The 125817-nt window shown below is 53.4% G+C and overlaps 4 protein-coding genes and 1 long non-coding RNA gene across 5 annotated transcripts; 3 read left to right on the top strand and 2 right to left on the bottom strand.

The window, feature by feature from the left end:
• The first annotated feature begins 55030 nt into the window (after positions 1-55030).
• On the top strand, positions 55031-59664 carry SRSF6 (serine and arginine rich splicing factor 6). The gene is made up of 6 exons (XM_063404722.1): positions 55031-55331; positions 55511-55659; positions 56946-57073; positions 57218-57426; positions 57961-58050; positions 58166-59664. The coding sequence occupies exons 1-6, from the start codon at positions 55225-55227 to the stop codon at positions 58527-58529; spliced, it is 1047 nt and encodes a 348-aa protein (XP_063260792.1). The 5' UTR covers positions 55031-55224; the 3' UTR covers positions 58530-59664.
• A 12578-nt stretch (positions 59665-72242) lies between these two features.
• On the top strand, positions 72243-92664 carry L3MBTL1 (L3MBTL histone methyl-lysine binding protein 1). The gene is made up of 23 exons (XM_063404720.1): positions 72243-72402; positions 72650-72812; positions 74767-74990; positions 75670-75814; positions 75953-76091; positions 76711-76834; positions 77443-77551; positions 79486-79491; positions 79546-79637; positions 80226-80330; positions 81079-81214; positions 81688-81788; positions 82800-82951; positions 83037-83113; positions 83496-83581; positions 84132-84242; positions 84493-84607; positions 84864-84963; positions 85885-86082; positions 86364-86410; positions 87105-87262; positions 87882-87944; positions 89235-92664. The coding sequence occupies exons 2-23, from the start codon at positions 72677-72679 to the stop codon at positions 89367-89369; spliced, it is 2559 nt and encodes an 852-aa protein (XP_063260790.1). The 5' UTR covers positions 72243-72402; positions 72650-72676; the 3' UTR covers positions 89370-92664.
• Positions 92665-93774: 1110 nt separating this feature from the next.
• On the bottom strand, positions 93775-96614 carry LOC134554236 (immunoglobulin superfamily member 1-like). Its single transcript, XM_063404719.1, has 5 exons — positions 96215-96614; positions 96089-96124; positions 95618-95893; positions 95098-95376; positions 93775-94491 (listed from the first exon to the last, which is right to left on the bottom strand). Exons 1-5 carry the CDS (start codon positions 96243-96245, stop codon positions 94286-94288), a joined length of 828 nt encoding a protein of 275 aa, XP_063260789.1. The 5' UTR covers positions 96246-96614; the 3' UTR covers positions 93775-94285.
• A 19-nt stretch (positions 96615-96633) lies between these two features.
• Positions 96634-99463, bottom strand: LOC134554238 (uncharacterized). The gene is made up of 3 exons (XR_010081209.1): positions 99319-99463; positions 98769-98876; positions 96634-97169 (listed from the first exon to the last, which is right to left on the bottom strand). It is a non-coding gene; the product is annotated as an uncharacterized LOC134554238 (long non-coding RNA).
• Positions 99464-102512: 3049 nt separating this feature from the next.
• LOC134554235 (sacsin-like) lies at positions 102513-121837 on the top strand. Its single transcript, XM_063404718.1, has 7 exons — positions 102513-102635; positions 104569-104656; positions 104853-104955; positions 105207-105353; positions 105724-107056; positions 107293-107381; positions 107857-121837. The coding sequence occupies exons 1-7, from the start codon at positions 102613-102615 to the stop codon at positions 117912-117914; spliced, it is 11841 nt and encodes a 3946-aa protein (XP_063260788.1). The 5' UTR covers positions 102513-102612; the 3' UTR covers positions 117915-121837.
• Positions 121838-125817: the final 3980 nt, after the last annotated feature.

The following is a 125817-nucleotide window of genomic DNA, read 5'->3' as shown; positions in this document are numbered from 1 at the left end:
ATCTAAGGATCTGCTTAGGTGGAAAAGTCACCAAGCCATGTGGAACTACTGCAACCTGTACTGCCAAGCCTGGAGAACTGTCCCCCAGAGTCCCACAGGGCTGGTGGCTGAGCTGGCCCATGGGGGCACACTCAGCTGAGGAATGATAGTCACCTGGCCACAGACTAAGTTAATGACCTTCACTCCACGGCAGCATCCCAGCCATCATTTAGCTCTAATTACCAGCCTAATTACTGGCTCTTGCTGCATGTGTCAGGTTCGAGAGGCTCATATGAGCCTCTTCCCACGCTGGATCCTGTGGCTCCCACACACCTCTCTGGGCATTCTCTAGGGGAAGCTCCATGATCTGAAGCTCACTCTGCTGCTGCCAGGTGGGTTCCTCTGCCCCAGGCTGGGCTGGCAGCTCTCAAGGACCTCTTTCAGCTTCTGTCTTGGGTTGAAAAATGTAACCAAAAAGTGTATTCTATTGTCATTTGTTGAAACCAGTTGGGAGGTATTGTTCTTCACCTTTTGTAACTCTAGGGGGGGAAGAGGGAGGATGCCTTCTGTCAATGGGACACCTGATAACACCAGATATGGCAGTGCCTTCTTATCTCTTCCTCCACCCATCCTCTTGAGAAAGATATCACCTGTGAATGGGCCATTGAAGGCCTCTCACATGACTGATAACATTACTTCATTCCATTGTGAGATGCTCCACGCAGTGGGGAGGAGCCAACCATTCCCTACCCAGATAAAATGGGGACACAGAGACCTCAGAGCACTCTTTTTATCAGAGGAAGACTAGACTCATCTCACTGCCACTACAAGATCATCTCTACTCCAACAGAACCACATCTGCCACTCCAGGAAGACTTATTTGGACTGCTTCCAACACCCTGGTTGACAGGGTGTCAGGTCGTATTCCTGACTCCATCAGGGATCAGGGTTCTCTAGGACTTTTTCTTTGTTTGCTTTTTTATTTTTCTCTCTCTGTATTACTGCTTTTGCATTTTTGTCATTCCTAGTAAAGAACTGTTACTCCTATTCCCATATTTTTGCCTGAAAGCTCCTAATTTAAAAATTGTAATAATTTGGAAGGAGAGAGTTTTACATTCTCCACTCCAAGGGAGACTCCAGTTTTCCCTGACAGATACCTGTCTTTCCAAACCTAGACAGCTTCATACCTGATGACTGTAAATGTTTGTGGGTTCAAGACACACTTAAGGCTCAGTTTCATACAGGGAGGATTTGAGATCACTGTAGGAAGAACAACAGTTTCTTTCCAAGGGTCCCCAGCAGTTTGTGCTTCCTACCTGGGTTCCATACGTGGGGAAGAGGTGGGGACAACTCTCTTCTCTGTTGATGCAGAGAGGCAGAGAAGTTGTAGGGATGTGGATCAAAACAAGCAGAGGCTCCCTCCAGTATCTTCATAGCAATCAGTGGCTTTTGTGGTTCCATGTGGTACAATGAGGTTACAATCTCGTCCTGGTATGAGAAATGATGCTCACTTTTAAAAATTTCAAAGATTTATTAAACCTTAACAAAAACACAAAAAAAGGACTGAATAGGGGAAAATTGCAGTGCTGGGAGCACAAAACTAAACAGCCATGTGCTAACTCACAAAACGGCTGATCCGCCTTTTGTGCCCCTGGTGTTGCACCAGGTAACCCAGACACCTCCCAAAGTCTGGAAATAAACGCTTCATCACCGTCCATTAGTGGAGATCACTGTGTTCAACATAGATTGGTGGGCAGGTGTTGCCAGAGTAACAAGCGTCCCCTCCTCACATGCCCCATGCAGGGGAAATGGTACAGCCCCCCTGCAATGTCCTAGCCCTAACCATAAACCTAAAGCTAAGCATAAGCCTAACCATAACCCTAACATGAACTCTAACTAACCCTAACCCTGACCATTAACCCTAATCCTGATCCTAACCCTGACACTTGGAAACCATAACCCTAACATTAAGCCTAACCATAACCCTAATTTTAACCCTAAACCTAACCCCTAACCCTTACCCTGACCCTCAGTAAGCCTAATCCTAAAGTTAATCGAAACACTAACTCTAAACCTAACCATAACCCTTAACAAACCATAATCCTAACCCTACTGCTAAACTTAAACCTAACCCTACATTAACCCTAACCTGAACCCAAATCCATACTAATGCTAAACGTAACCCAAATTTTAACCCTAACCCAAACCCTAAACCTAACCCTAACCTTAACCCTGAACCTAATTCTAGCACTACCCCTAACCATAATGCTAACCCTAATGCTAACCCTAAACCTAACCCTGACCCAAACCCTATTGCTAACCTTATCCCTAACCCTAACAATAACCCTAAACCTAACCCTTATCCTAACTAACCCTACTGCTAACTGTAACTCAAAATCTAACCCTGACCCTGACCCCAGCGCTAACTAACCCTAACCCTACACCCTAGCACAACCCCTAACCTCCTAACCCTAATCCTAATCTTTAAACTAACTAACCCTAATCCTTACCCTGACCCTTAGTAACCCTAAGGCCTAAGCCTAAGGCTAACCCTAACCCTAAATCCAATACCAACACTAACCCTAACCCAAACACAAACCATAACCCTAAATGTAATCCTAACCCTCAGCCTAAATCTATGCCTAAACCTATAACCCTAACCCTCACCGTAATTCTAACTAACCCTAACCCTAACCCTAACTAACCCTATACCCTAGCACCACCCCTAACCCCCTAACCCTAATCTTAATCTTACCAGTAACTAACCCTTACCCTGACCCTTAGTAACCCTAATCCTAACCCTAATCCTAATTTACCATAACCCTATCCGAAACTCAAGACCGTCCCTTGACAACCACATAGGGGAAAGGGGGCGATGGGGAGAACAGGGGACATCCAAACAACAAATCACAAGAAGACAACGATACATGAATAAAACTTCTCTTAACACAGACATAATATCCATCCCTTAATTGCAGGAGCCAACCATTGCACCACCCCTCTAACACTGGGATGTCTGCTGGATGAAGGGGATCCACAAAAGCTTTCTCCTGGATTCAACAACAAAACCACCAGGACTGAGTGAGGGCGGTGCTGCAAGGATTTGCCAGGTTCTGAAAAAGAACACTCTGGTCTGGGATCCACTAATGGGGAGGGCTGAATAGTTTACAAGAACCTCTGCCAAGGCCACATTTGGTGCTCAACACTCTGGACTGAGGTCCGGATGGTGCCGTGGTACTCCTGAGTTTGGATGCAGTATTCACATGGTTCCCAGCTCTCACCAAACATCCCAGAGAACATCAGAAGTTCACCCAGAGATTAGGCAGGAAAAGATCTCAGCATCCTGAGTGCAGCTATAGGATGTGCCAGCCTTCCCTGAATGCAAAAAGCCTGGACTCCTGTGTTTTCCCAAGAGCCACAATCCCACTGCTATCATCAGTGGGGCGGGCTGGGCTCAGGCAGGGCTCGGGCAGGGCAGGCAGTCTCTCTCTTCAATGGGCACCTATCTCACTCCCCTCTAGTCCCAGGTACTCTCCAGATGCTGAGCCCCTCCTGCTCTGTCCCAGCCCTCTGGAGTGTCAGCCTTGGCCCCTGTCTGATGGAAACTGGAGCTCTGCAGCTCTTGGGACAGAGGAACCTCTCCCTGTCACACCAGTGAGCCCAGGATCAGCCAGATCCAAACCCAGCTGGATTGGTGCTTCTCCTGTCACTGCCAGGGGACCTGCTGGTGCCAGGAGCAGGAGCTGTTCTTGCTCCCTCCATCCCCGATCCATCAGAGCAGGCAGAGCGGATGCTGATGGCTGGCTGGCCCCTGGCATCACTCCCCTGCCTCCTGCCAGTCCCATCCCAGCTGTCTCCCAGTCCTGGGAGAACAGCCTTGGTCCTGCAGTCTCCAAGGGACTTGTGTCCCCAGCCTGATGGGATACTCATCCTGCCCTGGGACACAGGGCTTGCTCCCAAATGGCCTAACCCTGATGGGGTGGGGACCCTGGGAACTGAGGCGTGGGCAGTTCATCCTACCTCCCTGCTTGCAGTGCCTGGGAAGGTGTGGCAGGACAGTCCCTCACTGCTGGACATGCTGGCCGTGAGCATCTGGGAGCCTGGGGGAAGTCAACAGGAAAAGCCTGAGCCAGTATTACTAAATTTCAGCCTTCTCTTCCAGAGAGGCTCTGCAGCCAAATTCCCAGTGACAGGCTCATGATTGGGCCCCCACTACTGGCTCTGCCTCACTGCTGGCTGTGCCCCACTGCTGGCAGTCCCATGGGGAGGAGGGCAGCACAGGGATTAAACCAGAGCCCAGCCCTGGCTGGGCCACCAGAACCATCGGATCACGAGGATCCACAGGCAGGATGCAGCAGGGAGCTCTGCACCTTCACGGGGTCCCTGAGCCATGGCGTCCCTGCCACGTGGGGCTGGTACAGTGCTAGGGCTGGGTCATTGCCTCCCCACTGTTGTCTCCATCCCAGACATCCGTGAGCCCAGCCTGGAGGTGGCCTCTCAGTGTGTTGAACTTGGAAAAGCTCTGCTCCCCCTCTCCCCAGGCCCAGCCACTGCAGCCCCTGGCAGGATGCTCTTAGTGCTCCAGGGTTGTGCTGAGCCTCCCTCTCCTGCAGCCTTGGCCTGTGATGTGTCTCCCTGTGGGGCCCAGTCCCACAAGCAGCACAGGAACGGGGAGGCCAGGTCCTCAGTGAGGTTCCAGTGAGGACACAGGACCTTTGGCCTCCCCTCATCAAATGTCATGGGACAAGAGGAGCATCTGCAGAGGGCTGCCACCCCACTGAGACGTGGGAACACAAGCCCACAGCGGAGCTGAGAAGTCAGGGCTGGGGAAACAAGCCCTGTTTTGTCTCAGATTCCTGCTTCCCTGGATCCGAGCAACATCTACTGCAGCCTCTGGCATGAGCTGCCCTGGCCCCGTGGCCGGGGGCACAGAGAGCAGAGTCCCTGGGGCTGCCAGGGCTCAGCCCCCACAAGCTGTGAGAGCACTTCCAATGCTCCACAGCCCATTTCCCTGGCCCAGGCGCCCTGGCAGCAGCACACAGCGAGATCCCAGCCTTGTTACTGCTCATCACATACAGGGTCATGAATAATATTTGGAAAATAAAGATCTGTGCAGAGCCAGCCCCTGCCAGGGATGTCCAACACCCAGCTGGAGCCTCTCCCAGCAGCACAGGACCAGGCTTGATGGTGGGGGCCTCTTTTCAGGGTGTTTATTTGTGGTGCTGAGACCTCCAGCCCCCTGCCAGCTTCAGCTGCTGCTGGTGGATGGGTCCAGAAGTGAGAAGGAGGGAAGGGGCCTATGGAGCAGTTAATCACAGTGCTAGCTCTGCTTCCTGGCCAGGGCTCCTGTGGACACCAAGGTCTTGTGTGACCCCTTGCAGACAGTGCAGGGCACACCAAAGCTCCCCCAGCCCCATGGGATGGCAGCTGAGCACAGGAAAGCAGGGATTCAAGGGGAGGAACCAGAGCCATGGAGCTCTCAGTGCTGCCAGAAGCCAAGGGGCCACATGCCCTTGGCACAGGGTGCACTGGGCAAGACTCTGAACCTCTCCTGGCCCCTGGTCCTGTCCCAAATGCCTTGGGGGAAGGGCTGGGAAGCCCAGGGCTTAGGTGGCCACAGAGACCCCAGGCTCAGTGACACTCTGGGCAGTCACTTTGGGGAGGGATGTGGATACTCAGCACCTGAGTGGGTCAGACCCTCTCTGATCACAGCTCTGTGGTGCTGGAGCCTGGAGAGGAGCCCTGAGGGCTCTGCTGCAGCCAGGGGCACAGGGACCACCAGCCAATGCTGATGCCAGTGGGTGATGGGTGATGATGGGTGCTTTTGGGACATGCTCTTGTCTTCATGGTGACACAGCTGGAGATCCCCAGTGCCAGTGGCCATCTGGGTCCAGGGGGAGCCACTCCATTCTGAGCATATCTCCCCAGAGAACCAATGTTTGAGGGATGTCCATCCCCACCTTGGCCTTTGGGATGTGCCCTAAGAGTAACTCCGCCCAGAGTGGTCCTGACTTATGGCCTTGGCATTCCCAACATGTGTGCTTGACCTGTCCTGGAGGGACTCAGTGCCCTTTCTACAGGCCTGAGATCAGGGAGTTGATGGCCAGTGGTCATCAGGAGTGGGCAGCCCTGCCAGACTGAAGGTGCTCATATGGACAAGTCCAGATGAGTCCTGGAGCAGACATAAACACCAGCACAGAACCACCAGGGATTTCCTCCTGGCACAAACCACTTGGCCTGGCTTGTGGGAGCCCTGGGGAATTCATTCTGCCCCTCACCTTTGGTGCTTTGCCTATAAGGCACATTTCAAGCCCCTGCCCACCTGCCAGGGCCCAGTGTCCTGTGGGCAGCTGTGACAGTGCCCTGACGCTGGTGACAGGGGCACTGACCCCCACGGGTCACCCAGAGGAGACCAGCCCAGGCTCATGCCCTCCTCCAGCACCATCTGGCTCCTCACTCCCCCATTCCATGGCTGGCACTGCTCCCCAGCCCCTGCAGGCCCTGCAGACACACGGATGGTTTTGGGCAGAGGACAAAGGTCAGTGACTGGTGCTGGGGAAAGCAGCTGGTGAGCTGTGCTGAGGCAAGGACTGTGCTTTGCCGTGCTGCAGGGGGTGGGGCAGGCTGAAAAATGCTCCTTTTTGCTTGAAGATGTGTCTGTGAGCAGTGAGCACACCCTGGGACAGCCATGGTGACACCCCAGCAGGTCACACTGCACAGGATCCAGGGACTGGACCTAGCCTGGAATGCATGGGCCCATCTGGACCTGACACCACAGAAGAGACGTTTTCTGGCAAAAGCTCTTTGCAGGCATCCTTAGAAATACCACTGAGAATGTCAGACCTTGAGCACCAGCCCCAGATGGCACTGGAGCAGAACCAGGTCCTGCCACCTGCTCTGGATGGCACGAAAGGCAGATGGGTCAGAGGGACTGGTGGGTCGGAGGGACCCACCCTTCAGGCAGACGTGGGACAGCCTGTCCTGGGACTCCTCAGAGCCCCTCCCAGTGCCTGAAGAGAGCTGGAGAGGGACAAGGGACAAGGGATGCAGGGACAGGACACAGGGAATGGCTTCCCACTGCCAGAGAGCAGGGTTAGATGGGATATTGGGCAGGAATTGTTCCCTGAGAGGCTGGGGAGGCCCTGGCACAGGGTGCCCAGAGGAGCTGTGGCTGCCCCTGGATCCCTGGCAGTGCTCAAGGCCAGGCTGGACAGGGCTTGGAGCAGCCTGGGACAGTGGGAGGTGTCCCTGCCATGGCAGGGGGTGGAATGGGATGGGCTTTAAGGTCCCTTCCAACTCAAACCATTCCATGACTCTGTAATTCCATGGGAGAACAGGGCCCAATTTCTGACAACTTGGTGCTGATTTATCCTCCAAAGGCAGAATTTCCTTCACAAAGCGCTGTTAGGATTAGCAGCCATGATCCATGGAAACCTCTGCTGTGTCTCAGCTGCGGAAGGTGGATGTTCCCTGACTGTGTGAGCTTTTTGTGGCTATAATTGCTAGGATAAATACGAGCACTTCATTTCTATTAAGGAAAGATTTTAGGACCAAAATTAGCATTATCATCTCTTATCAAATGCTGATAACACCCTTTCCCAGGCCAGCCTTTTTCCATGACAAGGCTCTGAGCAGCAAAGCAGCAGCTCCCTGCTGTCACATTTGCAGCCCAGGCCCTGCAGCCCAGGAGCAGCTCAAAGGAACTGAAATCAGCTGGAAAATGACTCTCAACCAGCCCTGCTAAATTGCCATGAAAATTTAACAACCCGAGCGCAAAACTCCTTTGCCCATTTGCTTTTTCCATCATGGCAGAGAGGATGGGAATCAAGTGCTGTTTTCACACCCCAGCCAAGGCCGAAGGGACACGGCTCTGGGCCCTGCTGCTGTCACCCAAGGGCAACACCAGCCCCTCTGCTCATGGGTCCCAGGGTCACCACGTGTCCATGGCTTGTCCACAGAATCACGGAACCGTGGAATGGTTTGGGTGGGAAGGGTCCTGAAAGACCCTCAAGTTGCAGCTAGACTAGACAGGGCCTGTGTGGTCTGACACTGGCCACCAATGGCCACCACTGAAACACACCCGAGGCTGCAAAGTGTCCTTCCCCTCGACTCTGTTACCAGCAGAACACGACCTTCTTTCAAACACCTGAACTCCTGGGCAGCAGCTGCTTCTGGAGACATCAAGGGGAGACCTGTGCTCCCTCAGCACCAGCTGCCTGCACACTGAGAGTGAATTTGAATCCACAAAAAGGATTTGAGGTTCCCTGAATACATCAGAGTGCCAGCCCTGTTCCCGTTCCCTTTGCCCCTGCAGAAGGAGACAGCTGGAATTGTGATTTCCAGCCCAATGGGGTCCTTTTCCTGAGGACAAACAGCAGGGTCCCTGCAGGACCCCCCATCCTCAGCTACACCTGAACTCTACAGCCCAAGCTTCTCCATCTTGGTTGCCTGAGCTTGAGAGGCTTCATTTAAAGTCCAGTGTTTTGGAAATGCACTTCCATAGATGCTAAAAGAAACACTTTACAAGGGAGCCGTGCATATTCTGTTTGATTGTATGTTACTGAAAATTCATCTGTGGGTTTGAGATGCTGTGTAAGGGATGAGCATCCTAGGCTGGACAAAAATGTCCTCGCCCATGGCAGAGGTGGAATGAGATGGCCTTAAGGTCCTTTCCAACCCAAATCAATCTGTTATTCCATGATTCTGTCCTCTAAGTGAACCTGGCCCTCCTCTGCCCTGTGGCTGGAGCTGCTCCTGCGCTGTCCAGACGCCTGGAAAGAGGGCACTGGTTCCACCTGGCACAGAGAGAAGTTCCCCAGACACCAAGTGGCCCTCTTGGTTTTTCTTTAACCAGGAGGTGAAACAGAATGTTGAAGGGCTCCCTCTTTGCCAGGAGGAACACTCCTGGAGGTTAACCATTAACTGGCACCTGGTAGAGGAGGACAGGAACAGCCTGGGAGGCTGGAAGCTCTTGGCCTGTGCCTAAATCCCATTCAGCCTGGTCAGACTGTGACACTGGAAGAAAAACAGGCAGATCTAGTGAGTCTGAACACACAAGGGAGCCTTCAGAGAAGGCAGGAGGAGGTGGGGAGGGTGGGCAGCCACGTGCTCGCAAGTCTCCAACCCAGCCCTGCCTCCCAAGGGAACTCAGGGAACATGCACCAGGGAATAGTTCTGATCTTAGGGGCTTTCACTACAGGGCCTCCCATCACAGGATATCAAAGGATGGGATTTCCTGGCTCTGCATTCTCCAGGTGATGCAGCTGGGGAAGCCCAATTGCAGCCCCAGTAGGGCCAGGGCAGGAGTGGAGCTGTCACAGTGGGTCCCAGGCTGACTCAGTGGCCCTGGTCTGGTCTCTGATGGATGTTCAGATGTGCTGTTCTGCAAGAAGGGAATTCAGGGATGTGAGACAGGGCATTTGGGGTACACAGAAGCTCTCAGGCCAAGAGCCTGGCTCTGGGAGGGCTGAGGCCAGGGCCAGGTCATGGCTGGCCTCTGCTTGGCCAGGGTCCTGGTGAGACTGAGCACACTCTTGCAGAGGAAGAGCAACCCCAACCCATGTGGTTGCCACAGCCTGTGTGTCATGAAAATGGGCAAAGATGGCAGAATCAGGCCAAAAGATTGTCCACTGCAAAGTTCAAATATTCAGGTTGAAACAGGGCAAGAATTCCTAAAAGGTCATGGCCAAGGGCTCAGTGCTCCAGTGGTGGAATGGTTCCACCAAAGCCTTGGTGCCCAGTTGGTGCCTCTGGTGGAAAATCAGTGGCTGTGATGGTGCCTGGAGGGCAGAATGTGGTTCTGGCAGAACAGGACACAGTGAGGTGCTCCTTGGGGAAGACAACAACTCTGCTTCAGCCTGGACAAGCCTGGACATCCTGATGCTTTGCACAGACCAGGGCATCATGCTCACAGGGCCTTGTGAAATTGCAGGAAAGAGCCACTTTGCCCCAAAACTCCAGTCTCAGCACCCAGATGAGCAGGAATACGTGGAGATGGGAAGGAGCAGACTTTGCCAGACCCCAGTGGCTGATCTGAGAGTCTGTGCAGAGCTGGGAGAGCTTCAGAGCCTGGGGATCCACCAGTGCCCTGGTGAGAGCAGAGCTTTCCTCCCAGAACCCACCGCCTGCTGGAAAACCCTTTGGATGCTCCCCACAGCCAGCAGCCCTTTGGGACACCGTCCTCACCAGGGCTCCCTCCTCAGCACACTCATCCTGTGCCTTTGCCATAGGGTCCCGGCGTGCCAGGGGGATCCCAGACTGGCCCACGAGGACGGATGGGCACAGGTGGCACAGAATTAATTGTGTGCCCGGTACCCTGCGGACCCAGCAGGTGCCCTGGGAATGGTGGTTAGTCCCACGGGGATGTCCATGGGGAGCACTCAGCCCCTGCCCCTGTCCCAGCAGTGCAGAGGGCCTGGGACACCCTGCTGTGCCCAGGGGATGGGAATGGGCTGGGGACAGCCAGCAGCGTCCGCGTGACACCCCCCAGTGTGGGACTGGACAATATGCAGGCCCTGGCTCCGCTCCTGGCCTGGATGGAGGCAGGAAAGCAATTCAAATGGAAATGCCGTGCTGCTGAATTAAAGAGCTGGAGTGAGACAGAATGGGAATAAAGAGGGAGAGACTAGAAAGGAGGAGGAGCACAGCTGGAGGGATGGGGAAGATGAAAGATGCAGGAGGGGTGCAGCAGAAAAAGGATGACGCAGGAGATGCAAAACAGGAGTGGAGAGACAGGAGAGGAGAGGCTGGAGTGGCAGAGGGATGTATCACAGAGGGGACAACTGGAGCTCATGGAGTTGATTTTCCCATTCAGTGGCACAGCTCACCAGAACAGCTTCCACCCTCAGGCTCGGGGAAAAGACCTCCCTCTCCTGGGGCAGGGAGGCAGCAGGTCCTGGGGGGTGGGACAGGAGCCCCTCACTGCCTCCCCTCTTCCCTCCTGCACTCAGGGTGGCTGTGCCCAGCCCTCCCCTGCCTCGCCCTGGTTCACCAGGGATGTCTCCCCAGAAACCCCAGCACAGTGGGGTCCCTCCAGGGTGCCTGGCAGCCCCAGAGCAGCTGGGACTGCAAGGAGCTTTGGAACACCTAGAGCCTAGCCAGCCTTTGATGCATCATCATGTGGCACAAGGAAAATCTCCTTGCAATATCAAAATCCACCCTAAATCTCTCTAGATGCAAATTAAGCCAATTACTGAAAAAAACCCACCCTTGGCAGGCCTGGGAATAAGTGATCACTAATCTCTTTCTAGTGCTTTTTTGCATTTTACAAGGCTGTTCTCATGTCCCTGCCCAGGCTTCACCCTGCCATACCCAGATTTGATTTGTTCTTCCCCTTCTTGCAGCTCAGGTTTTTCAAACTTCTAATTAAGCTTGTCAGCATCTCCTCTGGACTTTAACCTGTTTGCTTCCTCCTCCTTGAGATGACCAGCACAGATCTCTGGCTAAATTTCTCCCAGGCCAAGCAGAACGGCTCTGGGGCTGTCCTTTGTTGTGGCTGCCCAATCTCTGGAAGTGTCCAAGGTCAGGTTGGACGGGGCTTGGAGCAACCTGGAATAGTGGAAGGTGTCCCTGCCCATGGCAGGGTATGGAACCAGATGAGCTCCAACACAAACCATTCCATTTTTCTATCCCTGCTTTACAGGGGTCACCTTTCTGGCCATGCCCAGCCTCTGCTGTCCTTGCCCTGTCAGCAGAAGGTGCCCAGCCAGACCAGGCATCACCAGAGTGCCCAGCAGTGGCACTGGTCCCCCACCAGGATCTCTGCACGAGGGTGGTGCATTGCAGGTCACCTGCTTTGCATTTGTCTTTACTGAACTGCACGTTACCAATTCCGAGTAATTTCTCAGCAGTTGAGTTTTATTTTACATTCTGCTCAAGTCCTTTGAAGCAGTTGCAGCCCTTTGTGATCTGTTTTAATTCAGCATTTATAAGCATGATCACTGTTCCATCAACCTTGTGGTTAATGGAAATATTGACCAGGGCCTGGCCCAGGACAGAGCTGGCAGGACCTCACTGACCACAGCTGCCCAGGCTGGCAGCACCTGAGCAGCTCCACCCTCAGTGCTTTAACCAGCTGGATTGTGTCCCGTCTCCTGTGTTTCCTGAGGAGCATTCCCATGGGACATCCCAAAAACCCGTGGAAGCCAAGACGTACCATATCTACTGCTTCCCATTTCCAGCTGGGCTAAATCCCCATCAGTGATGGATTTTGGATTGGTTCAATATGTTGTATGACTGGCAAATCCCCGTTGCCTGTTCTTTATCATGTTTTATCCTTTAGAGGTTTAGCATATGCTGTGTAATAATTCCTTCTGTATCTCTTCAGGCATCAACGTCAGGCTGCCCAGTCGATTTCCCTGCTCCCTTTTAATGCCAAAGGCTGTGCTTCCCCCTGCTCCACTCCATGAGGATCTCACCTATGCTTGTGCTTTCTGAGCTCAGAGATAACTGTACCTGGTTCCTCACAGATGCCAAGGTAAACTTCATGAGATTTTGACAATTTGAATATTCCCATGCTCTGTTCTTCTCCTTTATTCTGTTCTTGCTCTGATTTTTGTTGCCAACTGTAATCTGGTTAGAGTGAACGTTTCTGCAAATATTTAAAGCCCAAAGGTGCTGAATAGTTCAGCCATCTCATGTATCACCTGGCATTCTCTTCTTTGTACCATTGCCTCAATCGAGACTTTCCTGGACAGACAGATTTGTGTTTTCACAGGCTTATCCACCTCGGCAGAGCTCATTTCTTCCTTGGTCTGCTTGATTTTCCTGTCTGTATTTGTGTTTTGCTCTACGTTCATCTTTACACATCCATCCTCGATGTATAGAAATTCAGTACTATTCCTTTTCCAGGCTCTCCCTTTTTTCCTGACATACCTGGCCTGTGCTGTCTCACCGAGCCTCTGTGATGTTCTGCTCCCAGGGGACATTCCCAGCTCTTCCCCGTTGTCCCCATTGCTGCAGGCATTTGTCTGTGCCCTGCTCAGGTGTCAGGAGTCTTCACCACACTCTCTCCTTCGGCCCTGTTAAGGCTCCACTGCACCCTCCCATTCTTCCTGAAGGCTTTTATTAAACTTTCCTATTTCTCCCTCTTGGTTTTTTCTCATCAGTCCTTTCAAACAGGACACAAACTTCTCACTGGGTAGGGGCACCACGGTCCTTGGATGTGCTTTCACTCTTCATCTAGAAATCCTGTTCTGCCCAGTTGTGCTGGGAAGAGAGCCAAGTCTGAGCCTCCCCCTGCATCTCTTTCACACCTGGATGAATTTATAGAATCCCAGACTGGCTTGGGTTGGAAGGAACCAGTGTCACCCCCTGCCATGGCAGGGACACCTTGCACTAGCCCAGGGTACGCCGAGCCCTGTCCAACTTGGCCTTGGACACCTCCAGGGATCCAGGGGCACCCACAGCTTCTCTGGCGCCCTGTGCCAGGGCCTCCCCACCCTCTCAGGGAACAATTCCTTCCCAATATCCCATCCATCCCTGCCCTGTGGCGGTGGCAAGCCATTGCTCCTTGTCCTGGCATTCCGGAGCCTTGTCCCCAGTCCCTCTCCAGCTCTCCTGGAGCCCCTTTAGGCACTGGAAGGGGCTCTGAGGTCTCCCTGGAGCCTCCTCTTTTCCAAGATGAACACCCTCAGCTCTCTCAACCTTTCATTTACCCCAGCAGGGATGTGCCTGGAGCTCAGGGACTGGCCACACACAGACTTTTTGGAGCACAGAATCCCCATCACTGCATGGGGCAGGGTGGGGTGGACAGCTGGGGGTGTCCAGGAGCAGTGAAGGCTTGAGCTGAGCAGAGGCACATCCTCCTTCCTGCACAGAATTTCCTGCACCCAATTAATCCACATTCCAAATAGGGAAACACCAGATCTTCATTAAGTGGAACACTGCAGGGAACAAAGCAGAAGTGTCACTTCTGGAGAAGGGAAGCAGGTGAGGGGTTCTGATGTGCAGTCAGAAGTGTTGCCAGGATGGGAAGAGTTGCTGTAGCTTGACAAGCAGATCCCAAGCATTTAATATGGGTCAGTTCAAAGTGACACTTTTGTGTCTCCGGGGCTGTGCTGCCTCACCAGTGCCAGGAATCCTCAGCTCACTCCTGAAGGCATCTCCTGGGTCCATGGATGTGCCAAGGGGAGTGTCAGGGATGCCAGGCTGAGCTGTGGCTGTCAGGAATGTGGCAGCTTGGCTGTGGCAGAGCAGAGAGGAGCACTCAGGCTCTGCAGGAGCTCCCCAGCCCCTGGCAGGTAACAGCAAGGTCAGAGGTGCCAGGAAGCACCAGGGCAAATCCTCTCTGGGGAGATAAGCAGTTTGGCAGGAATTGCTCCTGTGGGCCATGCCAGCTGTCTCTCATCCTCAGGGATTGTGATCCCTTTGGATTTGTGCATGAGCACATATTGCTCCTGTGGCTGCCAGGCCAGGTTTGAAGTGATGTTGTACAGGAGGTTTGAAATCTATCTGGCACAGGGGATGGGAAGTGTCCTGGTGTGCTCCCCAGGTGCCCCAGGAGCCCCTGGCTGCTGGCACCTGCTGCTGGCACACCCTCTCCACCTGGGAGGGACCCTGGGGAGTGTCTGAGCAGTCACCCAGTTTGGAGGGTAGTGCAGGATGAGGAAGGAGAACTGATGATGGCTCAATGATCTGATCCATCCTGGAGCCTCCACATGCCAATGTGCTGCCTTACAGCCTGCTTGGGTCACTGAGCAGAACTGGGGGAAAAGGCAGTGCCAGGGTGCAAATTTGCTTTCCCTGGGCTGTCAGGTAAGGCTCCCCTTGGCACATGGATGGGGCTGCTCAGTGACACCCGTCATTTTCCAGGGGCACCAGCAGGAGCTTGCAGGGAGCAGCAGGCAGGGAAGGCAGGCAGCAACCAGCAGTGACTGATGCTCTTCAGACACAGCTGACACATACAGAACGCTGCCCCTGGCCTGCAGCCCTGGTGTCCCACGGGTTTGAGGCTGCAGTGAGGGCTCAGGGGACAGGACTCGAGCCTGGGTCAGTGCCTGCTCCAATGAAGGCTCAGCTGATGGAGAAGGAGCCCCCTCTTCCCCCTGGCTGTGGGGTCATGCTGGGCTGAGGGGGCTGCCGGGGGCTCTGGGCTGGGGTGTCCTGGGAGCTGTGCTGGGGTATGGGTGAGGGGGGCCATGCCCCAGGGCTCAGCCTGGATGGTGCCAAGCACAGGGAGCCACGGCAGGAGCTGTGCCCGTCTCTGGGAGGGCTGGAGCCGTGGGTGGGAGCCCCGGGGCTGTCAGAGGCAGCGCCTGCTCTTTTGCAGGTGGCGCTGCCTTTTTGTGTTTCTGACATGATGGCACCGGCGTAACAACACTGACGAGGCTTTTTCTGACAGTGCTTCCTGCTTGTGCTGATGGCTCTCCACCCCCTCACTGCAGATGGATTTAGGCTGCACGGATCTGGGCACGATGCTGGGAGGAATCCCTGGAAGTGCTGTACTCTGTCTGCCAGCCCAACCTTGCTGGGCCATGTGGGCTCCCTGCTTCCAGCACGAGGAAGAGGTTCCCACAGGCCCTTTTGCCCTTGACACCCAGAGGAATGACCATATTGTTGCTCCAACACTTTCTGGTCCTTGTCTTTCCTTGCTGCCCCCAGTCCTGGTGCTGGTCAGCACTGCCATGTCCACATGCTGAGCTGGCTCTGGGTGTGTGCTGCAGTCCTTGTGCCTGGTTGTGCCGGAGTAACCCAGCACAGAGGTTTCCCCAGCACTGTTAAAATTCCTCTCAGGATATCAGGACATTGGCTGTTCCATCGAGGCACCCAGTGCACACTGAGGTCCAGCAGCTGGAGAAAAGGGGCTTATGGGCAAAGTCTGCTCATGGCACCAGCCCAGTGATGCAGCACTGAGGACTGATCTCCCATGGCCAGAACCTCTGGGAACCTGGGCACAGCGTGGGAAGCTGCCCAAACAGTGGGATGCGTTTTCTGCTCCCCTGTAAGTGACTGGGGGGATGTGGGGCAGTAGCAAACCTCTTCCCACTACATCACTCCTCAGCTGGGCTCCTGCAGGCTGCAAAATGCAGGTCCCAACCCTGGCTGATTCCTGGAGGGCTCAGCTTTGCCATGTCCCATGGATGCTGATGGAGACACCAACAGAGGGGCAGAGGGAAGATCTCCCCTGGGGAGTGGGGCAGGGGCCAGGTGCTGCTCCTTCAGGGCTTGGGAAGGCAGTGCCAGGGGATGCCAGAGAGCTGCTCACTGCTCCAGCCTGGGCTGCACATTCAGGTCTTGAGGCTCTGGGGACACCCAAGGCTGGGGGTGCAGCTCCAGCCTGCTTCCAGGTGAGTGTCAGGAGCTGGGATGTCAGATGAGTCATTCCTCCTGCAGGCTCCTCTCCAGACCCAGCTCGGGCTGTGCTGACATCCAGAGATGACATGCTGGGAGCAGGGACAGACGTGGAGAGAGGTGACACTGTGAGTATGGGCAGGGTGACAGGAGGCTTGTCAGCCCTGCCCAGCTCGTCCCTGTGCTGCCATCCCTCATCCTACACTTCCCCACTCTGCCAACAGCTCCTGGGATGCACAGGCTGGAGCAGTGAGCAGCTCCATGTCCCCACATGGACACTGCACTCCCCACCCGGAGAGCTCCTGTGAGGATGTGACAGCCTGCTCAGGCTGGTGACACAACATGTGCTGCACTTCACATCTGGCTCAGCACAACCTGGGGGATGTGCCCCAGCACAGCCTTGCCAAGGATTTAGGCTGGGCTTGGCAGGGTTATGAAAACAGGTAAAGATCTGGTTTATGAAAGTGGGTAAAGCAGGATCTGGCCAAAAGCTTGTCTGCTGCAAAGTTCAAAATCTCAGACTAAAATCATAGAATCCTGAGTTGGGACAGACCCAGAGGGGTCATTGAATCCAACTCCTGGTCCTGCCCAGGGCATCTTAACAATCCCACCCTGTGCCTGGGAGCATTGTTCCCCATCTCATGAGGAAATGAAGAGCTTGGATGGAGTGAAGCAGCAACTTCTGGGTTCCACCCAGAAAATGACAAAACTCTGAACTTTTGACCCTGGAAGAAACAGAAAGCTATTCCCAGATCCAATTCAAATCTGTAAATGGGATGCAGAGTCAGAATTGAGGTTGTGTGAGTGCTGGCACCTCAACACATCTCTGGGGATGTAGGACTCTGCTTCCAGGGACCTGAACCTGCTTTTCTCAAGACTCCTGAACCCACACAATGCTCTCCTTCCTGTCCCTCTCCCAGCTTTACCAGGTTCCCCGTGATTCCTGCTGCTTCCTCTCTCGCTGCTACCTCCAATCCTCCCCGGAGCTCCTGGGGTTAACTCAGAAATAACAAACGCACCATTTGCTTGTGATTTCTGTGGGTTTAATGTTTAAGCATTTGTTCTATGTGGTGTCTCTTAGTTTGGGTTGCACTTAGCAGTCTTGGTGATAAGATAAAAAAATCTTTATGTGGGATTTTCTAAGTTTAGAGAAACCCAAACACTACGAGACATGAAAGACAGGCTGAGACAAGCGCTGGGTGCCTTGGCTGGAGGCCTCCGTACTCAGATCCTCTTCTGCTTTCTTCCCTTACCATCCTTCAGCACATCCCTCCTCACTGCCTCTTCTCCTGTTCCCACCTCAGTTTCCCATTCATCTCTTCCCTCCCTGGTTCTCTGGTTTTTCTGTCACAAGTTTAGCCTGAGCTGACAGCTGAGGGCACAGACGAAAAGGTAAATATCAGCCTTGTTCTTGAACCAAAGCAGGGTTTCCTAAAGCTCTGAAGGCAAACAAAGGCAGTTTCCTTAGAAATCTGGATCCTTCCTCCTCGCTGCAGTATCTCCAAGAAATGCTGGTTCCTGTGTCCCTCCTGAGACACAGCCAGTGATGTCCCCTGCCCCTGGCTCCTGCTCCCACTGCTGCTTCCAGCAAACCCCTGTGAGACCCAGCAGCCACCAGCCCTTCCTGGTCCACAGTGGTTGGAAGCTGCTGGTATCCAGAAATCCCAACATCATGAGGGCCCTGTTTCTCTCTGTGTGTCCCATTCCCTCCCTCAGCCAAGGTCCCTGCCCACAGCCAAGCACTGGATCCTCTCCACGGTTTCTCCCATGGAAGAAGGAACCACCTCGTCCTCCTCACCTTCACCTTCTCTCCGTACCCTGGTCTCTGCACCATCTATTTTGGAAGTCCAGTGGTGCATCAGTGATGGAGCCAACTTTTAGGGAATCAAAACTTTCCCAAGTCACTGAGGTCATGGCATGTGATGGTAGAAATGTGCAGGAGCCTCTGGTGAAGTCCAGCAAAAGCTGGGATAAATTCCTCCTGATCTGAGGAGCCAGGCAGGTTCTGCAGGGTGTGGTTGCTCTTTCGTGCTCAGGAACTTTTTTGAGATACCCTGACCTGTAAGGAAGAGCAGGAAAAGTTGCTCTGTTGTACTTTGGTGCACCTCCCACCCTCAGCACCAGGCTGAGATAGGACAAAGACACTGGGACACCTCCATGGGGCCGAGGAAAACCACAGAGCATGTGGGAAGCCTGGAATTTTATAACCCATCAAGGTTAGGAGAGGGAAGGACTGAAGAGGGGCCACCCAAGGAAGCACAGGCAGTGTTCCCTGGCCCCTGCACTGTGCCATGGGAGCTGCAGGCTGGGAGCACCCCCAGCCCCACAGGTTTGGAGTCGGAGTCTAGAACATCCCTCTGGCCACCCTGGAGGGTTTGGAGACCGGACAGGGGGGTCTGGGGTCTGTACAGGGGGGTCAGTTAGACCCACACAGGTCCCAGGAGGACACTGCCTCTGATCCCTGTCCATGGGAATGAACACTCACATACAGGAAGAATCACAAATCCTAAGAATTTGAAATAAGTAGTGGATAGTTTATTATAGAATATAAATATAGAAATTAGGATTCTTAGCATATGGGGCTGAAGAGACAAGATGGAGGAATTGGGGAGTGGCCCCTGTCTTCCTTGTTCTTGTTCTCGTCCCCCATCTTGTGCTGAGTTGGGTTTTAGAGATTGGTTTAGAGTAGAACTGACATGTTAGCATAGGTAATAGGTATTGGTAAAATTTTGTAAATAAAAAATACATCTCAGACAGTGGTTGGGTCAGGGGTACTGTACATAAGGTGCGGGGCTCTCTGATCCGCCCAGTCTGCCGCGTGTCCTGCTCTGCGGAGACACCTTGCAGAGCTGAGAAAGAACTAAGATAAGGTACCCTGCCAGGGAAGTGCCTGGCAGAGTTGAAAAAGGACTGAGATAATGAAGAATAAACAAACTTGGAAATGTGCACCAGCGGACTCAGTTTGTCGTCTCTACCTCTGGTGTGTAACACTTACGGCAAAGAGAAGACTGAAAACCTGATTACCTCTGGGAACAGCAACCCAGGGGAAACTCCTAGGGAACAGCAACCTTGGGAGACCCTTATTACCTTGGGGCCAGCAACCCCAAGGAGAATCTCAGGGAAACAATAACCTTGAGAGTTTGGTGGTGCCCATTCTGGGTTTCCAGCCCCACAAGCAGAGCAGGTGGCACCCAGGCCCTGTGAAGAACCTCATTAAAACTCATTAAGATGTATCCACGGCGTGTGAACCAGGGTATTGCCCTGAACACACCCTACTTTCCAGCCTGTCTGCAGAGCAGGGGTGCCCCAGGCCTTGGAGGATCTTTGTGGTGCTTCTTCTTTTTCCCCCAGTGCCAGGAGCCCCCCGGAGCCTGCCCAGCCATCCCTCATCCATCAGCCACTCTCAGAGTGTGGGAGGAGAGGGAGCACAGATGGCACAGGGAAAACAGCAACACTCACAATCTGGCCAGGGAGGGCTGATGGGAAGCAGAACCCTCCGGAGAGCAGAGCAGAGCGGGAAGTGCAGGTCTGCACCAGGGGAATGGGCCCCAGCTCGCAGCAGCTGTGCCCAGAACACGTTTCTGACGTTTGTTCTCAGCTCCACAGCCCCTCCAAAGGGTCTGCCTGTGTGAAGCTTGCTGTGTTCCAGACAAGGGAATTTGTGCGGCAGCATGTACTGATTGTAAAAGTGAGGCTGAGCCCCTAGCTCACCTCCCCATCTGTGCTTTGGGGTCTCCACCAGGAAACAGGGCAGGAGACACAACTCTGCCTCCCTTTGAAATCCTATCTAAGCTGTGCAAACTCTGCATGTACACAGCCCGTATCCTAAAGGGAGAAACACTGGGGAGCTCCTGTTCCCAAGGCTGTGTCCCAAAGGAGGTGCTGAGTGTGCCTGGGCCCACGGCCTGGGCAGTGGTCACATTCCCAGCTGGAACACTGGGAATGGAGCAGTGCAGCATCCTCAGAGAAGGCAAACTCTGCAGGAAATTACAGGCATTCCAGGAGCAGACACGCCACTTGGAGCATGGCCATGTTTGAGCAGCTATCAAAGCTGTCAGAAAACAGGGAAGAGTTAAATATGAGACATGAATGAGAGTCCAGAGGGAGAGGGAAAACAGAGGGAGATGGGGGAGGCAGAGCGCCAGACGCTGACTGTCGGAGGGGCTCCTGTGCAGTGGGAAGTGCAGTGACAGCCAAACAGAGACTGGGAGCGGGGTGGGAAGGTCCAGCTGGGAGCCAGGAGGTGCCAGGCCCAGGGCTGGCCCGGCCTTTTTGTCCCTTTGGCACTTAGCCATGGTTTTAGTGACACTTGTAAGGTTTTTTCCTATGAATCCCTGCGTCATTCCATGAATGGGAAGGGTGAGAAACTAAGGCGAGGAAGCTCTCCTTAGTGAGAGGGGGAAGCAGGAATGTGTGGAGCTCTGCCCTGGGATGGATAAGGAACCAGGGAAGTGAATCTGGGTTGGGAGGCAAAGTGATGTGGGGGCCAGAGTCCTGTGTGTCCCCTGCAGATCCCTGGATCGGGAAGAAGAACACAAAGCTTCCTTCAGACAGCTGGGAGAAGGACACTGTTTGCAGCCATGGCCTTCCCAGGAGACCTTAACCCCTGTGGTACCAGTTGGACGGCAGCACAGCAGGGCACAGCAACCCTGGGAGCTCCTGGAACACACTCTGGGAACAATTTCTGGAAACAGTGCTCTGGAAACACACCTCTGCTACAGGTGGTCAAGAAGACACATCTCACTCTCCTGTTGCCCTGGGCACAGTAGTTTGGAGACAGGAGTAAAACCAGCATCCAGCTGTGGCCAGAACATCCTGATACCTAAAATGCTCTGATGGATCTGATACCTAAAATCTTGGAAGGACTGGTGAGGGGTATGAAGGATGAGGGGCAGCCTTGGCTGGAGAGACCACAGCATGGTGGAGTTCAGAGTCCTGAGAGGAGAGAGCAGAGCAAAAAGCAGGATCACAAACATGGGCTCAGGAGAGCAGACTTCAGCCTCTTGAGGGATCTGCTTGGAAGGGTCCCACAGGATGCAGTCCTGGAGAGAAAAGGTGTCCAGGAGACACAATTCATTTTCAAGGATCAAGTCCTCCACTCCACCCTGGCAAGCAGGAATCAAGCAAAGGCAGCAGGGAATGGAACAAGGAATACAAGGACACTGCATGAATACAAATCCAGGAGTGCTGGGATGGGGTCAGCCAAAATCCACCTAGAGCTGGGTCTGGCAGGGAGCAAGAAAGGCAGCAAGAAAGGCTCCTACAGCCACACCAGTGTCTGTGATGGACATGGAGGGACTGGAGCACCTCTCCTGTGGGGAAAGCTGAGGGGGATGGGACTGCTCAGCCTGGAGCAGAGCAGGCTTGTGAGGGATCTTATTAATGGATATAAATAACTGAAGCTGGGTGCAATGGGGACAGAGCCAGGCTCTTTCCAGTGGTGCCCAGCACAAGGACAAAAGGCAACAGGCACAAACTGAAGTACAGAAAATCCTTCCAAAACATCAGAAAGAGCCATTTTACTGTGAGGTGGCTAAACATGGTGGGTTACTGTCTTGGGTTGAAAAATGTAACCAAAAATGTGTATTCTAATTTCATCTGTTGAAACAAGTTGGGAGGTATTGTTCTTCATCTTTTGTAACTCTAGGGGGGGAAGAGGGTGGATGCCTTCTGTCAATGGGACACCTGATAACACCAGATATGGCAGTGCCTTCTTATCTCTTCCTCCACCCATCCTCCTGAGAAAGATATCACCTGTGAATGGGCCATTGAAGGCTCTCACAGGACTGATAACATCACCTCATCCCAAAGTGAGATGCTCCACCCAGTGGGAGGAGCCAAAGCCTTTCCACCGGCATAAAACCAGCAATCCTAAACACCCAGGGAGCCGTTTCCACTGGATTCCCCGAGGATGACTGGACCCTTTCTTGAGGATCATCTCTACTTCAACAGAGCCACAACTGTCACTCCAGGAGGATTTATTTTGGACTGCTTCCGACACCCTGACCAACAGGGTGTCAGGTTTGCATTCTGACTCTGTCAGTGGTCCTTTGTACTGTTGCATTTATTTTTATTTTATTTTATTTTAATTTTTACCTTTTTTTGTTGTTAATTTCTTCTTTCTCTATTAAATTGTATTTCTCACTTGAAGTCTCACTGGTTTTGCTTTCAAACCAGTAGTTACTCAGAGGGGCTGCAGAATCTCCATCACTGGAGCTGCTCAAAGCCCAGCTGGAGACAGCCCTGACTGACCTGCTTCCCATGGCTGTGCTTTGAGCAGGAGTCTGAATCATGGAACCATTAAGGTTGGAAAAGCCCTTTAAAGTCATTGAGCCCAACCAATACCACAGCACTGCCAAGCTTGCCACTAACCCATGTCCCCAAGTGCCACTTCCACAGGGTTGTTAAATCCCTCTGGGAATGGCAACTCCACCACTGTCCTGGGTAGCTGTGCCAGTGCCTGAGCACTCTGTGTGAAGAAAGTTTTCATACTGAAGGGTTCCAGCGTTGCCTTCCAACCTGAGCAGTTCCAAGGATCTTTATGGAATCGAGTGATTGTTTGATATCACCAGGCACATAAAGAAAGGGCTGTGGATCCCCTGTGGAAGTGCCACATTGCTGGAGGTGTTCCCAGCTGCAGCTTCCATCCTTTCAGCTCTGCTGATCCATGGCTGGGTGTGAAAGATCCCAACTCCAGCCTCCCCTGGAGAGGTGGATCCGTGCCCTGCTGCCAGCACAGACCCAGCCCAGCTGTGCTGGCAGCTCCAGGCTGTGCCATTCCAGCCGGGACACTCCCCCTGCTGCAGAAGCCTCCCTGTCACACCTGCAGTGTCAGCAGTGTTTCTAAAGGCTCCTTGAGAGATTTTAGGCTGCTGTCAGCTGAGCAACTTGGGAATTGTTTTTCCTTTCTCCTCCTGCTCCATTTTTCAGGATTGAAAATGCCCCCACAACACCCCAGTGAGGTTCCAGTGGTGTGGAGGGAACCCAGCTCACATCTATCATACAAGTAACTTGTGCTGGGTTAAAACAGTGGAAATGTTGACCTGAATCATGCTCAGAGCCGTGGTGTGGAAGGGACAGGGATGTTCTCAGAAAGGCAGGACAGCTGAGGAACAGGATACAGTGGAGGGAAAGGGGCTCTGATGCCTCCTTGCACTCCCAGCTGCAGAGATCAGTCCCGGGGAGCTGCTCTGGGGCTCGGGAGTGACCCTGGCCTGGGCAGGGAGGTGGGCTAATGCTGCACTGACACAGCAAAGACACCGTGGATGGAAGTGAAAGAAAACCACAGTCAAGCCTGGCCAGAGCTCCAGGCTGTGAGAAGAGGAAATGTAGAGGTAATTAGGGCCCATTAAAGAACATGGGAAAAGCCAGATCCGTCTTAAACAAGGGCAAAGGGGGTTAACTCCTGTCATTGTGGGGAATACTGATAAGAAAAACAGGGCACTTCGTCCTCTTTTGATCTCACTTCTGCTCAAACCAGAGTTTAAAGCAACATGTGTCAATGGGATCTGCTGCCCCATCATCCCCGTGTGCCCCATCACAGGGGGAAACTGAGGCACAGCAAGGGGCTGGTGCAAACTTTGTTCTCCACTTCCTTTGAACAAGGCTGTCCACAAGGCCAGGCTGCTCAGGGGTCAGCAGGAGCTGCTCTGTTACATTTAGGATGATCCTAAATCCCCACAGAGCTCTGTACCTGCCAGGGTCCTTCCTTGCAGAGAAAGGAGCTTCTCTCAGCCCAGGATGGGGAACATCTCACTCTTCTGTTGCCCTGGGCACAGTAGTTTGGAGACAGGAGTAAAACCAGCATCCAGCTGTGGCCAGAACACCCTGATACCTAAAAACTTGGAAGAGCTGTTAAATCCATGATTTTAACAGCCTTCCAGAGTTTTCTGAGCTGCTGCTTTTCCAGCTGGCTCTCCAAAGGCACTGCCTCGGGCCCTAGGCATGTGTGTAGCAGGGTTGCAATCATGGTGTTTCCAGCCTTCAAGAGTTCCCAAGTCAAAGTCCAGGCTCTCAAAACCACAAGTTATTTTGAAAAGAGAAAGCTGAGGACCTTTTTAATTCCTCTTCTCATTTCTAAGAGTGCAATTTTCAATCACCCCAGAAATTCAAGAGCACAAGCACTGGAGTCTCTTGCTAAAGAAAAGCCCTCAAGGACAAGTTGAGTTCTCTGTTTCTGTGGAAAAATACAGACTTCATCAGATGGAGACGTGGCTCTTGCTTCCCCTTGCCTGGAATTTCACCTGTGTTGACAACTGCCCCGGTGCTGGGTTTGAGAGATGATGACAAATCCCCTCTCCTGTGCAAGTCCAACAGGAGCTGAGGCGGTGCCACCAAGATCTTTGCTCAGCTGCATTCCAGGGGCTGACCAAAGCAGTCCAGCAGGTCAGATTGGAAGGACACCTGTCTCTGACAGTATGCCATCAGTCTGGGTAAGGGATTACAGGTTGCCCTTCTGCTGCCCCATCACCCCCGTGTGTCCCACCATGGGGGGAAACTGAGGCATTGTGAATCTCTCACCAGTCCCAGTGAAGTTTTGATGTGCCAGAGGAGCACGTGCTGTGCACAGAAACAGCTCCAATGTCAAAATCAACAACAAACGCCCTGGAATAATCCATGTGGCAGTGAAACTTTCATCCTAATCCCAGGTGAGGAAGTGGCCCCCAAGGGCTGCTCATGCTGCAGGGTGAGTCCTACACAGAGGGCAGTGGCCCAGGGCACAGCATGACAATGCTCAGAATGCTCAGGAGTCATTTCAGCTCTGCAGAGCAGCTGAGCAGTGCAAACACCATCCCCTCTGCCTGAAGAGGGGTGATGAAGAGGAAGGAAGGACCACACCTGGTTTTTTTTTTTTTTTTTTGGTTGTATTCTTTTCTAAATCAGAAGTTAGGCATAACAGTAGAAGACTGGAACGTTCATTTTGCAGTGCAATGGGGTAAATTTTGCCATGTTGAAGGCAGTGCACAAAATCACAGTGACATTGGGAGGACTGGGTTAAGGAGGTGTTGTGCATTAAAGGGTTTGAGGGGATGAGCTGCTCTGAAGAGCCAAGTGTTGCTTTTACTCCCTCTGCATCCCCAGGCAGCACTGATTCCTGTGCTGCACATGGGTCCAGGTGGGATGCAGATTTCCCCAGCAGCTCATGTGGAGCACCCACAGCTTCCCCTGGAGCAGCTGGGGATGACCAGTGCCAGCAGCCTGTCCCTGGGCTCTCCAGACTGGGAGCCAGACCTGCGCTGGGGCTCTGGGGAGCTCCATTAGTGCTCATCTCCCAGCAGAACCCGCTGCTCCCTTGGGAAGAGGAGCCTGGGAAGGAGCTGGCAGCTCTCCCCTCCTCTGCCCCAGGGGTGCCAGCAGCCCCTCACCTCCCTGGACACCCTGGAGCTTGCATTCCCATTGGAACATTGGAAAGGGGCCTCTGCAGATGACAGCAGAGTTAAAGCAAGACTCCATTTCCCTGTGCTCAGGCTGCTCTCCAGAGCTTTTCTGTGCCCTTGCCTGGCTGTCAGGCAGGCAGTTTGCAGATGCATGAGCAGGCAGAGAGATTCAGCACCACAGCCTTGCAGGCTCTGTGCAGGGAGAACTGCCTCTGGAAAAACCAGGGCACCTCCAGCCTGCCCCCAGGCCCAGGAGGGTGTGCAGGATGCAGGGTTTGCTCCGTGCTCCAGACCCAGCACTCCAGCTTGGCTCCCCCCAGGGAAGAACTGCCAGCTGTGTCGGAGCCCTGAGCCCCTGGAAAATCCCTGCTGAGAGCTCGTTCAGAGGGGAGGCTGGGGAAGGAGTGAAGTGGCTCTGCCGAGGGATGGCTTGAACCTTATATCCGTGTTCAAAATAATGCGTACAGGTGGCTCCTGGGGACAGGATGGACCTGTCAGTGCCAGGTTAATGTTTGGACTCCATCATCTTAGAGGGCTTTTCCAACTTTAATGATTCCATGATCTGATGGGGTTTGAGTTCCTTTCAGGCCCAACTCCCCCAAAACACAACCCCTGACACTCAGCATTAGCCACGCTCAGCAGCAGAGCCCACTCAGCCTGGCCTCAGTGCTCTCCTTCCTGACAGGTGAGAGGAAAGGAATCCCTGGGAGTCCTGGAAGGGAGCAAACACAATAAGCAAATCCTGGTTGTTAAGATGTGGGGTTTGCTGTGTTTTCTTTCTCTGTCAGTGTGGAGAGATTAGCACCAGCCAGATGAGAGATCTGCCAAGGCACTTCCAGCCCAGCCTCGAGCTAACTTCCAGCCAGGATGATTTCAGACCAGCACCTCTCTGCAGCATCCTCCAAAAAATAACGAAAAAGGAGGGGCAGGAAGAAGCTGCTGTCCAAGTGTTTGTTGCACAAAGAGTGGCTCTCCTCTGACACTGCCAGCCCCCCACAGCCGTGTCCCCGTGTCACCCGGGAGTGCTGCCAGCAGGATGGCATTCCCACAGCTCCTCACAGCCTGCCAGGCATGCACAGCGCAGGACCCCGAGTGCCCTGGCACCCCAGGGGGGACATGTGCCACAGGGCAGGATGGCTCAGGACACAGCAAAGCACAACCTGGAGCTCTGGGAATGAGCTGTTTGGGGTCTCTGAACACTGGGCTTTGTTCTCAGCTGGTACAGGGCCTCTTTTCCCAGGGATGCTGCTCCTGTCTCCCAGAGCTCTCAGCAGCCTTTCCAACCTGCCCCTGCCACAGCGAGGTGTGGGGGGGAATATTTTGGGTGAAAGCCAAGCTCTTCAGCAGCCTGCAGGATCAGAATCCTGGAATGTCTGGTGTGAGAAGGGATCTTACAGATCATCTCATCCCACCCCCTGCCCAGGGACACCTCCCACTATCCCAGGCTGCTCCAAGCCCTGATGTCCAGCCTGGCCTTGAACACTTCCAGAGATCCAGGCGCAGGCACAGCTGCTCTGGGCACCCTGTGCCAGGGCCTGCCCACCCTCACAGGGAGGAATTTCTCTCCAGTGTCCAATCTGAGTCTCTTGGAGTTTAAAGGCATTCCCCCCAGTCCCATGAGCAGCTCCAGCCGGGATCAGGGCCTGCAGGGAGCAGTGCAGGACAGCACTGTCACCCCTGGGAGCACAGACATTCCCCATGGTGGGACAAGCTCCAGGCAGGGCTTCAGCTGGGATTCCTGCAGGGATCAGGGTGATCAGCCACAGCAGAAGGTGGGAATTGCCCTGAGTGTATGGGGCAGAGAGGAGCTGGGGTGATGCCCCTTCCCCTCTGCTCCTCTCAGAGCTGACCAGTGCTGTCCCAGCACCAGACTGGGAGGCCAAACTCTTGCAGGTGCCACACACACGGCACACAGGGCAGCTGGGGCTTTTCTGTGCAAGCTGGATTTGTCAGGACAGGGCACCAAAGGCTCCTTTCCTGTTTGTCCACCTTGCAGCTGCTGCTGTGAAGAGCAGGAGAATCACCTGGTGTGTGGAGCAGCACCGGGATGGGGAGAGGCAGCCCCAGCTGTGCAAGGGTAGGAGGGAGGAGGTGACACCAGGGACCATGAGCAGGGACAGAATTGGGGGGAGGGTGTCTAGGGCTGGGGGCAGAGGTGGATGCCAGCTCTGCCTGTGGCTGTGCCCCTCCAGCTGCAGGATGACAGGATAACACCCAGCCTGGGGCGTCTTGCCAACACCAGAGCAAGGCCAGTGGTCCTTGCTCCCAGCTGTGGAGTTATCCAGACTCCTGCTGGGAAATGAGTGTCAGCCCAAGTGCTCAGAGCTTCTGAGCTGCTTTTGGGCTGTCTCTGCCAATTCTCATTCCTGCAGGCTGCCAAGAGCAAAGGCAGCCTTGTGAATGCTGTGGCACTGGTTAATCCTGTTCTCTCCCTTCTCCTTTCCTTTCTCCTTTCCCTTCCTTCAGCATCCACCCTTTCTGGTGTCCTTACAGCCCCCGGCAGCTGTAAGATTTCCAGTGCAGACAATACTCATACAAACCCCAGCTGGCTCCCCTGGAGCACTCGAGGCAGGCTCTGGGCTTCTCCAGAGGCTTTCAGGGATTTCCCTGCTCTCACTGACCTTGCAGCCCCTTGGCTGCAAACAAGGGCAAGACTCATTGTCCCTGTTTTACAGGGAAGGAGCTGCAGCTGGATCCCCAAACTGAACCTGGCTGCAGGCTCGCACTGTATCTCTTCATCAGTGTCAGAAAAACCTGGCACACTCCAGCTGGAATTGTACCTGGCCAAAGCAAAGCAGTGACTGCAGATGCTCAGATCCATCATCCAGAGCCCATTCCTGCAGGGACCAGCCCCTCTGAGGGCCACACTAAATGCTGAGGGCTGAGGAGAGAGTTCAGGCAGGAAAGAAATCAATACATTCTCATTTTAAAAGCAAGTTACAGTGGGAGAAGCTTCCTCATCATTTGGGCCCTTCAGGACAAGAAAGACATTGAGGGGCTGGTGTATACCCAGAGAAGGGAATGGAGCTGGGGAAGGGTCTGGAGAACGAGGAGCGACTAAGGGAGATGGGAAATGAGCTCAGCCTGGAGAGAAGGAGGCTCAAGGGGCACCTTCTTGCTCTCCACAACTCCTGTGACAGGAAGGTGCAGCCAGGTGAGGACCAGGCTCTGCTCCCAGGAAACAAGGGACAGGACAAGAGGAAACAGCCTCAAGCTGTGCCAGGGGACATTCAGATTGGACATCAGGAGGAATTTCTTCATGGAAAGGGTGGTGAGTCACCGGCCAGTAACAGTCCCTGGAAGAGTACAAAAGCTGTGTGGATGTGGCACTTGGGGACCCTTCCCTTCCCTTCCCTTCCCTTCCCTTCCCTTCCCTTCCCTTCCCTTCCCTTCCCTTCCCTTCCCTTCCCTTCCCTTCCCTTCCCTTCCCTTCCCTTCCCTTCCCTTCCCTTCCCTTCCCTTCCCTTCCCTTCCCTTCCCTTCCCTTCCCTTCCCTTCCCTTCCCTTCCCTTCCCTTCCCTTCCCTTCCCTTCCCTTCCCTTCCCTTCCCTTCCCTTCCCTTCCCTTCCCTTCCCTTCCCTCCCCTCCCCTCCCCTCCCCTCCCCTCCCCTCCCCTCCCCTCCCCTCCCCTCCCCTCCCCTCCCCTCCCCTCCCGCCAAGCTGGGCCGGGACTGTGACACCAAAACACGGTCCTTATGTGCAGGTCCCTCTGTCCCTATCAAAAGAGGAAGGCTCTTTGTTCCAGAGGAGGGAAGCTACTAATGAAGGCTTTAATTACCATGTCTAGAGCGGGGGGCGGGGGGGGGGGGGGGGGGAGCAGGAGTCACTCACCTCTTCCCAAAGCCCCCAGGCAGCACCGGGAGCTGGGAGGGAGCTTGGGCTCCCTTTGACGTGGTCATTTCCCCACTCAGCAGAGCTGCAGACACGGGCAGAGGGCGAGGAGAGCCGGGCGGGCTCAGGAAGGGCTGGAGCAGCAGTGCCGCCCTGCTTCGGTGTTCCTTTGGACCAGATGGACACCGGAGAGGACACGGGTGGACACTGGCCACGAGGCCCGGGAGCGCAGAGAACCTGCCAAGAGCTTTGTGGAATCGCCCAAAGGAGAGGATGGTACCCAGGAGGGTAAACATGACAACACCCAACCTGTGCACAGGGATCACTCACAGGCATCCCTGGAAACCACACAAGGAAAAACTCAGATATTTCCCACCCAGAGCCCCTGGAGAGACGGAGCAGGACCACCATTTTCCAGAAAATTCTGACATTTTAAAATTCTTCCAAAGGCATATGGATAAAAGGGGGAAAAAAGGCACATTCATATTTTCATCCCAAAAAATCATTTTGGAAGTGTGTATCCTAAAAAAGTTGGTACATTTTCTTCTGATACTTTAAAATGTTACACCATTATATAATTCACAATAGAAAATAGGCTCTTGGAATAAAAATGTCCTTGAAAGGAAGGATTTTTTTAAGAACTTTTCTCAAAAGCAACACTCACTGACATGGACAATTCATAAAGTCTGATTTTAGTGAAACAGGTTCCAGAGAAATGTCCTGGAGGAAGTTATTCACTCCCCCTGTGTGAGCTGGGCTGCCTCAGCCTGAGGTGGCTCAGGGGGTCTCCTGTGTCCTGAGTGGGGGGCACTGCCCTGTGCTCCCTGCAGCTGTGCCATTCCTTTATTTTTCATACAATTCTTCCCAAACCAACCACTTCTCTCTGCACAGCATGGGAGGGGCACTTTGGTCTCATTGCAATGTGAGAAACACTGGAGGAAAGGGGCTCCAGTTCATGGGGGAAGTGGTGAGAGGAGATCACAGACCGTGGAACAACCTGAGCTGGAAGGGACCCACTGGGATCATCCTGTCCAACCCCTGTCCCTGCCCAGACACCCCAAAATCCCACCCTGTTCATCCCTGGCAGCGCTGTCCAAAGGCTCCTGGAGCTCTGGCAGTCTCAGGGCCGTGCCCATTCTCTGGGGAGCCTGGGCAGTGCCAGCACCCTCTAGGGAGGAACCTTTCCCTGGTATCCAGCCTAAACCCCCCTGACACAGCTGCACGATTCCCTCCAGTCTGTCCCTGGTCACATGGGAGGATGGCTTGAGGCACAGGGACAACAGAGCTTGAGGTTGCTTGGCAGCAGCAGCAGTGGCAGCCGTGACAGCAGTGACAGCAGCAGTGGCAGCAGTGGCAGAGGTGCCAGCAGTGACAGTCACATCACCACAGCTCATGGTCAGCACAGCAGGTCTGGAAAAGACAGTGGTACTGTAATTTCTTCCATGTCCTCATGCAAATAAAAAAGCAAGTTGGGACTTTTGTGAGCTCCAAACGAGGCTTGCCACATCTGCCAGGGGAGAAGGGGCAGAGGTTTGGGGGGCTCCATATGAGGGGAGCAGCACAGGGAGGGGGTAGGTGGGCAGAGGTCTCCACGAGAAGATGCTGGGCATGAGGAGCCAGCTGCCCTGGCACTCTGAGGGCAGGGGGCTGGCGTGGCCCTGGCTCTGGGGCAAGGAGCACCTCTGCCATGTCCCCATCCCCAGCACAGCCAGCACCAGGGGCACCCATTGCTGCAGTGCCCTGGGGAGGGAGAGGACAACAGGCAAACACCCCGGGACAGAAGAGTCCTACCCTGTTTTCACCAGCATCAAGGAATGGGCAGGTTTGCTTCTCTTTATTTTCCAGGAAAATGCTGAGGACTCGTGGCTCTTTGAGGGAATGTGTCAGGAAACGGAACGAGGGGTTCCCACACACTGGATATCACAGCAACCAGGGCTCCACTGGGCAAAGCATCACCATAGGCACCCCAGCAGGTGAGCACTGGCCTCTTAAAACATAAAGGAACAGCAAAATCCCATAGCTCTGCACTCCAAACCTCACTCCAGAGCGTCTTAAAGCTTAGAGCCAGCAGAAAGGAGAAAACCAGCTTGACACTGTGATCCTTTTCGAAATTGTATCATATCCTTGGGTATTACAAAATGTTCTACTATCCCTGGAAGTGTTCACCAAACCCTGGAAGTGGTCAAAAGGCATGTGGATGGGGATCTGGGACATGGTTTAGTGGTGAAGAGAGCAGTGCTGGGTTAATGGTTGGACTTGATTGTCTTAGAGGTCTTTCCAAACGGAATGATTCTGTGAGTCTAGATTTGAGCCAATTACATTTTCTTTCTCCTGATGTCTGACTCAGAATTTGAGAAATGTAAAGCTGGCACCACTGGAGAAGAAATATGATGTGAAGATAATTTTAGTTTCCAAAGAGGCTGCCTCGAATGGCTGCGATTTTGCTTTCAGCCAGTGCGAAGAGCCGGACTCACACCTTTTGTTAAATAATGCCTCTGGGATAACGCCTGGGCTGCAAGGAGAGGGCTGACACACAGCCCTGCCCCCTTACACCCTGCTCAAGTGCTACTGAGTGGCTTCCAGGGGATTACAAGTCGGGAGTGGGCTTTGTCCTGGCTCCCGCACAGCCCAAGCTGTCTTTATTCTCCAGGAGAGCCGCTCTGCAGATGGAGCTTTGTGTTATTCCATGCAAATAATCCCCATCAGGAAGTACCTGCTGCTCCTAGCACTGAATTGAACATTCAACTGAGGGTCACAGCCATTATCTGAGACACCTGAAATACAGCAAAAAAAGCAAGAAATAGAGGAGCCAGAGGACAGGATGGTTTGGAGTGGAAGCATCCCTGGCTGTCACCTCTCTCCTGCCATTGGCAGAGATCCTGGAGCCCAGCGCTGACAGGGATTGCCACACCTCATCAGGTGGCACCAGGAGTGCTGTGGCTGGGTGTCCTGTCCACCCTGACACCTAAAAGTTCCCCTAACAGAATTTAAACACGGCATTAACTTGCATCTTCCCACAAAAATCAGCCCCCAAACCACTTTACTTAGAATTCAACATGAGGAAACAAATCAATGTCGACGTGACACCTCGGGTTTTGTGTCCCCCCTAACAGTGCTGGCAGCGCTCCTGGAGGGGAATATTCAGCTGCTGCCAGCAGCCCCTGGGGAGCGTGGATTTAGCAGCAGGGTCATGCTGATGTTGCAGGTGAAACAGCTCCCATCATCCGGCTGCCTTGGGAAAAACCAGAACTGGCTCTCTGTTGTTATGATTTTTGGACGGCAGAAAATAACAACATGACTTTCTATATGATGGTAAAATGAGAGCAAACTTTATCCTCCTAAATTCTACTTTTATAGAGTAGTTTGGTACGAAGAACATGATTGGTTATTAGAGTCTACACCCTTTTATAAACATCTTTTGCTAGTAAGCATGTTGGTTAAACACCACCTTGTCATGGGTTGGCACTGGCCAGATGTTAATGCACTCATGAATATATGTTTTTTTCCCTAACAACTACTGTGGGATGTGATCAGGAACAGAGCAGAGCAGGCTTAAATCTTGAAAACAAAAAAAACCACCAAAACTTTATTACATTACATAAGAACAGAGACAAAAAAAACTCTTAAACACACACAGAGACAGAAATATAAACTTCTCAGAACATTTCTTCTCCCACCCCCCCACACATTACTCTTCACAGACCAAACCTTTGGGTTTTAGATCAAACAATCACCACTCAAAAACAAACCAATCTTCAATTCAGCAAGGGAGAGAGGAGTCTCTGTCGCACCACAGACTGTTCCTCAGAAAACACGGGTCCACCCCTTATGTGTTTCCATGTCACCCGTGGCACCGCCCGGAGAAGTCTGCCAGGGTGACTCTCTCTTTTTCTTATGTCCAGCGCTCTCACCGCTGTTTATAGGCAGAAGCTGCATACAGGGCTCTTTTAAGGATACTTGCATGCCGAGCTCTCCCCTTTTTACCCAGGGGCCGGGGTTCCAGGAGCAGGTCTGCCCTGAGGGCAGAGGGCGCCACCTCACCCTCCCCCTCTCTTCTCTGCTGGCTCCACTCTTCAAGTGCCAGTCACTGTAGCAAAAGCAGGGGCAGCTGTATCCATTCAAAATGCAGTTTATGTTCAAAAGAGACTTAAGTTCAGTCCATGGCTGACATTATGCAAGAAAAGTCCAGCTCAGAAAGCTACTCCCCTCATTCTTTGCCCATCGGGTTCTTTCCAATCGTGCTTTATCATCTCGGTCCCAGGCCATTTCCCTCTCTCTCCTCTAAACCACCAGTCATGAGAATCAATGTCTAAGAAAAGTTTCTTTCTGCCAAGCAAGGGTTAACAGTTTCTGGCTCCCGGCAGGGTGCTGCAGGCGGAGGCACTCCCAGGCTCCGCAAACCCCCACGTGGCTGGGCACCTTCTCCCGGAGTTTGGGGGGAAGGAGGGGGGTGAGAACACACAGAAGGCACTTCCACAGTTTTCCACCCCTCCATCCTAGACAGGGCAGCTCAGTTCCAGTCCTGTCCATTCTCTTCTCCCCCCTGGTGCTCTGGCTCACCTCAGCTCGGCTGCATGGTTCTCTTCCAGCTCGGCCACGTGTTTCCCCTCCCCCACCCAGCCTTGTGGCTGGGCAGGAGAAGGAGGCCTGAGATGTCTCTCTGCTGAGACCGGGATCCAAAAAGAGGCCAAACGCCCTTGGAGTCCTGCTTTTAACTCTTTGTGTCCTCAGAGGCGTGTCTAAACCTCTGAGTGACCAATCCAGGTGCCAGCAGAAAAGCTGATCACTTATTGGCCTGCTTACCTCCCCCTGGAAAAATTCACCTCCCCCTGCAACCAGGACACACCTGCAGATGGTTTCTTGCTTCCCAAGGTTTGTTTGAATTAAGAATGAGAAAGTTGTTCACCTGCCTTTCACACAGACACTGGCAGAGCTGAAGCCTAAATTCAGACCAATGATCTGCACCCATAACTCTCAGCATTGACTGTGCTGGTAAAGTGAGAGCAGCCGTGGGCAGGGAGTGTGTGCCAGGGGTGGGGAGATCCCACCAGCACCCACTGCCATCCCGGTGCAGGGTGCTGAGCACCTGCTCTGGTTTTCCCCCCAAACACTTTGAGATACAGCTATAAAACCTTCTATGGATGCCCACACTTGGACCACAAACACCCCCCACCTCTGCTGGGCCCCCGAGGCAGCCCCGGCCCTGCCCTGCTGGGCAGAGGGGAGAGGCAGAGGGAGACAGGCTGGGGCCCTGGGAGCTGGCCATCAGCCAGGACAGCCCGTGGCCCCCTTCCTCCTGGATGTCACCCAGCCTGTGGCCATCCTCCCCCTGGATGTCACCCATTTCTGCATGGGCAGCACAGCCCACTGCCCTCCACGAGGGGAGGGTGGCCTCCCCACACAGCAGTTCCCAGGTGCTGGAAGCAGCCCAGGACCCAGCTCTGGGATGTGGAAGGAGCTGACATTCCTGCTCCCCATCACAGCATCCCCTGGCACAGCCACCCAGGAGGCCACAGCTTCCCTTGCCAAGGCACAGGGCTGCCAGTGGCCATGAGCCCTCGTCCCCAGTGTCCTGCTGTGTGAGCCCCCTGTGCCCGATGCCAGCACACCCACAGCACTGTCCTTTCCATCAGCTCTTCTCCATCTGCTCCTCTCAGCTCCCTGTGGCACTGCCAGAGCTGCAGAGCTCCCTCCCCATGCACCCTGTGCAGGGCAGCAAAACCCCAGAGAGCGGGGGGAAGGGGCTGGATGGAGGGCCAGGCTGGGGTGCCATGGCCATTCCCAGGGACCCACAGCAGGACTGAGCTGTTGGAGGGCCCCAGGGTCTGTCTGAGCTCTGGGGTCATGGGGCTGCCCAGGCCTGCAGAGATGGTTGGGACACGGGGCCGTGCCTCAGTGCCATTAGGGAGGCAGAGTTCAAGGGGAGGTGAAGGGTGCAATGAGGAAATTGGGGTTAACCTCATCAATTGGTGGGTATCATGTATTAAAAATACATCTTTTTCTGATGAAGGCTTTGCCCACAGGAATATTTGCTGTGATTTACATGCAATCCCAAAAGCCACAGTGAGATGAGATGTAGTGTCTCTGTCTCACACTCATTCAGCAGCCCCTGAGCCCCTGAGAAGAAGGGACTGTCCAGTCTGCAAGAACAGAGATGGGATTGGGGAGTGCTCCAGTTTTTAAGGAAAGCTGCTGAGCTACTTAAACCTTGACCAGCTGGAAGGGCTCACACAAATAGGGTGATCTCCTGGAGCACAGTTATGATCAGGAGTGGCTGAGGGGGCTGGGGGGGCTCAGCCTGGAGAAAAGGAGGCTCAGAGAGCACCTTCTTGCTCTTTACAACTCCCTGTGACAGGAAGGTGCAGCCAGGTGAGGGTCAGGCTCTGCTCCCAGGGAACAAGAGATGGGAGGAGAGGAAACTGCCTCAAGTGGCAGAGGGGCTGTTACATCGGATATTAGGGAAAATTTCTTCATTGAAAGGGTGATCAGGCATTTGAACAGACTGTGGAGTCATCATGGCTGGAAATGTTAAAAAAAATATCTTTATGTGGCACTTGGAGAGATGGTTTAGTGATGAGCTTGGCAGTTCTGGGTTAATGGTTGGGCTTGATGATCCTGGAGGGGTTTTCCAATGCAAACGATTCTGAGAGAAAAAGAAGAGCACAACAAACCCCAAGGAGCATCTCTCCGTGGGGGGTCACAACAAGCACTGACCACCTGCAGCAACAACTGGACAAGGCTCTCAGGCACAGGGTGGGATTGGTGGGGTGTCTGTGCAGGGCCAGGGATTGGAGTTGATGATGCCTGTGGGTCCCTTCCAGCTCAGGATATCCCGTGATTCTTGGAGCTGCCTCACCCCAGCACCATTCCTGCACAGACACCTTGGCATGGGAGCTCAGTGCAGGGACACGGCTGTGGCTGCAGGGAGTGAATGGCAAGGACAGCTCTGGGCCACCTCCCCAGGCAGGCAGGGAGTCCCTCTCGCCCTGGGCAGCAGTTGCAGCCCATAAACCCCTCAACCCTTATTTTGTGTTGAGGATAAAAGCCATCAACAAAGTCCTAATTAAAAAACAACCACCAAGCAAAAAGCACGGCTAATTGCTTTTTGACTGCAGAACAAAAGACGCTCATCTGCCTAATTACACTGTGAAAATGAGAAGAATTTAAACAGGAATTATAAGTAATCACAGAAGCAAAGAGAGGAGTGAATGCCTATGGAAACCTGGATGCAGGGCTGAGCACAAAGAAGGCAGCAGCTAGAAGAGGGGGATGACAAGGAAAGTATTTAAGGCTCATTATATTGAGCTAATTGGCTGCTCCTCAAGTACCTCCCTGCTCAGGCACTCCAAGCAGCCTTTGCATCATGGTGAATTGAAGCTTCCCAGTTATCCCAGAGGAGTCCCATGGGTCAAAGTCATGGTCTCTGGGAGGTGGGGAAACGCAGGAGTCACTCTCCCACCTTGGCCACCAACCCTCGAGTGCTGTCCCCTCGGGCACAACACACTTCTCCCACCTCCCCTGAAGCACAGCTGCACGCTCTGAGGGAAGGAGACCATGCAAGGTCTCCTGAGGGCAGAGCTTCCCCACGGCTGGATGCTAAAGGCTCCCTGCGGGGTCTGCAAAGGTCAGGTTCACAGAAGATCCTGAGTTGGAAGGGACCCACATCCAATCCAGCTCCTGACCCTGCACAGGACACCCCGACAATCCCATCATGTGCCTGAGGGCATTTTCCAAGTGCTCCTTGAACTCTGGCCGGTTTCTGTCTGGGCAAAGGGATGGAGAGCTCCGAGGAAAGCCTGAGCCCCTCACTCAGCTCCACCCAAGCCCAGGGGTGTGCAGTGGGCCACTGGGGTGGGCTGAGGGGCCTCTCTCTCAGAGATGAGGGTGGGGAAAAAGTCATTTGGTTCTGAGAATAATCAATGGGGCAGAAACAGGAGGAGGAAATCATGGAAAATCTCAGGGCCCTCACTGGAAAAGCAAATCCTGTTCTCCCGAGGCCTGCATGGTGGCAGTGGTCAGGAAAGCTGGAAACAGTCAAATTAATGTTTCCTTAGGGTAATTAACCTGTAGAGCTCCCTGTGGGGGAGGGAGGTCCTTGTATCAAGTACCAGGATGACTCCCTGTCACCCCACGGCCGTGGACTGCACTTGCACGGACAGCTACACAAGAGCAGGGACACAAAGGACACACTGGGGCAGGAGGTGTTGCTTTCTGGTGGTTGAAGCCCCAGAGTGTGACAGCCCTGGCAGGAGGAGCCTTTGCTCGACCCACCCTGGCTCAGCCACCTCTGCTGCTGCACCTGTGGGTCAGGCAGAGGCCACACGGGAGCAGGCTCAGGAGGGGCTCAGGAGGGGCTCCAGTGTCAAGCCCTGCTCAGGTTCCAGGCAGACCCAGGCCCAGCATGAACCACAACATTTAATCCTGTTTCTCCCACCTGCAGTGGAGGCCAGGAGAGAGCTCTCCTCTGAAACGCCGCTTGTGAATCAATATTTCATTTCTTGTCACAGGGGCTGGGGAGGGAGGGACCGGCAGCAGGAGCAAATCAAAGCAAATGGAAATGATACAGCCACAAGCTGATGTCTGAGCCAGCCCCGCAGCAGCAGCTGCAGGTCAAAGCAGCCCAGGCTCTGCCACATCACTGTCACACTTGGAGGTGCTGGGAGATGTGAGAGCCAAAAGCCTTTTGTGACGAGGGTTTGTCAGCACAGCTTTGTGTTCCGGCTGACCAGCAGAGTGGGATCTGGGCTTTTGCCCCACATTGAAGACACCACCTGAGGCCACCAAGCCACCAGGGACAGTCTTCCCTGGAGCCCAGACACAGCCTGGCATTCTGCACCCAACAGAGGAATCATGGAATGGTTTGGGTTGGAAGGGGATTACAGACCATATAGTCCTACCCCTGCCATGGGCAGGGACACCTTCCACTGTCCCAGGTTGCTCCAAGCCCTGCCCAGCCTGGCCTTGGACACTGCCAGGGATCCAGGGGCAGCCACAGCTGCTCTGGGCACCCTGTGCCAGGGCCTCAGCACCCTCACAGGGAGAAATTTCTTCCTAACATCTCATCTGAATCTCTCCATTTTTACTTTAAAACCCTTCCTTCCTATCACTATCTGCCTGTGTAAAAAGTCTCCCTGATGCAGGACAGTGCATCCCGTCCCCATCCCCACGCCATTCCATGCCTTTCTGTATTTCTCCCATTCCAGAGCTCCAGCCCTAAAGCTCAGACACGGCTGCAGTGCTGCCAAGGTGCCCTTTGCTCCAGGCAGGTCTTTTCTGAACACTAATGATCTTCACTTTTTGCAGAAGAATCCCCACAGGTTTTTAAAGGAAAGGAATTTTTTGAATACATCCTGGACCCAAAAATAGTGAGAAGAAACTTGCCATACTGCTATTAAATATTTTGCAGTGCTAAAAGCAGCATCCCAAGATCTGGGATGATGGCATTAAGCTCCCTTGAAATCCCTGATTTGCAGCACTCTCCCCTTGCCTCAGGAGCAATCAAGCCACATCCCCAGGCTTGATGTGGCTCTGGACACAGGAGAAGCACATCTGGGATTGTCTCTAGGGAAAGATGCTGGAATGCAGGAGGGGTGCCCATGAGACGAAATGTACATTTTTCTCTTGAAGAGATTTTTCTACAGAGGAAAGGCTCATCCATCCTAATCTGCCCCTCCTTCTTCCTGCTGCCCCAAACACCGGGGTTTGGGTTTAACTTGGGCAGCAGCGATGCTGTCTCATGTTCCTTGGAAATGTTCTTCTGCCTCAGCAAACCAGCCCTGGTTTATGTAAGCGACCTCAGGGATATTTGCAGGAGGCAGAGGACTCGAGGAGGCGGGAGGTGTGTTTTGTAAGGCTGCACACTCTGCAGGGAGCTCGGGATGCAGTGAGGGGAGTGGCTGCCAAGTGAGAGCCACAGCTCCAGTCCTGCTGCTGTCGTGGCACTTCCAGGTCCTGTTCTTCAGAGAGAAGACCAAGGAACAAGGGATGGAATCCTCCTTGCCAGCTTGTAGCTCTACAGGATGGCTCTGACGGGGAGAGCCCGGCAGCAAGAGCACAGAGGCTGTCACAACCCTGAAACCTCAGGTCTGTCTGACGCCTGGCAGGAGCATTTATCCACAGCTCATGGAGCTCAGGAGCCAGAGCCAGAAGGGCATTGCCAGTATTAACCCTCCTTGTTCAAGCATTTTTATTCAGCACAGTATCTCCTTCCTCACCCTTTCTCTCTCTGCTGCCGAACTTCCCGTGTGTTCCAGGCAGCACTGTGGCTACTGAGTTGGAGGCACCTTCCAAGAAGAACGATAGAAGATTCACAGAAGAACCCCAGAATTGTTTGGAATCAACCTTACAGGTGATTCCACCTCCCAGCCATGGGCAGGGACATCTTCCACTGTCCCAGGTTGCTCCAAGCCCTGTCCACCTGGCCTTGGACACTGCCAGTGATCCAGGGGCAGCCACAGCTGCTCTGGGCACCCTGTGCCAGGGCCTCAGAACCCTCACAGGGAACAATTCCCTCCCAATCGCCCATCCATCCCTGCCCTCTGCCAGTGGAAGCCATTCCCTGTGTCCTGTCCCTCCATCCCTTGTCCCAAGTCTCTCTCCAGCTCTCCTGGAATTCTTTTAGGCACCGAAAGGAGCTCTGAGGCCTCCTCAGAGCCTTCTCTTGTTCAGGCTGAACAGTCCCAATCCTTTCAGCCTCAAGAACCCTGTAGCACTTATACTCACCATGCACACACCTGCAGCTGTGACCAGGGACCACAGGGGAGCAGCTCAGATCTGTCTGGTTTATTAAACAACTCATATAAAATCTTTGCCGTGTTTCATTTGACTCTGATGCAGAAAGCCTGGGAGAAGCTCTGGGTTCCAAAGGCTTCAGACCCGGGAGGTAGAGCCAGAGTATTTCATGGTTATGGGGCTGGTTACATTGGTCATGGGATGCTGATGGATTCCAGCACTCATGTCACCTGGGGTCAGCCTCAGTTAATGTGTGTAGGCCTCTTGTCAGACCTTATTCCAGCCAAACCATCAGGAACCAAATCAACCCCATCTCTGGAAGTGTCCAAGACCAGGCTGGATGAGATTTGGAGCAACCTGACCTAGTGGAATGTGTGTGTCCCTGCCCATGGCAGGGAGTGGAATGGGATGAGCTTTAAGATCCCTCCAACTCAAACCATTCTGTGATTCTGTGATTCCATGAATCCTGGACACTTTGGCATCAGGCTGGCCCAGGACTCTTACCAGGGAGATGCTGGGCAATGCTGAGGCTTTGGAAACTGGACCTGTGATATTCTGGGCCTCATGCAGTATTTGTAACACATGGTGCTCCTGCTGAGCTGGGAACCTGGGCCTGTGCTGGACCATTGCACTGCTAAATCCTGTCCCCCTCCAGATTTACTCTGCTCTCAAAGACAAAGAGAGAAATGTGGTGGATGAAGCGAGGACTTCTCGAGCCGTGACTGTAAAATAGGTTGTTGTTTGACCTCAGAGGTCAAAGCATCCCCCTCCTGCACTGACAGAGGATAAATATATCCAGGCCAGCCCTCATGGCTGCTCACCCAACCCGTTCCCCAGCCCCTGTGGTTAATGGGCTCCAGAAGGCTGGAATGTGAAATGTTCGGAGCCCACAGCTCTGCCCAGGGGCTGTGAGCTGGGTGTTGTGGGCTGCAGCCAGGCTGCTCCAGGCACATTCCTCTGCAGTCCCTGTAATTCAGGAGTCAACACGGAGCTGGTGCTGGCAGGTGGAGGCAGTTTGCTCTTGTCTATGGGATCACTGAATTTCAGGGTTATAAAAACAGGACTTGCAGCCAGGATAAGGCAAAAGCCTGGTGAATCACTCACCTGGACGAAGTCAGGTGTGATCCCATGCTGAAGTGCAGAGAAGATTCAATTCCTGCTTATCTTCCAAGCTCTGCTCTTTCTGCACATCTTGGGCTAGCTTGAAAATCTCTGTGCTTTTAAGGAGGCCTGTGGCAGTTGCTGAGCAAGAAATCCTGCAGCAACAACCACCTGAGCTTCCTGGAGGAGATGCTTGCACCAAGCACTGCAGCCCCTCGCCCTGCCAAAGTCCTTCCCACTCTCCCCTTCTCCTGGGATCCCCCCCCACATCATCCCACGGCAGCCTGGGGTTTATTGTGTTTGCATCCGCCTCTTTGCATTCTAGATTTGGCCTTTGTCTTTGTTATTTGTGTCTCCAATTCTTCCCCTACCAAGAACATCAGTCGCTATGGAAACGATTATTTCCTCGGGATGAGTAATCTTCGTGACAGCCCCGAAAACAGCAAAAAGTCAGTGCATACGCTGCACCTTCTACTTAATTCAGCGAGTTGTTAATTAGCTCTTCTCTTCAAAGGGATCAAAATCTCTGCCACCAATGATCTGCAGGGAAAAAGAAGGAGTTTTGACTGGCTGCTTTGATCATTTTGTGCTAACTTGGCATGAATCGGAGAAACCCAACAGGCAGCTGCTGGAGCAGTAACCACAATCCAGTCCCTCCGTGTAGGAGGAGCAGAGGACATCAGCTGGATGTAGGAAGCTCCCAGTAACTCACGGCATCAGTGCCTGAGCGACTGAGCAAAGCAGAAATCCCGGTGGAGTCCCAGCACTGTGGAGCTGACAGTCACTGCACCACAGCAGGGGGTGCAGGATCCCCACCAGTGTCCCCGGGTGGGCAGGCGCCAGTGGCACCTGGCTTGTACCAGCCACGGTGTGGCCAGAGGGCCAGGGCAGCGCCTGCCCCTGCACTGGGCACTGCCGAGGTCACACCTCAAATCCTGTGTCCTCTGGGACCCTCACAAAAAGGGAGTCCTTGAGGGGCTGGAATGTGTCCAGAGAAGGGAACAGGGCTGGGGAAGGGGCTGGAGCAGCAGGAGTAGCTGAGAGGCTCAACCTGAAGAAAAGGAGGCTCAGGGAGGACCTTCTGGCTCTGCACAACTCCCTGACAGGAGGGGACAGCCAGGTGGGGGTCAGGCTCTGCTCCCAGGGAACAGGGACAGGAGGAGAGGAAATGGACTTGTGCCAGAGGAAAGCTTAAACTGGATATTTCAGAAAATTTCCTCACAGAAAGGGTGGTCAGGCACTGGCACATCTGCCTGGGGCAGTGGTGAAGTCACCATCCCTGGTGACATCAAAAGCTGTGTGGATGTGGCACTTGGGGACACGGGCTAGTGGTGGCCTTGGCAGTGCTGGGGGAGGGGTTGGTCTCGATGATCTGAGAGGGCTTTTCTGACCTTTAAAATTCCGTGCCAGAAAAAGAAACTCTGTAGCACGGCCCCATGAGCATCTCTGTGGGGCATCACAGCCAGCAGTGACTGCCCCAGCAGGGACAGCGCTGGCTCTGCCAGGCCTATTTCCAAAATCCCCAAGCTCATCCAAGGCTTGACCTTAATGAGAGATGATGAAACAGCTCAGGCTCTCACAGGGTGTCTGATGGCTGTGCCAACCCACACCCCTGAGGCACCCAAGTGCTGCCCCTGCTCCTCACACAGGGCTGAGGGGCGAGGTGGTGACCTGGCCCTGGCTACTGCAAGCTCAGTGAGAATTGTACTTTAACTAAGTTCTGGAAGGATCCAGGGATGAGAGGCAAAGAAGAGCCTGAGCAGGGCATCCCTGCCTACCTTCTGGAGGAAGAGGCTCGGGTTAGGATGTCCCAGAGGAGAGCCTGGCTGGCCTCTCAAGGGCTGCTGGATGAGAGATGCAGGTCTCTGGTAAGAGCTGATGGCACAGGGCCAGGCTCACATCAGCAACCACAAAAGCTCCTTGGTGTGGAAATGAACAGGTCAAAAGATGACTGGAAAAACTATCCCAATCCCAAACCACTCCAAAAGAAGTTGGTGTCTCCAGTAATCCACCCACAGGAATAAACCCAGGAATACCCCCTGACCATGATCAGCCTGGCTCTGCAGGCTGCACCACTGAGGGTGGAATGTATGAATGGGATGGGACAGATCGAGCTGCTGCTTTACTTCTCTTTGTCTCTACCCAAGGAAAAGGTACTGCAGCGCAAACAATGGCCCAGCAATGGATACTTCCTGCTCTCTCCATTTGGCCTCTTCCGAGCAGTGACTGGTACTGACATTTCTGAGAGCTGGGGGCAGCACTACAATACCTGCCACCTTCCCTGGGAGCACCTCCCGCCCCAGCACCCCACACTCTTGGTCCACCCGCTTGGCTGCAAAGGCAGCCACTGCTCCCTGAACCTGCAGGACCCTGAGTGCCACCTCTGGGATCTTCCTTCCCAGCCTGTGGAGAACCCATGGGATGGTGGGGAGCTGCCTGCAGCCCACCACTGCACGTGGGCACTGCCAGGTCCCAGGGGTGACAGCTTGTGTGGTGTCAGGTGGGTGCTCATCCCTGAGTAAAGAGCTTCCCTGAGTCACTGATCTCAGACAGGGGCAGGCCAAACAATCTATTTTCCATCCCTCCCGGCACTGCAGCATTATTAGAAGGTGCTGATGTCTCCAGATCGATCACCAGGAGCAGGGAAGGTCACGTGCAGACAGGCTGATTGCTTCTTCACGTTGCTGACGAGGCATTTTGCCTGTCAAGTGTCACCTCTGGGCTGAACTTCAGGGGTAAGAGTCCTCTTCAGGGTAAGAGACCCCTGTGCTCGCCTCAGGGGTCTCTTACCCTGGAGAGGACTCGTGGCACAGGCACAGGGGCCAGACCAGGCTCTGACTCACCTTTCCCAAGCTCTCCCTGTGCTGGAGTGCAGGGAGGAGATGCAGAGACCCTGCTCCAGGATTGCCTAAACAACCCCAGCTCTTCTCCCCCACCACCCTCACGAGCAGCTTGATGTGTTTCCATATTTGACACCACCACTTCTCACCCTGCACACTCTGCTTTTCTCCCTACATCCCTGTATCCTCTGGCTGCACCCACCTGTCCTGTGAGTTTCCTGCAGGGATTGTAAACCAGACCTGCATTAAGTCCTGGCCTAGGGCATGCTTAGGTGCATCCTGGGAGGTTGGAATTTCTGTAAGGACTTGAAGGCTCACTTCCAGCTGGCCAAGTTGCTCTTAAATCTCAAAGCTTCATTCCCAAGGTGGAAAACAAGCCACTGGAGCAGCTTTTGGAGGTGGCTGGCGAGGCAGTTCCCTGGTACAGATACCAGCTCCTTTATAAGGTGGTGCCTGCCCCTGGGGCTCTCGTGGTCACCACCACGGCACTGCCCCTGCTGACAGGGCTGGGGGATGTCCTGCTCCAGGCTCAGCTCAGCTCCCTGCCCGAGCAGCATGTGAGGAAGGAGGCAGTGGGAGATCCCTGCACATCACCCACAGCACCACATGTATGACAGATGGTGAGGTCATCACAGTGACAGCAGGAGGCTTTCAAAGTCCTCTGTGCCATCTCATGAAAAATCTCATATCCGCACCCCATCCCAGTGAAAACCCACTGATCTGCTGTCCCTGGGCATCCCTCTCACTGCTGTGCCCCCACCCAGGTGCCAGCAATGCAGCCAGATCCTGCATCTTCACACCACATAGCAAATGCTACAGCCATGGGGTTTATTTTTCTATGAATGCATTTCAGGTTTTACTGTAAAAATAAAAAAAGAATATTTAGCTTATTAAATGACATCCAGACAATATTTTTATTAAGACACCCAAATATTCTCCCATCTGTGTTTGTACTAAGGGAAAACAAAACCATTCTTATCAACAGGCTTGTCACCAAGTCTTGGGAAAAGGGTAAAATTAAGTCATGAGTGGAAACCTCTTCTTAATATGAGCATCTGTAATGCCCTCAAAATAGAAGGAAACTAAAAATCAACTCAGTAAAATCAGGGAACAAGCAAATTAACAAACTACTCTTACAGTACAGTGGTTTTTCTTTCTTGAAAAAAATCCACAAACAGGTTGATCTCCTGCTCTGTGTCAACAGGTGCAAAACTCCTCTATCCAGCCCCTGTAAGCTCAGCCCAAAATACAGCCCAGGTGTACCAGCAGTTACCTGCACTGGGGTCTTTCTTCCAGCCAGTTATGTGTGCTATTAAATGTCTCTTTCTTACTCATAGCACAGCCCAGAGATGTTCTGCTGGATTTACCAGGTCAATTCTGAAGTCTGGTCACATAAAGCTGTGGCAGAGAAAAATAAACTCAACACATCTTAATTCAAAGCCTGAAGACGCAACCTCCATGGAAAGCAGTTTGCACTGCTGAGAATAAATCTCTATCTCTGCTCATGTATAAAGATCTAAGAATAAATTATTTGATAACATTTATCCTTTTGTGGAAGTCTTGTATCATTCATTACATGCTCAGGATAAGCAGCTGAGCTCTGAGCTGCTCTCCTGACTGGACAGGAATGCTCTGAGGTCCTGTCAGGGTCAATGAATTACTCTTCCCCTCCCTGGGCAGCAAAGGGTCATTGCCTACAAGCCATTGCCCAGCCCAGCCCCACTCCTGTGTGCCAGATCCCTCCAAGTGTGCCCCAGCACTGTCCCAGAGGGACATCACCTCATGCACACTGTCACAGCTCCTGACAGCTTCTCTCCACACCTCTGCTCTGCTCACCAGATCTCCTGGAGCTGGGGCCTCTCCAGAGCCTGGGGCAGCAGGGTTCCACCCTCCTGCTTGGCTTCATCGTGCTGCTCCAGCTGAAATCCTTGCTGGCATTCCAAGGAGAGCCTCCCACCCACCGGGGGCAGAGCTCATCGGAGCCAATGGCCTGGGCACAGCCTGCACATCCCACCAACTCCAGGACCTGGCAGTGCTGGGTCAATGGGTGGGCACTAGCAGGGCAGGAGTTCTGCTGCCTGAACCCTCCACTTCATCCCAGAAAGATCTGTATTCCAGCTCCCACTGCTGTAAACTCTGCCCCTTCCCCATGCTTGGGAAGGAACACTGACAGGCTGCTTCAGACAGGAGATCAGCTCTTTGATCTCCCAGAGAGGAGATCAGCTCTTTGGATTTCCACCCATAAGGGTTTAGGTGTTATTAATACTGTTGGAAATGGCATTTTTAATACGCTAATTCAGTTTCAGCTTGAGCCAAGGAGGCCAAGTATCGTGGGCAGCACGGAGAAGGACTCACAGGAAGGATTCACAGAAGTTAAGGAGGGTTTTTTTTTTTAAATAAAGAAATCTGTGATTAATCTCCTTAATGCAAAGAGCATTTTCTGGGATGTCAATTTAATGACTCAACATTTCTGCCGCAATGTCACAAAGTCCCTCCACTCATCCAGCTCCTGGAGTCCAGGGAATTTCTGGCTTTTATTCAGAGTCAAAAGTGCTGAACCCCAGCAGAAGGCCAATAGCTGGAGAAGGGAATAGAGGTCTAGCAGGAAGGCATGCAAAGGCACTCAGCAAATCACCATCCCCAGAGCAGACTGAGGGTTTGGAGTCCCACCCTCCTGTGCCTACACCAGGCTCTCCCCAGCCCGAGATCCCCCAGCACTGGCACTGGAGGTTGGGAGAGCAGAGCACCCAGGGACAGGGACAGGGCTGGGTGCGGGGCCAGGCACGGATGGTGACCCTGGCCACAGGTCTGGCCAACATCGGGGATGGGCAGTGAGCACTGCTCGGGGCATCCCAGGGGCTGCTGACCGCCCAAAATCCACCCCACGGTGACAAATGTCAGCCAGGCCTGACAGAGCAGATGGACAGAGGCTGGGAAGCAGATGGAGAAACAGGAATTTGGAGCTGATTTGAAAGGCCCTCAAGGGCCTCGTTAGGAAAAGACACATCCGGGCACAGACAGGGCAGCCTGCAAAGGTGGGGAGGACACGATGTGAGAGGAGCTACCACGCACAGCCTGCTCCTGTCACCCGTGGGCAAAGGACAGCCAGAGCTCCCAAGGGACACCACGCACCTTCATTCCTGTTGGATGCAGACCCTGTGGCAGCTTTCTCAACCAGCCACACACTCTAAGCAAATAAATCCACGAGAAGCTGGGAGCCCCCAGAACAACTCCTGGGGGTTCCCTCACCTGAGGATTGCAGCCATCATCCCTGGTGAGGGCGATGCCAGGCTGGCATCGCGTCTGTGCGCTGCCTGTGCTGGCTTCTACACCCCTCTGCTGGGCAGCCAGCACAATCGCTAAAGAATGTGGCAGGAACTGCAGGAAGAAGCCTAGCAGGAAAAGGAATAAAACCCCAACACGTTTTTAAAATGAAAATACCAGGGAAAAAACCCCAACTTCTTTAAAATTTCCGGTGTGGAAGATCACCACCAGCACTGTGGCCAGACAAACTGAAGAATGTGTGAACATCCCTTCACCCAGCTCTGCCTGAGGGGCCAGGATTGATCTGAGATTTTCACCTAGAGAATCCCTGAAAGAAAAAGAAGCTGGGAATCCTTGCCTTGCTGTTCCAGATATTGGATATCTAAAAGACCTGCACAGAATTCATATTAAAAAAATATCACTCATCTTTTTTATTCTTGTAAGGCAGCAGAGGTTGGTGATTTGGGCTTGGACACATCAGTTTTTAGTCTAAGCTCAGGCAGGGGTTTCCCACACGTTCTGTGACTTTTCAGTCATGGTTTAGTCCCAGCTGGCAGCTCAGCCCTGCACAGCCACTCACCCCAGTGGGACAGGGGAAAGAATCAAAAGCAAGAAAAAAACCTCACGGGTTGAGATAAGGACAGTTTAATAGAGAAGTAAAATACACACACACACACAAGAAAACAAACCAAGGAGTGAATTCCCCACTTCCCCAGGGCAGGCTCAGCCATCCCCAGGACAGCCAGGCTCCATCACAGTAACATCATTGCTGGGATGAGGACAGAACAGCCCCTGGCTGTGCCAGCCCTGCTCAACACAACCAAAACATCCCTGTGTTATCAGGACTGTTTTCAGCACAAATCCAAAACACAGCCCCGTATCAGCTACTGGGAAGAAAATTCACTCCATCCCAGTCAAAACAAGCATATTCCACCATTTATTCTATACCAGTTATGTCATGCGCAGGTCCCACACTATCCACACAACCTCACTGACCACCAGCCCACTTCCCATCTTTAGATATAATACACAGGTATCATTCCCCTAGTCTTTGGACCTAGACTGTGTAAAATGCTCATAAAATCTCCACAAAGTGAGCATTCAGTTCATTTAGTCCATGCCTTTGGGCTCCATGGCATGGTGGTCACTCAGGGCTGGAGAAGTGGTGTTTGTGGGGAGCTCCTGGGCACCAAAGGCAGCCCAGGTCAGGTCACTGCTGCCCTGCAACTGCTTCTTGTGTAGTTCCCCTACTGGTTCAGGTGGTTCCTGCTGTAGTGATTCCCATAGCCTGCAACTCAAATCCTGGGTTACAACAATTCAAAGATATTTCCATGACAATCTCCACCTCTTTGGACCTGATTATTTGGTTTAACACTGCAGTGAACTCTTCCCTCCTTCTCTGCCCTTGCTCCAGCTTGGATTTAATCACAGACTGCAGTCCCTTAGGGGTGTCTGTACTCCAAGTGGAGCTTTATCCATGAGCCACAGTCTCCACAGGAATATACCTGCTGTGGCACAGACTTATCCAGAGCCACAGAGCTCTGAGTTGCACCTGCTCCAGTGTGGTCTCATGCAGCGGCTACAACACCTTCAGAGACTCACCTGCTCCAGCAGCATGGCATTATCCATAGCCACATTCCCTTTGGGAGTGGCCCTGCCCCAACACGGCCCTACCCCTGTGTGTGCTAATCCCTGGGCACACAGTTTCAGATGCTCCAGCATGCCCTCATGCACAGCCATGGATGTTCAAGGTGTACCTGCTGCAGCACGGACTTACCCCACAGCACCAAATGCCCCAAGACCTCCTTTCTCCAGCGTGGATTGATCCTGGGGCCACAATCCCTTTGGAGGTACAGCTCTTGCAGGATGGACATGACCACAGCCAGACACTTCCAGAAGTATCTGCCTTGGTGTGGTGTTATTAAACACTTCGGGGTGTCCTGCTCCTGTGTGGACTCATCCCCAGGTCCCAGTTCCTTTAGGAGAGAACCTGCTCCTGCACAGGCTCACCCTGGGTCCCAGTCCCTCTGACTGGAGCTCACCTGGAGCCCCAGCCTGCCCAGCACAGACACAGCAGCAGTGCCACACCTCCCCGGCTGTTATCCAGGTGTTCCCAGGCACAGCACAGTGAGATGATCGGCACCACAGCCAGCAGAGAACACCACAAGCTGCCACTAATGAGCACAAGGCTGCAATCTGACAGTGAGCCCAGCTCCCAGCAAGCACAGGAGCTGCCAATTACCAGCTCAGCAGCACTCACACCTATAGATTGCACCCAGCACATTCCAACCAAACCTGTCACTATCTCGAAGGCTTGGAGCCCCACAGCAGGCACCAGAAAGGAGTCTTGTGGGCTGCTGCACACACAGGCAAAGCAAATCAAGGGATTAATTTCCCACTTCCCATGGGCTGGGAGGTGCTCAGCCATGCCCAGGACAGCCAGGCTCCATCATGGTAACAGGGACTTGGGCAATCATCGTCACCCCGAATATCCCCCACCTCCTCCTTCTTCTCTGGCTTTACATTGTGGTCTGGGATGTCCCTGGGGTCAGCTGTGCTCAGCTGTCCCCACTGTGTCCCCCTCCAACTCCTTGTGCATTCCTCTTGCTGGAGGAGTGAGGAGCAAAACAGCCCCTGGCTGTGCCAGCCCTGCTCAGTAACTAGAACACCCCTGAGTTATCAGGACTGTTTTCAGCACAGATCCCAAGCACAGTCTACACCAGCTACTGTGAGGAGGATTAACCCCAGCCCAGCCCAAAGCAGCACAGTGGTATTAACCCAGCAGTGTGCCAGCTGGGTCTAGACACTCCACGTGGAGAGACCAACTGATTTTCTATAAGTTCCCACAGCAGAAGCTGAGACAACAGCCCTTTCATACAGCCCCCAAACTGAATAAAATGAAAAATTTGGGTTCAGAGTGCAATTAGGGCTTTTTGTGGGCACAGAATTGATATAATTCCTCCTGTGGCCTTCGCAGGCGCAGGCAGGACTTCCTGCCTTCTCTACCTGGAGTACAGAGAGAATTTTGGCTGGAGTCTGTGACCATGTTGGAGATGCAATAAACCCTCAAAACATCAGCTGGTGTCACTGGGCAGAGAAACAAACACTTTCAGAGCTCAAGGATACCCATTTCCCTCAGCATGTGTGAGCTCCAGCTGTACCAACACCCACTCTGAGCCATGCTGGGAGCCCCTGCCCACATGGAAGGACCATGGGGGAGCTTCCATCGGCAGAAGAGAGAGCAGGAGTCTGAGAGCACAGCCCATGTGCATCCGTGCTTGGCTGCTCTCCTGCACTGGCCACTTCAAAGACCAAGCTCAGAGGGGACCCACAAGGCATATGAGGACATTCCCTCACATTTTGCAAAGGAAACAGTGGGAAAAAGTGTCATCCCAGCAATGCTGCACAGGAACAGTCAGTTAGTTCAGCAGCTCTCTATGTATGTGTTAAGGGATCCCATTTTGATCCAAACCCAGGAGTCAGTGGCTGGGATGGCTCTGAAGGAGGTGCTAAGGCTCAGCAGATGGATGAGCTGCTTGATCAGCTCCTGGGAAATGATAACATCACCCATGCCCTGCCCAACTGAGAGGCAATTTTAGTTTGTGCCATGACTGGATGCCAATAGCTTTTCATGTTTTAACAGGGCAGAGGACTTAAAATCCTTAGGAACTGCAGCTGGAGAACTAAAACTCCATAGGAAACCACCCCTTTGAAGCTCACTGATTTGCCATGGCCTGAGACAATGCTTCTTTGTATCTTTGCTTTCTTTCCCCCATCCCATGGAAGACAACATTATCCCCTGCAATGCTTCTTAATCCTGAATTTTGGAGAGAAAAAGCCATGTGCAAGAAGAAGGGACCCTTGTAGGCAGGGCCACACTTTCAGGTGCCACAGTGACACCTCGTGCCTTCTGCTCTCCCTCTATTCCTACAAACACAAAGAAGAGGAAGGTGAGGCACCCAGGGGTGCTGGGAGTGACCCCAACAGAGAAGCACCCGACTCCCAGCAACACCTGAACTGAGTTGGGCCATTTTGCACCTGAATCCTTCTGGTGTCAGTGCCTATGTGCTCCCCAAGAGGAGCTACAGGAAAACGGGAGAAAACCTGCCCATTTGCTTCTGGAGCAGGCCTCAGGTTCAGAACTGGGTTCCCAGTCAGAGAAGTGTGACAAGAATGGGGAGAGGGAAGTGCAACAGAAATAGTTGGACATTTGTCAGCAGCATCCTGAGGCACCAGTCTTGCAACACACAGCTGGTGATAATAAATTCATAATATGCATACTGCAGACTCTTTTCATGAATCACTCATATCTGGCCACACCTGCTGCTGGCATGGCTGGAGAAAAGAACATGAATTTCACACCGAGGGCTTCTCTGACAACAGATTACAGGAAATAATCACAAGCCAAATATTAAGTCTCAACAAGAGATACATTACATTGATATTTATATAATAAATAAAATAAAACAATAAAAGGCCTGTAGAAGGTTACAAGAGCTCTGCTTCATATGTCACAGATGATGATTAATTACAGATTCAAAACTTTGTACCAAGAGATCAGAGCCTTTTGCCCTTAGGAGGGAAAAAGATGAATGTCATTTCTTCTGACACTCCTCTCTCCTTCCACTGTGGCACCACGAAACAGCACAATACTTGTCTGTCTTCATTTCTCTTAAGTACCCAAAAGAAAATGAACAAAGCCTTGAACTACAGAGTTGCAGATTCCAGTAGTGCAGCTCCAGCTGATTTGATGGATCAAACCATAAAAATCACAGAATTGGGGGTTTATCCTGAGTCCCAGGAGCACACATCCCTCTGGGTGTGAGATTCAGGGCTAAGCTTGCTGTGTGCTTGTGGGCGTCAGGAACAGGACTGCCAATCAAGGGTGTAAAAATGACAGGGCACAACAGAGAGAGGTCAGCACTGATCTGGAAGGCCGGAGAAGATAATTGGATCTTATTTGCATCTGCTTTGAGCAACCTCTACCAGCCTGCCTGGACTGTGGGAGAGATGAGGTTCACCTCTGGTCACTGTGTCACTGTTTTACAGCCAGTTCTTGCCTTCCAGGATTTCCAAGAGACCCAATGAGAAGGAATAAGACAGCACAAGGGTGAGGCCATCCTAATTACAGCCAAGGCTGGCTGGAGAGGTTCCTAAATGGCCTTGGAATAGGGGGAGGTTTTGGCATTCACCTTCTGGGCCCCAGGCTGGCCCTAATCCAGGACCAAGGCAGGAGAAAGCTAGAGGAAGAACAAACAATGTGAAAAACATATCATTGATTGTGTGGGACAAACACTGAAAAAAAGGGCAGGGGATGTGAGAAAGAAAGATTTGCCTTCAGAAGGCACTGGAGGAAGATGTGATACCAAGTGAGGAGGCACCTTGAAGATTTTTGATTCCTTCTCAAGAACAGAAATGAAAAAACAAAAGGATGAGATCCTAACATGAATCCTTCCTCCCTTTCCCTGTGGCCTCAGCAAATCTCACTCTGCAGCCACCTGCCAAAGGCCTTGAGATGTTCCACCAGAGTCAGCCATCACATTATCAGGGCCCTTGAAGCCTGAAAGACACAACAGCCAGTGCTGGTGTATCAGCATCCCGTGGGACACAGGGCTCCTCATCCCGTGTCACATCCTCTGTGTATTCCACAGAGCACACGGGGCCCAGGCACTGATGCTTTGGAGAAGGGCTCTGGCTGCGGAGGCCCTGCCTCCCCTGTGGAGCTGCTCTGGGAGCTGTGCTGGCCCAGCCCCAGGGAGCACAGCCCTGTGCTGAGATCCTGCTGGATCTGCTCACACACGAGCCAGAAGCAGGGAATTGTGTCTCCTTTTCACATCTGGACACTCCCTGACCCAGCAAATGCATTCCTGGTGCCCTTTGTCCTTTTCCTGATCTATCTCACTCCAGTCTTGCTTTGTTGCTGACTGTTTTGGGGATTTTTCTAACCTGACTTTGCTTCTGGGAGAGGGTTTGTTGGGTTGTCTCATAACAGGGGAACCAATTCCCTCATCTACTTTTATTTGCCACCACCTGTGGTCCCAGGGTGGAAGGGCCAAAGCTCAGCTCTCTGCATGTACAAAAACCGTCCGGCAAGCACAGAGCCTGTGATCATTCACACTCTGTGCGGCCCTGAGCTGAGCAGGCTGCATTTCATTCACCTCCAGGGCATGGCACAGGGATGTTCTCCCCAGAGAAGGTGCTGATGTAAACACCAGTCCAGGGCTCCGAACTCAGAGGATGCATGGATAGCACTTTTGCTGTCAAGAATTTATTTTTCCCTGTTGGAACAGGGAAAGAAATTCCTTATACTGAGAGGCAGAGATGTTGACATGAGCATCATCACCCATGAGAGAGCATAGTATGAAAACAGCACAGAAGGGCAGATATTTGGAAAAAGGCAGTTCCTCAGGGCTCTGGTCCTGAAGAGCTTCCACCTGCAGGCTGAGTTTTCCTCCTTATCCTTGAACTTCAGTCTAGGCTTTCACACTGCCTTCACCAGGCATGGGATGGTTTAGCTGCACCCATCTAATGGGGTTGTTTCCAGTGGGTCTTACAGGAAGCTCCACAGACAATTCTAGGTGAATGCCCCTGTCAAGGGTTTTTAAATCTGTGCCAGGGAGCGATTTCCTGGGGAGAACAGGAGGGGAAAACAACAGAATTCAGCTATGGTGGGGAGAGAAGCTTTGGGACTAGGCACTACAACCTGGACTTACCCCAAAGGAGACACAATCACTTAAATAATGGGGTTTTTTACATTTTAAGTCTTTGGCAGAATTAATGCTTTAGTTCTGTGTATGCCTCACTAAGTGCAATGGTGTTGCTGCCCAGAGGAGAGGCTCAGACACTGTGACACTTTAGTAACAGTTTTCCCACCTACCAGTTTCTGAGAAAGCTCTGGTACTTCAGAGCTTGTTCTCCAACAGAACAGCTGAACACGGAAAATCCTGAGTGTCAGCTACATCCCGACACTTCCAGGAGAGCTTTTATTTCAGTAGGCTCAGGGGCAAGATACATCTCCTGTACTGTTCTTCTCTGTGTTGGGCTATTCAGGACTTAAAAAAAGCTTTTTGAATTTTCTACACAGAGATGTGTAATGACCAAACTTACCTACAAGTCAAAATATCTGTATATCATAGGAAGAATATAATACAACAACCTGTAAATTAGTTGCTGTAACTACACACAGAAAACACTCCATGAATTAGTGAAATCATCCAAGCCCTTTCCACTGTAACAAGTGGAAAGATTGGTGGAACAACCTGTCTGTTGCACTACGTGAATCAAGCTTGTATTAAATGAGAAAAAACTGAGACTTGAGAGATTCAGCTCTCCCGCCCTGATCCCGACGCTCTCCCGCACTGATCCCGGGGCTCTCCCGCCCTGATCCCGGGGCTCTCCCGCCCTGATCCCGACGCTCTCCCGCACTGATCCCGGGGACTCTGCGGGCCCGCCCGGGGGGGGTCTGCAGGGCTGAGCGCTGGCGGCGCATGCGCAGAACCCCGCGCAGCTCTCGCGCGCCCCCGCGTGCGCGCGGCGCTAAACCACCGCCCGCCGAGCGCGCGCGGCGGCGCGATGACGTCACGCAGGCCCCGCCTCCCGGTATAAAAGGGGCGGCGGGTGGTGGGCGCCATTGTGGTGCGCCAGGCCCGGCCGAGCGGAGCGGGCCCGTAGCGCCTCCGCCCCTCACGCCACTAGCGTTCTCGCTCCTTCTCTCTCTCTCTCTCTCTCTTTCACTCTCTTTTTATCTTCCTTCCTCTTTCTCTCCTTTCCTCTCCCTCCCCTCCTCCTCCTCCCCCTACCCCGCCGCGGACATGCCGCGCGTCTATATCGGCCGCCTGAGCTACCACGTCCGGGAGAAGGACATCCAGCGCTTCTTCAGCGGCTACGGCCGCCTGCTCGAGGTCGATCTCAAAAACGGGTGAGCGCCGTTCGTCTGTCCGCGCTTCCCGAGAGCGCCGGGCCGGGCCCGTCCATGTCGCGGCCGCTGCCGCGTGGCGCCGGCGCAAGATGGCGGCCGGGGGGGGAGCGGAGCGGGCACCGCGGGCCGCGACATTGAGCCCCCGCCGCTGCCTGACCGCGCCTTTCTCCGCTGCCCAGCTACGGCTTCGTGGAGTTCGAGGACTCCCGCGACGCCGACGATGCCGTGTACGAGCTGAACGGGAAGGACCTGTGCGGGGAGCGGGTGATCGTGGAGCACGCCCGCGGCCCCCGCCGCGACAGGGACGGCTACAGCTACAGCAGCCGCAGTGAGTCCGGGCCCGTCCCTCCCCGCGGGGCTCGGGGCGGCGGCGGGCAGGGCCGGGGGCGGGCAGGGCTCGGCTGGCACGGAGCCCCGGGGCTGGGTTGGGGGGGGCGGTGGTCTTTAGCAGGGGATACCCGGTGCACCGCTGGCGCTGCAGCATTTTCCCCGGCACCAGCGGCGCCCTCGGGTATCCCGGAGCATTTCTGGCTGCAAATAGTGGCCGTCTAGAACGGGTTTGCTCTACTAATTAACGGCTCCAGTATTCCTGGGAGCGTTTAGATGTGACAGCGATGTTGCATCAGTAATGTTAGTGTGTAAATATCGTTGTGTAACTGGGGGAGAATCGCTCAGCTGTGAACGTTCATGTGATTAATTCAGTTGGCTATATGGGAGGGGTGGGGGGGGGAGGTTTTGGAGCAGGAGTCTGTTGTGCTGAAGGGGGGATATTGTAAATATTTCTGTGCTCAGCTCGCTCATGTAGCTTCTTGAGCTGAGCTGTGTAGAGTTTGAACGGCCTAGTACTGTAATTAAAAGTACTAAGGTTAATCTTTCGGTGGTGTTTCGAAACGTGGTGTTGGGGGGGGTGGGTTTCTGTCTTTTTAAAAAAATCAAATGTATGTTGTTTTAAAATTGTTGCATGTTCAATTCAAACTTTTTAACAAGTCCTTGATGTTTCAATTTAAAAGTGACCAGTGGGGCTGAGGCTGTGTCCACTGAGGCTAAGATGACTGCCTTTCCTGGCCATGGCTTTTCCATACATTGTGTGACCCTTGCCCTATGACCCTTTGGCTGACCTTACCGGAAGCCATGACGACAGCAGCCTTTTGCCATTAGACGCAGGGTGATGGTGAGGATTCCAAGGGTTAGACAAAACTGGTTAAACTGAACTAGGTGACTGTTACCTTGCGTGTTTTGTGGCCAAACCACCACCAAAAACCTCATACTGTGATGTAAGTACTTAGTGTAACTAGTAAACGTTTTTGTAAAATGTAGAAATGCATGTAATCAGTTAAGTTTTATATTTTACAATGTTCTGTAAAATAAAACTTAGCAAGGTGAATCTAATAAGGAGCAGTCACTCTCTAACAGATCTTAGGAGCACAGACTTGTAGGATTTTAGTCTGTTTGATTTGCCATTAATATAGATCATGGCAAAATTGCAAAGTTTATTGGAGGCTTAGCAAAATAAAGTCCTACTCCAGTAAATATGACTGTTAAACTAACTTTTCAGAACGTTGAGCTTCCTTCATGCTAGGAGACAACCTAACTTTGTTTCTTTGTACAATCAAGGTGGGGGTGGTGGCGGATATAGCAGTCGGAGACAGTCGGGACGAGATAAATACGGACCGCCCGTTCGTACAGAGTTCAGGCTGATTGTTGAGAACCTTTCCAGTCGCTGTAGTTGGCAGGATTTAAAAGTAGGTATTGATGTCTGTGTGGAGCCTGTTGTGAATATCAGGAAGCAATAGCTTCCTTTAATATCTATGTTGATTTTGTGTTTGTGCGCATTGAGCGCTGCTGGCAGATCCCCCTGTTCTGTAACTGCCCTTTGCTACCTGCAGGATTTCATGAGGCAGGCTGGGGAGGTGACCTATGCAGATGCCCACAAAGAACGTACAAATGAAGGTGTGATCGAGTTCCGGTCGTACTCAGACATGAAGCGTGCCCTGGACAAGCTGGATGGCACAGAGATAAACGGCAGGAAGATCAGGCTGGTGGAGGACAAGCCACGCTCCAGCCACAGGCGATCCTACTCTGGCAGCAGGTCCAGGTAACTTGGGGGACATGCTGGTCACTGCAGCAAAAATGGTTACAATCAGCATGAGGATACCCTACCTGCAGCAGTTGCCTTCAGCTGATGGTGTAGGAATAGGTGGAGGCATCAGTGTACAAAAAAATATTTTACATCATACAGCAAAACCAGGTTTGAGCCGTTTTTCACATGTGAAACCTCAGATGTGATTCATTGACAGTATGTTGAACCCACCCTGGTGGTACTACCGTTGCTCTTCAGAAGTTCTGTAGCAACTTCTGTTAGATTATGCTACTAGATAGCACAGTGTATTAGATACATTCGGGGAGGTTCTTCCCTGTGAGGATGGATTTCCCAGAGAAGCTGGTGCTGCCCCACCCTTGGAAGTGTCCAAGGCCACGCTGGGTGGGCTTGGAGCAACCTGGGCTAGTGGAAGGTGTCCCTGCCCATGGCAGGGGGTGGAACAAGGTGATCTTTAGGGTTCCTTCTGTCCTGTACTTGATGATGGAGGGAACAACCAGGCAAAGAGAAAGACCTTTTAAATGTCTGCAGGTCACGATCCAGGAGACGGTCTAGAAGCAGAAGTCGGAGAAGTCGGAGCAGCCGCAGCAGATCCCGTAGTGTCTCCAAAAGCCGTTCCCGGTAAGTGCCCCAGAGTTAACTCAGCCAGTGCAGGAACTCCCTCGCTGACAGATGTTTACAACTGCTGGAATTGCACTGCAGGCCATGCAGAATGAACTGTCTCTCTCCTTGAAAGATCTAAATCCAGGTCACGAAGCAAAGACCGCTCCCGTTCCCGATCCAAAAGCAGGAAGTCCAGATCAAAGAGCAAATCCAAACCCAAGTCTGACAGGGGTTCGCGCTCGCACAGCAGATCCAAGGAGAAGTCTGAGAAGTCCCGGTCCAGATCCAGGTCCAGGTCTCGATCTCCCAAAGAAAATGGTAAAGGGGATGTTAAGTCTAAGTCCAGGTCCAGGAGCAGGTCTCGCTCCACCTCTCCACAGCAGCAGCCATCTGCCAAGGCTCGCTCCGAGTCACCGCCTAAAAGAGCCGCATCCAGGTCCCGCTCCAGGTCTCGCTCAAAGTCCCGCTCGCGATCAAGATCCAGTTCAAGAGATTAGGACTAGAACTCTCCTCTCACCTTGCACACTATTACGGAACATTTTCCTACCTGTCAGGCCATTAGTGTTATGTTAATACTTCAGAAGTTGGTTTTTTCTCTTGCAGGATGAATGGCCTAAGAACTATGTCATAAGGCATAAAGGTTTAATTTGTATCCCAGATTTGACAATACCGGGTGGAATGGTGGTACAAAGCAGGAAGAGTCCCCCTTTTGTAGAAATTGAGCTGAAAGTTTGATTTTATAGCATTTCTGCAGGAGTAACTTAACTACTCTTAAATGCAAAGTGGTTTTTATATTAAAAATAAACTGAATATAAACAGGCTTAAATATGGGCTTTTTGAAAGTATCTTTTTTTTCTTATTTTTTTCATGGCATTAGAACTATGGGTGTCATTAGCTTCATAGGTTTCAGCCTGCAGCCAAAGGCAGGATTGCCTTGCTGGGCAGGTCACGCAGTTTATCTTAATTTTGGAAGCAGGTGGCAAACTGTATAAACCAGTAACAGTACTAGGAAGACTTTAGACCAGCAATAAACTCAAGTTGGAGGACTTACATTGTACCTTGACTTGCCAAAAGAACATTCCCCCCATACTGAGACTGTATTAAAGGTAACAGGTATCTGGAACCTGTATCCTACAGTATTGCTGAAAACCCCGTCGTACCAGACTTGAAAGAATAAAAGCTTCCTGGCGTTTCTTGTTTGAATCTCAAGTGTCACTTGTCAGACACGAAGGTGTCTCTTGGCTGTGGTCCAAGTCATTAGTATGCTGTATGGTTTGTCAGCCCTTGAATCTTACTGGTTATGAAACCCAGGTAAAAAAATCTGTCTTCCCTCCCCTTTGACTCACTTATGTTAACGTTTTGCTTCAGACTAGGAAAACTATAATCCTCTTGTGTGTAGGTCTGAACTTTATTGGAAATGTAATCTCTTGGAGCTAGAGTTCTAGTTTAAACTAAGGCTTTGCTAAACCACAGTTGCCAATTCACTTAAATTGTGGAATAGGACTTGTCCCAAAAATTCCCCTTTATAGTTAAATTGATTTTTGTAACATGCAGTAGCAAACATTAGAACTGCCTTGTACTCTTTATACAACGTGTAGTTTGACTTGTATAAAATTAAATTGGTGACTCAAACTCTTGTGTTCATTGCAGTGAAATGGGATTCTTGCTCTGCCTTGTGCTGGGGAAATCACAACTTACCCTGCTTTTATGGAGAAAACTTCTTTGGTTTAGTGAGACTTGGTAGCTGTTGACAAGCTCCTGGTGGTGTGCTTGAGACCAGTACAAGGTCTTTGTGTCTCAGTGTGTCCCCTTGTCCTTTCTGCAGGTGTGGCTGGGTGTGACAGCTGCACCTCTGGTCCCAAGTTACGCACTTGCCCAGAGGAATTGTGTCAGTACGGGGCACATGTGAAATGTGACTTGATGCCAACTTGTCTTTCCTAGAATTTCTTTATGCTGTAAATAATTCTGAAATTCAGTTTCTCAGTTTCCTGACATCCCTGAAAAGCTGCACTTTGCCTGTTGCAGGTGAGTATCCATGCTGGTGACAGGGGGGTCCTAGGAAGAGAGGTCAGTTCCGAGCTCACGTTCCTGGAACCTGAACTGGAGTGGTTCCATGCCTGGTGTTGCCGTAAGATCAGGTTATCAGCCTGGGTACTGCAGTGTTATCTGCACCTGACCCTGGTGGTAATTGGTGATAAGGAGTTTTTGGGTTAAACTGGAGCTTTTTGCTGAGGGTGGTGTATTTTAGCACAAGTAGAAAAATCATGTTACAATGTTGATTACTGCAGGATCTTGGATTGTGGGGGGAGTACTGGGGGCTTCCTACAGAATTCAGACTGGGCAAGAACAGTGAAGTTCAGTTTCACAGCCAAAGATACAATTGGGGACATATTTGAGTTAAACTGCTTTGGTTATACTTGATCATGGAGTAGGTCAGCCTTGGAGTGAACTGCTTCTCTTTGTAAACAACTTTGCAGAGAACTCTGGTAAAATGCACATCACACTCCTCAAGAGAAGGATTGAGCTTGGAGCTCAGCAGGTTGAAAGGTACACGTGCATATTCCAAATATGTCTGTGTGATAGCAAGATGCTGACCATTTTTTTGTAGATACAATCCCTTCTTTCTAAAAGTGACCCCAGTGCCAGCCCGAGGATGTCCTGGCCACTCTGAGGCCGTGGGCAGCAATGCAGAGTGATGGCTCCTAACCAGCCACACTCCGCTTTCTGAGCTGAGATTGCTGTGACAGGCACGTTTTGAGTCCTCCTTATTCATAAATTACAGGGAGGGGCCAGTTTGCATTTAACCCGTTCACCTGAAACTCTAAATATCCCGATATCTTTCTGTGTTACTGAAGCCACATTGCCTGTCTCCTTTGGCTTCTGCCCCTCACTGCAAATGAAGCAGGAATTCCTTGGCACAGCTCATCCCTCTGGATTGGTTTCTCTCTGGAAAGCCAGGAGAATTTTGGTAGTGCTAGATCCTGAGCCAGGCAGTGAAGTGCATGGCTTGTGGTAATGCTGTAAGGAACCAGCAAAACCCAAACACCCTCAGTGTTCAGCTCTGTCAGCAGCACTTTTTGTGGGAGTGGAACACTCCGAGGCTGGTGTGTGTTGGTCATCACAATTGTGATTTTTCCTCAGATCTCTTCTGGGTGTGGTGAAAGGGGTTGGATAAATCTCCATATAAGAGCAAAAGGCTACAGGACCTGCATAGTGGCTCCATGTGCTTTGCTTTGCCTGCAGTAGCAGCAATAGTTTAATGGGGAAACCACCTGGCATTGTCATAACTCAGTTTTTAACCTGACCCTGGGAACAACCTTTTGGAGATGTGCTTCATTCAGAATTGTGCTACCTGACTTGTTTTGTTGTTTTTTTGGTGTTTATTTTTGCATTTGGTATAATCAAATACATTTGTCTTTAAAGACAAAAGAGAATATCTTCTCATCAAATGTGGGATGCAGGATTGACAAAATGTAAGTCTCCTGTAGCAAATTGTGAAAGAGAAATCACCACTACTGTTAAAAGTGAAACTTAAAATCTGGGACTGTATTGGCAGTCTGGTCCTGGTCTTTTGCTATATTTGAAAAAACATCGCTCCGTGTGTTTTGATTTTTGACATAAATGTAACTTTTGTCCTTAAATGATAGAATCACAGGTTGTTTTGGGCTGGAGGGACCTTAAAGCCCATCCAGTTCCATCCACTGCCATGGGCAGGGACACCTTCCACTATCCCAGGTGGCTCCAAGCCTCCTCCTGGCCTTGGACACTTCAGGGATAGGGCAGCCACAACCTCTATTTGATTTACTTTTTATTTGATTCTACAGCAGGAAGAGCTGTGTTGCTGTAAGGAAGGGCACAGCTTCTGTGTCTGATGTACACTAAAATAAGTCTCACCTTGCAATATCACTGCTTGGAGCAGAGCTGAGGGGCCCAGGTTGGTGATCCTCCTTTTCCTGCTATAACATTTCTACCTCTAAATTCTGTGGTTTCAAACTCTGTTTACAATTGAGAGATGACTCTGTCCCATCCTGATTGTAACCACCTTTAGATGAGCAATGGGGAGGGGCATTTAAAACAATTCTTTGATTTCTTCTTCACAGGTGAAATAACTTGAGCTATTTCCAGTTCTTACTGAAGTCTAGGTTGGCACTCTTAACATCCACAGACAATTTCATACATCAAAGCAAAAGCTGTGAAAGCGGGAACTTGGCTGAGGAGCCTGGAAATCCCAACAAATAGCTGAGGTGCTGGAAATGTCTTTGAGAGGTGATGCAAACTCTAGGATAATTTCAAAGGTGCATCATTTGGATACAGTTGGTGATAAAGTTCCTGCAACACCCTCAGCAACTCTGCTGTGTCCTGGCTCTGTCAGGTCTGTTTAAAGCAAGCAGGAACATGTTACTTTAAAAGGTGGAAAGCACAGCTAATACAAATACTGCTCTGTGTAGTGGCAGCAGTTCAGGAATTTTATCTATGTGTCCTTAGGATCATAATGGTCACTTTTACACTGTGATCAGCCCTTTCCCCCCCTTTTTTTGCAGTAAGGTGAAAAGGATGAAATAGCAGAATCAACTATCAGTTGAGCAGAGCTCAACTCACATCATTACTAGTTTGCTACATGTGTGTGTAGGTGTCAGAGGGGAAGTTTCAGCTGTTTCATAATCCAGTAAAAATTTACAATAAACAAACTCTCTGAAGTGGGTCATAAACTTTCACCCTTTTAGCGGCATCTCTCTTTACCAGGCTGGGTTGGAAGCACATAAGTGTGTTCTCGTGGGAGAAAGAATGGCAGAGCAGTTGGTATGATCCACACCACAGAAAAAGTGCTGACCACAGGAAGATGTCTGCAGCTAATGCATGACTCAGGGTGAAGTTCACACCAGGTTGTACTACTAGGACTCAAGTTTTGGGCATGATTCTGGGTAATTCTCTGACTCAAGGGCAACATTTTCTTTTCACAGAAAGTGGCTGTTTCAGGGTTGTCTAATTTAGAAAATCTTAAACACTGTTTTTATTCATTTTAGAAGCAGACACTTAAGTCTTGCTCCACTGTTTTTCCTTTTGGTAGGAACTGAGTACGGTGATTTTGGTCCGAAGTACCAAAAGCAGTGGAGGGAAAGCTGCAGGTGACACCAGGGTTGGAGGAGACAGCCTGTGCTGGCATGTGGATGGACTGGGGGGTTGTAGGTTTATTACTGGTGTGTGCAGCTCCCAGAACAGGATTATCCTGTAAATGGGAATAAGAAGTTAGTGCTGTTAAGCCAGCAGGTGTTCAGTGGATCACAGCTCATGGGCCTGGTGTGACCACAGTGCACCTGCAACCAGGTGAGCTGCTGGGAGCAGAATGGGGTAAAGTGCAAAATGCTTTCCCCTGTACAGCTCTTGTGCTCCTTGTTCTGCTCAGCATCAGTATGAGAGGAAAATTAACAGCACAGTCTCTTGTGACCACAGTGGTGATAGGGATGCTGTACAATTCACCTGGGGGTGCCACGGCAGCTCCTGTTCTGCTCAGCTCTGGTTCAAGCATGGAGTAAGTGCTGACAGTAATGGGAGACACAAGAAAAGTATTTCTGAAACAGCCTCTCCAATTACCTTGTGTGGGTCTATTTGCTGACAATTAAAACCAATTACTCTGTGACACTGAAAGTGTAATCCACCACTTGTCATATTCAGGTGTCAGCTGTGTACACGTGGCAGCCCAGACCAGAATTGTTCTGTAAAAGTTCTCCACACACAACATTCCCCTAGAAAGCAGGAAGCTGATACACAGCATTGCAGTGACCTCCCCAGAGGGAATAAAAGCTGCAGGTGGCAGCAGCTTCCTGTTGCTTCATGTTTTATGAGGTCTCTCAGGCTTTTGGGACAGGACTGTGGGTGAGAACAGGAGTGACAGGCACTACCTATCACATGTGCATGTTGCCATCCTGTGAATAGCAGGATGTTTTGGGGATGAGTCCCAGCCAAGCAAGTTCCAGAGCAGCACAGCCGTGCACACATTGGGTTTTGCAGGACTAATGGCAGAGCAGCGTTGAAAAATCTATTGCAGAATAAATTAAATCATAAAAGAGCTAAGTTTAAGTAAGCAAAAATTCATAGAATCTCTGAATAGCTCAAGCTGGAAGAGATCCATAAGGATCATTGAGTCCAAACCCCTGCTCCTGACAGAACCACCTACAATGAAACCATAGGGGCTGAGTATTGTCCAGACACTCCCTGGACTTGGTGCTCCCTGGGGAGCCTGTTGCAGGCACTGAGCAGCCTCTGGGTGAGAACTTTTTCCTAATGTCCCATGTGAACTTCCCCCGAGGCAGCTTTGTTCCATCTCTTCGGGTGCCATTGCTGGAGAGCAGCACCTGCCCCCCCGGGAGGAAGGTGCAGACAGCAGTGGGGTCACCCCTCAGCCTTCTCTCCTCCCAGCTGGACGGGCCAAGTGGCCTTAGCTGCTCCTCCCAAGTCCTGCCCTGGGGACCTTTCACCATCCTGGTCCCCTCCTCTGGACACTGCTCCAGCCCTCAGATGTCCTTTGTGTGCTGAGGGGCCCAAACCGTCCCCAGCACTGGGGGAGAGGCTGCCCCAGAGCAGAGCAGGACAGGACAGTCAGCCCCTGATGTCCCCTGGGGCAGGGCTGGCCCTTGGGGCTGCCAAGGCCCTGCTGGCTCCTGTTCCACTGCCCTCAGCCCAAAGCCCCTGAGCCCCTTCCTCAGGACAGCTCTCCAACCCCTGAGGTATAAGTTCAGATCCTTTCCAACAAAGGTCACAGAAATGGATGTTAAGGCACAGAGAGGGAAATGGTCTGATGTTACATCAGCCAGAGTGTTCACTGCGATGCCAGGGTTGTTTCCTGTTTTTTATCTAACGTAGCTGTTTCCTAGAAATTCATCATTCTGAATTCCTGGTTGTTTTTTTACAGCAAGCTCAGCAGGAATAGGGAACGGATGGGTTGCTTTTTGAGTGACTGGGTTTCACTCTGCTCCTGATTCAAATTGGTTTGACTTCCCCTCTGCAGCATGATTGAATTGATATGGTAAAAACTTTTTCTACACTGTAGAAAACAGGGAAGAAGGCAGTAGCAGCAGAGGAAATATACTGTTATTTCCCCCCTGATTTGCAGGATCTGCTGCTTCATCTGTCTGACTTAATATTTTTAATATGGTAAAAAATTTGGAGTACAAAACTCAAGGCAGCAAGGAACTTAGACACACTAAAACTGTGATGTTCCTACAGACTCCAAAGTGAGCAGGAACACTCTGTGCCGTGGGTTCAGAGCAGCTAGAGCTGGCTGTCAGGGTGAGCAGGCAGTCACCTCTCCCCAGCCCATCCAAAACACATTGAGGGCTCAGAAGGGTGTTTGGTTAATCGCACAATCTTAGAATGGTTTGGATTGGGAGGGACTATAAAGGCTCATCTCATTCCACTCCTTGCCATGGGCAGGGACATCTTCCACAATCCCAGGTTGCTCCAAGCTCCGTCCAACCTGGCCTTGGACACTGCCAGGGATCCAGGGGCAGCCACAGCTGCTCTGGGCACCCTGTGCCAGGGCCTGCCCACCCGCCCATGGAACAATTCCTTCCCAGTATTCCATCTAACCTTGCCCTCTGGCAGTGGGAAGCCATTCCCTGTCCCTCCATCCCTTGTCACAAGTCACTTTCCAGCTCTCCTGGAGCCCCTTTAGACACTGGGAGGGGCTCCGAGGTCTCCCTGGATCCTTCTCCTCTCCAGGTGAGCACCCCCAGCTCTCCCAGCCTGGCTCAGAGCAGAGGGGTTCCAGCCCATCCACAGTGCCCGTGCTTAGTGAAGCAGCACGCTGTGGCTCTGCGCTGCCCCGTCCCGTCTAACTCCGGCCCCGTGGCCCGGGGATGCCCGGCGGGTCCGGGGGGCTCCCGGCGTTGCCATGGCGACGCCCCCTTTCCCCGCATCCCCCCGAAAAGCTGCGGCGGGGCTGAGCGCGGCCCTGCGGATGCGGCCCCGCGCGTTTCCACGGCGACGGCGCGGCTGAGCCGCCCCCTCCCCGCGCTCCCCGCGCACACTCGGACCGGCCCCGCGCCCCTCCCGCTCCGCGCCCCCCGCACCCCGGGCCGGGCCGGGCCGGGCAGCACCGCCGCGGCTCGGAGCAGCGCCCGCCCGGGTGCAGGTAAGGAGCGCGGCCGGGCAGCGCCGGCTCGGGCTCGCCGCGTCCCCGCCCGGCATAGCCGCATCCCGGTGTCCGCACGGGCGAGGCCCCGGCCGGGCGAGCGGGGCTGGGCCCGGCGCTGGGCGGGCGGGGGGAAAGCGCCGACATCCCCCGTGCCCGCGGCGGAGGGGCCGGGACGGCGGGAGCGCCTCGCTGGCTCTGCCGGGGCCGCCGCACCCGCGCTGTCCCCGAACATCGCCGCGCTGCCGGCCGGGCCGGGCTCGGTCCCGCCCGCTCCAGTCGGGAGCTCGGCGCTGCCCGGCCCCGTCCGCACGGAGCGGCTGCCTCGGCTGCCCTGGGAGCTCTCCGGGCGCGCCGAGCCTGGGAGCGCCTGGACGCTTGGCCGGGTTCCTTCGGGTGTTCCTCAAACACCGGGCGAGCAGGTGCTGTCCCGGAGCCTGCAGTGACACCGCTGCAGCCCTGGACAGGGCCCTGCAGCGTGGAGGGCTGTGGTCCAGCCTAGCTGTGCAAAAACAGCCCAGGCTGTGGACAGGGTGTTCCACATGGTCCAGGACAGGTCCTGGATTGATTTCTTTACTAGTTATAAAAGAAAATAAAACACTGGACAGTTGGGAGTATTTTGAGGTCAGGTATCCATCCTGTTTAGATGTTTCCATCTGCTTATAAGTGTAGAAAAATATCCAAACTGTGCAGGTCTGGATGGTGAGCAGGACTGGAGCTCGCAGGGGGCACTGGCACGTGGGTGTGGCTGTCCCTGCTGTGCCCCTCAGAAGTGCCCGGGCTCCAGGCTGCCTGCTGGCCTTGGTGTTCAGCTTGGATGGTGTCACCTTGACCCCTTTGGGGTGGCACATGGGATCGTTGGCAAGTGCTTGTCCTCCCCACCTGTGGGTCTAAGCCGATCCACAGGTCTAAAATCTGGTCCTGGTGAGAGTGAAACTCCTGGGGACAGCAGGTGACACCCAGCCTGAGTGTCTCTGCTTTGTCGTCCGTGTCTGAACCTCAAGCTGAAGGCAGCTTGCTGCTTTATTGCCCTTCTCCCTCTGATCTCCATTTTCACAGAATCTATCTGCTCTTTTGAAATTGTAACATGAACAGCTTGTTACTACACAGAAGGATATTTGATCTGGTTTTGAGATGCTGATAAATACCATGGCCCACTCCAAACTTTACCATGCTGCACAAGAACCCAGGAGCAAAACTTTGTGGCCCCTGGTTTGTTCCAGAGGAGGGATTTGCTCCTGGCTTTGGAGCAGCAGTCAGGTTCGGAAGGGAAGAAGTGTGTGATTGTCTTTCTGCACTGGGCCACATGCCTGTGCCAAGGGTGTTCCTGACTGTTCCTGTGTGTATACAAAGCAAGTATTTTCTGCAGTGCCATTAGTCTCCTAAACACCTGCCCTGGGCAATGCCAGAAGACAGGGGAAAATCCAAAGGAGCAGCTCTCAGCCCCACAGGTCTCTGTAGTGCTCTGGTGTGCCACTTGCAGTAAAACTGCATGATCCCAGCCAGTGGTCTTTCTTAAAGGCTCAATTTTGCCACTGGAGTTAATTAAAAGTCCATATCTCAGCTGATGGCAGGGATGGGGGAAATCTCTGTTATGGCTAAGGAAATTCCTGAAATAAAATAGTTTATAGAATCTCAGTCTGGCTGAGGCTGGAGGCACCTCTGGAGGTCACCTTGCCCAGCCCCTGCTCCATCAGAGCCACCCACAGCCAGGTGCTCAGGATGTGTCCAGGTGGCTTTTGAGTCTCTCCAGAGATGGAGATTCCACCACCTCCCTGGGCACCTGCACCTGTGCCCGGCCACCCTCCCAGTGCACAAGTGTCTCCTGAGCTCGGAGGGCCCCTCCTGTGTGTCACTTTGTGCCCGTGGCCCCTGGGGCTGTCCCTGGCCCCGTCCCCTCTGCAGCCTCCCCCGGGTATTTATCCCCAGGGCTGAGCTGCCCTGAGCCTGCTCTGCTCCAGGCTGGGCACTCCCAGCTCTCTCAGCCTCTCCTCATGGCAGACGTGCTCCAGTCCCTCCATCACCTTCCTGGCCCTGGGCTGCATTCTGGCCAGTCTGTCCCTGTCTCCTGTACTGGGCAGCCCAGCTCTGGGCCCAGCACTCCAGGGCTGGCCTCACTGGTGTGGAGCAGAGGGGAAGGATCTCCTCCCTCTGCCAGCTGTGTCACAGCTCCCAGTGCAGCCCAGGACGCTGTTCTGCATTGCTGCAGGAGCACACTGCTGGCCCAGGGGCATCCTGGTGTCCAGCAGGACCTTTCCTCCCAGCTGGGTGGCCCCCAGCATGTACCAGTGCAGGTTTTAAGAATATTTAAAATTCTGAGAAGCCACAAAGTGAATGCCCATTAATATTGTTTGAATTAGACTACTTTAAGACAATTTTGTGATGAACAGAAACATCTTTTGAGCAGATTGTGCTGTGTAAATCGCAGTCGGGGCTGTGCAGCGGCTCCATGCCGGGAGCTGCTTTTCTCCACGCTCTGTGGCCTGTTGCATGCAGCGTGTCCCTCCTCTTCCCAAGGAGCAGATCATTCCCTGGCTCTGCCGTGCTTTGGTGAGAGGGTGGCTGTGAGGGTGTGTGTGAGGCTGTGGCAGAGCTGGGGGCTCGTGTGTACAGAAGCCCTAGAGATGCTCTGCAAGCGGCAGGATCTCTGCTCCGGAACTGTGATCCCTGTTGGATGAGCTAAACCTCCGTGAGCAGCAGAGCCAGTGATCCTGGTAGCCCCGAAGTGTGTGTTTGTGGCCAGTCCCTGGGTCTGTGTGACTGTGCACAGGCTGCTGCCCCTGCTCTTGGGTTCTCAGGGCTGTGCTCTGTGCTGATTCCCTGCCCTGCTGGGTGAGGGCCTGTGCAGGGCTCCCTTCTCTGTGCTGGTGCTTTCTTTCCTGCAGGTTTGTCTCTGACAGAGACCACTGTTCAGATCCTGCTGTCAGAACTGGTTGCAATGGCCTGGTGGTGTCTGGCTGCAGACAGACTCCATGTGCACAGCCCTGCCCTTACACAGTGCAGGATTCCAGGAGCAAAGCAGGAGGGAGCAGAGCACTACCAGATGAGAATTGCCTCAAAAAATTTCATGGAGTGGCTTTCCTCCTTCCTGGCCTTTCCATCCAGGGATCCTTGGCTGTCCCTCAACAGAAGGCAGAAGTGGGGGGTGCATGTGAGGAGCCCTTGTGGAATGGATGGGCAGCTGGCTGAGGAGTGGGGCTCACCTGCACCCTCTGAAGGATGTGGTGTTACACCCAATACCAAGAAAAATTGAGAGCTCAGGGCCTCACTGTTAAGGGCAAAACAGCTGCAGCTCCACTGTTACTCTTAAAAGCTGGCTGGGGAGGGTTGGAGGGGGGTTTGAAGGCTGCTGAGCAGATTCATTCTGGTTTGTCTGGGTGGGCAAAGCTTTATCAGATGTCACTGGGACTTGTGTAGGCCAAAGGCTTTCTAAGACAACAGCTAAAAAAAAAAAAAAGATAAATAAAGCTTTTATTCAATATCTAGGGCAATCAGCAGAACAAATCATAGAATATCCTGAGCACAAGGATCCTGGTCCAACTCCTGGCCCGGCACAGACACCCCAGCAATCCTAGCCCATGCCTGAGGGCATTGTCCAAATGCTGCTTGAGCTCTCCAAGTCGTGGGGAGCCGGTTCAATGCCTGACCACCCTCTGGGGTTAAAACCTTTCCCTAACATCCAAGGAAAGTGTGAGTTTGGTTTGCTAATTGTTGTGCTAATTTGCAAGTTTTATCCTGGTAGACTGAATAAAGACCAGGCTGGGTAAAGCCCTGAGCAACCTTGGTGTGATCCCAACCTGCTGGGAGCAGAAGGGTAAATTAGAGGCCTCCCACGGTTCCTGAATTATCCTCTGATAATATGGGTCACTCTAGGGCTTAGGAGACTCCGTGAAGGGATCTCTGGGGCAGTGGTGCCTGCCTGGGCTCTGGCTCCAGGGGCTGAGGCCACCAGAGTTATCTGAGCTGTGGGCATCCCTTCCTTGGCATCTGTTCTGCTCCCAGGGAGGGTTCTCCAAAGCTCCTTTCTCCTGCTCTGACAGTGGTGCTAGGGCAGGTCACAGCTGTGGCTGAGCCCCCTTCCCTCATGTGGCACTCCTGACCTGAGATACTTCACAGCAGGTTTTATATATGTTTTCCAGGGGGTTTTATACCAGGATTTTAAAAACTGTGAGCTGCAAACAACATCTCCAGTCCTGATTCTCAGTCCTCCAGGTGGGGATGGAGCTCTGCAGCCCAGGTATCGTGTCATGCTCACACCTGTGGGGCCGTGGGGTTATCCCAGGGATCCTGAGTTAAAAGTTTAACAGTGTGTGCTGTGGTTGATGTGAGCAGTGTTGGTGGTAAATTGTTGTCTGACACTATGGAAGCCCCTGAGGAAATGGGAGAGCCTTGGGAGCCACTGAGTTTCAGCTGTGGCAAGAGTGTGCTTACAAGTTCACACCAACAGTGTTCTTGCTGCTCATGTGTGGCCTTGGAATAGGATTTGTGCTCCACGTGTGCTCAAAGGGCAGGAGTTGGGACAAGGAGTTGGGAAGGGCTTCCACCAGCAAGACAGAAGTTGCTCCAGCCAGAAGTGCTGGGGGAAGCACTCACACTGCTGCTGAGGGACAGATGAGAGGAACAGGAGGCACAGTTTGTGCTAGAATGATGGCATTGTTAAGGCTGTAGAGGACCTGTAAAATCACTGAGTCCAACAGCAGGGCAGGGCCGTGGGCTGGATGGGTTCCTCTGCCTCTGGGAGGGCTCCCAACCCTCTGAGCAGGGCTGCCGCAGTGCTGGGACATGGCCTTGGCTGCAGTGAGACCTTTCCCTGGAGGCTGCTGGAGGAGGGGTTGTCTGGAGGTTAAGGCCTGAATTTCAGTTGTTCAGCTTTTCCAGTTTAAAGATCAGCACCACAATCTGTAATCCAAATTCATTCTGTTCACCCTGAACTCACAGGAGAACCGATGTCCACAGCGTCACCCTGCCCCACAAGGATTTGGAGAGTGAACCACAATCACAGAGTATCTCAGGCTGGAAGGGACACATAAGGACCAATTCCCTGCTCCTGGCATCCAAAATTAAACCATAATGTTGACTACTGCTTGGCATTTCCTGTGCAAATATTTGCTTTTGGGTTTACATTAGAGACTGTGAGAAATTTGGGTGGAGAATCACAAACCTGAGCACTGGATCTAGTTATTTGTCCTCCTTTCTAGGCATTTCCAGTCCTAAGTTCTGTTTGCTTTTTTAAAAAAGGCAAAAGTTCCCACAAAATGAGGAATTGTCCTTGAAATATTTGACCTAATGATGAATCAAAGATTGACTGGATTTAAGTGCCAAAAAAAGCAGATAGATTCCTACTGGGTATTAGGAAGCACTGAAACAGGTTGGCTGCTAAATTCATTTTGGCTTTCACTTGGAGTCTAGTGTTCAGATTAGTTTCTCAGTTCCTTCAGTTGTCCTGACACTTAACATTGCTTTTCTGCACCTGGAGAGCCTGAAAGGTCTGTGCTGTTTGCCAGTTGAGCATCAGGTGTTTCTGGTCACAAATCTGACAGAACTGGGAGAAGCAGATCTTCCCCTCAGTGTGATCACACCATCCCACTCTGTGCCCTCTGACTGTAACACCTTTATCTGAATGTCTCAGGTTTTAAAATTCCAGACTGTCCTTTGTAGCCCAATTCTTAGCTAACCCTTCTTCACTGAAATGAGTATTCTGTTTTCCACATGGATGTCTTCCCTTTCAAATTCAAATTACATCAGAAGGGGCCAAGACAGCACCGTGGTCCTCTTTGTGGCCCTGCCTCCATCCTGACAGCAGGTGCTTTGGAGAGGGTGCTGCTGCAATGTGGAGCCCCTGGGCTCATGGGTGGGGGGCTGGTCAAAGCCAGTGAGGGCCAGTTGTGCCCTGGAGGCCCTGACTCTTTGCTTCCTCCTTGAAATTCGTGGCTAGACAGCTTGAGCATCACCAGTCCTGTGAGAAACTCAGGTGGGGTACAGGGGACATCAAGTTCCCTCCACTCACACCCCCAGTAACTCCTGTCACTTGTGAAATTCTCTCTTGCAGCCACTTGGAAGATCAAGGGTGACACTCCAACAGGAGAACTGGAAGGGGACCTGCAAGAAGCTCTGCCTGCTCCAGGGTGGGATTTGGCAGCCCTCAGTCACAGTCTGTCGGAGCACTGTCGGCCCCCGTGGGAGCCAGGAGCAGTTTGTGGTGGATCTGTTGTGCTTGTTCCATCTTATGGTGGTGCCAGGTGAGAAAAAACCCTCAGCATTTGCAGGCTCTGAGCTGGGACCTCACAACAGGGGCTTTCGTGGGTCATGTTGATGCCAGCTGTGACCTTCATGTAGTTTCAGTGGACCTTTAATACATCTTGTAGGGGCTTCTGCTAGGAGAGACCATCCTGTGCAGTCATGTTCTCACTCCTTTGTTATATTTATACTGGTACTTATTTACTTGATATTTATATATAACTTGATTTCTTCTCTGCTGCCCTGCAGGGCCTCGCTGTGTGCCCAGGCAAGGTGATGGACAGCAGGGGGGAGATGGAGGTGGTGAGGAGCACCAAGGGCAGTGCTGCTGGGGAGGTCAGTGTCCACGTGGTCACCACCGAGAGCACTGTGCAGAGCACCCACCTGCCCACCACTGCCTTCATCATACCAGGTATGTGCAGCAGTCCCCTCCACCTGCTGCCTCCCCAGCCTTGAGAGCACACACTCCTTGTGTAGCTGTGTCCTCCCAAACCTCCGGAGGCAAAGACAAGCTGCTGTTGCTATCTTGGAGGTTCTCTGTGGCTGTCCCACATCACTTGGACTGTTTGTGGTCAATCAAATCCTCCTGAGCTTTAAACGGAAGCCCTGATGTGAGGGGACCTGAGCCAGAGCAGCACCGTGTGCTGGGTGGTTGCTCTGCAGGGCTGTGGGCTCCTGGCCTGCTGCATTAGCATGGAATCCTAGAACAGCTCAGGCTGGAAGAGATCCATAAGGATCATTGAGTCCAAACCCCTGCTCCTGACAGAACCACCTACAATGAAACCATAGGGACTGAGTATTGTCCAGACACTCCCTGGACTTGGTGCTCCCTGGGGAGCCTGTTGCAGGCACTGAGCAGCCTCTGGGTGAGAACTTTTTCCTAATGTCCCATGTGAACTTCCCCCGAGGCAGCTTTGTTCCATCTCTTCGGGTGCCATTGCTGGAGAGCAGCACCTGCCCCCCCGGGAGGAAGGTGCAGACAGCAGTGGGGTCACCCCTCAGCCTTCTCTCCTCCCAGCTGGACGGGCCAAGTGGCCTTAGCTGCTCCTCCCAAGTCCTGCCCTGGGGACCTTTCACCATCCTGGTCCCCTCCTCTGGACACTGCTCCAGCCCTCAGATGTCCTTTGTGTGCTGAGGGGCCCAAACCGTCCCCAGCACTGGGGGTGAGGCTGCCCCAGAGCAGAGCAGGACAGGACAGTCAGCCCCTGATGTCCCCTGGGGCAGGGCTGGCCCTTGGGGCTGCCAAGGCCCTGCTGGCTCCTGTTCCACTGCCCTCAGCCCAAAGCCCCTGAGCCCCTTCCTCAGGACAGCTCTCCAGTCTTGTTCCCCAAGTCATACAGTTCTTCAGGATTATCCTATCCCAGGTGCAGGTGTCACTGATAAACTCACTTAATGGACATTCAATTCCTTCATCCAGATGAAGGATTTAAAAGGCTCCTAAAAAATACAGGAGAACTGCCCTAAACCCTGGAGAGCCCCACTGGTGATGGCCACCATCCTGGTGTGCACCCAGTTCTGTAAGGCTTTGAGCTCAGCTGTGAGAGACCCATCATCCCGCTGTTCACCCAGTGGACTGGATGAGCTCTGTACTGGACACTTCGTCCAGAAGGATACTGTGAGAGGCAGTATCAAGGCTTTGCTGAAATCGTAAAACCCCACATCTATTGGCTTTGCTTGGTCAGCTTAGTGGGGTGACCTTTCCATGAAGGGAAATTCAGGTGGTTAACCAGGACTTCCCCTTGTGAACCTGTGTTGGCTGTGACTGACGACTGCGTTGTCTCCCCAGTGTTTTTCAGTAACTCCCAGAAAACCTTCTCCATATTTTTACCAAGCACTGTAGTAAGACTGACAGGCCTGTAATTATCAGGGTCGTCTTCTTGAAAATTGGGACAATTTTGAGTGCAGCTGACCAGTGTCGTTTAGGAGGTGTTTGAGCAAAGCATGGTTGTGTGTTAGGTGAGATCAGGGGTGTTCTCTAGAAGCAGATCTGCCAAATTTTCCTGGTGCCTCATTTCTCACTGCAGAGAGGCCCAGGGTTGCACAGTGTGTTCCCTTGAAATGTAACTAAACTGGAAGGTGCAAACTCCTGTCACATCAGGGCACCCTGGGCACAGAAACAGTGTGATATCAGGCTGAAGTAGAAACCCTTGGATGTGGATAGTGTTGGTGCCACACCTCAGCATGAGCCATTACTGGCTGCAGATTTTTTGTATCCCTTTGCTTGCTTTGTGCTTTGGCCCACAGCAGAGCCCTCACCTGGGAGGCCATGTCCTCTGGGAATCTGGGCTGCCTTTGAGCCTTGTTTGCATCAGTGAAGTGCTCTGTGTATGCCTCTGGTTGTTTGTCTCCTTTCTTCCCTTCTCAAGCAAACACCGCTGCCATCAACCTTCCCACGAGCACCTTAGAAATCCAGCGGTTCCCCCGGGAGCCCCAGAGGAGCACAGGGGCTGAGAGGCCAGAGAAGGGAGCAGGGCCTGAGCCCATCACAGCTGCTGTCATTCCCCAGATCAGCGGGGTGCAGACCTGCAGCACAGTCCGTGTGCTGGAGTGGAAAGATGGAGTGGCAACTTTGCCTGGGAGTAACCTGCGGGTAAGTGTAGCCCTGGGCCACTGGGTTTGACCCCTGTGCCTCTCTCCACAGCTGCTTGTTCTTGTAAATCCCTCAGCCTGTGCAAAGCAGGGGCCACCAGCATGTGCCATGGCCTTCCTGCCCCTCAGCTGAATGATCCCTCAGCTGCTCCAGTGCTCCAGTGTCCCATCCCTATCGCCCTGCCCTCCTGGGGGCTTAGCACAGAGCTGACACAGATGTCTGTGTCTCAAGGAGGCACAGAGCTGCTACGTGCTGGGCAGGACATCTTCCCTTCCAAACTGTGCTGTGGACTTGGCTCTGCCCGAGCTCCTGCCCTCACCCTGGGAGCAGCAGCCCTGTGCTTGTCCGGCAGTGGGTGCCTCAGGGGTACCCTCAGTGCGTGACAGCTTGCAGAAAATGCACCCATTTCTCAGCTGCTGCTCAGCCTCAGGACACCTCATCCTCCAGCCACCCACCTGCCAGCTCCAGCTGGTGCTGGTGTCACTGGAGTGCCCAGCACAGGCTGCAGGCAGGGCCCCTTCACAGGGCCTGGAGTGCTGTGCTCACTTCTGTCCTCAGAAGAGTTGTCCTCTTGTCAGACATGCTGATGACCAAACCATGCCCCTCACTTTCAGACCGACACCCAGTCACAAGTCTGTCCTCCTTAGCTCTTTTTCCTTGCTTTTGTTCAATGATACAGTTCCGGATAAATGAGTACGGGACGCTGAAGGTGGTGAGTGCTGATAAGATGCCTCCTGTGGAAGCTGTGAAGGAGGGTCACACAGAGGGAGATGGGGACTCCGAGGTGGCACCTCCCAGCAGAGACAATCCTACCGTGGCTCAGGGTAAGGGCACCGAGGTGGCACTTGTGGAGTGGGTACCACCATCTAGCAGATGCTGTCTGGTGTCTCCGTGTGCGAGGCAAATGTCTGCTGTGTCTGCTGTCCTTCCTTGTGCCTCACTTCTCCTCCTCTGTGTCCCAGACGTGCCGGAGCAGCCCACGCTGCCGGCAGCAGAGGGCCTGTGCCACTGCGACACCTGCGGCCGCAGACACGTGTGGGACGGGGCCCGGGAGGGCAGGGGCTTCTGCAGCGAGCACTGCCACCAGCAGTTCAAAGAGAGGTAAAGAAACGGGGCTCTGGCCCTGCAGAGCCGGATCCATTCCCTGCCCTCCCTCCCTGCCCTGCTCCACAAGCTCCAGCAAGGGGTGTGAGCGCATCTGCCTCTGGCTGGTGCTGGGGGTCCCGTGTGTTCCGCTTGTTTCTGGAGGCAGGCTGGGGGAAGGAGAGCTTCCCAAGGGAACAGCACGGGAGCCAGATTTTCTCCTGCCCAATTCGTGGCCTTGTAAACACGTATTTGCTGCAGTGGGGGCATCCAGGCTGAGCAGCAGTGGAAGGCCACAGGTCACAGGGGTATTTCCTACTCCTGACCAGTGTGTGACTCTCAGGACTTGTTTTCCAGCATCCCTGATGCAGCTTAGACTGCTACTAAACTAGATCCCTTTTGATCCATCCCTGGGTTCAGGGTTCTGGCACTCAAGTGTGTGAGGGTGACTCTGGCCTGTCCCTGGCTCTAACTCTTGGCAACTTGTGTGTGTACATCCATCAGGAGTGGTGGGGACACGTATGAGAAAGAAATGGGGGGACAGTGATTGTCCAGCAGGCCCTCCCTTACTGACAGCCCAGGCAGTGTCACCATGCTGCACTGGCTGCAGTGCTTGGCCCTCCCTCCCTCTGTGCAGGTCTGTCATCGTGGAAAACTCTGCTAGCAGCACCAATGCCACTGAAATCCTCAAGCCTGTGAAGAAACGAAAGAGGAAGGACTATCAGAGCCCCTCGGAGGAAGAATATGAATCTGAGCAAATGGTAGGACAAAGGGAGGAGGGGGTGTGTGCAGCCAGTGCCCTGGGGGTGGGGGCCAGCCCTGTGTGCACACAGCTCATCGTGCTGCTCTGGGCTCTGTCAGCTGCAGGTCAAACGGGAAATGGGCTGGCCAAAATGCCTAAAAGACTGGAATGTGTGGAGATGAGGGCTCCTAGCTCTGGGCTGGTTGTTTGGCATGTGGAGCACTGAGGCCTAGGCAGTGCCAGACTGTCCAGGCTGGGCTGTGGTACTGAGCACTCCCAGCTGCTCTCAGCTGAGTCTGGGCCACCAAAGCAAGGGCTGAAGTAGGGGCGTGTCTGTCTGTGTGCTGCGTGTCCTGGGGAAGGGAGAGGCTGACTAGGCAAGGAAGCTCTGCTTGCCAGCCCTGACCATAGCAGGTCCAGTCTAGGTGTGATTGTACCAGTCAGCACCAAAGTCCCTGCAAGCTCCCATCATCAGATTCTCTGACAGCCCATTTCTGGGCCAGGCGTTGGTCAAACCATGGACCTCGTGGAGGTGCACTGTGGCCCTGGACACCAGTGTGGGCGTACAACACACAGCCAAAAACCTCTGTGTGGACCTGGTTCTGTTTTGTCTGCTCTCATGTCTAGGAGGAAAAGCAGGAAGAGAGGAAAAGCTCTGTGGAAGACTCTGCCTTGAGCAATCTGGAGGCGGAGGCGTGGAATGGGAGCCAGCACGGTACGGAGGGCGGGGTGGGCGGTGGGGTGAGCAGGCCTGCCGGGGCTGGGGGGTCCCACTGCAGGGCTGGACCCTTTTGGTGCTCCTGCAGGGTTAAACACCCACTGCAATGTGCTGACACATGGTCCTGAAGGCTTGTGAGCTCCTCTGCTTGCTTGATCCTGCTCTCTCTGTCTCTTTCCGTTTCTCTCCTTTTCTCTCTTTCTCTCCATGGGAAGAGGGCACCCCTACGGACACGGCACTGGCCCCTGCTGGACAGAGCTCCCTGTCCCTCCCCTTGGGAGCTCAGTTTGTTACTGGCTCGGGGACACTGTTTGCTCCCAGGGACACTGTCCTGAGCAACAACAGGACTGTACCACGTCTGGCTTTGCCCTCCCCCGGGATGGGCTCATGGGGAGCTTCTCTTGTGGCTTCAGGAGCTTACAAGTTTGGGAGCTGCTCCTGTATTTGGGTGCCACTGAAGCCATGTGATTTGGGGTTGTCTCATCCCTGGGGGTCTATTCCAGGACTGTATCAGAGATCCCAAAGCAGAGCTGTCAACATGAAGGGAAAGGAGATGAGCTGTGGGATGCAGGGTCTGCTTGCTTGGTTTTTTCCCTGCAGTGTCAAGGAAAACTTTAGGAAACACTGAAAATAAACACTTATGGGAAACCTTTTGTCTTTGAGTACTGAAGGTCATACTCAAAATAATTTTAAAATTAAAACTGTTTCAACTTCATACTCCTCTCCATAGCCAAGTGCAGGGACAGTGGCAGGGGCCAGGTGTCATTAACCCTTGATGTTACACTGAGTTAAGCACCATTAAAAAAGAATCTCAGATCTCATACCTGCTTCTCACTCTGAGCCCTGAGCATGTAACCTTCCCTGCATAGAAGTTAGCAGGGATGAGCTTTGTTACTTCAGCAATTTATTTTCTCTTGTTTTAGAAGTTCTTCAGCAAACAAAATACACACCTGGGTGCCTCAGTGCAGCAGTCAGTGTATGCTCTGACTCTTGGTGCATTTGCCCCAGAAGTGCAGAACTTTTACTCACAGATTCCCCAGCCATGCCTGGCACTTTTTCCATGTCCTAATGAATATTAAAAGGTTCTTCACTCTGAAGTGTCAACAAAGCAAGGTTATTCACCTTGCTCACTGAAGTTCAGCTTTAATTTCTTCCCTAAGTTTCTGGGTTTTTCCATCTCCACTTCTCCTAAGCCCAAAGGAGGAAGGAGCTGGTCTGTTTGTCCCCTGCATTTGTGGCCTGTCCTACCTGAGGCTGTCTGCCATGGCTGGCCTGTAGCTGGGAATTCCTCAGCAATGGAATAGGCACAGCACTCCTGGAGTCCCTTCAGCTCCTGCAAATAAGGGAGACAAAGAAGCTGGAGAGCAAGAGACTTGGGTTGTGTCTTATGGATCTTGGGCAAGGCCTTTGTGGCCTTCTCAAAGGCATGAAGGGTCGCCTTCCTGCCTATGAAGAGACAATGCTGTCTTCTCTGTCACATGGGCAAATTTATCTCTAGGGCATCAGGGTGGCCTTGCTGTGCCACGGGAGCTCAGGTGGCTGTCTCAGAGCAGAGGATGGCAGAGCTGGGATGTGAACCTGCTGCTGGTTTGACTGTCTAGGAGCCCCTTGCAGCTGGGAACGATTCCAGACCTCTCATGGATCCTGCTGGCTGCCCCAAATCCATCCTGTGTGGACATAGCAGATGTTCTGGCTGGAGGAGGGTCTGTCCCTCACACTCTCTGGAATCCCAGACTGGCTGGAAGGAACCTTAAAGCCCATCTGGTTCCACCCCCTGTCATAGGCAGGGACACTGCCACTAGCCCAGGCACCTTACTGGGACATGGCTCAGGACCTTTGGGTCACAGGGGCTCCTGGCTCTGCCCCTCGTTGTGCAGGTGGTCAGGTGTGCTGGAGAAAGGGCTCTGGTAGGATGGTGCTGAGCTTTGCAGGGCTGCAGGACCCTGTGTGAGAGTGGGGCAGGGCTGGAGAAGCCCCTCAGCAGCGTTTGTGTGCGTTTGTGCTGCGCTCAGGTGCCAGTGAGGAGAAGAAAGAAGGCTGGTCTTGGGCGTCCTACTTGGAGGAGCAGAAAGCTGTCGCTGCCCCTTTAGATCTCTTCCAGGATGTGAGTTGGGATTTTCCTGTCTTTTTCCCTCTTTCATCTTCTCTTTTCTTTCCCTTTTTTTTCCCACCCCTCCTCCTTCTCCTCTTTTCCTTGCTTCCCTGTTTTGCGGGACTCTGAGCAATAGCCAAGCTCGTTGTCAGCTGGAAGTGACCGGGCAGCCTCCAGTTTTGATTTGCCCAGAGTCCCACTCCCCAGCAGGGTGCTGGCCCCCCTCCCAAACACCCCACCTTTGCCTAGGGCACTGCTGTGACTCTGACAGGGTGGTGGAGCCCTTCCAGCCCTTCCTGGAAGCCAGGTGGGCTCTCCTGAGGCTGCTCTGCAAACAAGTCAGGCCTGTGCCCCACTGCCCTGGCTGCAGCTTTTACCCCAGGGACAACTTGCCTTGCCAATAGCAAGAGATGTAAATCCAGAAGGAGGTGAAACACTGGGTTTTTTTATGGGAAAAAGTAAAATTTGGATGACAACATAACCTGTGGCCCACAGTCTCTTGGTCCCAGCAGCTCCTGTTGCCTGGTCGTTGCTCCCCGGTGGGTTCTAGACCCAATACCCTGTCTTGGTTTTACATTGTAGTTTAATTTTTGTTTCCAGTACCAAGTAGCTTCCCAGCACAAGAATGGCTTTAAAGTGGGGATGAAGCTGGAGGGGATCGACCCGCAGCACCCATCAATGTACTTCATCCTGACAGTGGCTGAGGTAAGGAGCCTCCAGTGCCCGTGTTCCTCGGTTCCTCCTGGCTCCCCTCAGCCAGAGGCTCTGGGGCAGGGCAGGTGCTGCCAGCTGGCCCCTGGAGGAGACAGGGCCTGTCGCTGCAGGAGATGAGCTGCTGCTCCAGCACCTCAGGCAAACAAGCAGGAGGGACAGCTTGGAGGGACAGGACAGAGCACTGTGGAGCTGTGTTGGTCTCTGATGCAGCATTGGGGGAGGCATTGTGGTGATGGCAACAGCTTATGTCCCTAAGACAGGTCTGAGCCCTTGAGATGGAGGGTGTGGAGACATCCCACTGCCCTTCCTTGTGTCTATGCAGATCCACTTTCCACTCAGCCACATGACAGCCGAACCAGCCTTGCCTCACAGAGCTCCCCAGGTGGTCAGTGTGGCATTTAGCCAAAATCCCTGCACCAGCATCTTTCTGGGCTGCAGAAAAGGAAGTCTTTGCACTTGCTGGATCCAACAAGGTGCCCCATCATGGCATTTAATGCACCAGCCTGAACATCCCTTCTGTGAGCTGGCTTGTGGTAGCTTTGCACTGACCTTGTTCCATGCTGGACACCCTTTGGGACTGGCTTGTGCCTCCCAGTTTGGGCACTGGCCTGTGATTGACTTTTGGCTTCCAAAGTGACCCATGCTGAGCTGGTGTGTGGGAGGGGAGGGGGTGTCGTGCTCAGCCAGAGGCAGCAGCAGTGTCCATGGCCCTGTCCTTCTCCTCCCTCCCTGCTGGCAGGTGTGTGGTTACCGCATGCGTCTCCACTTTGATGGCTACTCCGAGTGCCATGACTTCTGGCTGAATGCTGACTCCCCTGACATCCACCCTGCTGGCTGGTTTGAGGAGACAGGGCACAAACTCCAGCCCCCCAAAGGTAAGGAGTTAATTCATCTCAGGTGGTGGGTCCTGCTGAAGGAGGGGGATGAAGAGTGGGCCAAATGTAGAGCTTGGTGTGGGGGCAGGGTGGCTCCATGGGGCCAGGGAGGGACGCTGCTCTACTAGGGGAGTTCCACAGAACAACATTCCAGGCACCCATCTCTGCTTGCTCACATTTTGCGCAAAAGTCCTTTCACTCTGGATCTCACAGTGCCACCAGCTGTGCCCCAGGGCGCAGGACCGGAGGAGGAGCTGTGCTCTGGATTTCCACTCCACTGCTCATGTTTCCTAACATCCCTTCAAAACCAGCCATCAGCCCTCAGCCATGGGCTTTGGGCATCCCAGGGCTGCTGTAGATCCTGTCTGCCTGCAGCAGGATATGCTGGCGGGATGACAGTGGGTCAGGGATGGCCAGGCTCACCCTCACATCCTCCTGGCTGTGAACTCACTGCTGTCGTTTCTCCTCCTGAGGGGTTCTAGGTTATAAGGAAGAAGAATTCAGCTGGACAAACTACCTGAAGTTAACAAAGGCTCAGGCAGCTCCTAAGCACCTCTTCATGGTCCGAAACACTGTGAGTAGCAGCATCTCCTTCCTACCAGAGCCTACAGGTTCAGGTGACTCTTCCCCTCCAGCTGAGCAAAATGCTTCCACCAGCACTGCTTTGTCCATCCCACATCCCTCAAGCACACAGTGCTCAACAGCCAGGAGTGTGTGGCACACTTTGCTGCTCAGGATCTGAACCTTGGACACTCATTTGATATGCCCAGAACTGGTGCTGGTCTGATTCTGTTTCATCCAGGCTGATCTCATGGACAATTAGATCTGTTACAGAGGTACTGGTGAGGAGAAGCAACAACTACTCTCAACAATTATTTGTCTAAAAATACATCACAATGTGTCATAAGTATAATTCCTTTGTTTTGTGTCTTTGTTGTTTCTATGTCTGCCTATTTTTTTCACATGGAAGCTTGGGTGAGGAGAGTGGGAATATAGGAAAATGAAAATACTGTTCATTCCTTTGTCAGCTGCAGAGAGAACTTATCCTGGCAAATCAGCCTCCCCAAGTTATTTATTGTGTCTAAACCCTGCTGTTCATTGCTGCAACAACCTCACCAGTGTGTGTGATGCAGTGTTTTGCACAGAATCTAGATCCATGAAATAAAGGCAAGGAAGGGAGAAGGGCCCCATCCCAGCTCCTCCTGTCTTGTCTGAGGCATTGGTCGCTGCTGACTGTGACCACAAACAAGTGTTTTGGGACAAAATCAGAAGTAGTGTCAGGTTTTTGCTTCTCTTTTTTTTTTTTTCTCTTGGAGTTTACTGCTAGAAGATCCTGAGGGTCTGAAGATCACTTTTCCTCTTTCTTTGTGTGGCCCAGCTGAGTTACTTGCTTCCTTCCTCTTTCCTTGCACAGCAGCACACTGCCCACCTGGGAGTCTGAGTGGTCCCAGGCCTGTTTGGAGGCCAGAGTGGGTCTGGTTGTGGTAGGGTTTGGGCAGGTGCCTCCTTGCAGCAGGCATAACAAGTGATGAGGAATGAGCTGGGGATGCAGCCATGAAAAAGCCCTGCCCCTCTCTCCTGCCAGCAGGAGGCTTCCCCAGGCTTCAAGGTGGGCATGAAGCTCGAAGCCGTGGACCGCATGAACCCTTCCCTGATCTGTGTTGCCACAGTGACTGACGTGGTGGACAATCGCTTTCTGGTGCACTTTGACAACTGGGATGATACTTATGACTACTGGTAAGTGCACAGAGGCTCTTGGGGGACCAGTGGTGGGGAGACACCCATGGAGAGCCCTGTGTAAGAGCTTGGGTATGTTTTCTAGGTGTGATCCCAGCAGTCCATACATCCACCCGGTTGGATGGTGTCATGAGCATGGCAAACCCCTCACACCTCCTCAAGGTGGGTCAGTGATCAGTCATGTGCAGCCTGGGAGTGCATCCCCTTACGAACAGGCTTTCCAGGGTGGTGTGGGGGTCCTGGGGGCACAAACATCCTGCCAAGGCTCCTGTACACATGTTCATGTGCAGCATGGTGCTCGTGTTGGGCCAAGTCTCCCCTCAGAGATACGAGGACTCCAGCTGTCTGTGCACACCTAGCTGTTTCTGCTTCCTTGTGCTGTGGGTTTCATGGTCCATGAGAAAATAGCAGCACTTCTTGGTGTCTCTCAGGTTCCCGTGTGCCTGGCACAGACTTGATTGGCCCTCGAAGGCAGTGGGGCATTCTGGGGTACTTTCTGACTTTCTGCAGGCATGTCTCACCTTCTGCATCTTGCCCCTTCCAGATTATCCTGATCCAGACAACTTCACCTGGGAAAAGTACTTGAAAGAAACTGGAGCATCTGCTGTCCCAGCTTGGGCCTTTAAAGTGGTGAGTGTCACATCATCTGCTCCACTCCACCTGGGCAGGAATTGGGGTTTTCTTTGTTGTCAGGTCTTTGCTTCTGTGACCAGTGATATTCTGTATTCTTCTGCCACAGGCCTAGGCTTTGGATCTACACTCAGGGTTCAGAAGTCAGGGCTATCCTGGGCAATAGTTCAAAATTGGGGAAAAAAAGAGGAATATGACTGTGCCCTCAGCTAAACAGGAGCTAAGTGATGGGAAATAATTTAGGCTTGCTTGATTAGTTTTTGTCAAACTGCACCACCAGCAGCCATGTCCAGCCAAGCATGGTTACAATATAGATCCCCAAAATATATCTCTTAGAGACCTTCTTCCCTGGGGCACATTTTGTTAAAGACAGCTCAAATGCAGGGATCCTGTTCCCTCTTTCTCCTGTTGCCACTGTGAGCTGGGGTGGCTCTTCCCTGGCCAGGCCAGGGCTGGGAGCTGGGCTTGGGGAGGACACAGTGCTGGGAAAGCTGCTGACGGGGCAGGAGCCTGAAGCAGGGCCCTTCTCCCCCTGACTGGGCTCTTCCAGCGCCCGCCCCACGGCTTCCTGGTCAACATGAAGCTGGAGGCAGTGGACAGGAGGACTCCTTCCTTCATCCGAGTGGCCAGTGTGGAGGATGTGGAAGATCACAGGATAAAGGTGGGTGCTGAAGCATCAGTGCTGAGCCTGTGTCCAGGCACCGTGCTGGCTCGTTCCTGCCCCTCCCAGCTCACCGGGAGCGCTCTGCAGAAGCACAGTGTGCACAGGTGGGCGGCTCCCAGTGCCTGGCTCCAGCCTTGTGCTGCACTTCAACTCTACCCTGCTGCTTGCTCTCAGCGCAGAGGGCTCCAGAGCTCCTCAGAGAGGTGTGCTGGCATTTGAAGGGTGACCCCTCTGCTTGCTTCCCCAGGTCCATTTTGATGGCTGGAGCCACGTGTATGATTTCTGGATTGATGCGGATCATCCAGACATCCATCCCATGGGCTGGTGCTCAAAAACAGGACACCCATTGCAGCCTCCTCTCAGTAAGTGCTGCACCTGTGTCAGCTCCTCCCCACGGGGCAGGAGCATGCCAGACACCACTGTCATTGCCGCCTGCCCATGCACAGGAATGGGAGGACAGGTTCTGGCTGAGAATGGGTGGGGAGGAGAGGCCGCCCCACGGATCTGTCAGTTGGAAAAGCCCTCCCTGTTAGGTGCAGGCAGGGAGCCCAGAGCCCTGGCTCTCCCTGGGCTTGCAGCCTTGACAGCCTTTCTCCTGTTCCTCTCCTCCACCTGCAGGGCCAAAGGAACCAGCCTCCTCTGCCCATGGGGGCTGCCCAAGCCTGGGCTGCAAGAGCATCCCTCACTCCAAGAGCTCCAAGTACAGCTTTCACCACAGGTGAGCTCCCTGGCATGGCCCAGAGGGGCACAGCTCCTTCCCTGCCAGGCCAGGCCAGCTCTTCCTCTGCTCCTCCTCACCTGCTACCCCCACCAGCATCCAGCCCTTCCCTGCACTCACCCCACACCTGGCTCTGCCCCCTGCTCCCCCAGGCCAGGCCCTGGGGCAGCACCAGGACCCCAGCTGGAGTAACCCCTGTGAGCCCCTCCTGTGCCTGTCCTGCAGCCTCAGAGCCCCTGAAGTTGTCCTGTGTGTCCACCTACCGTGGGCACCTGCGGGCTATGGAGAGGACAGTGCAGCTGCTCTGCAGATTCTCTGACCCCAGCTGTGGGGACGCTATTCCCCCACCCCTCTTGGATGCCTTTCCCTGTCAGGTTTTGAAGGCTGGGAAGTCCCTGAGCAGTGCATGGTTCGAGCTCAGGCTGTCACTTGAGGACCTTTTCCAGGATAAACCAGGGTGGGTCTAGTGCCAACCCCAGCACTGGGCTGGTGTTAAAAGGGGCCAGTATGGTGGAGTACCCATAAGGATGGGAGGACAGGTCTGCCTCCCAGGGCTTTCTCAGCTGGCCACACTCCTGGCACCCGCTTACTGCTCGCTCTGAGGCTGGGCTGGATGCCTGTGGGGCAAGGGAAGATGGAGACTCGGGGAGCCCTGATGAGCTGCTCCATCAGCACACTGGTGCCTTGCCCAGGGCTGCAGGGATGCCAGAGGGCCAAGGTTTGTACCTGGAGGGACTGGCTGTGCCCTGCCCCTGCCCCCAGCAGCCTGGCCTCTGGAATTTGCTCAGCACATCTTTCCTCTGCCTTCCATGGCCAGGGCAATGGCTGCCCGTGCTCGGGGGCAGAAGGGTGGCCCTGCTGGCTCGTCCTCCGGCTCTGCTCCAAGCTGGGCCCAACGCTTGTGTCCCCTCTGTTCTCTAGGAAGTGCCCCACACCGGGCTGCGACGGGTCAGGCCATGTGACGGGGAGGTTCACAGCCCATTACTGCCTCTCAGGGTGTCCGCTGGCAGAGAAGAACCAGGGCAGGCTGAAGGCCGACTTGTCTGACACCGAGGCCTCGACTCGCAAGAGGAGCCCCATGGGTTTCCCTCAGCGAAAGAAATCTCGGCACCACGGGAGGTAGGGGCACGGCCCCGTGTGGGGAGGGCCCCTGTGCCACCACTGCCCACCCTGGCAGGGGTCACCAGGCTGCAGAGGCTCCTTGGCCTCGGTCCTGCCACCTCTGCCGGGCACCTCTCTCGCTTTTCCTTCCCACGGTTTCTGGCTTTGGCTGTCAACCCTTTGGGTCAGGGTGCAAGGGGTGCCTGCTCCCACTGCCCAGGCCGTGCTCTGGGCGCTGGGGAGGAGGGCCCTGGGGCCAGTCCCAGCCCAGCCAGACATCAGTCTTCCTGTCTCTTTAGAGGGAGACCTCCAAAGTACCGGAAGATCCAGCAGGAAGACTTCCAGAGTAAGTGCCATCCTCTGCCATGGTGTCATTGCAAGGCAAGGCTGGAGCAGCTGGGCTGGGTCGGGGTGCTGGGGGCAGGTCTCCCTTGGCTCACTCAGGTCCGCCCCAGTGAGGGGCTTGTGGTCAGCTGCCAGAGCTGACCATTGGTAAGGTCCCAGCCTTGTGCCAGGGCTCACAAAGCTCCCTCAGGTTGGCTCTGGGCTTATGGCTGGGAATCTTTGAGTGCTTTAGGGCATGGAATTAGGATCCTCTCTATGGCAGTGTATTTTCTGTCGTGCTTTGCCCTCTTCAGACAGAGATAGTGTGCCTTAAAATTTCAGTGTGGTTGTGAAGTGCCAAATTAGTGCTGCCACGCAGAAACTGATGCTGGACACTTGGCTTGGCCTTTAGTTCTGATGCCTGACAGAAGCAGATGCCCGGTGTGTGCGCCATCCAACATCCCTTTCACCATGGGCTGTCCTGCCACCTACCCCACCGCACCGGGGGTGCATGGAAAATGAATGATTAAAGGTCATGGGAACAAGGCAAAGCCGAGCTTGTCCCAACTTCCTTCCCCAGCATCCCTAATCCCACCGGAGTGAACACTTGGATACACTGACACCCTGCTGACTCAAGGGACAGCCACTAGCTCTTGAGACCTGCATGGGGTGTTCTCATCCTTTACCTGGTATCACATGTTGTGCTTTATCCCCAGCTATTTCCTCAGACAATATGCACCAGTCACTCTTCATGTCCGCCCTGTCCGCCCACCCCGACCGCTCCCTGTCCCTGTGCTGGGAGCAGCACTGCAAGCTGCTGCCGGGGGTGGCTGGCATCACAGCAGCCACGGTGGCCAAGTGGACCATTGATGAGGTGAGCTGCTTTGGATGGCTCCGTGCTGGCCCCTGATGTGCTGGCGTGGCTTGGAGGGCCCTGCCGGCTGTGCGGCACCGTGGCGCTCGCGCCGGGCACTTCAGCAGCCTCGTCCCTGGGCCAGCAAGGAGGGGTCTGCTGGACACGTCGTCGCCTTCGTCCACTCCCTTGGGCAGCCGTGGTGACCCTTGTTAAGGCCTGAGTAGGTGGAGGAGCTCTGGCACCAGCCCCTGCAGTCCCTGCCTGCTCTTGGGCACTGGCACAGGCTGCCCAGGGCAGTGGTGGAGTCACCATGCCTGGCAGTGTTTGAAAGGTGTGGGCATGTGGCACCTGGGGCCGTGGCTTAGTGAGTGGTGGCCTCGGCAGTGCTGGTTGGCCTCGACGATCTCAGAGGGCTCTGACAACCTCAATGATCCCCTGATGTCTCCATTACCCCCCTGGGTCCCCCACAGGCCCAGGGCCAGGGGTGGGCTCTGGCATGGGCGGGCAAAGCAACTGCAGCCTCTGCCCCAAGAGCCCCGTGGCACCTTGCACAGCTTAAAATGTGAGGATGTGGGCTCAGGGGAGTCTCCAGTCAAAAACATTGCTCTGTCTTGGCATTTCTCTCATTTATTCCAAGGTTTTCAGCTTTGTGTGGACTCTGACGGGTTGTGAGGACCAAGCCAAGCTCTTCAAGGATGAGGTGAGAAGGGCGGGTGGATGAGAGCAGGTGGTCAAGGACAGCTGTCTGCCACCAGGGCTGGGAGGAATTGGCCAGGGGCCTTCCTGTAGTGGCTTGCTGCTGGATGCTGAGGCACATCCAGCACCTGGCAGCGGTCCTGCCCTGCAGCCCCACTGCATGGGAGTGTGCAGCTGTGCACATTCAGGGCAGAAGGGGAGCTGCTGACCCCCAGGGAGCTGTGCTGCCCTGTTCCCCCGGGATGGGGAATGGAGGGACCCTCTCAGGGGATGTGGATGGGCGGCAGGAAGAGGATGGTGCTGCAGCCTTAAAAGCACCATTGCCTCCTGAGGGGAGCTGCTCCTCCTCACCCTTTCATCTTTCCCCCTCTGCTCCTCACCAGCAGAGCAGTTGGGTGGCACTGCTGCCTGTCCAGGTGGGTGTTCTTGGACTCTCTGTGGGCAGATGTGGTGGGGTGGCTCTGACACCTGGGGTGATCCTGGGCACTCTGGGTACAGCCACTGTCACACCCTGTCTGGGAATGGCCCCTGTGCTTCAAGGATGCTCAGGCAGGCCAAGCTGAACTGGGGCAGTGTCCATGGGTGCTGGTCCCTGGAGCAGGGAATGGATGGCTGCTTGTCCAGAGCAGGTTGTGGTGGCTTGTTGCTCGGAACGTAATATTCAACTACACAGAGGCAGAGGTCTTCAGTGAAAGCTGCTCCCTACTGAGAAAAAGAGGGCCAGCTTGTTTATTTCTTTCCTTTTATAATTTTGTGGGTCTGGAAGCACACTGGCTCTTGGGGTTACTACCCCTTCACCCCACTGGCCATGCCAGCTGTCAACTAACATTGTTTTCAGGCTGGAAATACGTAAGCAAAGGACAGTGAACAAAAACAAGAAAGGTTGTTTATGTTCCAAAGCGTGAGAAAGTGAAAGACTGACTCTTAATATTGCAACAGTAGCTAAAGAACTGACTCCATCTTACAAGCAAGTAGAAGGCTTTAAAAAATCTCAGAAAAACCAGGGCAACAGTGGCTCTGTGCTGTGCCGTGGGGCTCCAGCACAGAATCCCAACCTGGCTGCAGTGTGAGCTCCTGGGATGGCCTGGAAGGGTCTTTGCCTCTCTGCCCCATTCCTGGGCATATGAGCTTCCAGCTGGGGTTTCCCTGGGGCAGTGCTGGAGTGCTGTGGGTGGCCCTGTCCTGCTGTCTGGGGTCATCTGTGGCTTCTGCTCAGGTTGTGCTGGTGCTGGCTGTCCCCAGGAGTGCCAGCCCAGGTTTGCAGTGAGTGCCTTTGTCCTGCTCTCCTCCCCAGATGATCGATGGTGAGGCGTTCCTCTTGCTGACACAGGCTGACATCGTCAAGATTATGAGTGTCAAGCTGGGCCCAGCACTCAAGATCTACAATGCCATCCTCATGTTCAAGAATGCTGATGACACCTTAAAGTGACTTCTCTTGGCCCAGCCGGGACCCTCCCTCATCACTGGTGCTGCCCAACTGTCTGGTCAGGACAGAGATTCCCCCAGCCGACCGCAGCTTGTCACATCCTGCTCGTGTCCTCCCAGATGCCACATATCCACTCTCCCACCAGACCATCTCCCATCCTCTTCCTTCCTCGCTGCCTGCTGCAGCGCTGGGCCCAGGCTGGCCCCAGGCCTCGGGGTGGTTGCAGGGAGGGAGGGTGGACGTGGCTCTGGCCCATCTTAGTGCCACAGCCGCCCCCACATCCCACGGTGCCTGCCCCGGCTCGGGGGTGCTGAGGGCCAGGGGAGCACTGTGGAGGGTGTCACAGTGGGGGCTGACACCTACTCGAGTCACCCGGGCAGGAGGAGGGACTGACTGCCTGCTTCCATGCTCACACCCACTTACTGGCTGCTCTTGCCTTTGCTCAGCAGCTGAGAGAGATTTGGGGTTTTTCCCTCTGTGTGATCCTCTGGGGGTACTTGTGCTAACACCATTTCCAAGGGATGTTCTTGAAGAGCTTCTGCTCATTTTGCCTTTTTCTCAGAATTCTTTTGACTTCCCTTTATAAGGCCAGTTGATGACTGCTTTGCCCCTGCACTGCACTGCAAACCAGTGGCCACCTCTTGCTCCTTCAAGGAGCAGCTGTCCTGGCTGCTGCTCTGCCCATGACCAGCACCTGTGCTTTATTCCTCTTTCCTGGAATGCAGCAGCCCCAGAGCCCTGCCAGGACAGGGCTGGCTGGGTGCAGAAAAGGCTCCATTTCTTCTTGAACTTCAGACTGTTTTGTCCAGCACTTCTCTGGGAGAAAGGATGCTTGGATAGCTTGTTCCCCTTGCACCTATTAATGAGTCCTCTACAGAGGAAGTTGGGTCCTCTTTGGTCCCTGTATTAGGATCAAGGCCCTCTCTAGAGTGGAGAGAGCTGCCAAGGACAAGAAGCATCCATTGCTCCAACAGGCAGATCCAGTCGTTTCTGAAGGTGTTCCTGAGTTGGCTGAGTCAATTCTGCCAAGCTGCCTTCTCCCCTGTCTTTGCCCTCACAAGGGGCCCTGGTTTTGCTGTCTGAAGAGCAGGATCTTCTGCTGTCCCTGGATCCCTTACCTGCAGAGCTAAAAGAAATCCAGCATTTAGCTGGTTTGTTTCTGTCCTTTTCAGAACATAGCACTTTTCTAACAGGGCCACAGGCATTTTGGGAATGCTCATGGCACACTGTCCCTTGTAAGGGAGAAGGGACCAAAGGGCTGCTGAGCCAGAAAAGCCAGCATTCCTGAGGGTCCTGGCAGAGTTCCAGCAGCTTCTGATAGGCCCGTGTGCCTCCTGGCAGTCCCCACACTGTTCTGCATGGTCCATCACCCTGGCACACCTGATGTGGGAGCTGTTGGAGCAGGGGGTGGCTGTGCAGTGCTGGAGGATGGCCACCTGCCCAGGGGCCCAGTCCCAGGTCCGCTTCCTTTCCCATTCCCAACAATGACATACCAGTGAAACAATTTCCTCCCTTTCCCAGTGCCCAAAGACAGGGATGCAGAGATGTGAGCAAGTGCACCAGCAATGTGTCCTGGAGCAGCACTGCTTTGGGAGCCACTGTCACACCTGGGTCAACCTGTTTGAGGCTTCCCATGGAAATGTAGCATTTTGACTCTGTTATTGAATATTTGGGGTCATGTTTGACCTGCTCTTGAAACGTCTGCCGCTTGCTCCTCCCACAGGACTTGCAACTTGTCCATGTCTTTGTTTTGTCATTGCTTGGGTTTGATATAGGCAGCTTTCCCTCTCCTTTCCTTTTTTATGTCCTTGCATATTTCAAGCACTGCAGTGTGGCCAGCTGTGGAGAGAGGGAGTGGCAATGAAAAGCTGAGTCCCTGGGCCCCAGAGTCACTCCCTGAGCCACCCTTCATCTGCAGAAAGTGGTGTGGAAGTTGGTCTCTTCAACTGATGGAGTCTCTTTCTGGGCCACTGTGTGCTGGGGGAGAAGAAGAGGAGCCCTGGGACCTTCAGCCCAGGCTGTGAATGGTGCTGAGACTTTTCCAGATGTGATCTGGAATAAAAAGGCTCCCTCACACTGGACACAGCCCTTGAGCTTGCAAGGACCCATCTTAGGAAAGCATCCTGTTCTCATCTGCTGTATTCCCACGTGTGCAGTCATTCCTCCTGCTGGGGAAGGGACTGAGCATCATCCCAGGGTGCTGGGAGAGGAGCTGCTCCCCAGGCATCAGATCTGAAACTACTGTGAAGGAGGGAGAGCCTTGTGTCTCACAGGGCTGCCTGGGAGAGCAGAGGTGGTAAGGAGCTCAGAAGATGCTGCTGAAGGGGAAGAGGAGCCATGGCTGCCCCCCAGGGCTGGGTACAACCAGCACCACTGGCTCTTGCTCTGCTGTTGGGTGCAGCCAAGCTGTGCCCTGCCTGGGCCCCAGCCACACAGGCAGAGGTGCATCCCCACACTGTGCCAGCCACGGCACCGCCTGCCCTGGGCTCTCCTCACCTCCTTCTTGAAAATAGACATGACCTGGACCAGACTGCCAGGGTGCTGTCCCTCATCTGGGGGGGACTGGGCTGCAGAGCTGGAGCCCAGGTCCCCACTGGGTCTGAGCTCTGTGCTGGGAGCAGCTGTCAGGAACACCAATCCCTCTGGAAGGGTGATGGGAGAAGGGAGGCTGTGTCACACACCTGCTGAGTTGAGCATCCTTCCTCAGCCTCTCAAGCTGATGTACCTGTTGGGGTACAAAGCTGCTGGATTTGTCTGGGTGAGGGAGTTACAGGGTTTGTAGGTGGTCAAGGGCTATTTACTGTTAAAACTTATAACCTTCTGTGTCCTTTGAAACCAAACCCAAAGCATCGTGTACCTGTGGATGGGTGATTGTGGGAGTACCATGATGCCATTCCCCTGCTGTTGGTGTGTTGCTGTTTTAGGGTGGGGGTCTCTGGGGCTGTGGAGGCAGCAGACGCCCATCCCAGGGTCTTGTGTGATGTGTCTTCTGTGAGCAGTTGTCCCTGGTCCCAGCAGAGAGGCCAAGAGAAGGAAGGTTTGCTGCACCCCTGGCCTTGGTAGGTCCTCCATCCCCACAGAGCATTGAGTGGGAGTCCCCCCTTTAGGGACTGGCAAGGACAGCTGTGGCCAAGGCAGAAGCACCAAAGTTTTCTGTCCTTCCCCTTTTGCCTTACCAGTTCAGAGGCATTCATTGCCATGTCACTAAGAAGCCAGAGAGGACAATGGGCTGGGTCTGGCCCACAGATTCCCCTCTGGGGCCTTTTCGAGAGATGTGACTGCAGCCAGCATTTCTAAATCAATGAAGAATTCTTCAAGTCAAATGTTTTTCTGAGTGGAGGTCCCCAAGTCTCTGTTTCTGCCATTCCTGCCCCTGCAGCTGATATTGGCAGGGCTTAGCTGGAGCCATGGGGGAAGTCCCACTACATGCTCCAGCCTCAGCTGTGGGGTGTCTTCTGGGGGGACCGGTCTGGGGCAGACTCTGGGTGCATGGAAGCAGGTGTAGCCTTTTGGGAAACTTTCCTCCTCCTTATGGAAATGGGCAACACTGGGAGAGTGCGAGCCAAGGTCTCCATTTCCATGAGAGCAGCCAGCCTGGAACTCAGCAGGGAGGGCAGCTGTGCCTGCCCTACCAGAGCACAGCCACCTGTCCTCACCTTCCTCTGCTGCTTTCCATGGTGATCACAAGCACTTTCAGAAGAGAAAAGCACCCTCCAAATGGTCTACAAGGGCGGGGGGCTTAGGGCAGCTGCTGCCTGCAGGGGCACCTCTGGGCCCGTGGGTGCAATGAGGGTGTTGGAAGAGGGAGCCAGGAGAGGGATGTGACTTAGCCACTCAGGTTCCTCACTCCTCATCCTCCAGAAGAGCTCCTCAGTGCAGAAAGGGAAAGACAGGAGGGCTGCAGCTTGTCTCCCTTCTTCCAGCCCAGTGCTTCCCTCTGGGGCCTGAGGCTTGTTTGTCCTTGGAGGGGGGAATGGGGACCATATTGTGGAGGGAGCGTGATTATGATAACAAAAGCTTTTTTGCACTTTCATTAATTTTGCACTCTTTCTTAATTTCTTTTTTCTGTGTTTTTAATATCAGCGCCTCCTCTCTGTGTTTTCATAATGAAAATCTTTCTGTTCTAGCCAGTGCAGCTATTCCGGAACTGTGTGTCCTGAATGTACAGAGATTTAAAGGCTCTATATATATAAATTTACAGTGGTATGAAAGTAAATTTATATATATAGATGATGGTGTGATGTGTTTTGTCAGTGTTTTAAAATAATAAACGAATGTGAGCAACAGAAGCCTGTGAAGCAGGAGTGGTCACTGTGCTGCGGGACCGGTCACTGCAGTGTGGGAGCGGTCACTGCTGCAGGGCAGTGGGAGCAATCACTGTGCCGTGGGGTAGCAGGAGCAGTCACTGTGTGCTGGGAGAGGTCAGTGCACCCATCACTGCGTGGGAGCGTGGTCACTGTGCAGTAGGGAGGTCACTGGCGTGGTCAGTGTGCAGCAGGAGCAGTCACCGTGCGGGAGCAGGTACAACCTGGCTGGAGCAGTTACTGCATGCCAGGAGTGGTCAGCAGAGTGGTCAGTTGAGTGGTCGGTCCAGCGGTCACTGTGTGGCTGGGGATCAGTGCAGCGGTCACTGCAGAGATCACCGTGCAGCCAGCATAGCTGTCAGTGCAATGGTCACCACAGAGATCCCTGTGCAGCCAGCATAGCAGTCAGTGGAATTGTCACTGCAGTGGTCACGGCAGAGATCCCTGTGCAGCCAGCATAGCGGTCAGTGGAATGGTCAGTGCAGCGGTCAGTGCAGCGGTCAGTGACCCGTGTGTTCCGGGGTGTTCCACCGCCCGCCCGCCCCGCGGGACCCCCGAGGCAGCCGGGACCGGGACAGGGGCAGGAATCGTGTCAGGGACGGCGATAGGCACGGTTTATTTATCCCAACGCGAGTTGCTGGAGGGGAATAGCGGCGGCGGTGCCGCGGCGGTGCCCGGCGGGGCAGCGCTGCCCGCGGGGAGCGGGCGGCTCCTGCAGCCGCGGCCGCAGCGGCTCCGCGCCGCCTCCGCCGTGATCAGCCCCAGCAGCAGCAGGAGCCCGGCCGCCAGCGCCAGGCGCACGGTGTTGCACAGCGTGTAATCTGCAGGGGCAGAAGGGACCGTCACTGCGGAGGAAACCACCGCGAGATGCCATTCCTCCCATGGGGGCAGCAGGGGATCCGAGGGGACACAGACAGCGAGGGGACACCCCAGGGAGGTCCTGGGCTAAAGAGACACAAAGGGAAGTTCATAGGGAGCAAAGGGCGGCCCGGTGGGGGGGGGGGGGCAGCTGCACTTCCCACATCCCTGTCCCCTGGGACACCCCCTACGCACAGCCTGTGACCCCACCCAGTGGCACCAAAGATAGGAAGGAGAGAAGAAACATGCAGCTTGTTCTCATATGCCACCGAGATGGTGACACTGAGCTGTGACAAGACATATGACTGTCCCAGGGACTGGGAGGTGCAGGGAGAGGTGTTCTCTGACTCTTATCCCCACCTGTCAGCCCAGCAGTCCTGTATCTATAGGGTCTCTAGGTCATCTGTAGGGCCTCTGGCCAATCTCAAACACAGCTGAAGGACACTGGAACCCTCTGTTTGGTCCCCTCATACAGCTGCTTTCCTGCCCTAGATCCTCTTTTCTAGCTCCCCCAGGATGTAACAGATTGCAGGAAGAGTAGCGCAGGATGTGGCTGGGGGCTGTCTCACCTCTCACCACCAAGTGCAGGGTGTTGCTCACAGCAGACCATTCTTTCAAGGTGATGGTGGTGCACTGGCAGCTGTAGCGGCCGCTGTCCCCTTCCTGCACGTGGGAGAGGCTGTAGTCCCCTTGTTCCCTTGAGTGTACCTGGGCTCGGCTCTGGCCCTCCAGGTACAGGAAACAGATGGTGCCGGGGTGTGTGCAGGTGCAGTGGAACCTCACACCAGCCCCGGCAGTCACCTCATGACCAGGCAGGACAGAGAGGTTGGGTCTGGGGAGACGGAACTCTGTGGGGACAGGAGAGGGAATGAGAAGGTGCAGAGGGTTTGACGTGGTGCCAGGACACCAGGATCTCTGTGAAGCCACCAACTGGCTCAGGCAGAGGTGAAGATTGTCCCCACCTCTCCAAGCCAGGGAAGAAGATAAAACCCCTGCCCATCATGTGGACATGGAAGCCAAGTGGCTGCATCCATCCCGGTGTGCCCTGGGGCATGTGACCCCACAAGAGGGAAACAGCACGTCCCTCACCTTTCACAATGACATCCAGTTCATGGCTTCGAGCCAGCACAGTGTCTCCCTCCAGGTAATGGCAGTTGTAGGGGCCTTCATCCTTCCAGGTGGCATTAGAGATGGAGAACTCGGCCCTGCTGCCACTCTGCTCTAGGGTACGGAGCCTGTGGCCATTCTTGTACAGCAGGAAGCCCCCATTGCCATTGCTGCACTGGCAAATGCAGCAGATGGTGGTAGAGCCTCCTGGTGGGATCACCCCAGGTGGCTTCAGGAAGATGGAGATTGTGGGGGCACCTGCACAGGGAGAGAGATGCTGCCAGACAGACAGGGAGCCCCCAGCAGCTGCTCTGCTGTGAGCCCGGGGCTGCCACCAGGCCCCGTCTCCACACAAGGGTGAGTTTTGTTCCAGGGGGCTGTGGAAGAGCCCTGGGAGATGGGTGGGCCCAGAAATGCGTCCAACCTCCCCATCTACCTCCTCAAGATACTCACTAGGTGTAGCCTCACTCTGTGCCACCAGCCAAACGCCTGCAAGAGAAGTAGCTGTGTAACGTCTCTGTGGAGTGTCTGGCCACCTCCCTTCGCCCTCTGGGAATCCCCACAGCCTCTGGCACTCACCGAAGGCCAGCACATGGGTCACAAGCAGCATCACGTCCCTCTTGGCTCCCTCTCTATTTGGCTCAAGCAGGGCTTCTTCAGAGGACGGCTTTGGCCACAGGCACCGAGCAGCTGCGTGGCTTCTTGTGGCTCCTCGCTGCCACAAGCTGCCTTCTGCCCCAGGGCTTGGGTTCCTGCAGCACGACTGGAGGGCTGGGATGGTTGAACTAGAACCACAATGTCCCAGTCACATGCCCAGGGCTGGGCCCCCGTGACTACTTAGGATCCTGCAGACCTTGGGGGAAAGGCTATCAGGACTTTCTGTTTCTCTTTCTTAGATCCGGTCACTTGATGGGGAAATGGCTTCTTCTCGGCCTTATGAAATGAGGGGGTTGTTTTGCAAGCAGAAACTCACAAGTTTGGTGGCTCAACAGACTCACAAGTTTGGTGGCTCAACAGAATGAAATAAGAGGGAAGGAAATTGATTTCCTCTTTGGCCTTCTCAGCGTCAGTTGTGTCTTCCTGGCCTCCAGTGTCTGTCATTGCAAGAGGGACAGCAACACCTCCTACCTGCACGTCTGGGTGCACCCCACAGGGTTGGTCCCACTCCTCATCCATCCAGACCCCCCCAGTGCCACAGTGGAGCAACCGATGGTCCCTACTCCAGACAGCTGCTCCCTTCCACCCACACCTGGAGCCAGGTCCACCTCTGCTGCACCTTCTCTGGGTGAGCCAGTGACGTAGAAACAGCTCCCTTTGGCAATAATGAAGGGCTAATGAAACGGGAAGTCACTTGCACCTCTGGATGTGTGAGAAGGGAACGGGTGGATTCTGGCACTGGGGCTGTGTGGGACACGTGGCAGTTTGTCCAGGGGTCCCGCTCTGAAGGTGGCAGCGTTTTAGCTCCCTGCCCTCCTGTGAGCTGCAGGCAGCACATCCTGTCCCCTGTGTCTGCGACCTGTGCCACAACTGGCCCCTGCAGGAAAAACAGGGAAGACTCATGGCTGGGTAGTTGGGGATTATATGGGTGTAAACCATGGGGAAAAAGCAAAGCTAGACTTCTTCCAGACTCTCTGTTACCCTTTTCTTTCTTCCCCCTTCAGTCTTTTTGGTATCCCTTGGAGATTCCATGGGCATTGAGAAGTTTTGGCAGCAGGGTGCCCTGTGGCCTCTTCCTTCTTCTGGGCACCTCCTCTGGCCCTCTCTCCTGTCTAACCACCCTTTGCCTCTCCCAGCCTCAGCTGATTCCTGCCAATGATGCCTTAGTATTTTAGCTTTTATATTTTTCATATATTTGTAGTCCTGCAGTTGTTTAGTGTATAACTCTAAATTTCATATACAGTGTCAGCTACTGTTCTCCCATTTTGGTCAGACAAAACAATTCCTGTCTAGGCCTGGGAAACAAGGACACCTCACTGCCTCAGACCCCGAGACATGTAAACAAAAGTGAATTGGGGGAGGAGGGGGGGCAAACTTGGCAAATGACTTCATTACCTGAAGCTGTAATTGGAAGATTAACTCCCAATATGCAAATGGGCCAAACTTATAAAAGTTATAAAAGTATGAAAACCCGTTACCCATTGTCCATTTTCGGTGTAGCCCCTGGGGGAGCTTTGTCTGCCCAAAATGTACCTGAAGGCCCTTCAATAACCATAACTGCTTATTATTCCCTTAGTTTTGTCTGGCCTCTGTTTTTAGGCAGCCCCAAGAAGGCATCAGCATCTCCTTGGAGAGCCTCCTTTCAGGGCAATTTGTCTCCACAGCCCCCACTGGCCACACCAAACTGCTCTGGGCTCAGCAGTGCCCTGTGGAGAATGAGCCCTGGCTGTTCTGTGGCTCTGGCCTGGCTCACACACCCAGGATGATGTTGGTGGCATAGCCGTGGGCCCACCCATTTTGGGCACATTGGAATCCTTGCTCCTCTCTCCAGAGCCTTTTCTCACATCCCTCAGCCTGACACCAATTTCTGGGTGCATATCCAGAGCAAGGCACCATGGAAAGAGCTTTCCCCCTCCATCACCACTGTTAGGAGTGCCTGATCCAGCAGCCTGAGAGAGGGAGGAGGCTGCTACAGTTCCAAGCCCCCAGGTCCAAGCAGTTGTGGAGCCCACAGGGGACAGGTGGGATCACACATAGACACAGCCAGTCCCACAGATTTGGACAGGCACACAGGGCTTCCCACAAACAGCACCAACAGGATGTGCCCCTTATTGTATCCCTGCAAGCACATTTGAGCTTAAATATCAAAAGCTTTAATGAACAATGCACTGGCAGAGTCCTACCACCATAAATGGTTCTAGTGGGAGTATGGAAAGATGTGGCTGGAGACAATTCCTCATATCCACTTAAGCTGCTCCAAAAAACTCCCCTGCGATCTGGGCTTCACCTCCAGCTACAGCTACACCTCCCTCTAATGCCCAAAGATGGCTCCTCAGCAACTGCATTGCCTGTACGACAAGGCTGCTGCACATCTTAGCTCACCAGCAAGGGAAATGTCACCCTCTGACAGGAATCAAAATCCCCAGCATTCCTGATCCCAGCCAGTTTAGCCCTTTCCACCATTTGATGTTCTCACCTTAGAATCACAGAATATGCTGACTTGGAATGGACCCATCAGGACCATCGAGGCAAACTCCTGGCTGCAGTGCCAATATGTGAAACAGTAGGTTCTTCTTTTTTGGCCCTGAAGGAAACCATTGTTAATAAAATTTCCTCTTTGGTCATCTACCTTCCCCAGCTTAATTCTGCAGCCTTAGGTCACTGGCTAGAGCAGAAGTACATCCATACTAGATAAAAACAGGGAAGGATAAAGAAATACAAGCTGTTTCCAAACCATGAAAATGTCACAAGAAAACACCCCTGCTGCTGAAATCCAGCAATTGTTGCATTGCTCCCAGTCAGCAAAGCAGACTCCAACAGTGATCTTCCACCTGCTCACTGGTGGGACCATCATGTTTGTAAGACCTGAGTCCATGTCTCTCGATAGCCTTGCAGGCCTTGGCTGTTGCTTCCTGCCTGGACTCTCCCTGGGTGTCGGTGGAGGTCTTAATCACAAACTCCAAACCCACGCAGGGAGTGTCTTTCAGTTTCAGACAAGCTAAGCATGAACCAAACTCTCTACCCACCTGTTCACACACCACCACCTGAGTGTGCAGCTGTGTCTTCCAATGTTGAGGGCAGAGAGCAGCAAGAACCAGTCTGAAGCAGACTTCCCAGGAAAGGTGGCTTTAGAAATGTCAGGGCAGACGTCACCTTGTTCTGGACCTGCCTCTGCTGAAAAGAAGCAGCAAACTCAGCAAGGCAAGCAGCACCAACCCACAGTTCACTAAAGTACACCCAAAATTCGACACACTGCAACATTGACTATAATTTGTACCACAGACATTTTTAGATTTCAACCATTAAGCTAAGCCACAAATGGATCTTTCCCTGTCACACAAATTTTAGAATTTTGGTTAAAAAAGCCAAATACTTGGAAAAATAATGCTGTTCAAGATTTGTTCAATTTGATTTTTTTGATTTGATTTGATCAAGATTTAATTCTTGTTCAATAAGACAAATGAGAAGAAATGCCTAAGATTAAATTTAAAGAAGATTTTATGTAAATGATATTTTTATCTTCTTTTTTTGGCTAATTTTTCACACTGTAAACCATGTATTAATTCAAATACTGTGATAAAAACATAATCTTGAATCATAAAATAGTAAAATATTCTTCTTGAAAATGTCAACAGGAAAACATGTTTTCCACCTGAGTTGTTTCAGATTAGTTCAGAATAACAATAACTGACTCTTTCTTACAAGCAGGTTTTATTGATTTTTCAGTGAACCTGCATTTTCCCAAAGAGAGAAAAAACATTATAATGTCAGACTTGTTTTGGGTTCTATTTCCTTTTCTTATGATCTGCCTATTTTTGCCTTTCATTTTCAGTTTCAATTTTTCAAATTTTGCCTTAGTTCTGAGAGCCAAAATGCTGGTGAATAAATATCTGATTAGACCCCTCCCTCCCTGTCCCTCGTCTCCAAACACCGGTGTTTGTCCTGGCCGTGCTACATCCAGAGAGAACCACAAGGAAGACTTTGCTCCAGACATGCAAAACTGTTCCAAACCGCCCAGGAGGTGCCTCAGCTTGCCTGTCCACCTCTCAGCCCAGCACATGAGATCAAACCAGGGAAGAGAAGGGTCAGTTTTATTGCACCTGTCAAAGGAAGGACTCATTTTATGTATCTTCTGACATGGTATAATCCCAGACAACAACTGAGCCCCACACATGATCCCTGGTGGGACAGCGGAGAGAATCAAATGGTCAAAGTGAAAAAACTAATCCTTGTGGTTTGAGATAAAGTTGTTTAATAAGGGAAGCAAAAGCTGCGCACGCCAGCAAAGCAAAGCAAGGGATTCATTCCCCACTTCCCCGTGGCAGTTTCAGTCATCCCTGGGACAGCCTGGCTCCATCACAGTAACAGTGACTTGAGAAGACAAATGCCATCACCCAAACATCCCCCTTCTCTCTTCCCCGGCACTCCCTGTGAGCACAATGCCACCCTCTGGCACAGCAGCAGCCGTGTGTGCCACTGTCACCCGGCTGGCCACTGCTCCTGGCACCACTGCAGGACCCTGCAGAGGGGGAACATGGAGCAGAGGCCCACGGCTGTCTGTATTCCACCATAGCTCTGAGGGTCACAGGGATGAGGGTCTTGGAGGAGTGTGAATCTGCCTGGAGAGGGGTTGAAGCTGTGGAGCACTGACCTGCACACCACCGCACTCAGGAACAAGGGGAGAGAGAGGAGAGGAGAGGAGAGGAGAGGAGAGGAGAGGAGAGGAGAGGAGAGGAGAGGAGAGGAGAGGAGAGGAGAGGAGAGGAGAGGAGAGGAGAGGAGAGGAGAGGAGAGGAGAGGAGAGGAGAGGAGAGGAGAGGAGAGGAGAGGAGAGGAGAGGAGAGGAGAGGAGAGGAGAGGAGAGGAGAGGAGAGGAGAGGAGAGGAGAGGAGAGGAGAGGAGAGGAGAGGAGAGGAGAGGAGAGGAGAGGAGAGGAGAGGAGAGGAGAGGAGAGGAGAGGAGAGGAGAGGAGAGGAGAGGAGAGGAGAGGAGAGGAGAGGAGAGGGGAGGGGAGGGGAGGGGAGGGGAGGGGAGGGGAGGGGAGGGGAGGGGAGGGGAGGGGAGGGGAGGGGAGGGGAGGGGAGGGGAGGGGAGGGGAGGGGAGGGGAGGGGAGGGGAGGGGAGGGGAGGGGAGGGGAGGGGAGGGGAGGGGAGGGGAGGGGAGGGGAGGGGAGGGGAGGGGAGGGGAGGGGAGGGGAGAGAGGAGAGAGGAGAGAGGAGAGAGGAGAGAGGAGAGGGGAGGGGAGGGGAGGCGGCTTGCCTGCAGAGGTGTCTCACTGCATCCCCTGAAATTTGTGCTACATTTGCCCAAGTCACCGTGTCGTACAGGTTCCTTCTTCACACATTCCAAATGGTCTCATGTCTTTGTGGTCTTTTTGCCTGCACTCTGCCGTCCAAGTAAGCCTCAGTGTGGTGTCCTTGTGATGTCGTGTGGTGCCCATAGGGTCTGTAACAGTCCATGGGGCTGAAATTTGTCTTATGTGATCTATACAGTGATCTCCGTATGGTCCAGTGATCCATTTGGTACAGCCCCTTCATCCAGGACAGTTCAGATGTTTCTGCAGGCCAGTCTTAGGCAGGAGACCAGGCCCTGATGGCCCTGGGCCCACAGCAGTATCCCCACATATTCACATACTGTGGGCCTGACATTGGTCTGAATTTAGGCTTCAGGCTCTTCCAGTGTCTGTGTGAAAGGCAGGCGAACAACTTTCTCATGTTAGCCTGAGAAATCTAAAGGAGGAATTCAAACAAACCTTGGGAAGTGAGAAACTATCTGCAGGTGGTGTTTTTCCAACATGTTTACTGGAAAGAAATATTTACAAAAGGGTGTAGACGCTGAATAACCAATCATGTTCTTTGTACCGAACTACTCTATAAAAGTAGAATTTAGAAGAATAAAGTTTGCTCTCATCTTTACCATCATGGAGAGTCATGTTGTTATTTCTGTGCCGTCCGAAAACCATAGCAACAACATACTACATCCCTGTAGCCATATCCCCACATATTCCCGTATCCCTGCCTGCCCCACAGCCAAATTCCTGACCCGGCCCGCCCCCCCCCTCCCCCCCGCCGCCTTTCATGTCTCCTTGCTCCTCCCCGGACGCTATTTTTGGTATGAATAAGCACATTTCCCCGTCTGTGTGTGTATAACGGGGAATCGAAACTCCTGCTCCGGGAGGCGGGACCGGGGGGGACCGCAGGGGGCGGAGCAGAGCACCGAGCACCGAGCACCGAGCACCGAGCACCGGCGGCGGCGGCTCCGGGCAGAGCGGCGGCGGCGGCTCCGGGCAGCGGGCAGGGGTCTCCCCACAGTGCCCATCATGGCCCTCAAGCAGCCAAAGGCGTGAGTGGGTCTGGGGGTGTCACTGGGGTCACTGGGGGTTGTGGCTGGAGCGTTCTGGGGGTCACGGGGGGCTGTTGGTGGGGCAGGGGGCTCAAGGGTGTGGGGAGAGCTGAGGGGTGACTGGGGGAGGTGGGGACTGTGGCAGTCAGGGCTCACAGGGAGGGGATTCAGGGGCTGCTGGATGTCGTGGTTTTGACTGGGAGAGAGAGAATTTCTCCCCAGAAGCTGCTCCAGGGCTGTGTTTGGGATTCAGTGAAAACAACTTTGGTAACACACTGAGCTGGAGTCCTGTCATGCTGACTCCAAGTCAAGGATTTTTCAGTGTCCCATGCTCTGCCAGTGAGGGGGGAGCATGGCCAGGAGACCCCACCCAAACGGGCCAGAGGGATATTCTGGACCACAGAACTTCTTGCCCAGTACAGAAACTGGGAGAAGGTTGGCCAGGAGCCACCGATCACTGCTGGGGGATGGCTGGGGCACTGGTCAGTGGGTCACGAGCAGCTATTGGGCATTGCTGGTTTCTCTCAGGTTTTACTCTGTTCTCTTTCCTTTTCATTACTATTCTTATAGTAGTAGCAGCAGAAAAGATAATATATTTAGTCTTGTTTCAGTCATTAACTGTTCTTATCTTTACTCATGGGTTTTACCTTTTCCTAATTCTCCTCCCCATCCCACCAGAGCAGCAAGCAGCTGTGTGGGACTGAGTTCCTGGCCAGGGTTAAACCACGACAGTCCTTACTGGTGCTCAACTGGGGCGCAAAGAGTTGAGATAATAGATCTGAGCAGACTGTGTTAAAACAAAGTTGTTGAAAGCATCTCTTGTATTTAATAGTTGTGGGTCACAGTTTGCTCTCGGAGTTCCTGCCCTTGCACTCAGAGGTGCATTTTATAAAACCCTTCCTGGTGTGTGTGGTCCCGTGGGAATGTTCATCCTCCCTGGCTCTGGGCTAAGGTTATCCTTCTGTCGTGGTTGCTAACACCGGGCTGTGGTACGAGAGAACGGCTGGAGCTGAATCCCATCTGCCGCCTGTGCTCAGCATTGCCGTCCCTGCTGGGCGTCGGGAGCCATCCAGTGGGAACTGTCAATAATTACACCTTCAGGCTTTTCTCCTGCCAGAGCCGAGCCATGAGACAAATCTTCCAGCAAGGCCTCCCCTCCCGTCCCCCAACATTCTGTGGTTACCCAAACCCTCAGGACAGTTTAACCCCTGCCCACAGCTCATCCCACAAAGCCACTCACTGTTCCCAGTGGGGGAGAATCAAAAAAGAAAAGGTAAAACCTCTGAACTGACACAAGAACAGTTTAATAATTGAAACAAAACTAAATAGATTGATATTACTGCTGCTACTAATAGTAATGAAAAGGAGAGAGAATGGAATCAAACCTGGGAGAAACCAGCAATGCCCAATAGTCGCTCATGACCCACTGACCAGTGCCCCAGCCATCCCCCAGCAGTGATCTCCCAGCAGTGGCTCCTGGCCAACCCTCTCCCAGTTTCTGTACTGGGCAAGAAGTTCTGTGGTCCAGAATATCCCTCTGGCCCGTTTGGGTCGGGTCTCCTGGCCACGCTCCCCCCTCACTGGCAGAGCATGGGACACTGAAAAATCCTTGACTGGGCTCCAACTCAAATATCAGTGTCCAAACAACACTATCCGCATGCTAAATCCTGAACACAGCCCTGGACACATTTCTGGGAAGAAAATTTACTCTATCCCCGCCAAAACCAGGGCACTGGAGCATCCCAGGAAGAGATGGGGTTTTGGGGAAGTGTGGTTGTCATCCTTGGAGGTGGTTGTTTCAGTGGGTCCTGGAAGGAGATGGGGTCCTTGATCCTCTCCAAGGAGGCGCACATCCTGCGGGATCCAAGGAAGACATGGGGATCCTGGTTGTGGAGCCTCTCCCACACCTTCTCTCCCTCTCTCTGCTTTACAGGGAGACCTTCTGCCAGCGGCCACCCAGCTTCCTTGACTACCTGCACAGCATCCTGCAGAAGTACCCAGATGGGGGACAGATCCTCAAGGTCAGACCCCAGGGAACCCACCCGTGCGGGATCTTCTGCCCAGCGGGGCAGAGTTACCGCATGCAGTGGGGCTGGTCCCTGTCCAGCACCAGCCCCAGGACCTTGGTGCCCAGCTGGGAGAGAGGGCTGGGAGAGAGGGCTGCTCTTCTCAGGGCCTGGGGGCCCCGGGTGGCCAGATACTGTTCCCTGATTGCAGGAGCTGGTGCAGAACGCGGATGATGCCGGCGCTAACGAGGTTGTGCTTGTGTCTGATGAGCGGGAATTCGACATCACCAGAGGGGGGCTGGAGGGCACCCAGGGTGAGAGCCACCGTGGGCACTGGGAGAAACCGGATGAAGCCCTGGGGGGGCACTGTCTGAGAGGGACTGGGGGAACTGGAACTGGTGTGGGGTTCTGGGATGTGCTGGGGACACTGAGGGTACTGGGAGGACTCCGTGATACTGATGGGGGTTTTGTGGGACTGGAGCTTGCTGGGAACACTGAGTGTGAATGACAATTCCCCCTCCATGTCCCAATATCCCCCTAACCCATGGATGGTGCTGACCACCAGGCCCAGCTCTCTTGGCCTACAATGACGCCGTCATGTCGCCCCGGGACTGGAAAGGGATTCAGCACCCAGGGGTGTCACACAAGCGGGAGGATCCCCGCACTGTGGGGCGCTTCGGCTTGGGCTTCACCTCTGTCTACCACCTGACTGGTGAGTGGCACTGGGAGCCTCAGCTGGGACTGAACTGGGGATGTGGGTTTTACTGGAGGCACTGAACTACAGGTGCTGGAGAGAACTGGGAGGCATTGGGGGTGTACAAAAGGGAGGGCTGTGTACAAAGTGAGGAAACCTGAAGGATCAGGAGGCTGGGGGGAGGCTGGCTGGCAGTGGAGGGCAGGGCCAGGGGGACAAACTGAGGAAGGACTGGTGAATCGAGATTAAGCTTTAAATTGTGGGAGGCACCGTGGGGATAAACTTGAGGCCATTGTGTGGGCATTTGGGGCACTGATGGGTTGGGATGATGTGGGAAGGCAGTGGTTTCCATCTTATCTCTGTGGTCTCATGGTTCCCATGTCTCTAGACCTGCCAGGTGTGCTGAGCCCCCCATATTTGGGGGTGCTGGACCCGGAATGCCAGGTGCTGCCTGGTGCTGGCAAGCGCTGGGACCTCTCTGAAGCCCAGGACCTTCCTGGCCTTTTCGAGCCCTTCTGGGCTGGGCTGGAAGCTGTGGGACAGCACCGTGCCTCAGCCCAGGGCACCCTTTTCCGCTTCCCACTTCGCCGGCAACCCTCGGAAATCGCTGCAGGGGTCTCCGATCCTCAGCGCATCCACAACCTTATGCAGACCTTCCTCACAGAGGCTCCTCTTGCCCTCCTCTTCCTCCGCCATGTCCGCCGCGTGGCCCTGCACTGTGTGGCTCCTGATGGGGTCCAGACACTCATGGGAACACTTGTGGCGTCCCCTCAGCCTCTCCCTGTCCCAGTGCCATCAGGGGATGAGGGGCTGAGTCTGGCGTGGTGCCTGGTGGCCCTGCACGGGGATGGGGTGGGTGCTGGGAGTGAGTGGCTGGTGGCCACGGGCAGGGCCACTGAGGGGCCAGCCATGGCTCTGGGCAAAGGGCTGGGGTGCTGCCCTGAGCTGAGCCTGGCATACCCCCTCCACGGGGCCTGCCAAGGGCGGCTCTGCTGCTTCCTGCCACTGCCAGCCACTGACGAGATGGCCACAGGGCTGCCCGTCCATGCCAGCGCTCCCTTCGCCCTCTCTGATGATCGCCGCCACCTGCGCTGGCCCCAGGAGGGTGAGAAGGGTGAGGAAGATGCCCACTGGAATGCTCTTCTGCTGCTCGACCTCCTGCCCCGGGTCTACAGCCATTTGGCCACCGTGGCCGTGGCTCTGCCCGGTGCAGGTGCCTACAGCTTGTGGCCAGACCCCGAGCGCACGCCGAGCTCCGGCCGGATCCACAGCCTGGTGAACCGCGTGTGCCAGGAGCTGGCGGCTGCCCCCATCCTGGTGCCAGCCACGGAGGGGGCGGCGGGGCGGCTGCGGGCACGCGAGGCTGTGCTGCTGCCGGAGGCTGCGGGGGATGTGGCCACACGGAGGGCGGTCCAGGCCTTGCTGGTGGCAGCCGGGGAGCCAGTGGCCGAGGTCCCACCCCACGTGTGGAGGGCGCTGACTTTGGGGGTGCCAAAGGGTCTGCGGGAGGCCACGGCAGAACACGTGCGGGAGGCGCTGCGGCACCACGGGGCCGCAGAGCTCCCGGCTGCTGGCCGCCTCTCCCTGCTGCGCTACGTGGCAGGGGATGGGGGCCATGCTGAGCTCCGGGGCCTCCCCCTCCTGCCTCGTGCCGACGGAACCTTTGTGGCCTTTGGAACTGTGTCAGCCATTGTCTATGTGGACACACCCGACTGCCCCAGGTGAGCCTGCGGCCCCCGGCAGCTCCATTCCCTGCAGAGTGGGCAGGCCAGTCAGGTGCCCACAGCTGCAGCTCTCTTGAATTGGGAAGGGGAGCCATGGCCAAACCTGGATATTTGGGCTCCTCACTGCCCTCCTTCTCTCACCTGGTGTCACCAAGTGGGAGCTGAGGCAGGTGCCCAGAGAGCTGCTCCCTGTAACTCCTCTAGTCCCTCAGCACCTCTGTTTGTCCCCATAGGGAGCTCTTGCCTGGCTTGGCTGGGTCCTTCATTCCCTCAGACCTGGAGCCTGGCTTGGACAGCCTCCTGCGAGGCATTGCCAAGGAAGGTAAGAGACGGGGGTCCCTGAACTCCCTTTAGGTCTCCTGGTTGCCCCTCCTAAATTCCAACATCCCCAAGCAGCCTTGTACACCTTAACATTCCTCTGCAGCCCTAGTATCTCCCTGTACCTTCCTGTCTCTCCAGGGATCCGTGTCCTTGCTGTTCTTCCCACATTCCCCTGTCCCCTCTGTGCTCCCTTGGATCCTGGGCCTCCCTTTGTTCCTCATCTGAAGACCTCTGTGCTCCCCAGTGCTGGTCCCCCTAGCTCCTTTTTACCTCCCAGATCTCTTTCCTATATCCCCACCCATCTGGGGTTTCTGGGTTCTCTGTGCTCCTATTAAAGGTATCCCCTGTCCCTCCAGAGCCTAGGCCCTCCTATATCCCATATGGGGACCACCCATCCTGTGCAGGTTCTCCCTGATCCTGAGTCCCCCTCCCAGGTCCAAGGTGTTTCTAGTCAAGCCTCTGCCTCTTGTACACAGGACTCTTCCCCAACCTGGTTCTGCTGGATCCAGCCGTGACTGTACAGACCCTGCGCTCGGCTCTGCCCCCCACCTGGACATCCCAGTCTTCAACCCCAGTGACCTGGTGCCCAGCCCAAGGCCCCCCCCAGCCCCCAGCCTCCTGGTTTCCAGCCCTGTGGCAATTCCTGGCCCATCACGTGGAAGACCTGGGCCCTCTGGAGGGGCTCCCTCTCATATCCTTGTCTTCACTGGATGCCCCCAGTGTCCGTCTGGTTCCACTGATACTTGAGTCCAGTCTTATCTTCCAGGCATGGGAGGATCAGCACCTGCCACTTGCTGTGGCTTCTGTGCTGGAGTTCCTGGGTTGTCCTGTGGTGCCGCCAGGCGCATGGCACCGCTCCCTGTCCCGCTATGTCCTGCCTCCATCCCCTCTCAATGCCCTGCGGGCCCTGGGCAGGCAGGAGGCTGCAGCACTGGCCTCCCGCATGGCCTTGCTGCCTAAAGCGGATGTGGTCACCCTCCGGCTCTACCTGGCAGATGTCCCATCCCTGACAAAGCAGGACATGGCCACTCTGGCTGGTCTTCCCCTTTTTCTGCCACTGCCCTGCTTGGCCACCCCACAGCCCACGGAGCTGGTGCCAGCCGGTGCCACACCAGCACTGGAGCCAGAGCTGGAGCTGCCCCAAGATGTGGTGCTGCCAGAGGCTGTGTTGCAGTGCCGGAATGAAGTTGACCGGCAGCTACTTGGGAGGCTCCAGACACCCCTGATCAGTGCACCCCAGGTGATGCTGAAGGCCATCAGAGCTGTGGTCCAAGGCGCATATGCAGGGCGAGCGGCTGAGACACAGGCTCTGCTGCTGTGGGTACTGCAGCATGGAGACATTGTCTTTGCACAGAGCCCCCCGCTCAGGCAGGCCTGCAGCAATCTGGCCTTCCTGGAGACCCCCAACGGCCCCGTGTGCCCGCGAGACCTCTACGACCCCTGTGACAGCACCTTGCAGGCACTGCTGGGACCCGAGCGCTTTCCTCCTGCTGCCTTCCACAATCCGTCTGTCCTCCGTGCCTTGAGGGCCGTGGGCTTGCGGCACGGTGAAGGGTGCCTGCTGCCCTCAGACATCCTAGCAGCTGCAGCAAAAGTCAGCCAGGGCGGCACAGCAGCTCTGAACAGGGCTGAGGCACTGATCACAGTCTGCAACCGCCCCAAGGCACTGGATGGCTTCAGCGCTGCAGAGCTCAGGCAGCTCCAGGCCCTGCCGTGGGTGCCTTGCTCCAAGTGCACAGGAAAGCCTTGGCAGCGCTTCCTGCCCCCCAAGGAGCTGCGATCCACACAGTACCAATCCCTGGTGGGGCTTGCCATGCCCCTGACCAATGCCTTTGTGCCAGAGGCAGAGAAGAAGCTGGGGCTGAGCCAGACCCCACCACCGCAGAGAGTGTGGGAGCAGCTGGGAAAGCTGGCAGGGCACGGGGACATGGATAAGGTGGGTCCTGCTCTCCAGCCCATCTACAGGCACATGCAAGAAAACCTGCAGGCCTTTGGAACTGCCCTGGATGGTGCTGTTGTGTGGACCGGGTCTGGATTTGTTCTGCCACGTGATGCTGTGCTGGACTATCCTGAGAAGCTGGAGCTGACGATGCTTGTGCCCCGGGTGCCCCCTGACTTCCTCCCCTACAGCTGCCTATTCAGGGCTTGGGGCGTGGCAGACGGGGTGAGTGAGGAGAGAGCGGTGTCAGCCCTGCGCTGCCTGGGGCAGGACATAGACCAGCGCAGCTCCAGAGTGGGCACTGCCGCAGAGTTGCGGGTGGTCATAGCTGTCCTGGAGTGGCTGGAGAGACGGGGCCACCAGGGAGAGGGCACCGTGCCAGTTCCTGTGAGGATCCCGCAGTGCTCAGGCTTTGCCCTCCGTCCAGCTGCTTCTGCTGTGTACCTGGACATGGAGCTGGAGGAGGAGGAGGATGTTCAGGAGGTGGTGCACGAGGCAGTGCCTTTCAGCACAGCCATGTTCCTGGGCACAGAGCTGCTCAGTACACGGATGCTGGGCCCAGAGCCGTTCACAGCCTGTGGCCCCTCAGAGCCCATCACCCTACGCCTCCGCAACATCCTCCGGGAGTACGGCGAGGAGGGCGACCTCTTCACAGAGATGGTCCAGAATGCAGAGGATGCCGGCGCTACCGTGTGCCGCTTCCTTCTGGACCTGCGGTGCTCCAGAAAGGCCACCTCTGGGCTGCTAGACCCAGGCATGGCTGCCTGCCATGGCCCAGCCCTCTGGGCCTACAACAATGCCCTGTTCACAGAGGATGACCTCCAGAACATCACCCGGATTGGGGCTGCCACAAAGGAGGGCCGAGCAGACCGGATTGGGCGCTTTGGGCTGGGCTTCAACTCTGTCTACCGAATCACGGATGTGCCGGCAGTGCTGAGTGGGGAGACACTACTCATCTTTGATCCCAATGGTACCCATCTGGGCAAACACATCCCAAGGGCTGGCTCCCCTGGCATCCGCCTGGACTTCTCCAGCCGACCACGCATCCTCCGTGTTTTCGCTGAGCAGTTCCAGCCCTACCATGGTATCTTTGGGTGCTGCCTGCCTGAGCCAGGACCCTTTCCAGGAAGCCTTTTTCGCTTGCCTTTTCGCACTGAAGAGGAAGCTGTGACATCACAGATTTGCTCGGAGGCCTTTGGTACAGAGCGCATCCACTCCCTTGGGACTGGTTTCCTTGGCTCAAACCGGCTCCTGCTGCTCTTCCTGAAGAAGGTGAGGGAGCTGTCACTGGAGATGCTGCCAGACACAGCCACCTCTGCAGAGGATACCACGCCTCTGGCCACACTGCAGCGAAAGGAGATCCGAGACTTGGGGGCCCCTGGGGATCCCCCAAGTTGGGCAGCCATTGAGCAGCTCTCAGCCTGTGAGGAGGAATCCAGGACCATGTGGCACTACCTGGTTTTGGTGTGTCAGGGTGATGGGGTGTTGCTGGAACTGTTTCACCAGAACACACAGGCAGGACTCCATCCTCCACCTCCCATGGCTGGAGTGGCCCTTCCCCTTTCCCCAACTGAAGATGGCAAGTGGGTGCCACGTCTGGATGCTGAGAAGGGGCAAGTTTTCTGCCACCTTCCCATGCCGGTCATCTCCGGGCTGCCAATCCACCTGCATGGGGCCTTCAGCATCCTCTCAAATCGCAAGGGGCTGTGGAACACAGCAGAGCGGGGCAAGTGGAACAGGGTGCTGCTCCACAATGCTGTGCCAATGGCCTGGCTCCAGGCACTGGACCATCTCCGTGCCATGCACGAGGCAGGTGAGTTGAAGAACTATGAGTATCATCTCTTCTGGCCAGACATTAGCACTGCTCATTACCCCTTTACGGAGGCCGTGACTGGTTTCTACCAGGCTGTGGCAGCCAGGAGTGGCCTCAGGCTCTTTTCCGATGGCCACTCCTGGTGTTCGCTGCAGGACGCCCGCTTCCTGCACCAGGCTGTGGAGAGACACCCTAAGCTGGGTACTGTGGCGCAGCGAGTCTTTGCCACCACCATGCCCCGTCCCCTGTTGGCTGTGGCCTTGCCTGGGAAGGTGCAGGAGGGCCTCGGGAAGGCTCTCGATGCTGCAACCTATGACTGGAACCGCTTTCTCTGTGAGCTTGTGCTTCCCAACTTGAAAAACCTCCCTGCTGTTGACCGGAACCTGCTTGTTCTGCATGCGCTGGATGTATCTCATGAGGATGTGGACAAAGTGCTACAGACAGTGCCCTGCATCCCTGTCACCCCTCATGGCCACCTGCAGCTCATCAATCACCTGGTGCATCCCAGAGGTCGTGCTGCCTCTTTATACAATCCTGAGGATGGGCGCTTCCCCACTGGGAATGCCTTCCTTTCCCCAGAGAGACTAAACCAATTGGAGAGGCTGGGCATGGTGAAGAACACTGTGGACCTGCCAGAGCTGCTGGAGAGGGCAAAGACCGTGCAGCTTGTCTGGACCAAGAATCGTGCCCAGGCCTGCCAGAGGGCTGCCTGCATCCTTGAGTTACTCAAAGATGCTGTGAAGAAGAGTGCAAACAACATCCTGCAGGCCGCTTTCAAGACTGTGCCCTTCCTCCCTGCCACATTGCCCACTGGTGACCACGTGCTGCTGCCAGCTGACAAGCTCTACCATCACCTCCATGCCCCACTAGTGGGACTCATCTGCCCTATCTTGTCTCCTAAAGTGCTGGGGGAAAGCTTCAGCCTCTCCAAGGAGGTAGCATCCTTCTTGGGGCTGGACCGGCAGATACCATCAGCTCGAGTCCTTGAGCAGCTGCAGGCACTCAGTCGTAGCTCAGACACTCTGCCTTTGGAGACCCTGCAGGACAGCACCAACTGCTGCTACAAGCACCTTAACATGCTGCTCCGGGAACATCCCTCCAGCTGGGATGAGGTGGCTTCTGCAGGGGCCAAAGGGGAGCCATTCATCTTGGTGGGCTCCCGTTTTGTGCCAGTCACAGCTGTGGCCGAGACACTGTCATTTGAGGCTGTCCCATACCTTCATCAGCTCCAAGAGCAGTACAAGCCCTACAGAGAGCTCTGGAAGTGTGTGGGGCTCCGCCACATGTTCACCTGGGATGATTATGCCCAGGTGCTCTGCACCCTGGCAAAGACCCATGCTGGAAAGCCGCTGCCTGCCGCAGAGCTGGATCTGGCCCTGCGGTTGGTGTCTTGTGGCTTGATGGAAGATGGCAACCAGCCAGATGCCTGCCAGACCCAGCAACTCTTTCTGCCTGATGAGGAGGGCATTTTGCATCCACGAGACAATCTCCACTTCAATGATGCCCCGTGGATGCCGTTGGAAAGAGATGTCCTACTGTGCCATAAACAGCTGTCCCGAGATGCAGCCCTGCGCTGTGGGGTGGCCACCACACGCCACCGAGCACTGATGAGGAGTGAACTCATCACTGATCACCTGAGCCTCTGGGCGCAGCCATTTGGTGCCCATGAAGATTTGCCAACACGGCTGAAGAACATCTTGAAGGAGTACTTGGCATCCGTTCCTGATATGGTGAAGGAGGTGCTCCAGAATGCGGACGATGCTGGTGCGGGGCTTGTGCACTTTGTTTGGGACCGCCGGCAGCACCCAGCCAAGGCCACTTTTAGTGAGAAATGGAACATCCTGCAGGGCCCTGCCCTGTGCATCTACAATGACCGCCCCTTCCAGCAGCAGGACATTGAAGGCATTCAGCGTCTGGGGGTGGGTGGCAAGCGAGGCCGGCAGGATGTCACAGGCAAATATGGCCTTGGCTTCAATACTGTCTACCACTTTACTGACTGCCCAGCCTTCCTGACTGGAGACAGTAACCTGTGTGTCTCTGATCCCCATCTCTATTACATGCCCACAGCCACAGTTGAGAAGCCTGGTAGCATGTTTACTGTCAATACTGAATTCAAGAAGAATTTTCCAGACATTTATGACACCTTCCTACCATCCTTCTTCAATCTGAGACAGGGTGTCCTTTTCCGGCTGCCGCTCCGCACTCCAGCTGGGGCTGTTAAGTCCAGGGTGTCTGACATGGTTGTGCGAGACCAAGACCTCAAGAACATGGAAGAAACATTGGCTAAGGAAGGTGAGGACTTGCTGCTTTTCCTCCGGAATGTCCACACTGTGGTCTTCTCCACAATCTCCCCAGGTGGGAAAGAGTTGGTGGAGAAGCTGCGGGTGACCACAGAGCTCACAGATAGTGATGCAGAGCTGAGACGGGATTTTCAAGCAAGATTAAGCCAAGCCATGGATGGGAACAGCCCCACCCCTCTCTCCTATACCATGACAATCAAAAATAGCAGGGCTGAGACCACAAGTGTGTGGAGGGTCACCTCCCAAATTGGGGTGCAGGGTGGGGCTGAGGAGTCTCCGGTGTTTAAATGGCTGCCTTATGGGGCTGTGGCTGCCCGCCTGGAGCCTCTGAATGGAGTCACGGGCAGAGCCTTCTGCACCCTCCCACTGCCCTTGATCACTGGGCTGCCTGTGCACATCAATGCCAACTTCTCTGTGGATGCAGCCAGGCGCAGTCTCCGCTGTGACGAAGGCTGCACAGAGGCAGCCTGGAATGACTTCCTGCTCCAGCGCTTGGTGGCTCCACTATACTGTGACTTTCTCTCCAGCCAGTGGAAAGCCCTGGAACCAGAAAAGCTCCAGTATGGATCCCTGAAACTCTGCCAGCAGCACCTAGACTCCCACTTCCTGCAGTTTTTCCCTAGTGTGAAGAGGGTGCTACCTATCTTTCAGGACATGGTGAGAGAGGTCTACAAGTACCTCAGTCATGCACGCCTGCCCCTGGTGCCTGTGTACCACAAGAATTCACCTTGGAGCACGGTGACAATAACCTGGGCATCTCCAGGTGGAGGGGACATGCGAACAGAGCCGTACTTCCTCAAGGAGATGCCTAGCTATGAAGTCCAGAAAGTGCTGCAGCAACTGAACATGAAACTGGTTCCAGCATTCACCCACCTGCAGCAGATCCATGAGGAATTCACTGAAGCCCAGGTGAACGCTGTTGTCTTAGAGCCAGACTCTCTCCGGCGCTTCCTCAAGGCCCTGGCTCTGCCTGTGCCCTGCAAACTGGCTCAGACACCCCTGAGGACCCCAGAGAGCTGCCACTGCCTGCTGCAATACTTAAGACAGAGCAGGCACTCCCAAGGTACTCCCAAGGATAGGGACAAGACAGAACTGAAAGGCCTGCCCTTGCTGGCCACAGAAGATGGCTTTCTGAATGCTTTCAGCTTCCACCACCCTGTCTTCAAGAACTCCTTTGCCCACCTCTTCCCCAAGCACAGCCACCGTTTTGCCCACAAGTGTATTCCTGAATGGATCCCATCTTGCTTTGTGAAGGAGCTTGGCCTCTCAGAGGCCACACCACTCATCCAGGAAGCATTGAGTGAGTTGGAGTGGACCCCAGAGGGGGAAAAGTGGCTCCAGGGGCTGTGGACCTTTTTCAGGGTGGTCTCCACAGACAAAGTTTCAGACATAAACATAGAGCCATTAATGGATCATCTCCAGGATATGGCAGTGCTGCCTGTTCAGGGGAGTAATAGCGACTCAAAGCACCTACTGCCACTATCCTCCCTCTCCAGGGTTCTTTTTCAGTGTCACTCTGAAGTGGAAAAAGTACTGCACAAACTGGGCATCCCTGAGCTCCAGAGGTTCCTGCTGCCCTCTAGTTGCCGCCGTTGCCTGGAGCCAAGAGCACTGCAGGTCAAAGATGCCAAGGCTGTAGTGGCCCATCTGGCGGACACAAGAGCTGATCTCTGCTGGGGGTGTTTAGAGGAGCAGGACGTGACAGTCCTGCTGAACTTTGTCCAGCGAAAGCTGGATTCACATGCACAGGAGCAGCTCCGGCACCTGCCTCTCTTCCAGAAGTTTGAGGGGGGCTATGTAGCTGTGGCTCCCTACCGCAAGGTGCTGTTGCTCCGCAGGCAGTACCTGGAAGTGCCCTTGGGTGCCCAAGCCCTGTATGACCTGGACAAAGACATGCTGCTTCTCACACCAAGCCCCACCCACGAATGGCTGGCCAAGGATTTGAAGTGGGAGTTCACAGATGACCAAAAGCTATTCATGACTGTGGTGCTTCCCCGGCTGTCCCAGTTCACACAGCAAAAGCTCATGGACGCTATACGCTTATTCTTTGTCCTGCAACCCATCTGTGACACTGAGAGCAAGAATGCCATTGTGGCAGCTTTTCAGAAGGTGCCCTTTATACCAGATGCCCATGGAACACTGTGCCTGGCCTCCAACTTCTACCATGACATGCCCTCCTTCCACACCCTGCAGCTCCAAAACCGCTTTGTGCCTAAATCTTTCTTTAAGGAGCTAGATTTGAACTCGAAAACTGTGAATTTCCTCCTTGAGGTAGGTGTCCGCACCAGCCTCTCTGTAGAGGATTTTGTGGCTCTAGCTGAGGAGATAGAGCATGAAGCCACTCAGGCTACCTGCCATGATGCAGAACTGCTGGAGAGACAGCAGGAGATGCTCCAGCAACTTGCAATCCTGTTGGAAAATCCTGTGTCAGAGGACTTCCTGAGGAAAATTGCCTCAATCCAATTCCTGCCTCCACTAGATATCCCACCAAACCTGATGAACCTCCACCCTCCTTTTGAAAACTGCACTAAGGCCGTGGCTCTGAAAGGCAGTGTTTCCTACCTGGAAAATGTGGCTGAGCTCCTGTGGACATCAGCCACCATCCTGCCAGAATCCCTTGACCTTAAGGAGACATCCTTGAAGGCCATGGGAGTCCTTGTAGAGATACCCACTGCCCTGGTGGTGGCCAACCTGGAGCATGTGTGCAGGGCAGCCTGCTCGACTCCAGTGCAGATTAGCACACGGGCCAGTGTGCTCCATAGCATATACAGCTTCCTGCTGACCCATCTGAATGAGGTGGATGCAGAGCACCTCGCTGAGCTGCCCGTGGTGCTGGCCAAGTCAGGGGACATGGCCAGGCCACGGCAGGTGGTGACATCACTCCCAGACAAGGCTGGCTTTTACCCCTACCTCCTCACACCTCACCCCCACGTGGCTGCCTTTGGAGACCTCCTGCAACACCTTGGCGTCACCCTGGTCCCCACACTGAGTCACTACAGCCATGTCCTGGCCCAAATCTACCAGGAGAGCCATGGCAGTGGGACCCTTACCAGTAAGCAGAAGAAGACAGTCCTCCTGGCCATACGGCATTTCTTCCAGCTGCTGCGGGAGGAACCGGAACCCCCCGATTGCTCCGCTGTGGCTGAGCTGTACCTGCTGAGCACTGCTGACTGCCTGGAGCTGTCCCACAGACTCTACTTCAATGACTGCGTGCCTTCAGAGACTGCTCGGGCCCTGGAGAAGACCTTTGCGTTCATGGCTGCCCTGCCGGTGTCTGGGTGTAATGTCACCTGGCTGCTGCAAAGACTGCCGCCACACCTGCGGCCACAGGCACTCTCAGAGGTGACAGAGCAGCAGCTGGAGGAGGGTGGTCCACAGCCATGTCACTATGGCTCTCAGTGCACTTTGCAGAAGCGTCTGCAGACCCTGCTGGTATCTCCGTGGTTTAGGCTAGGGCTGGAGTCCCTGCTGCAGTGGCAGAACCACAAGTCTATGACAGGAATGGAGGGGGATGGTAGCTTTGCAGTGGAGCAGCTGAAGGTGCAGTGCTGCAAGGAGATCTGCACTGTGTTGATGCATGGTGGGGCAAAGGTGGAGGGCAGCTCCCAGTCACAGGTTATTCATGTGTGTCTGTCTGGTGGTGCCCAGCGGCTCCTCTACATCCGGCACACAGAGATGGTGCTGAACCGGCACCAGCTGAGGGTCGTGGAGACGCTGGCAAAGGAGATCAATAACATCCTGGGTGGGCAGCTGGAGGCACGTGCTTTGTCCGTCCTGCGTGAAATGCTGGTCTGCCAGGAGCCACAGGACGTGGCCTTGGTTCTGGAGGAGAACAACGTGGCACTGGTGGGTGCTGCAGCAGAGCTGGCGAAGAGGCTGCAGGACGAGGCTGTGGCAGAAGAGGGGCTAGGGAAGGATCCCAGCCTGGCAACCTTGAGGTGTGGTGTCAGGCAGCCAAAGGTGTGGCTGGAGCTCTGGGGCCAGTACAAACTTGCGACTGCCGCCTGGCAGCACAGACAGGGAGGTCGTGGCTCCTGGCGGAGCAGTGAGGAGCTCACGGCCCTGACTCCGTCCATCCCCGAGGCCCTGCGTTGGCTGCGTCAGGCCATGAGTGACCTGCAGGCAGCCCACAATGACATCCGGCACTGCTGCCCCAACTGGGTGCTCTTCAAAGTGCACCAGGCCCTGGAGAAGGCACTGGTGGCAGCTGTACTTTGCCGTGGTGAAGCCTTTGAGGGCCATGGGGGGCTGGTGGGTGTGGCCCAAAGGCTGGAGGCAGAGGAGCCGGAGCTGAGAGGCCTTGTCCTGGACGTGCAGTGGTTGTGTGACCGCGGCATGGACAGCAAGGCCACACAGTACCCAAGTTGCCATCCCTTCCCCATGACCCCCAGTGACGCCTTCCCCAGTGTGGATGAGGAGGAGGTCCTGAAGCAGGCAGAAAAAGTGCTGATGACACTGAAGAACCATGTGGGCAGAAAGTGAAGCGGTCCTTACTAATGGGCATGGCACCTGGGCCAAGGGACCACCTGGCACCCATCAGAGACCCACCATGGAGCTGTTGTGGACTCACCGTGGACTTGCCATAGACCTGCCACAGGCAGTTCCAGACTGTCCAGCCCTGGTAGGGGAGTTTTGGTGGCAGATGAGGGCCCAGACCACTGAATATCACAGGGTAGCCTGTGCCATTGTCATGTCTTGAGTGTGCAGTAAATAAAGTGCAAAATAAATGCTGCAGTGCTGGTAGACCCTTCACTGACAGTGGAGTCAGGGACATAGAGAAGTCATGGGCAATGGGTGTGGAAGGTGGAGGTGGTGATGAAGGAGTTTGGAGAACTGTGGTGGGTCAATTTTGGCTAGCCAGGTGCCCACTGAGCCACTCCATCACTTCCCCTCTTGGACTGAAAAAGAGGAGAAAATGTGATAAAAATCCCATGGGTCAAGGGAGATCACTCACCAATTACTGTCACAGTCAAAACAGACTCACCTTGGGGAAATTAATTTACTCTATAACCAGTTCAACAGAGTAGGAAAATGAGAAATAAGAACACACCTGAAAACTCCTCTCCTTACCCTCCCTTCTTCCTAGGCTCAACTTCACTCCCAATTCTTTTACCTCCTCCCCTTAAGCAGTGTGTGAAGTGGGGAATGTGGATTGCTGTCAGCTCATAACACTTGTCTCTGCTGCTCCTTTCTCCTCACAGTTTCCCCTCTCCATGGGAGACAGTTCTGTATCAACTTTTCCAATGTGGGTCCTCCCTACAGGCTGCAGTTCTCTAAGAACTGCTCTGGCAAGGTCACTTTCCATAGGGGACAATCCTTCAGGAACAGACTGCTCCAGTGTCCTGCCAGGTCCTGCATGGACTCCTTTCCACAGAGTATAGCCCCTGTCAGGAACACAGAGTGTGGGCTCTTCCCAGGCTGCAGCTCTCTTCAGGGCAACCCCACCTGCTGTGCTGTGGGATCTTTACATGGGGTGCAGTGGGGATCTGCTCCTCTACTCACCTCCACAGGCTACGGGTCAAAATCCTCCTCCCTATGGGCTGCACCACAGGCTGCAGGGGGCATCTGCTCCAGCATCTCCTCCTTTCCCAGCCTTGGTGCCTGCAGGGCTGTTGCGCTCACATCTTCTCCCTCCTCCCTCCCAGCTGCTGTTGCACAGCACTGTTTACCCCTTTTTTAATACCTGATCACAGAGGCCCTCCCAGCATTGCTGGTTGGCTCAGCCTTAGCCAGTGTGGGTCCATCCTGGAGCCCTCGGGAGCCAGCTCTGCCCAACATGGGGGCAGCTTCTGGTGTCTCCTCACAGAAGGTCCCCCTGCAGGCCCCTGCTACCCAGACCTGGCCATGCAAACCTGCGACAAGGATGGTGAGGTGCTACTGAAGCGTAGAATAAGGACTTTACAGTTAGAAATTGTAAAGCAGATATGTTTTATTTCCAGCTGGGACACACGGGGTGATATCTCCTCCAAACCATGTGTACCTGGTCAAGACAAGATCCAGGTTTAAATACACATTGATCCCACAAACCCACAGCTCCCCACCTGCCCATTCCCTGCCTTCTCTCCCTCCTGTTCTAATGAGCTGTCACGACTCCTGGTAGTGTGAGTTGGGGTCATGGGAGGAAGGCTGAAGTCTTCCTCAGGCTGATCTTTGCTTCTGGCCAGGGACTGTGGAGGTTTGGCTATGTTTCAGGTCATTTTGCTCTTGCCAAAGATTAGGAGCTTGATTTTGCTGGATTCAAGCTACAAAGTTTTGCTTTATCAATTTTTGACAAATACCTAGGTCCCACTTTGCTGAGTTTCAACATTATACATCTTACCTATATGACTTCTATGTAGTAACTACCTAACAGCCAAGCTTAATAGCTAATCTTCTATGTGTTCTCAGTACAAGCTGTTTCTCTACTTCTACAAAATCACCAAACGCTGCTTCTAAAATCCTGTATTTTCATATTCATAAACATCCCCCATATCAATCCCCCCTTTTCTTTCTAAACATTGCAAATTCTTTTGCTTCCTACAATATTTATTATATTCTTTACAACTATCTTTAACTAATTGATTAAACAATATAATAAACATCTTTCTTAATAATTTCAAGTTTCAAAAAATTGTAACTAAAACAAAACCAAAACTTCCTGTGGAAGCCTTGGTTCATGACACCAGTGGGGGTGGGGAGGCCACGGTGACAGGCCACATACACATACATGAGGGAAGCATGTGGCAAACACAGACCTCCAGGCAACAGGCTTCCTCTCTCGCTCTTGTTTAAAGGCAGTGTAGTCAAAGCAGGGGCTGGCAGAGCCGGGCCCAGAGTTCTGTGTACCATCCTGGGATGCTCTACTATGTGCACTAAAACAACCCTTCCAGGCACTGTGCTCCGCACACATGAGGGGATGGGCTACCCACCTTGGTTGCTGCTTGCACCACACGTGCTTCACTGCTCTCAGGAGGACTAAATCAAGTAACAAAACTACAGTAAACTGACAAAACTACAGTAAACTACAGCTGACAAGAGCTGCAAGGGACACAAAGCAAAGGAGGAGCCTGGCATGGCAAGGGATTGCTTTGTCCTCCTGCAGACAGTGTCCAGGGGTTGGGATCACAGCATGGACATGTGTGTGGTCACTGCCTGGCAGAGCCAGGGCTCTCTTTCACACCAAACTTCTGTGTCCAGCCCTTGCCTCGGGGTCCCCAGGTTATCTGCTGAGGGGAACCTAGTCTGAAAAAAACAATGGGCCTAACCATGGGGACTAAATAAATTTCAAAGTGACAAATGCTTTGTTTTGTATCTAAACAAACATCTTGGTTTTCATGTATATTCTTTTCACATATAAACTTCAGTTTTCTTGTGACATATGACTCTACATTAATGGTCTGCCACTTTTCTTCAATTTCTTGTGCCCACAGTTTATGTTCAAAAAATGTAATTTAATTCCCTTTTAATTTAATTCTAAAGCAATAACTGAGTATATCATACTCACTCCCTTTCTAAGTCAAAAGCATTATCCTAAATAATTTTTCAAATTTCAGTGGGAAAAGTGCTTTTTCTTCTTTTTCTAATAATTGAAACAGCCATTGACTGCATCCGTAACTGTGTTTGAATGCAACTGAGGACTAAAAAAATGTTTCCACTGGATCTCCTTAAAGCATTTGCTAACAGTTGATGGTCTTGCTCTTCAATATAAACAGTTTTTACTGGCTAGTACTTAACATTATGTTGGGGGTTAGATTTGTTTTTTTCCTTCTCACAGAATTTTTTCCCATAAGTTTCCAAGAGGCCTTGATGACTACTTAGTCAGAACAAAAGGAGTACTTGAGGGATATGGCAGCACAAGGCTACACCTATTGTTTTTGAGTCCCTGGGAGTGTCCCTCAGAGGGGAGAGATGATGAGCTTTGGGAAAGGCAAAAAGACAGATCTGGGGGAGGGGAAGGCACTCTTGCACTCAGCGCCAAAGAGGACAGTCAGGCTGCCCCCCGCTACAGGAAGAGTTCATGGCCATCACTCTGCCTCTGCCTCATCCTGGGAAAGCTACCGTCATCTGCTGTGTACCCAGGAATCCTGAGCTCGCTTTCTCCAGCCTCTCCTCTCACCGCCGCTGCTTCTTCAGAGCTTTGAGGTTCCCCTGCTACTCTGTAGCCCTGCGCTGCCCAGCCCTGCCGGGACACCCCTGCTGCTCCAGCTGCCAGCGCAGAGCTCCTCATCTCATCCACCGGCCTGGGACTTTCCTCCCTTCCAGCTCGGCCTCTCGGAGCCCTGCAGGGGCATCAAGATCAAACTGCCCTGGGCTTTCTGTGAAAGCCCTCAAGGTTCTTGGTTCTGTTTATTATTAATGCTGTAGTTGTTGTTTGTTTGTTGTTTTGTCATATATACTAGTAAAGAACTGTTATTCCTATCCCCATACCTCTGTCTGAAAGCTCCTTTAATTTTTTTTTTTTTTAATTAGAATAATTTGGAGGGAGGGGATTTGAATTCTCCATCTCTAGGGAGGTCCTGCCCCCTTCCTAGCAGATATCTGTCTTTCAAACCAAGACACATTAATAAAAATAATTATAAAGGTTACTGTAACTTAACTATGTTATTACTAATTTCAGTTAATTTATTCATTAATAGTTCTGAATCTATTGTGTTCAAAAGCCTTAGTCCTGATCTTAGTATACCTGTGAGATCTCTTTTTTGCCTAAATGTATTAGATGCACTCTTTTGCAGTGGAAGTGTTAACCTGCATTGCCATTTCTATTTGCTTTAGAGACCATTCTTGACTGAGCAATGCTTTTGGGTCCCTGTCTTTTAATAACATATGGTTTTATTTTGGAGACTAAAGGTTTGAAGAAGTACAGTTTAAGGTGTGGTGGTGCTTTCTAATGCTTATGTCAAAGCTGTCCTGCTCTTATTATTCTGAGAGTCTGACAATGGTTTTAGTTTCAGTTCATTATTACCTGGTGTTGCCTTCCAAGGAGTCTTTGGAGCCTTCTTTTCTTGAGTGTGATGGATCCAAGCACTCTGCTCTTTAATCTTAATTGCAGTGAATGTGGTGAGAAGCACCTGGAATCGTCCCTCCCACTGTGGTTTCAGGGTGTTCTCTGCAAAAAAATTTAACATATACATAATCTCTAGGCTGTACATTATACACCGGCTTGTTGAACTCTCTGCTTTGAGTTCCAGCCACATATTTTTTAATGTTTCTGAGTTGCTTACTCAAGGCTACCATATAGGTAAGTCAGTGTTTCCTTCCTGATCTGGGAGGATATTCTTTTCTGTACCCTGTATGGTCTTTTATAAAACATTTTAAAAGGACTTAACTTTTTTGTTTGTTTTGGGTGTAGTCCAAATTCACAGTAAAAAAATTGAGGTCAGATTAAGTTGGTTGCTTGTCTTAGCCTTACAATTTGTTGTTTATTGTGGCTGGGATTCTAAAGCATGGTATTATCTCTTGTAGTAATACTTTGGTTGCCCCTTGGGCTTTAGCAGTCCTTGTGGAAAAAGCTTCTGGCCACCCTGAAAAGGTATCAGTGAGTACTAACAAATATAGATACCCCCCTTTTCTTAAAAGTTTTTCAAAGTCAATTTGCTACTGCTCCTTGGGTCTATAACTGTTTCTAATTCAGCCAAGTTTTCGGTTGGAGGGTATTATTTGGTTTAGATTGGAGACAAAAATCACATATTCAAGTAACTTGGGCAATGGTAGCATATAGGTTCCTGACAATAATCCTTTTAGTTAAATTGTTATGCAGGACATCAATTCTTTAATGTGTTTTTCTATGTTCCCCCCTTACTAGTGACCATAGTAAATGGAAGGAAATAGCAAGCTTTCCTTTCCCTTTTTCTATAACAACCCATTTCTCTTGGTTAGAACTTTCCTTTTCACTCTCAATAAGCTTTTTGTCTTTTTTATTATACCTTGACTTACCTTCTAAAAAATTGTCTATCTGGAATTAAAGCTGCCTCAAGGAATATTTCACTTTTGACAACTTCTTTTGCCTTTCTGTCTGCCAGCTCATTCCCTTCTAATTCAGAGCTCACTTTCTAGTGTGCCTTGATATGCATAATGGTCACCTTCTCAGGTAGTTGGACTGCCTCTAACAGTCTCCTTTTTTGTGTGTATGTGTGTGTATGTTTAATGTTTTTCCCCTGTGAATTCAACAGTCCTCTTTCTTTCCAAATGGCTCCATGTGTACGCACCATCCCAAATGCATACTTTGAGTCTGTGTAAATGTTGACTTTTTTTCTTTTTGCCAATTCTAAAGCCCAGGTTAAGGCAATTATTTCAGCCTCCTGTGCAGAGGTGTTTGTTGGTAATGGTCCAGACACCATGAGTTCTCTGCTCGTGGTAACCACATACCCCATGTGTCTTTTTCCACTGATGATGTAGCTGCTCATCAGTGAACCAGGTCTCAGTGTCCTCAAGAGGGATGTCCTTCAGATCTGGGCAGCTGGAGCAGGCGGTTTCTATGGTCTCCAGGCAATCATGGACCACTGGTTCTCTCATACTCCCACTGAGGAAGGAAGCTGGGTTCACAAGATTAGTTCCCACAATTTCTACATCATCTTGTTCTACCATTATGGCTTAGTATTTCAGGAATCTCTGTGGGGAAAGTCAGCGTTTGCCTTTCACCTTCAGTGCTGCAGACACTGTATGGGACACTAGCACAGTCATCTTCTGGCCTAGGGTGAACTTGGGTGCTTCTTGGATGTTCAGCACCACTGCAGCAATGGCTCTGAGACACCCTGGCCATCCCCTGGCTGCTGCATCCAGCTGCTTAGAGAGGTAGGCAACTGCCCTGCGATATGGGCCCAAGTCTTGTGCTGGTATTCCCAAAGCAATTCCCTGCTTTTTGTGAGAGAACAAAAGAAAAAAAAAAGGTTTGTTCACATCTGGAAATCCTAGAGCTGGAGCTGACATGAGGGCCTTTTTTAGCTGGTCAAAGGCTTCTGTACCTTCTTTTGTGCACTGGAGATCCCTGTTTTCTTCCATAATCAGAGTATACAGGGGTTTAACCAATAGTCCATAATTATAAATCCACAGCCTGTACCACCCTATCATTCCTAAAAAGGTTCTCAGTTCTTTAACCTGTCTGAGGTTTTGGGGTCTGGCATATTGCTTTTTTGTGATCCTGCCCCCAAGTTCTTTGTCTAGCACTGACCTCATAACCCAGGTAGATGACTGTTTGCTTCATTATCTGGGCCTTTTTCTGAGATACTCTATACCCTTGTAGGCCCAAAATGTTTAGGAGGCTTACCGTTCTGTCCACACATGCCTCTTGAGTTCGAGTAGCTATCAGGATGTCCTCTATATACTGCAACAATTGTCCTTCTCCTGATGGGGCTTTCTAGGATTCCAAATATCTTGTAAGTTGTTCTCCAGATGTTGTGAGACTGTTTTTGTAACCTTGTGGCAGAACGTTCACGTGAGCTGAGTTTAGTGCCCATTCTTGGGGCTTTTTCATTCAAATGCAAAAATTTTCTGGCTGGCTCCATGAAGAGGAAGGCAAAAGAAAGCACCCTTCAAATCTAAAATGGTAAACTAGGTTAGTTCAAGTGTTAAACAGGTTAGCAAAGTATAGGGGTTTGCTACCACTGGGTGCAAGTCTTTGGTTATCTTGACAGCTCACAAGTCCTGTACCACTTGGTATGATCGATCAGGCTTTTTGACAGGTAAAAAGTTCTCAATCACTGGGCTAATCCCTTCTCTATCTTCCTTTCTCAGGGGGTATTGCTTAACTCTAACTGGTTGTTTTTCTCTTTTAAGTTTGACTTGCACAGGAGGTGGATTCTTTGTTCTCCCTGGTGTGTTAAAAGCCCGTATCTCAGGAAATTTTTCTGTTAATCTTTTCTTCATTTTCAATCTTGGTCTTATTGATTGCTAACATTAAACTTAGCAGTTCCACATATTGCTGGTCTTTTAACTTCATAATAATCTCCCCATTCTTAAATATGATTTTTACTTCCACTTTTTACTTCTACTGCCGCAATAAATCTTTACCCAAAAGTGCCGATGGGGCATTGGGCATATATAAAAACTTATAAATTTCCTATTGTTTCCCAAGTTTATATTTCAATGGTTTACAAAAGTATGCCCTTTCAAATTGGGCATACCCTCAAAAAAGAGGGCCAGTTGCCCTCTTTACTATAATGTAGTCATTCCCCACTGGCACTAAGGCTTTATTTAAAACTGAATATGTTGCTCCTGTATCCATTATGAGTTTCTCCTCCTCCTCCTCTTTTTCCAGCTTCATTTTTATAGCCAGTGGATCTGCTGGGGTAGATTCAGGTTTCATGTACTAAATATGACGTTCCACATGCAAGCTTTAAAATCTCGGGTTCAAAATCCACTTGCCTAAGGTGTTGACTCGCTCACACGGAGTCTTTCTACATAGCAATAT

Source organism: Prinia subflava, chromosome 8, assembly GCF_021018805.1.
Source record: "Prinia subflava isolate CZ2003 ecotype Zambia chromosome 8, Cam_Psub_1.2, whole genome shotgun sequence".
Lineage (NCBI taxonomy): Eukaryota > Metazoa > Chordata > Aves > Passeriformes > Cisticolidae > Prinia > Prinia subflava.
Note: the sequence above shows the minus strand (reverse complement) of the source record. Positions and strands in the feature narration are given on the sequence as shown.

Excerpts from the sequence above, each read along its gene's own strand:
- SRSF6 (XM_063404722.1), top strand. The coding sequence starts at position 55,225 with ATGCCGCGCGTCTATATCGGCCGCCTGAGCTACCACGTCCGGGAGAAG. Across the intron at positions 55,332-55,510 it reads GAGGTCGATCTCAAAAACGG|CTACGGCTTCGTGGAGTTCG; the intron begins GTGAGCGCCGTT and ends TCCGCTGCCCAG. Across the intron at positions 57,074-57,217 it reads GTAGTTGGCAGGATTTAAAA|GATTTCATGAGGCAGGCTGG; the intron begins GTAGGTATTGAT and ends TGCTACCTGCAG.
- L3MBTL1 (XM_063404720.1), top strand. The coding sequence starts at position 72,677 with ATGGACAGCAGGGGGGAGATGGAGGTGGTGAGGAGCACCAAGGGCAGT. Across the intron at positions 82,952-83,036 it reads GATGATACTTATGACTACTG|GTGTGATCCCAGCAGTCCAT; the intron begins GTAAGTGCACAG and ends TATGTTTTCTAG. Across the intron at positions 86,411-87,104 it reads CCAGCAGGAAGACTTCCAGA|CTATTTCCTCAGACAATATG; the intron begins GTAAGTGCCATC and ends CTTTATCCCCAG.
- LOC134554236 (XM_063404719.1), bottom strand. The coding sequence starts at position 96,245 with ATGCTGCTTGTGACCCATGTGCTGGCCTTCG. Across the intron at positions 95,894-96,088 it reads ACAGAGTGAGGCTACACCTA|GTGCCCCCACAATCTCCATC; the intron begins GTGAGTATCTTG and ends CTCCCTGTGCAG. Across the intron at positions 95,377-95,617 it reads ACTGGATGTCATTGTGAAAG|AGTTCCGTCTCCCCAGACCC; the intron begins GTGAGGGACGTG and ends CTGTCCCCACAG.
- LOC134554235 (XM_063404718.1), top strand. The coding sequence starts at position 102,613 with ATGGCCCTCAAGCAGCCAAAGGC. Across the intron at positions 104,657-104,852 it reads ATGGGGGACAGATCCTCAAG|GAGCTGGTGCAGAACGCGGA; the intron begins GTCAGACCCCAG and ends CCCTGATTGCAG. Across the intron at positions 104,956-105,206 it reads GGGGCTGGAGGGCACCCAGG|GCCCAGCTCTCTTGGCCTAC; the intron begins GTGAGAGCCACC and ends GCTGACCACCAG.